The following is a 144179-nucleotide window of genomic DNA, read 5'->3' on the forward strand; positions in this document are numbered from 1 at the left end:
CCTGCATGGGGTTCTGGAGCTAGGATCATTACTTCCTGCATGGGGTTCTGGAGCTAGGATCATTACTTCCTGCATGGGGTTCTGGAGCTAGGATCATTACTTCCTGCATGGGTTTCTGGCCATAGCTGCTTGACATGGTAGCTGCTTGACATGTGCTATAAAACAGACCTTGAATTCGTCCCAAATGGCTCCCTGTGTAGTGCATAGGGCTCTGAGCAAAATAAGTGCACTATGAAATGGGGTGCTATTTGGGACAAATATTTACAGAGACCAGAAATGTTAGCAGGTTTCTGATGCTGATCCATGACCCTTATAACGTACCAGACAAACGAAATGGATGGATTTTGCTTGCCTTACTTACTGTACTTACTGAACAGAAGGTGATACAATTGGCGTTACATACAAGACTTTCAAACACAAAACGTAAAAGCTACTGTCCTTCATGTACAGTAGACTGTTAGTCTGCATGTTGGTTAATACTGCCCTGTATGGTTTGAAAGGACAAGGACACAGCGCATGTATATCCTGATACTGAAAAGCCCTAAAGGCATTGACCAGCCAACAGCTATGGTCTGCATGCCCTGTCATGTGGGAATAGGTGGTTGGAATTGGTCAGTGTACCACCAGCTAGACCATAGACTGCTGCTTATGTACCTACTTATGTATATTTTGATAATAATTATTAGCCTACCTCAATATAATTAGCCTACCCCCTGTTTGTCATGATTGTGATGTCGCCAGATTGACCTTAGATGCAGTATAACTTTAGGTTAGCCAGCTAACGTTAGCTAACTAAGACTGGGGACAACTGTATTTTAGCTAGCTAACATTATCATTGCTAGCTATTTTTTTTTAACGAACTTTGCTGGTAACAGTAATGGAAACATTGCCATCTCTCTAAAATAAATTACACGACATCATAACGTGGTAAAGTTGTATCCTAATAATTATATTTGCCTGCTTTAGCCAATGTCATCGTATTTCCATGCCACTCAATGCTACGTTTTGCTATGGCCCTGGGTTGGTTTGGGTTGGTTGCTACTAGTTAGTACATAGTTGTAGTCAGACATGAGTTAACTAGTAACCACTATAGCTGCATCCCAATATTTATTTGTGCCCTATACATGCGTTGTAACCTCGGGGAGATAATGTGACTGTTTCGTCTAAATGACACTAATATAGAGTGGCATGGAAATACGATGACATTGCTAAAGTAGGCAAATAATTAGGTGGAATATTGGGATGCAGCTATAATAGTTACTAGTTAACTCATGTCTGACTACAACAGTGTACTAACTAGTAAGTAACCAACTCAAACCAACCCAGGGCCATAGCAAAATCATCACAGTTGGTTGCATAGTGTAACGGTGTCACCGGGCAGAACTGAATCTGGAGCCAGTCCGTATAGAATTAGCATCCAAACGAGATTATGTAATTGTTTCAGGCTATGTTTATAATTAGGGGATGATGACAATCGTTGAACCTGTTTTTCTTTTACACAAAGTGCACAGTTGGGTTCCAGACTGATCCCCTGGTCAGGAACGGATGCTGGGACCTAGCAGAAGAAGCAAAGGTGGGTATCATAACATGTCCAGCAATGTGATTTGCAATGGTTTATAGCGACCTCCAAAAAATAATTTAACTCACTGTTCACTTGCTATTTTCACAGCTTGTCAGGCGAGACCTCAGAATACAAGTGTGTCATGCGACACAAATATCCTTGTGACACCTCCTCCGCCCTCGACTCCTATGAAAAGGAAACATCATGGCCTCTGATAGTCACCTGAGTTTACTGCCCCTGATGACACATACAGCTTCATCAACAACGACAGGTAAATGCTTGTTATATGAAAAGTTGTATTAATAAAAATACCCAGCTTGATAAAATACTAGGCTAATTCCCCAGCCAAGCAACTATGCAGCGTATAGAAGATCAGCAAAGGGGAACTCTTCTCATTAGCATCATGCAGACATGCCCTCGCTGTGAACATTCCTATGAATGGAAGTCAGCCACATATTTGCACAGTATCCGTCCAGCAACCTTCACCTGTCAGCGGCAACAGCTTTCACAGGCTCATCATTTGTACAAATACAGAAGGTAACCCACTTTATTATTTTGATACATTTGATAACGTAATTGTGAAACATAATTGATGTAAACTGACATTATTTGTTGCTTATTTTCTACTTCTTAGATGATATAATGTCCAGGGTATAACCTAGCCTGGTGGAACCAGCCTGATCACCCATGGGAGAAACAGCCTGATCACTTGTATTGGGAGAAACCCTGTGTATTCTGGAACAGGATCAGTTATCAGTCAATATGGGGAGGGAGAAACCCTGTGTATTCTGGTCCAGGATCAGGTATCAGTCAATATGGGAAGGGAGAAACCCTGTGTATTCTGGTCCAGGATCAGGTATCAGTCAATATGGGGAGGGAGAAACCCTGTGTATTCTGGACCAGGATCAGGTATCAGTCAATATGGGGAGAGAAAAACCCTGTGTATTCTGGACCTGGATCAGGTATCAGTCAATATGGGGAGGGAGAAACCCTGTGTATTCTGGACCAGGATCAGGTATCAGTCAATATGGGGAGGGAGAAACCCTGTGTATTCTGAACCAGGATCAGGTATCAGTCAATATGGGGAGAGAAAAACCCTGTGTATTCTGGACCTGGATCAGGTATCAGTCAATATGGGGAGGGAGAAACCCTGTGTATTCTGGACCAGGATCAGGTATCAGTCAATATGGGGAGGGAGAAACCCTGTGTGTTCTGGACCAGGATCAGGTATCAGTCAATATGGGGAGAGAAAAACCCTGTGTATTCTGGACCAGGATCAGGTATCAGTCAATAGGGGGAGGGAGAAACCCTGTGTTTTCTGAACCAGGATCAGGTATCAGTCAATATGGGGAGGGAGAAACCCTGTGTATTCTGGACCAGGATCAGGTATCAGTCAATATGGGGAGGGAGAAACCCTGTGTTTTCTGAACCAGGATCAGGTATCAGTCAATATGGGGAGGGAGAAACCCTGTGTATTCTACACCAGGATCAGAGAACTCCTGTTGTATATGGGACACCAGACAGTAAGCTATGACCACTCTGACATGTTACCATGGTAACCCCATTACCACCACACAGGAAGGTATGACCACTCTGTCATGTTACCATGGTAACCCCATTACCACTACACAGGAAGGTATGACCACTCTGACATGTTACCATGGTAACCCCATTACCACCATACAGAAAGGTATGACCACTCTGACATGTTACCATGGTAGCCCCATTACCACCACACAGGAAGGTATGACCACTCTGACATGTTACCATGGTAACACCATTACCACCAGACAGGAAGGTATGACCACTCTGACGTGTTACCAAGGTAACCCCATTACCACCAGACAGGAAGGTATAACCACTCTGACATGTTACCAAGGTAAGCCTATTATCACCACACAGGAAGGTATGAACACTCTGACATGTTACCATGGTAACCCCATTACCACCAGACAGGAAGGTATGACCACTCTGACACGTTAGCAAGGTAACCCCATTACCACCGTACAAAATGCAGATAGGCAGAGCATCAGGGAATGGCAATGAAAGATGAAAGGTGCACATTGTTATATAAGTAGATCACAGATTCTATGGTATTCTGTAAAGGGTTGTTTATTCTTCATGGACCTTAGTTTAGATTCAGCAATTGCATTCTCATATTACTGTCGGCTACTGACCTATTCAAAGCTTCCGCCGGATCTCGCCACACATCTGCTTGTCAAAAGTAGTGCACTACATAGGGAATAGGGTGCCATTTTGGATGCATGCCATGACTCAGGCTATGAGGACCAATGGTGTATATAAACCCTGGATTTCCGATGCTATGCATTGGCCAATAAGATGTTTTGAAAGCTATCGTTCAGCCATGTTGGCACTCAGAAAAGCAGTCCTTCATAGGAATGAATGGAAATCTACAGTCTTTCATTGAAATGTTTCAAGGATAATAATTACATGCATTATAAGTATTTCTGTTGTTGTAGTGGGGACAATAATTTTAGTACTTTCTAAAAAAATTATAGGTTTTTATATATTTTATATGTATGTTTAGCTCACATGATATAATTTTAAAGTATGTATTAAGGTGTCTATAACCAAATAAACGTGTCAAGAACAAATGTATACATTAATAAATGTATTTCTATAGGTTTCTAAATATTCTTTACGTCGGTGGGGGAGTGGCAAGATGGAGGCATGGTGGCTTCAAAACAGCGCTCCCTGGCTAGTATTCTAGTGTAATTTATAAATCATTGATTAGGACATATCTCATCATTCTGGACAGCAGAAACTGGTCATTCACAAGACCTTTCTATTCAAATCAAACTTTATTTGTCACATGTGCCGAATACAACCTTACAGTGAAATGCTTACTTACAAGCCCTTAACCAACAATGCAGTTTTAAGAAAAAAATATATATAATAATATAAATATTACAAATAGTTAAGGAGCAACAATAAAATAACAATACCAAGGCTATATATACAGGGGGTTCTGGTACAGAGTCAATGTGGAGGCTATATACAGGGGTTCCGATCAATGTGGAGGCTTTCAGAATGTGAGCTATATACAGGGGGTTCTGGTACAGAGTCAATGTGGAGGCTATATACAGGGGGTTCTGGTACAGAGTCAATGTGGAGGCTATATACAGGGGGTTCCGGTACAGAGTCAATGTGGAGGCTATATACAGGGAGTACCGTTACAGAGTCAATGTGGAGGCTATATACAGGGGGTACCGGTACAGAGTCAATGTGGAGGCTATATACAGAGGGTACTGGTACAGAGTCAATGTGGAGGCTATATACAGGAGGTACCAGTACAGAGTCAATGTGGAGGCTATATACAGGGGGTCAGGTACAGAGTCAATGTGGAGGCTATATACAGGGGGTACCGGTACAGAGTCAATGTGGAGGCTATATACAGAGGGTACTGGTACAGAGTCAATGTGGAGGCTATATACAGGAGGTACCAGTACAGAGTCAATGTGGAGGCTATATACAGAGGGTACTGGTACAGAGTCAATGTGGAGGCTATATACAGGGGGTACCGGTACAGAGTCAATGTGGAGGCTATATACAGAGGGTACTGGTACAGAGTCAATGTGGAGGCTATATACAGGAGGTACCAGTACAGAGTCAATGTGGAGGCTATATACAGGGGGTCAGGTACAGAGTCAATGTGGAGGCTATATACAGGGTGTTACGGTACAGAGTCAATATGGAGGCTATATACAGGGGGTTCCGGTACAGAGTCAATGTGTGGGGGCACCGGTTAGTCGAGGTAATTGAGGTAATATGTACATGTAGGTAGAGGTAAAGTGACTATGCACAGATAATAAACAGACAGAAGCAGCAACGTAAAAATGGGTCGGTGGTGTGGGCACAATACAAATAGTCCGCGTAGCCATTTGATGAACTGCTCTGGAGTCTTATGGCTTTGGGGGTACAAGTCTTTTAGGACCTAGAATTGGCGCCCCCCGCTACTCCTCTAATCCGACAATTAGAATATATAATGAAACATGACTAGTGGTGAAATGCAGTTAACCCTGAAAAAAATACATTTGCAACTTTTCCTGGACCAAAAACAAGTGTTCTACTGACATACTGCATAATACACTGCTCAAAAAAATAAAGGGAACACTTAAACAACACAATGTAACTCCAAGTCAATCACACTTCTGTGAAATCAAACTGTCCACTTAGGAAGCAACACTGATTGACAAGAAATGTCACATGCTGTTGTGCAAATGGAATAGACAACAGGTGGAAATTATAGGCAATTAGCAAGACACCCCCAATAAAGGAGTGGTTCTGCAGGTGGGGACCACAGACCACTTCTCAGTTCCTATGCTTCCTGGCTGATGTTTTGGTCACTTTTGAATGCTGGCGGTGCTTTCACTCTAGTGGTAGCATGAGACGGAGTCTACAACCCACACAAGTGGCTCAGGTAGTGCAGCTCATCCAGGATGGCACATCAATGCGAGCTGTGGCAAGAAGGTTTGCTGTGTCTGTCAGCGTAGTGTCCAGAGCATGGAGGCACTACCAGGAGACTGGCCAGTACATCAGGAGATGTGGAGGAGGCCGTAGGAGGGCAACAACCCAGCAGCAGGACCGCTACCTCCGCCTTTGTGCAAGGAGGAGCAGGAGAAGCACTGCCAGAGCCCTGCAAAATGACCTCCAGCAGGCCACAAATGTGCATGTGTCTGCTCAAACGGTCAGAAACAGACTACATGAGGGTGGTATGAGGGCCCGACGTCCACAGGTGGGGGTTGTGCTTACAGCCCAACACCGTGCAGGACGTTTGGCATTTTCCAGAGAACACCAAGATTGGCAAATTCGCCACTGGCGCCCTGTGCTCTTCACAGATGAAAGCAGGTTCACACTGAGCACGTGACAGACGTGACAGAGTCTGGAGACGCCGTGAAGAACGTTCTGCTGCCTGCAACATCCTCCAGCATGACCGGTTTGGTGGTGGGTCAGTCATGGTGTGGGGTGGCATTTCTTTGGGGGGCCGCACAGCCCTCCCTGTGCTCGCCAGAGGTAGCCTGACTGCCATTAGGTACCGAGATGAGATCCTCAGACCCCTTGTGAGACCATATGCTGGTGCGGTTGGCCCTGGGTTCCTCCTAATGCAAGACAATGCTAGACCTCATGTGGCTGGAGTGTGTCAGCAGTTCCTGCAAGAGGAAGGCATTGATGCTATGGACTGGCCCGCCCGTTCCCCAGACCTGAATCCAATTGAGCACATCTGGGACATCATGTCTCACTCCATCCACCAACGCCACGTTGCACCACAGACTGTCCAGCAGTTGGCGGATGCTTTAGTCTAGGTCTGGGAGGAGATCCCTCAGGAGACCATCCGCCACCTCATCAGGAGCATGCCCAGGCATTGTAGGGAGGTTATACAGGCACGTGGAGGCCACACACACTACTGAGCCTCATTTTGACTTGTTTTAAGGACATTACATCAAAGTTGGATCAGCCTGTAGTGTGGTTTTCCACTTTAATTTTGAGTGTGACTCCAAATCCAGACCTCCATGGGTTGATAAATTGGATTTCCATTGATTATTTTTGTGTGATTTTGTTGTCAGCACATTCAACTATGTAAAGAAAAAAGTATTTAATTAGATTATTTCTTTCATTCAGATCTAGGATGTGTTGTTTAAGTGTTCCCTTTATTTTTTTGAGCAGTATATTATGCAAATATCTGGTGGTATTCCAGTGACATCATCCCAACCCATAATGCTTTTAGGTAATTTGAAAACACTTTAAAATAAACTTCCACTGTGAGACTATTTGCTCAGAAAGTCTAAAAAAATACATTTCAGTAGTTTTGTCAATATAACTATGGTTATTAACTAATCCTTTATCGTGGTTTACACATACTTGTGCATTGTGTAATCCTTGTACATATTACCACATTTTTCACAAAGTTGTTTACGGTCAGACAACAACTATTACAAACATTAAATCTGACTTATTTTTTATATATGTGCTTTCGATTACAGCGGTGTGGATGAGACCATAGTTTAGGTGAGGCTGCCGCTATGTGATTGGTAAACGTCTGGTACAGTATCTCTCACTATCTTTACAAAAGTTTTGATTATTGACCGTATCAAAACTTTCATAACCACATAATGTATCGCTAAATGGTGCGACAACCTTGTTGATGATATTAATCAGTAGACCGACCACCCCCCACTACGAGTTATAAACGGTTCGCTCCAAAGTGCATGTTGTCACATGTAGACTCTGGCTCAGTGTCTGGTAGTTGTGCGTTTAGTCTCCTGCTTGTGTGCAACACGGGAACTTTCAACTCACTGCTTAAGTCTTTTTTTTGTTTGGTTTGTTGTTGTTGTTGCAGTAGCTATGTTTTTGCAACAACAAAAAAACAACAACTTAAAAGACGATTTAGCATTTCTAACTTTAAGTTGGTGTGTTAGTTTGTCAAGTATTGGACCATCGAGATGTGCAGCTTGATTCTCGTGAGTTATAACACTGTTTAGTTACTAAAGTAACACTGTTTAGCTACTATAGTTACACTGTTTAGCTACTATAGTAACACTGTTTAGCTACTATAGTAACACTGTTACTATAGCTACTATAGTTATAACACTGTTTAGCTACTATAGTTACACTGTTTAGCTACTATAGTTACACTGTTTAGCTACTATAGTAACACTGTTACTATAGCTACTATAGTTATACCACTGTTTAGCTACTATAGTTACACTGTTTAGCTACTATAGTTACACTGTTTAGCTACTATAGTAACACTGTTTAGCTACTATAGTTATAACACTGTTTAGCTACTATAGTTACACTGTTTAGCTACTATAGTAACACTGTTTAGCTACTATAGTAACACTGTTTAGCTACTATAGTTACACTGTTTAGCTACTATAGTTACACTGTTTAGCTACTATAGTTATAACACTGTTTAGCTACTATAGTTACACTGTTTAGCTACTATAGTAACACTGTTTAGCTACTATAGTAACACTGTTTAGCTACTATAGTTACACTGTTTAGCTACTATAGTTACACTGTTTAGCTACTATAGTAACACTGTTTAGCTACTATAGTTACACTGTTTAGCTACTATAGTTACACTGTTTAGCTACTATAGTTACACTGTTTAGCTACTATAGTTATAGCACTGTTTAGCTACTATAGTTACACTGTTTAGCTACTATAGTAACACTGTTTAGCTACAGCCTTCCCTGTAGCTCAGTTGGTAGAGCATGGTGTTTGCAACGCCAGGGTTGTGGGTTCGATTCCCACGGGGGGCCAGCAAAAAAAAATGTATGAAATTGTATGAAATGTATGCATTCACTACTGTAAGTCGCTCTGGATAAGAGCGTCTGCTAAATGACTAAAATGTAAAAATGTAAATAGCACTGTTTAGCTACTATAGTTATAGCACTGTTTAGTTACTATAGTTATAGCACTGTTTAGCTACTATAGTTATAGCACTGTTTAGCTACTATAGTTACACTGTTTAGCTACTATAGTTACACTGTTTAGCTACTATAGTTATACTGTTTAGCTACTATAGTTTTGCACTGTTTAGCTACTATAGTTATAGCACTGTTTAGCTACTATAGTTACAATGTTTAGCTACTATAGTTACACTGTTTAGCTACTATAATAACACTGTTTAGCTACTATAGTTACACTGTTTAGCTACTATAGTTACACTGTTTAGCTACTATAGTTACACTGTTTAGCTACTATAGTTACACTGTTTAGCTACTATAGTTATAGCACTGCTTAGCTACTATAGTTATAGCACTGTTTAGCTACTATAGTTACACTGTTTAGCTACTATAGTTACACTGTTTAGCAACTATAGTAACACTGTTTAGCTACTATAGTTACACTGTTTAGCTACTATAGTTACACTGTTTAGCTACTATAGTTACACTGTTTAGCTACTATAGTTACACTGTTTAGCTACTATAGTTACAACACTGTTTAGCTACTATAGTTACAACACTGTTTAGCTACTATAGTTACACTGTTTAGCTACTATAGTTACACTGTTTAGCTACTATAGTTACACTATTTAGCTACTATAGTAACACTGTTTAGCTACTATAGTAACACTGTTTAGCTACTATAGTAACACTGTTTAGCTACTATAGTTACACTGTTTAGCTACTATAGTTACACTGTTTAGCTACTATAGTTATAACACTGTTTAGCTACCATAGTTACACATTTGAGCTACTATAGTTACACATGTTAGCTAGGAGAGTCTAGCTTAGCATGCTAGGAAGCTGTGCTGCTAGGCTACCAAGCCATCTAGCTGGCTGCATAGAAAGCTAGCTAGAAGTAAACGTGCTTACCCTGAGGTAGGCTTATGTCAAAGACAAATAATTGTGTGTTTGTATGATTTAGCAAGTTATTATTCAGTCATTAAGCTTGCTATGTAACTATGTCTGATAAGAAGTAAAAAGTTACAGCTACAAAGTTTGCTACTTTGCTTCCTTTTGTCTAGCCAGTTGTTCAGCCCTAGTTAGTAAGCATAGAAAAACAACTGGTATATTAGCGAAGATGTTCATGAGGTAGCTGTTTGATTAAAATGGTCTCATTTGTAAAATTAGTTAGCAATTGATGTGTGAAAATATTGCTACATTTCATCACAACTGTCAAAGAAATGGAGGTTGAATGTTCTTTATTGTACTGCGAATAACACTTTTCTGTAAAACTAACTAAAATGTGTTTACTAGCTCTGCCTTCGAGGAACATGGCTTGGACTCAGTAGTAGCTAGTTTTTATGGGTATCTACTACTACCAACTAGCCTCTACTATAGCAGTCTGGTAGCTAGTGGTGTTATGTTGGAAAGTCCTGCTCTGCGAGATGCCTTTCTCTTTTCAAAACCATGTCATTGCGTTAAGCGACTTTATCCAGGAGAGATTTTGTCGGGTCTGAACTTGGCTTTTGTACTGCTGCGTTGCTGTCCCCTTAAATCAAATCAATCCAGAATGAACTGTAGGAAATAGGGGAGTTGTTGGTAGCTTTTTAATGGCTGTTGTAATTAATTGGGCGCATTGTTACTATCATTTTCATCCAATGACTTTGACAAGCAGATCCTGTGGCAGCAACATGTATCTTTGAGCCATAAAGTATCAAGCAGCATTTATAGATGTTAACATTTCACTTATTCAGAACTTATTTTACCATAAGAGAATGTTCCTAATGAATAATGTTCCTCTCAGGTAGGTCGGGTTGACATGCTATCCAATATAACGTGGACCCATAATGTGGTCAAAGACAGGATGTTAGCTTGCTATTTAACTTTCTCTATTAACAATGTGTAGGACCATGATATTTAGCCTGTATCTCAATACTGTAGTATTTCTTGCTGATCAACATGTTGTCAGATGAGAGAGAGAGAGAGGGATCCAATAAGGTAGTCGGTGATTGCTACGCCAACTAGTTTTTCTCAGCAGGTCTCTTCATATTGTGTTATTACTGTATATAGCAGTTTGTGGCCTTTTCCCCCCAAGGTTAAAACGTGTGTGTGTGTGTGTGTGTGTGTGTGTGTGTGTGTGTGTGTGTGTGTGTGTGTGTGTGTGTGTGTGTGTGTGTGTGTGTGTGTGTGTGTGTGTGTGTGTGTGTGTGTGTGTGTGTGTGTGTGTGTGTGTTCTGTAGCCTCATTGTAACATTCGGTGGTCTTCTGCAACACCAACCTGCCTGCCAAACTCCTTTCCTTTTCAGAGGGACTTTGGAAACAACCAGACCTAGATATTTTATGTGGGTTGCTTGGGCAGTATTTAGGTAGTTATTAAGCCTTATCATAGTCATTTGAGGAAGTGGAGCCAGAGAAGGGGATCGTTCATGGTAAACAGTCAGGCGTTTTGAGTCATACGTTAACATGTGGTATTACACCTCTTGATCTTTATCACAACTGGATGTGAGAATATGTCGACAGTTGTGGTTTAGTTATTAAAGTCACAGGGCTCCGTTTAGCTGAGGCAGCAGGACAGAGTGTTGCGATGACTCTTGCGGTTATTGTCCATGTACGCTATTAAATAGGTCAGTGACAATGCAGTTAGACGTGTTTTTCTTTTTTTTTTAAGGTTGATTGGGAGTGTCTCGAGATTACTCACAGTACCTTACCTTCCCGTGGACTAGATATTTGGCCTAATGCTGACAAGCCTAACATTTTAGAAAAGGGACTCTTAAGGCTATGTCCTAAGTCATTCCCTATTCCCTTTATAGTGTACTACTTTTGGGCCCATAGGGGCTCAAAATAGTGGACGATATAGGGAATAGGATGCCACTTGGGATGTAACCTTCTTCCCATGTTATCTTATGACATTCAATAGGCCTGCCCTACCTGCAGTGTAGATTGGCCCTGTTACTTTAATGGACATGCATATTCATGTCGACATTGACAGGGCTGGTGGAAAGACGTTGTTTAAACACCTCCACCATTCTCTTGTTTCTGAACCATGGAGGCCTGTATAGACGTCAACCAACCCGGTGCTGTTGTTTCCTAACCCACGGTGTTGTTGTTTCCTAACCCACGGTGTTGTCGTTGTTTCCTAACCCACGGTGTTGTTGTTTCCTCGCCCACGGTGTTGTTGTTGTTTCCTAACCCATGGTGTTGTTGTTGTTTCCTAACCCACGGTGCTGTTGTTTCCTAACCCACGGTGCTGTTGCTGTTTCCTAACCCACGGTGTTGCTGTTGTTGTTGTTTCCTAACCCACGGTGTTGCTGTTGTTGTTGTTTCCTAACCCACGGTGTTGCTGTTGTTGTTGTTTCCTAACCCACGGTGTTGTTGTTTCCTAACCCACAGTGCTGTTGTTTCCTAACCCACGGTGTTGTTGTTTCCTAACCCACGGTGGGGGTGTTGTTGTTTCCTAACCCACGGTGCTGTTGTTGTTGTTTCCTAACCCACAGTGTTGTTGTTTCCTAACCCACAGTGCTGTTGTTTCCTAACCCACGGTGTTGTTGTTTCCTAACCCACGGTGTTGTTGTTTCCTAACCCACGGTGTTGTTGTTTCCTAACCCACGGTGGGGGTGTTGTTGTTTCCTAACCCACGGTGCTGTTGTTGTTGTTTCCTAACCCACAGTGTTGTTGTTTCCTAACCCACAGTGCTGTTGTTTCCTAACCCACGGTGCTGTTGCTGTTTCCTAACCCACGGTGTTGTTGCTGTTTCCTAACCCATGCTGTTGTTGTTTCCTAACCCACGGTGTTGTTGCTGTTTCCTAACCCACGGTGGTGGTGTTGCTGTTTCCTAACCCACGGTGTTGTTGTTTCCTAACCCACGGTGTTGTTGCTGTTTCCTAACCCACGGTGCTGTTGCTGTTTCCTAACCCACGGTGTTGTTGTTTCCTAACCCACGGTGGTGGTGTTTCCTAACCCATGGTGTTGTTGTTGTTTCCTAACCCACGGTGGTGGTGTTGCTGTTTCCTAACCCACGGTGTTGTTGTTTCCTAACCCACGGTGTTGTTACTGTTTCCTAACCCACGGTGTTGTTGTTTCCTAACCCACGGTGGTGGTGTTGTTGTTTCCTAACCCACGGTGTTGTTGCTGTTTCCTAACCCACGGTGGTGGTGTTGTTGTTGCCTAACCCATGTATACAGTGCTGTTGTTGCAGGCTGTAGGCCTTCTTTATATAAAGTAAACCCACTAAAAAGCAGGCCTCTTTGCCTTGGCTGCCATGCATAGGCTTGCTGGGTGGGTCTTTGTGTTTATGGTAAGTGGCTTCGGCAGCTGCATGCTTATGAAACCATTACTGTGTCCCACTAGTCTCTCAGACACGGCTCAGGGCCTCCTAAACCCTAAACCATTACTGTGTCCCACTAGTCTCTCTGACATGGCTCAGGGCCTCCTAAACCCTAAACCATTACTGTGTCCCACTAGTCTCTCTGACACGGCTCAGGGCCTCCTAAACCATAACTGTGTCCCACTAGTCTCTCAGACACGGCTCAGGCCTCCTAAACCATTACTGTCTCTCACTAGTCTCTCTGACACAGCTCAGGGCCTCCTAAACCATTACTGTGTCCCACTAGTCTCTCTGACACGGCTCAGGGCCTCCTCAACCCTAAACCATTACTGTGTCCCACTAGTCTCTCAGACACGGCTCAGGGCCTCCACAACCCTAAACCATTACTGTGTCCCACTAGTCTCTCAGACACGGCTCAGGGCCTCCTAAACCCTAAACCATTACTGCCTCCCACTAGTCTCTCTGACACGGCTCAGGGCCTCCTCAACCATTACTGTGTCCCACTAGTCTCTCAGACACGGCTCAGGGCCTCCTCAACCCTAAACCATTACTGTCTCCCACTAGTCTCTCAGACACGGCTCAAATTGTTTTTGACGCACGAAACAATTTAGGCAACAGGGGGTCTTGATCCAGAAGGGGGTTGAATATCTGCTGTAACCATGAAGCTTGATCTTGACATGTAGCCGCTTAGCTAGCAAGTTAGCAAACCAGATGCATAGCTGGAACCCTCTTAGATGTCCTATAGTTTTATAAAGCAGTAGTGTAGCTTGCAGTACCGCAAGGTGAGGGTGCACCCAACCTTGATGTTTCAGTATGGTAGAATGGCACTCCAATGGGAGAATTATAGTGTCATGTCCCCAAGTCAACTTCAGGGAAACCTAAGACGATGCCTAGTCATCTCCTCTCTGTAATGTGGTCGTCTCCTCTCTGTAATAAGCCTTTAGCCGGCCAAAAATAGGACTAATTGATGTACTGTTATCTCCAGAGCACTTTAACCACCAAAATCCTGCTTTGACAAATTTGAATACTTTTCACCAACCCAGGCCTAACTGTCAAGGTTCTGTATCATACAACCCGTTCACCAACCCAGGCCTAACTGTCAAGGTTCTGTATCGTACAACCCGTTCACCAACCCAGGCCTAACTGTCAAGGTTCTGTATCGTACAACCCGTTCACCAACCCAGGCCTAACTGTCAAGGTTCTGTATCGTACAACCCGTTCACCAACCCAGGCCTAACTGTCAAGGTTCTGTATCGTACAACCCGTTCACCAACCCAGGCCTAACTGTCAAGGTTCTGTATCGTACAACCCGTTCACCAACCCAAGCCTAACAGTCAAGGTTCTGTATCGTACAACCCGTTCACCAACCCAGGCCTAACTGTCAAGGTTCTGTATCGTACAACCCGTTCACCAACCCAGGCCTAACTTGTCAAGTCTCAAGGTTCTGTATCGTACTGGTATTTTAATAGTGAAGATTTGCTGATGTAGCAACAAGAGGTCTGAACCGGTTTTCTTTTCTCAGTCTTTTTAGTGTTCCCACTGTTCCTGTCCTGTCCTGTATACCATGTCAACATAGACCATCAGGACATAGGAAGACGTCTAGGGCATATGAACCGAGATACATGAGATGAAAGGAATGTACCAGCAGCCAATAGCTAAGGGACAGAGTTAGCTAGTAGAGACATTTCAAGAACATGACTGGTTCTTCTCGAGCACTAGCCTCTGGTCCCAGATCTGTTTCTGCTGTTTTGCCAACTCCTATGGTCATTCTCACACACATGACAATGACCATAGAGGTTGGCAAGACAGCAGAAACTGATCTGGGACCAGCCTACTTGATCATCAGCTAGCAGTAGTATAAATGGGTGATTTGGGCTAGACTTCATCTCCGGGGTGGAGTTGTTGGGCCTGCCTCAGGTGCTCACTGCCTAGCTAGCAGACACTAGGATTAAGCTACAGTACAGACGAGGGCTACAATCCTGAGACCATTTGACCCAGTCCCTGGGGCTCTGTTGGAACACAGCCGTGTCTCTGGTGGAACACAGCCGGGTCTCTGGTGGAACACAGCCGGGTGCCTGGTGGAACACAGCCGGGGCCCTGGTGGGACACAGCCGGGTCTCTGGTGGAACACAGCCGGGTCTCTGGTGGGACACAGCCGGGTGTCTGGTGGAACACAGCCGGGGCCCTGGTGGGACACAGCCGGGTCTCTGGTGGAACACAGCCGGGTGTCTGGTGGAACACAGCCGGGGCCCTGGTGGGACACAGCCGGGTCTCTGGTGGGACACAGCCGGGGCCCTGGTGGGACACAGCCGGGTCTCTGGTGGGACACAGCCGGGTCTCTGGTGGGACAAGGGCCGGGTCTCTGGTGGAACACAGCCGGGTGTCTGGTGGAACACAGCCGGGTCTCTGGTGGAACACAGCCGGGTCTCTGGTGGAACACAGCCGGGTCTCTGGTGGAACACAGCCGGGGCCCTGGTGGAACACAGCCGGGTCTCTGGTGGAACACAGCCGGGTCTCTGTTAGGACACAGCCGGGTCTCTGGTGGAACACAGCCGGGTCTCTGGTGGAACACAGCCGGGTCTCTGGTGGAACACAGCCGGGTCTCTGTTAGGACACAGCCGGGTCTCTGGTGGGACACAGCCGGGTGTCTGGTGGAACACAGCCGGGGCCCTAGTGGGACACAGCCGGGTCTCTGGTGGAACACAGCCGGGTGTCTGGTGGAACACAGCCGGGGCCCTGGTGGGACACAGCCGGGTCTCTGGTGGGACACAGCCGGGGCCCTGGTGGGACACAGCCGGGTCTCTGGTGGGACACAGCCGGGTCTCTGGTGGGACACAGCCGGGTCTCTGGTGGAACACAGCCGGGTGTCTGGTGGAACACAGCCGGGTCTCTGGTGGAACACAGCCGGGTCTCTGGTGGAACACAGCCGGGTCTCTGGTGGAACACAGCCGGGGCCCTGGTGGAACACAGCCGGGTCTCTGGTGGAACACAGCCGGGTCTCTGGTGGAACACAGCCGGGTCTCTGGTGGAACACAGCCGGGTCTCTGGTGGAACACAGCCGGGTCTCTGTTAGGACACAGCCGGGTCTCTGGTGGAACACAGCCGGGTCTCTGGTGGAACACAGCCGGGTCTCTGGTGGAACACAGCCGGGTCTCTGGTGGGACACAGCCGGGTCTTTGTTGGGACACAGCCGGGTCTCTGTTGGGACACAGCCGGGTCTCTGGTGGAACACAGCCGGGGCCCTGGTGGAACACAGCCGGGTCTCTGTTGGGACACAGCCGGGTCTCTGGTGGAATACAGCCGGGTCTTTGTTGGAACCCAGCCGGGTCTCTGGTGGAACACAGCCGGGTCTCTGGTGGAACAGCCGGGTCTCTGGTGGGACACAGCCGGATCTCTGGTGGAACACAGCCGGGTCTCTGGTGGAACACTTACCCAGCATCAGATGAACTAGTGGATACTGTTTGTATATGTCTCTGTGTGCAGTATGAAGGAAGTAAGGGGTAGTTTTGCGAGCCAATGCTAACTAGCCAGAATCTCACATGTATCCCTTTTTTAAAAGTTGTACATTAGATCTGATGCTTACAGCTTCTGGTCACCAATAAGCTTCCTACTAATGACCAGTAGAGTTATCCTACTGTAGACCTATATAGGCTACTTTGTTATCCCATCGATTTCAGTTAGGGGGCAATTGTCAAATGTGGAGTCAGAGTATCACGGGCCCTGGTCAAAAGTAGTGCACTATATTGGGAATAAATACGGTGTCGTTTTGGGCCTCAGACGTTGTATGTAGGTCAGTTCTCAGTTTGAAATGGTTTCAGACTATTGAATGATTTGATCCTGTGAACTAGTCTGTTGGGTGTTTTCTAATAAGGTATTCACAGAAACCCTGAACTGAAAGCTAGTATGTGTCAGATGTTCCAGGGGAGAGATGATGGGGGATCTGAACTGAATGACTACCGACCGGGTAGCGCTCTCTTCCGTCGTCATGAAGTGCTTCGAGAGGCTAGTCAAAGACCACATCACCTCCTCCGTCCTCCCCGACACACTCGACCATCTCCAATTCATCTACCGCCCTGGCAGCTCCACCGATGACACAATCGCAATATCACTGCACGCTGCCCTCACCCACCTGGATAAAAGGAACGTATATGTGAGGATGCTGTTCATTGACTTCAGCTCGGCCTTCAATTCCATAGTGTCCTATCGGTTCGTTACAAAGCTCACGGCCCTGGGTCTGAACTCCTCCCTGTGCAACTGGGTCCTGGGCTTCCTGACGGGCCGCCACCCAGGTGGTGAAGGTAGGAAACATTACCTCGTCTACACTGATCCTCAACACGGGGGCCCCACAAGGTTGTGTCCTCAGTCCCCTCCTGTATAACTACGACTGCGTGTCCTCACACCGTTCCAACTCCATCATCAAGTTGGCTGACGACGTGACAGTAGTAGACCTGATTACCAACAATGACCAGACGGCCTACAGGGAGGAGGTAGACACTCTGACAGCGTGGTGCCAGGTAAACAACCTCTCCCTCAACGTTAACAAAACAAAGGAGCTGATTGTGGACTTCAAGAGGAACAAAGCTGGACACGCCTCCATCCTCATCAACGGGGCCGCCGTGGAGACGGTCAATAATTTCTAATTCCTCGGCGTACACATCTCAGAGACGCTGAAATGGTCTAACCACACGGACACCGTAGTAAAGTGACAACAGCGACTCTTCAACCTCTGGATGCTGAAGAATTCCGGCCTGTCCCTGAGGGCCCTCAGTGTTCTACAGGAGCACCATCGAGAGCATACTGTCGGGCTGCATCACAGCCTGGTACGGCAACTCTACCTCCGTGGATCGTAAGGCTCTTCAGAGGGTTACACGTGCAGCCGAACACACCATTGGTCCCTACAGGACACCTACAACACCAGGTGTCACAGGAAGGCCAAGAACATCATCAGGGACCCCAGCCACCAGAGCCACGCCCTGTTCTCCCTGCTTCAATCACTCAGACAAGGGCAGTACAGGAGCATCATGGCAAAAACTGAAAGACTGGCCAATAGTTTCTACTCTCAGACCATCAGACTGCTGAATAGCCACCACTATCTGTCTCCTAGAGATGAACATACATTGGTGCGAAAAGTGCAACTCAATCCCAGAACAACAGCAAAGGACCTTGTGAAGATGCTGGAGGAAACAGGTACAAATGTATCTATATCCACAGTAAAACGAGTCCTATATTGACATAACCTGAAAGGCTGCTCAGCAAGGAAGAAGCCAATGCTCCAAAACCGCCATACTACGGTTTGCAACTGCACATGGGGACAAAGGTCGTACTTTTTGGAGAAATGTCCTCTGGTCTGATGAAACAAAAATAGAACTGTTTGGCCATAATGACCATCGTTATGTTATAGGAAAAAGGGGGAGGCTTGCAAGCCGAAGAACATCATCCCAACCATGAAGCACGGGGGTGGCAGCATCATGTTGTGGGGGTGCTTTGCTGCAGGAGGGACTGGTGCTCTTCACAAAATAGATCGCTTCATGAGGAAGGAAAATTATGTGCATATATTGAAGCAAAATCTCAAGACGTCAGTCAGGAAGTTAAAGCTGGTCGCAAATGGGTCTTCCAAATGGACAATGAGGTAGGCCTTGAAATAAATCCACAGGTACACCTCCAATTGACTCAAATGATGTCAATTAGCCTATCAGAAACTTCTAAAGCCATTTTCCAAGCTGTTTAAAGGCACAGTCAACTTAGTGTATGTAAACTTCTGACCCACTGGAATTGTGATACAGTGAAATAATCTGTCTGTAAACAATTGTGCATGACAAGTAATTTTTCCAACAAAAGTAGATGTCCTAACCGACTTGCCAAAACTATAGAAATGTGTGGAGTGGTTGAAAAACAAGTTTTAGTGGTTAGAGCGTTGGGCCAGTAACCGAAAGGTTGCTGGATCAAATCCCCGAGCTGACCCCCAAGTTCTGCCCCTGAACAAGGCAGTTCTGTTCCCTGGTAGGCCGTCATTGTAAATAAGAATTAGTTCTTAAGTGGCTAAATAAAGGTTAAAAGTTGTTTTTTTTTGTAATTATTTTACCCCTTTTTTCTCCCCAATTTCGTGGTAGTTACAGTCTTGTCTCATCGCTGCCACTTCCGTACGGACTCGGGAGAGGTGAAGGTCGAGAGCCATGCGTCCTCCGAAACACAACCCAACCAAGCCACACTGCTTCTTGACACAATGCACAATGCTAGCTCAGATACCATGAGACCATGAGATGACCCTGGGAATCGATAGAACATTTCTCAGAGACACAAATATGACGTCAATTTTTTTTAAGGCTCTCTTAAACTGTAGTATCAACTTGTTCTCTACAGGATCACACTAACGCATAATGCAATTCTTCTAACTGAATAGCCTACCCATGTCTCAATTTGTTCTGTACAGAACACAGAAACAAATCAAAATCAAATCAAATTTATTTATATAGCCCTTCGTACATCAGCTGATATCTCAAAGTGCTGTACAGAAACCCAGCCTATAACCCCAAACAGCAAGCAATGCATGTGAAAGAAGCACGGTGGCTAGGAAAAACTCCATAGAAAGGCCAAAACCTAGGAAGAAACCTAGAGAGGAACCAGGCTATGAGGGGTGGCCAGTCCTCTTCTGGCTGTGCCGGGTGGATATTATAACAGAACATGGTCAAGATGTTAAAATGTTTATAAATGACTAGCATGGTCAAATAATAATAATCATAGTAGTTGTCGAGGGTGCAACAAGTCAGCAACTCAAGAGTAAGTGTCAGTTGGCTTTTTCATAGCCGATCTTTGAGAGTATCTCTACCGCTCCTGCTGTCTCTAGAGAGTTGAGAACAGCAGGTCGGGGACAGGTAGCACATCCGGTGAACCGTTCAGGGTTCCATCGCCGCAGGCAGAACAGTTGAAACTGGAGCAGCAGCACGGCCAGGTGGACTGGGGACAGCAAGGAGTCATCATGCCAGGTAGTCCTGAGGCATGGTCCTAGGGCTCAGGTCCTCCGAGAGAAAGAAAGAAAGAGAGAAAGAGAGAATTAGAGAGAGCATATTTAAATTCACACAGGACACCGGATAAGACAAGAGAAATACTCCAGATGTAACAGACTGACCCTAGCCCCCCGACACATAAACTACTGCAGCATAAATACTGAGCTGCAAGCTGGATCACCCTGAGCTGATAGGAGCAAACCTTGCAGCTCTCCTATCAACTCCAGAACAGCTCAGGGTGACCCAGCTCTCCTCCTATCAGCTCAGGGTGACCCAGCTCTCCTCCTATCAGCTCAGGGTGACCCAGCTCTGCTCAAATCAACTCCAGAACAGCTCAGGGTGACCCAGCTCTGCTCATATCAGCTCCAGAACAGCTCAGGGCGACCCAGCTCTCCTCCTATCAGCTCAGGGCGACCCAGCTCTCCTCCTATCAGCTCAGGGTGACCCAGCTCTGCTCCTATCAGCTCAGGGTGATCCAGCTCTGCTCCAATCAGCTCAGGGCGACCCAGCTCTCCTCAAATCAGCTCCAGAACAGCTCAGGGTGACCCAGCTCTCCTCCTATCAGCTCAGGGTGACCCAGCTCTGCTCCGATCAGCTCAGGGTTATCCAGCTCTGCTCCAATCATCTCAGGGTGACCCAGCTCTCCTCCTATCAGCCCCAGAACAGCTCAGGGTGACTCAGCTCTGCTCCTATCAGCCCCAGAACAGCTCAGGGTGACTCAGCTCTGCTCATATCAGCTCCAGAACAGCTCAGGGTGACTCAGCTCTGCTCCTATCAGCTCCAGAACAGCTCAGGGTGACTCAGTTCAGAGTATTCTACACTGTTGTGTATATCCATTCTCCTGTCCTCATTTTGTACTGTGGTTTCCTCTAGACCCAGTTGTTTCTCTCTGCTGTTTTAATGCACAAGATGGCCTTAGCTGTTTCAGCAACTTTATACACCTCAGAAATGCCACTGTTGAAAGGCTGACTGTGACCACAGAGGAAGTCTTTGTCTCTGTTCTCCATCACTAATCAAGCCTAATACTGCAGAGACGTCGCAACTTCTAACACCCCAAAATAGTCTGCCGCGGTCGAGAGGCTCGCTGGTTAAAACTGGCACATTTACAGACCTGTTTATTAATGTGCACTGTCCCTGTAAAAACTAAATAAAGTAACAGACAGCACTAGCAGCATGTCTAGGTACTCCTGGGTCAGCCAGACTGTCACTAACTTTAAGCATCAGCTGTCAGAGCAGCTTACAGATCATTGCACCTGTATATAGCCCATCTGTAAATAGCCCATCCAACTACCTCATCCCCATATTGTTATTTTTTTTTCTCCTTTGCACCACAGTATCTCTACTTTTACATTCATCTTCTGCACATCTATCACTCCAGTGTTTAATTGCTAAATTGTAATTACTTCGCCACTATGGCCTATTTATTGCCTTACCTCCCTAATCTTACCTCATTTGCACAGACTGTATATAGATTTTCCTATTGTGTTATTGACTGTAAGCTGCAATATGTAACTTTTTTTCTGACCTGATCAAATTCTCATAGAAATGTGAGTTATAGATCTGTCGTTCTTATTGAAAGCAAGTCTAAGAAGCGGTAGATATGTTCTATGTGCACAATTTCTAGGCTTCGCGTTCTTAAGTTTCATTTTTGCGTCTTTTGGTTTTGTTTCAAACGGATGAAAATACAATATTTTTTGTTTATTGACAAGATATTTCCCAGCGGTTAAGATGGTACAAACCCTAACCCGGACGACGCTGGGCCAATTGTGTGTCGCCCTATGGGACTCCCAATCACGGCCGGTTGTGATACAGACCACTGCACCAATCGGGAGCCCAATTAGGCAACCTATTAGAATTTTAGCAACCAGGAAATGGCGTGACGTCCTGTCTCAAGTTGCTGTGACTTGATGTGATCACTGTTAGGCCTAGTGATGGAGATCATGCGGTATGGTCACGATGGTCAGTCAGCCCCCTGCAGTCTTGTGATGAGTTTATATTCTGACTTCTCTCCTCTCTGTCAGCTCGTATTGTTTCCACTCTCTGTTCATTATGATCAAGACAAAACGCCTTTGTTCCACAGAAAACAGCTCTCTCCCCTTCCTCCTCGCTCTCTCCCCTTCCTCCTCGCTCTCCTCTCTCTCCTGCCTCCCTGCTCTCTCCTCTCCCTCCTCACTCTCTCCTCCCTCCTCGCGCTCTCCTCCCTCCCAGCGCTCTCCTCCTCTCTGCAGTTGTTCTGTCATTCATCTGACCCTCTCTTCACCCAACCCCTCTTCACACCCTCTGTGCAGTCCTCCTCTCATCTCCTACTATCTTCAGACCCTCTGTGCAGTCCTCCTCTCATCACCTACTATCTTCAGACCCTCTGTACAGTCCTCATCTCATCTCCTATTATCTTCAGACCCTCTGTGCAGTCCTCATCTCCTACTATCTTCAGACCCTCTGTGCAGTCCTCATCTCATCTCCTACTATCTTCAGACCATCTGTGCAGTCCTCATCTCAGACCCTCTGTGCAGTCCTCATCTCATCTCCTACTGTGGTTCTGGAATGAATGGATCTTGTCCAACCACTGACTTTCTCCTTTTGGTATCTGCAAGAGTGTGTCATTGGAAACCTCAAATTCTGATGAGACTCTGACTGTGTCTGTCTGAGCTGAGCTGCCAGAGAGCTTAAAACAGCTCTGCGCCTGGGTCTGGAGAGATGCAGTAGCCTGGTCCCAGATCTGTTTGTACGGTATTGCCAACTCTCATGATCATTGTCATTTCCATTGCAAACAGATCTTGGATCAGGCTTATGAGAGAGCTCCTACAGAGGAGCCCCTTCAGGGATTCTTACTGACCGCCCCACAGTTCAGCTGGAACATGAGATCTGGGTTGAGGGTTGTTGAGAAATTAAGGTCCTGAACTTCAGAAATGGACAGAATTCTAATCCCTTTGATTGTCTGTGTGTTTCTGCGACAGACGTAGTGACAGGAAGTAGACATTCCAGGAGGTGCTGAGGATCGTCAAGATGGCCTCCATCACCAACCCCATTCACAGCCCAATGCGCTGGAATAGAGTGTGGCGGCGGAGATGTGGGGCGGCGTTGCCATGGTGATCATTTACGCACAAATTACTGGAAAAGAAGCCGGGTGTCGACGATGTGAAGTCCAAAGTCAAGAGACGGATTTGGAGCTGGTGAGAAGTTCTCCCCCCCCCCCCCACACACACACCTTTGTATATGACTTTGTTATTTGCGTATATTCTATGTGATTGTATGTTTGTACTGTGTTTAGTCAGTATGCTGATGTCAACCATCCTGTCAGTCGGTAGGAAAACACCAAGCCCAGTGTTTAGTCAGTATGTCAACCATCCTGTCAGTCGGTAGGAAAACACCAAGCCCAGTGTTTAGTCAGTATGTCAACCATCCTGTCAGTCGGTAGGAAAACACCAAGCTCAGTGTTTAGTCAGTATGTCAACCATCCTGTCAGTCGGTAGGAAAACACCAAGCCCAGTGTTTAGTCAGTATGTCAACCATCCTGTCAGTCGGTAGGAAAACACCAAGCTCAGTGTAGAATAACGTTTTGATGCTGTCTAATCTAACTGCCACGTTCTTCACCATCCCAAAGATGGAACAGTTTACTGCCTTACAGTATAATAAATGATTGTCCTATTCAATATAAAGACTATCTATCAACCTATTCCACTATAAAGGGGAATATGGCTGTTCCATTTGGGATGCGTCCTGTGACTACAGCGGTTGGGTTTGATGCTGTAAGCCTTTACTAATGGACTTAGGCCTGACTTCACTCCAACTCAAATGCATTGCTCTCTACTGCTATCATTTCCATTCAGGAAGTGATGGAAAACGCTCTTACATTATTTGAACATTACTCACTTGATTAAAATGATAGTTTTTATTACATTGAATCATGATTGAATGGTAAAAGCTCAGCATGTTATCACGAGGGACTGAAGGAAGGCTGTGTCATGTAGTTCCTCCCATTCCAGAGGCCTCTTGTTTCCTTCCGTTCCGGAGGCCTCTTGTTTCCTCCCGTTCCGGAGGCCTCTTGTTTCCTCCCGTTCCGGAGGCCTCTTGTTTCCTCCCGTTCCGGAGGCCTCTTGTTTCCTCCCGTTCCGGAGGCCTCTTGTTTCCTCCCGTTCCGGAGGCCTCTTGTTTCCTTCCGTTCCGGAGGCCTCTTGTTTCCTTCTGTTCCGGAGGCCTCTTGTTTCCTTCTGTTCCGGAGGCCTCTTGTTTCCTTCCGTTCTGGAGGTCTCTTGTTTCCTTCCGTTCCGTAGGCCTCTTGTTTCCTTCCGTTCCGCAGGCCTCTTGTTTCCTTCCGTTCCGCAGGCCTCTTGTTTCCTTCCGTTCCGGAGGCCTCTTGTTTCCTTCCGTTCCGGAGGCCTCTTGTTTTCTTCCATTCATTAGTCTTCTGAAAAACAAAGGGCCGTTATCTATAAAGTCCACTACTTTTGACCAGGGCCCATAGGGTTCTGGTCAACAGTAGTGGACTATATCACTCAACCTTTAGAAACAACAAGGCTGGTCAACTCTGACTCGTGTTTCTCACCGGAGAAGAGAAGTGTTCAGAGTGAAAATTCTCCCTGTAATGTGGACTGAATTTGCTCTCTGTCCACGTGAAACGTCATCATTATGCCCAATCTCAGGACTGATCCTCAGTTTAAAGTCGAGACTGGACTGACTATGACTATGTCTTTTAAAGGGCACCCTATTTCTAATACAGTCACATGACTTTGGACCAGAGCCCTATAGGCCAATATGTAGTGGATAAGAGGCCATGTTAGATGTCCCCAGTGAGAATCCATTCCACAGTCACATGACTTTGGACCAGAGCTCTATAGGCCAATATGTAGTGGATAAGAGGCCATTTGAGATGTCCCCAGGGGGAATCCATTCCACAGTCACATGACTTTGGACCAGAGCCCTATAGGCCAATATGTAGTGGATAAGAGGCCATTTTAGATGTGCCCAGGGGGAATCCATTCCGCAGTCACAGCTGCAGTCACCCTCTCTAATGTCCTCTTTCATGCCACATTTACATAGACCTACAAAAACACCACACACACACACACACACACACACACACACACACACACACACACACACACACACACACACACACACACACACACACACACACACACACACACACACACACATTGGTAGAGACTATTGTTTTTGTGGTTTGCAGTAGACCCATCTTTACATTACATATCTAGGGGGTAGGTGATGCTAGCTTACACTTCCTGTTTCATTGTGTAGAGTTCTGTCTATGTACAGACAGAACATTAGGCTACAGTGGTGAGGGGACTTGGTGACGGAACGTCAGAGTATCACGGGAGTCAGAGTATCACGGGCCCTGGTCAAAAGTAGTGCACTATATTGGGAATAAATACGGTGTCGTTTTGGGCCTCAGACGTTGTATGTAGGTCAGTTCTCAGTTTGAAATGGTTTCAGACTATTGAATGATTTGATCCTGTGAACTAGTCTGTTGGGTGTTTTCTAATAAGGTATTCACAGAAACCCTGAACTGAAAGCTAGTATGTGTCAGATGTTCCAGGGGAGAGATGATGGGGGATCTGAACTGAATGACTACCGACCGGGTAGCGCTCTCTTCCGTCGTCATGAAGTGCTTCGAGAGGCTAGTCAAAGACCACATCACCTCCTCCGTCCTCCCCGACACACTCGACCATCTCCAATTCATCTACCGCCCTGGCAGCTCCACCGATGACACAATCGCAATATCACTGCACGCTGCCCTCACCCACCTGGATAAAAGGAACGTATATGTGAGGATGCTGTTCATTGACTTCAGCTCGGCCTTCAATACCATAGTGTCCTATCGGTTCGTTACAAAGCTCACGGCCCTGGGTCTGAACTCCTCCCTGTGCAACTGGGTCCTGGGCTTCCTGACGGGCCGCCACCCAGGTGGTGAAGGTAGGAAACATTACCTCGTCTACACTGATCCTCAACACGGGGGCCCCACAAGGTTGTGTCCTCAGTCCCCTCCTGTATAACTACGACTGCGTGTCCTCACACCGTTCCAACTCCATCATCAAGTTGGCTGACGACGTGACAGTAGTAGACCTGATTACCAACAATGACCAGACGGCCTACAGGGAGGAGGTAGACACTCTGACAGCGTGGTGCCAGGTAAACAACCTCTCCCTCAACGTTAACAAAACAAAGGAGCTGATTGTGGACTTCAAGAGGAACAAAGCTGGACACGCCTCCATCCTCATCAACGGGGCCGCCGTGGAGACGGTCAATAATTTCTAATTCCTCGGCGTACACATCTCAGAGACGCTGAAATGGTCTAACCACACGGACACCGTAGTAAAGTGACAACAGCGACTCTTCAACCTCTGGATGCTGAAGAATTCCGGCCTGTCCCTGAGGGCCCTCAGTGTTCTACAGGAGCACCATCGAGAGCATACTGTCGGGCTGCATCACAGCCTGGTACGGCAACTCTACCTCCGTGGATCGTAAGGCTCTTCAGAGGGTTACACGTGCAGCCGAACACACCATTGGTCCCTACAGGACACCTACAACACCAGGTGTCACAGGAAGGCCAAGAACATCATCAGGGACCCCAGCCACCAGAGCCACGCCCTGTTCTCCCTGCTTCAATCACTCAGACAAGGGCAGTACAGGAGCATCATGGCAAAAACTGAAAGACTGGCCAATAGTTTCTACTCTCAGACCATCAGACTGCTGAATAGCCACCACTATCTGTCTCCTAGAGATGAACATACATTGGTGCGAAAAGTGCAACTCAATCCCAGAACAACAGCAAAGGACCTTGTGAAGATGCTGGAGGAAACAGGTACAAATGTATCTATATCCACAGTAAAACGAGTCCTATATTGACATAACCTGAAAGGCTGCTCAGCAAGGAAGAAGCCAATGCTCCAAAACCGCCATACTACGGTTTGCAACTGCACATGGGGACAAAGGTCGTACTTTTTGGAGAAATGTCCTCTGGTCTGATGAAACAAAAATAGAACTGTTTGGCCATAATGACCATCGTTATGTTATAGGAAAAAGGGGGAGGCTTGCAAGCCGAAGAACATCATCCCAACCATGAAGCACGGGGTGGCAGCATCATGTTGTGGGGGTGCTTTGCTGCAGGAGGGACTGGTGCTCTTCACAAAATAGATCGCTTCATGAGGAAGGAAAATTATGTGCATATATTGAAGCAAAATCTCAAGACGTCAGTCAGGAAGTTAAAGCTGGTCGCAAATGGGTCTTCCAAATGGACAATGAGGTAGGCCTTGAAATAAATCCACAGGTACACCTCCAATTGACTCAAATGATGTCAATTAGCCTATCAGAAACTTCTAAAGCCATTTTCCAAGCTGTTTAAAGGCACAGTCAACTTAGTGTATGTAAACTTCTGACCCACTGGAATTGTGATACAGTGAAATAATCTGTCTGTAAACAATTGTGCATGACAAGTAATTTTTCCAACAAAAGTAGATGTCCTAACCGACTTGCCAAAACTATAGAAATGTGTGGAGTGGTTGAAAAACAAGTTTTAGTGGTTAGAGCGTTGGGCCAGTAACCGAAAGGTTGCTGGATCAAATCCCCGAGCTGACCCCCAAGTTCTGCCCCTGAACAAGGCAGTTCTGTTCCCTGGTAGGCCGTCATTGTAAATAAGAATTAGTTCTTAAGTGGCTAAATAAAGGTTAAAAGTTGGTTTTTTTTGTAATTATTTTACCCCTTTTTTCTCCCCAATTTCGTGGTAGTTACAGTCTTGTCTCATCGCTGCCACTTCCGTACGGACTCGGGAGAGGTGAAGGTCGAGAGCCATGCGTCCTCCGAAACACAACCCAACCAAGCCACACTGCTTCTTGACACAATGCACAATGCTAGCTCAGATACCATGAGACCATGAGATGACCCTGGGAATCGATAGAACATTTCTCAGAGACACAAATATGATGTCAATTTTTTTTAAGGCTCTCTTAAACTGTAGTATCAACTTGTTCTCTACAGGATCACACTAACGCATAATGCAATTCTTCTAACTGAATAGCCTACCCATGTCTCAATTTGTTCTGTACAGAACACAGAAACAAATCAAAATCAAATCAAATTTATTTATATAGCCCTTCGTACATCAGCTGATATCTCAAAGTGCTGTACAGAAACCCAGCCTATAACCCCAAACAGCAAGCAATGCATGTGAAAGAAGCACGGTGGCTAGGAAAAACTCCATAGAAAGGCCAAAACCTAGGAAGAAACCTAGAGAGGAACCAGGCTATGAGGGGTGGCCAGTCCTCTTCTGGCTGTGCCGGGTGGATATTATAACAGAACATGGTCAAGATGTTAAAATGTTTATAAATGACTAGCATGGTCAAATAATAATAATCATAGTAGTTGTCGAGGGTGCAACAAGTCAGCAACTCAAGAGTAAGTGTCAGTTGGCTTTTTCATAGCCGATCTTTGAGAGTATCTCTACAGCTCCTGCTGTCTCTAGAGAGTTGAGAACAGCAGGTCGGGGACAGGTAGCACATCCGGTGAACCGTTCAGGGTTCCATCGCCGCAGGCAGAACAGTTGAAACTGGAGCAGCAGCACGGCCAGGTGGACTGGGGACAGCAAGGAGTCATCATGCCAGGTAGTCCTGAGGCATGGTCCTAGGGCTCAGGTCCTCCGAGAGAAAGAAAGAAAGAGAGAAAGAGAGAATTAGAGAGAGCATATTTAAATTCACACAGGACACCGGATAAGACAAGAGAAATACTCCAGATGTAACAGACTGACCCTAGCCCCCCGACACATAAACTACTGCAGCATAAATACTGAGCTGCAAGCTGGATCACCCTGAGCTGATAGGAGCAAACCTTGCAGCTCTCCTATCAACTCCAGAACAGCTCAGGGTGACCCAGCTCTCCTCCTATCAGCTCAGGGTGACCCAGCTCTCCTCCTATCAGCTCAGGGTGACCCAGCTCTGCTCAAATCAACTCCAGAACAGCTCAGGGCGACCCAGCTCTGCTCATATCAGCTCCAGAACAGCTCAGGGCGACCCAGCTCTCCTCCTATCAGCTCAGGGCGACCCAGCTCTCCTCCTATCAGCTCAGGGTGACCCAGCTCTGCTCCTATCAGCTCAGGGTGATCCAGCTCTGCTCCAATCAGCTCAGGGCGACCCAGCTCTCCTCAAATCAGCTCCAGAACAGCTCAGGGTGACCCAGCTCTCCTCCTATCAGCTCAGGGTGACCCAGCTCTGCTCCGATCAGCTCAGGGTTATCCAGCTCTGCTCCAATCATCTCAGGGTGACCCAGCTCTCCTCCTATCAGCCCCAGAACAGCTCAGGGTGACTCAGCTCTGCTCCTATCAGCCCCAGAACAGCTCAGGGTGACTCAGCTCTGCTCATATCAGCTCCAGAACAGCTCAGGGTGACTCAGCTCTGCTCCTATCAGCTCCAGAACAGCTCAGGGTGACTCAGTTCAGAGTATTCTACACTGTTGTGTATATCCATTCTCCTGTCCTCATTTTGTACTGTGGTTTCCTCTAGACCCAGTTGTTTCTCTCTGCTGTTTTAATGCACAAGATGGCCTTAGCTGTTTCAGCAACTTTATACACCTCAGAAATGCCACTGTTGAAAGGCTGACTGTGACCACAGAGGAAGTCTTTGTCTCTGTTCTCCATCACTAATCAAGCCTAATACTGCAGAGACGTCGCAACTTCTAACACCCCAAAATAGTCTGCCGCGGTCGAGAGGCTCGCTGGTTAAAACTGGCACATTTACAGACCTGTTTATTAATGTGCACTGTCCCTGTAAAAACTAAATAAAGTAACAGACAGCACTAGCAGCATGTCTAGGTACTCCTGGGTCAGCCAGACTGTCACTAACTTTAAGCATCAGCTGTCAGAGCAGCTTACAGATCATTGCACCTGTATATAGCCCATCTGTAAATAGCCCATCCAACTACCTCATCCCCATATTGTTATTTTTTTTTCTCCTTTGCACCACAGTATCTCTACTTTTACATTCATCTTCTGCACATCTATCACTCCAGTGTTTAATTGCTAAATTGTAATTACTTCGCCACTATGGCCTATTTATTGCCTTACCTCCCTAATCTTACCTCATTTGCACAGACTGTATATAGATTTTCCTATTGTGTTATTGACTGTAAGCTGCAATATGTAACTTTTTTTCTGACCTGATCAAATTCTCATAGAAATGTGAGTTATAGATCTGTCGTTCTTATTGAAAGCAAGTCTAAGAAGCGGTAGATATGTTCTATGTGCACAATTTCTAGGCTTCGCGTTCTTAAGTTTCATTTTTGCGTCTTTTGGTTTTGTTTCAAACGGATGAAAATACAATATTTTTTGTTTATTGACAAGATATTTCCCAGCGGTTAAGATGGTACAAACCCTAACCCGGACGACGCTGGGCCAATTGTGTGTCGCCCTATGGGACTCCCAATCACGGCCGGTTGTGATACAGACCACTGCACCAATCGGGAGCCCAATTAGGCAACCTATTAGAATTTTAGCAACCAGGAAATGGCGTGACGTCCTGTCTCAAGTTGCTGTGACTTGATGTGATCACTGTTAGGCCTAGTGATGGAGATCATGCGGTATGGTCACGATGGTCAGTCAGCCCCCTGCAGTCTTGTGATGAGTTTATATTCTGACTTCTCTCCTCTCTGTCAGCTCGTATTGTTTCCACTCTCTGTTCATTATGATCAAGACAAAACGCCTTTGTTCCACAGAAAACAGCTCTCTCCCCCTTCCTCCTCGCTCTCTCCCCTTCCTCCTCGCTCTCCTCTCTCTCCTGCCTCCCTGCTCTCTCCTCTCCCTCCTCACTCTCTCCTCCCTCCTCGCGCTCTCCTCCCTCCCAGCGCTCTCCTCCTCTCTGCAGTTGTTCTGTCATTCATCTGACCCTCTCTTCACCCAACCCCTCTTCACACCCTCTGTGCAGTCCTCCTCTCATCTCCTACTATCTTCAGACCCTCTGTGCAGTCCTCCTCTCATCACCTACTATCTTCAGACCCTCTGTACAGTCCTCATCTCATCTCCTATTATCTTCAGACCCTCTGTGCAGTCCTCATCTCCTACTATCTTCAGACCCTCTGTGCAGTCCTCATCTCATCTCCTACTATCTTCAGACCATCTGTGCAGTCCTCATCTCAGACCCTCTGTGCAGTCCTCATCTCATCTCCTACTGTGGTTCTGGAATGAATGGATCTTGTCCAACCACTGACTTTCTCCTTTTGGTATCTGCAAGAGTGTGTCGTTGGAAACCTCAAATTCTGATGAGACTCTGACTGTGTCTGTCTGAGCTGAGCTGCCAGAGAGCTTAAAACAGCTCTGCGCCTGGGTCTGGAGAGATGCAGTAGCCTGGTCCCAGATCTGTTTGTACGGTATTGCCAACTCCCATGATCATTGTCATTTCCATTGCAAACAGATCTTGGATCAGGCTTATGAGAGAGCTCCTACAGAGGAGCCCCTTCAGGGATTCTTACTGACCGCCCCACAGTTCAGCTGGAACATGAGATCTGGGTTGAGGGTTGTTGAGAAATTAAGGTCCTGAACTTCAGAAATGGACAGAATTCTAATCCCTTTGATTGTCTGTGTGTTTCTGCGACAGACGTAGTGACAGGAAGTAGACATTCCAGGAGGTGCTGAGGATCGTCAAGATGGCCTCCATCACCAACCCCATTCACAGCCCAATGCGCTGGAATAGAGTGTGGCGGCGGAGATGTGGGGCGGCATTGCCGTGGTGATCATTTACGCACAAATTACTGGAAAAGAAGCCGGGTGTCGACGATGTGAAGTCCAAAGTCAAGAGACGGATTTGGAGCTGGTGAGAAGTTCTCCCCCCCCCCCCACACACACCTTTGTATATGACTTTGTTATTTGCGTATATTCTATGTGATTGTATGTTTGTACTGTGTTTAGTCAGTCGGTAGGAAAACACCAAGCCCAGTGTTTAGTCAGTATGTCAACCATCCTGTCAGTCGGTAGGAAAACACCAAGCCCAGTGTTTAGTCAGTATGTCAACCATCCTGTCAGTCGGTAGGAAAACACCAAGCTCAGTGTAGAATAACGTCTTGATGCTGTCTAATCTAACTGCCACGTTCTTCACCATCCCAAAGATGGAACAGTTTACTGCCTTACAGTATAATAAATGATTGTCCTATTCAAGCTCAGCATGTTATCACGAGGGACTGAAGGAAGGCTGTGTCATGTAGTTCCTCCCATTCCAGAGGCCTCTTGTTTCCTTCCGTTCCGGAGGCCTCTTGTTTCCTCCCGTTCCGGAGGCCTCTTGTTTCCTCCCGTTCCGGAGGCCTCTTGTTTCCTCCCGTTCCGGAGGCCTCTTGTTTCCTCCCGTTCCGGAGGCCTCTTGTTTCCTCCCGTTCCGGAGGCCTCTTGTTTCCTCCCGTTCCGGAGGCCTCTTGTTTCCTCCCGTTCCGGAGGCCTCTTGTTTCCTTCCGTTCCGGAGGCCTCTTGTTTCCTCCCGTTCCGGAGGCCTCTTGTTTCCTTCCGTTCCGGAGGCCTCTTGTTTCCTCCCGTTCCGGAGGCCTCTTGTTTCCTACCGTTCCGGAGGCCTCTTGTTTCCTCCCGTTCCGGAGGCCTCTTGTTTCCTCCCGTTCCGGAGGCCTCTTGTTTCCTCCCGTTCCGGAGGCCTCTTGTTTCCTTCCGTTCCGGAGGCCTCTTGTTTCCTTCTGTTCCGGAGGCCTCTTGTTTCCTTCTGTTCCGGAGGCCTCTTGTTTCCTTCTGTTCTGGAGGTCTCTTGTTTCCTTCCGTTCTGGAGGTCTCTTGTTTCCTTCCGTTCTGGAGGTCTCTTGTTTCCTTCCGTTCCGGAGGCCGCTTGTTTCCTTGTTTCCTCTGACTCGTGTTTCTCACCGGAGAAGAGAAGTGTTCAGAGTGAAAATTCTCCCTGTAATGTGGACTGAATTTGCTCTCTGTCCACGTGAAACGTCATCATTATGCCCAATCTCAGGACTGATCCTCAGTTTAAAGTCGAGACTGGACTGACTATGACTATGTCTTTTAAAGGGCAACCTATTTCTAATACAGTCACATGACTTTGGACCAGAGCCCTATAGGCCAATATGTAGTGGATAAGAGGCCATGTTAGATGTCCCCAGGGAGAATCCATTCCACAGTCACATGACTTTGGACCAGAGCCCTATAGGCCAATATGTAGTGGATAAGAGGCCATTTTAGATGTGCCCAGGGGGAATCCATTCCGCAGTCACAGCTGCAGTCACCCTCTCTAATGTCCTCTTTCATGCCACATTTACATAGACCTACAAAAATACCACACACACACACACACACACACACACACACACACACACACACACACACACACACACACACACACACACACACACACACACACACACACACACACACACACACACACACACATTGGTAGAGACTATTGTTTTTGTGGTTTGCAGTAGACCCATCTTTACATTACATATCTAGGGGGTAGGTGATGCTAGCTTACACTTCCTGTTTCATTGTGTAGAGTTCTGTGTATGTACAGACAGAACATTAGGCTACAGTGGTGAGGGGACTTGGTGACGGAACGTTAAGCTCCAGTGGTGAGGTGACTTGGTGACAGAACGTTAAGCTCCAGTGGTGAGGTGACTTGGTGACAGAACGTTAACTTTTTGGTGACGGGGCAGTATTCGGAAATTCAGATGAATAACGTGCCCAAATTAAACTGCCTGCTACTCGGGCCCAGAAGGTAGGATATGCATATTATTAGTAGATTTGGATAGAAAACACTCTGAAGTTTCTAAAACTGTTTGAATGATGTCTCAGGCAAAAACCTGAGAAAAATCCAACCAGGAAGTGTGGAAATCTGAAGTTTGTAGTTTTTCAAGTGATTCCCTATCCAGTATACAGTGTCTGTGGGGTCATTTTGCACTTCCTAAGGCTTCCACTAGATGTCAACAGTCTTTAGAACGTTGTTTCATGCTTCTACTGTGAATGGGGAGAGAATAAGAGGTCCTGGAGTCAGATGACTGAGAGAATGACATGAGTTCAGTGGCGCGCGCTCCCGTGAGAGTTATCTGTGTTCCTTTTCATTTCTGAAGACATTGGAATTGTCCGGTTGGAATATTACTGAAGATTTATGATAAAAACATCCTAAAGATTGATGCTATACATCGTTTGACATGTTTCTACAAACGTAAATAGAACTTTTTTGACTTTTCGTCGTGACATTTTGCGCACACTTCCTGCATTTGGAGTAGTGGACTAAACGCATGAACAAAAAGGAGGTATTTGGACATAAATGATGGACTTTATTGAACAAAACAAACATTTATTGTGGAACTGGGATTCCTGGGAGTGCATTCTGAGGAAGATCATCAAAGGTAAGGGAATGCTATACATCGTTGCATTAAGGAGAAGTGTCTCTCCACTGGCTTCTCCACTGGCTTCCAGTTGAAGCTCGCATCCGCTACAAGACCATGGTGCTTGCCTACGGAGCCGTGAGGGGAACGACACCTCCGTACCTTCAGGCTCTGATCAGTCCCTACACCCAAACGAGGGCACTGCGCTCATCCACCTCTGGCCTGCTGGCCCCCCTACCTCTGAGGAAGCACAGTTCCCGCTCAGCCCAGTCAAAACTGTTCGCTGCTCTGGCACCCCTATGGTGGAACAAGCTCCCTCACGACGCCAGGACAGCGGAGTCAATCACCACCTTCGGGAGACACCTGAAACCCCACCTCTTTAAGGAATACCTGGGATAGGATAAAGTAATCCTTCTAACCCCCCCCCAAGATATAGATGTACTATTGTAAAGTGGTTGTTCCACTGGATATCATAAGGTGAATGCACCAACTTGTAAGTCGCTCTGAATAAATGACTTAAATGTAAATATTTATAATGCTATTTCTGATTTTAGTAGACTCCAAAATGGCGGGTATCTGTATTGCTTGTTGTTGTCTGAGCGCTGTACTCAGATTATTGCAAAGTGTGCTTTCGCTGTAAGTTTTTTTTAAAATTTGACACAGCGGTTGCATTAAGGAGAAGTGTATCTATAATTCTTTGAATAACAGTTTAATATTTTATCAACGTTTATGATGAGTATTTCTGTAAATTGATGTGCTCATTCACCGGAAGTTTTGGGAGGTAAAACATTTCTGAACATTACACGCCAATGTAAAATGGGTTTTTTGGATATAAATATGAACTTTATCAAGCAAAACATACATGTATTGTGTAACATGAAGTCCTATGAGTACCATCTGATGAAGATCATCAAAGGTTAGTGATTAATGTTAGCTGTATTTCTGTTTTTTGTGACGCCTCTCCTTGCTTGGAAAATGGCTGTGTGGTTTTTCTTGTCTCGGCGCTGTCCTAACATAATCTAATGTTATGCTTTCGCCGTAAAGCCTTTTTGAAATCGGACAATGTGGTTGGATTAACGAGAAGTGTATCTTTAAAATGGGATATAATAGTTGTAGGTTTAAGAAATTTGAATTATGAGATTTTTGTTGTTTTGAATTTTCCGCCCTGCTATAACACTGGCTGTTGAATAGTGTGTCCCGTGGGTGGGACGCTAGCGTTCCACATTTCCCAGAGAGGTTAAGCTCCAGTGGTGCGGTAGGGTGACTTGGTGGAGGGGCTTTCCAACGCAAATGGAGGTGTTGTTTCCTGATGTGATGTCTTGTGTTTCCACAGATCAAGGCAGAGACCATGAACCTCCAGGGGACAGCACTCTTCTCTTGCGGAGTCATGGGTGAGTGTGGATATAATGGCTCTAGGAGTGGCCCATGGACTAGGTCTTATGGCTGTAGGAGTGGCCCATGGACTAGGTCTTATGGCTGTAGGAGTGGCCCATGGACTAGGTCTAATGGCTGTAGGAGTGGCCCATGGACTAGGTCTAATGTCTCTAGGAGTGGCCCATGGACTAGGTCTAATGTCTCTAGGAGTGGCCCATGGACTAGGTCTAATGTCTCTAGGAGTGGCCCATGATGGACTAGTTGTCTCTAGGAGTGGCCCATGGACTAGGTCTAATGTCTCTAGGAGTGGCCCATGGACTAGGCATAATGTCTCTAGGAGTGGCCCATGGACTAGGCATAATGTCTCTAGGAGTGGCCCATGGACTAGGTCTAATGTCTCTAGGAGTGACCCATGGACTAGGTCTAATGTCTCTAGGAGTGGCCCATGGACTAGGTCTAATGGCTGTAGGAGTGGCCCATGGACTAGGTCTAATGGCTGTAGGAGTGGCCCATGGACTAGGTCTAATGGCTGTAGGAGTGGCCCATGGACTAGGCCTAATGTCTCTAGGAGTGGCCCATGGACTAGGCCTAATGTCTCTAGGAGTGGCCCATGGACTAGGCCCAATGGCTGTAGGAGTGGCCCATGTCCTAGGCCTAATGTGTTGTAGACTATATGTTCCTCCCTGACTATTACCATGTTGTGTTGTAGGCTATATGTTCCCCCCTGACTATTACCATGTTGTGTTGTAGGCTATATGTTTCCCCCTGACTATTACCATGTTGTAGGCTATATGTCCCCCCCGACTATTACCATGTTGTGTTGTAGGCTATATGTTCCCCCCCTGACTATTTCCATGTTGTGTTGTAGGCTATATGTTCCCCCCCTGACTATTACCATGTTGTGTTGTAGACTATATGTTCCCCCCTGACTATTACCATGTTGTGTTGTAGGCTATATGTTCCCCCCTGACTATTACCATGTTGTGTTGTAGGCTATGTGTTCCCCCCTGACTATTACCATGTTGTGTTGTAGGCTATATGTTCCCCCTGACAATTACCATGTTGTGTTGTAGGCTATATGTTCCCCCCTGACTATTTCCATGTTGTGTTGTAGGCTATATGTTCCCCCCCTGACTATTACCATGTTGTGTTGTAGACTATATGTTCTCCCCTGACTATTACCATGTTGTGTTGTAGACTATATGTTCCCCGCCTGACTATTTCCATGTTGTGTTGTAGGCTATATGTTCCCCCCTGACTATTACCATGTTGTGTTGTAGGCTATATGTTCCCCCTGACTATTACCATGTTGTGTTGTAGGCTATATGTTCCCCACCTGACTATTACCATGTTGTGTTGTAGGCTATATGTTCCCACCTGACTATTACCATGTTGTGTTGTAGGCTATATGTTCCCCCCCTGACTATTACCATGTTGTGTTGTAGGCTATATGTTCCCCCCTGACTATTACCATGTTGTGTTGTAGGCTATATGTTCCCCCTGACTATTTCCATGTTGTGTTGTAGGCTATATGTTCTCCCCTGACTATTACCATGTTGTGTTGTAGGCTATATGTTCCCCCCTGACTATTACCATGTTGTGTTGTAGACTATATGTTCCCCCCTGACTATTTCCATGTTGTGTTGTAGGCTATATGTTCCCCCCCTGACTATTACCATGTTGTGTTGTAGGCTATATGTTCCCCCCTGACTATTACCATGTTGTGTTGTAGGCTATATGTTCCCCCCCTGACTATTACCATGTTGTGTTGTAGGCTATATGTTCCCCCCCTGACTATTACCATGTTGTGTTGTAGGCTATATGTTCCCCCCTGACTATTACCATGTTGTGTTGTAGGCTATATGTTCCCCCCTGACTATTTCCATGTTGTGTTGTAGGCTATATGTTCCCCCCCTGACTATTACCATGTTGTGTTGTAGGCTATATGTTCCCCCCTGACTATTACCATGTTGTGTTGTAGGCTATATGTTCCCCCCTGACTATTTCCATGTTGTGTTGTAGGCTATATGTTCCCCCCCTGACTATTTCCATGTTGTGTTGTAGGCTATATGTTCCCCCCCTGACTATTACCATGTTGTGTTGTAGGCTATATGTTCCCCCCTGACTATTACCATGTTGTGTTGTAGGCTATATGTTCCCCCCCTGACTATTTCCATGTTGTGTTGTAGACTATATGTTCCCCCCTGACTATTACCATGTTGTGTTGTAGGCTATATGTTCCCCCCCTGACTATTACCATGTTGTGTTGTAGGCTATATGTTCCCCCCTGACTATTTCCATGTTGTGTTGTAGGCTATATGTTCCCCCCTGACTATTACCATGTTGTGTTGTAGGCTATATGTTCCCCCCCTGACTATTTCCATGTTGTGTTGTAGGCTATATGTTCCCCCTGACTATTACCATGTTGTGTTGTAGGCTATATGTTCCCCCCTGACTATTACCATGTTGTGTTGTAGGCTATATGTTCCCCCCTGACTATTACCATGTTGTGTTGTAGGCTATATGTTCCCCCCTGACTATTACCATGTTGTGTTGTAGGCTATATGTTCCCCCCTGACTATTACCATGTTGTGTTGTAGGCTATATGTTCCCCCCCTGACTATTACCATGTTGTGTTGTAGGCTATATGTTCCCCCCTGACTATTACCATGTTGTGTTGTAGGCTATATGTTCCCCCCTGACTATTACCATGTTGTGTTGTAGGCTATATGTTCCCCCCCTGACTATTTCCATGTTGTGTTGTAGGCTATATGTTCCCCCCTGACTATTACCATGTTGTGTTGTAGGCTATATGTTCCCCCCTGACTATTACCATGTTGTGTTGTAGGCTATATGTTCCCCCTGACTATTTCCATGTTGTGTTGTAGGCTATATGTTCCCCCCCTGACTATTACCATGTTGTGTTGTAGGCTATATGTTCCCCCCCTGACTATTACCATGTTGTGTTGTAGGCTATATGTTCCCCCCTGACTATTACCATGTTGTGTTGTAGGCTATATGTTCCCCCCTGACTATTTCCATGTTGTGTTGTAGGCTATATGTTCCCCCCTGACTATTACCATGTTGTGTTGTAGGCTATATGTTCCCCCCTGACTATTACCATGTTGTGTTGTAGGCTATATGTTCCCCCCTGACTATTACCATGTTGTGTTGTAGGCTATATGTTCCCCCCTGACTATTTCCATGTTGTGTTGTAGGCTATATGTTCCCCCCTGACTATTACCATGTTGTGTTGTAGGCTATATGTTCCCCCCTGACTATTACCATGTTGTGTTGTAGGCTATATGTTCCCCCCTGACTATTACCATGTTGTGTTGTAGGCTATATGTTCCCCCCTGACTATTTCCATGTTGTGTTGTAGGCTATATGTTCCCCCCTGACTATTACCATGTTGTGTTGCAGGCTATATGTTCCCCCCCTGACTATTACCATGTTGTGTTGTAGGCTATATGTTCCCCCCCTGACTATTACCATGTTGTGTTGTAGACTATATGTTCCCCCCCTGACTATTACCATGTTGTGTTGTAGGCTATATGTTCCCCCCCTGACTATTTCCATGTTGTGTTGTAGGCTATATGTTCCCCCCTGACTATTACCATGTTGTGTTGTAGGCTATATGTTCCCCCCTGACTATTACCATGTTGTGTTGTAGGCTATATGTTCCCCCCTGACTATTTCCATGTTGTGTTGTAGGCTATATGTTCCCCCCTGACTATTACCATGTTGTGTTGTAGGCTATATGTTCCCCCCTGACTATTTCCATGTTGTGTTGTAGGCTATATGTTCCCCCCTCGACTATTACCATGTTGTGTTGTAGGCTATATGTTCCCCCCTGACTATTACCATGTTGTGTTGTAGGCTATATGTTCCCCCCTGACTATTACCATGTTGTGTTGTAGGCTATATGTTCCCCCCTGACTATTACCATGTTGTGTTGTAGGCTATATGTTCCCCCCTGACTATTACCATGTTGTGTTGTAGGCTATATGTTCCCCCCCTGACTATTTCCATGTTGTGTTGTAGGCTATATGTTCCCCCCCTGACTATTACCATGTTGTGTTGTAGGCTATATGTTCCCCCTGACTATTACCATGTTGTGTTGTAGGCTATATGTTCCCCCCCTGACTATTACCATGTTGTGTTGTAGGCTATATGTTCCCCCCTGACTATTACCATGTTGTGTTGTAGGCTATATGTTCCCCCCTGACTATTACCATGTTGTGTTGTAGGCTATATGTTCCCCCCTGACTATTACCATGTTGTGTTGTAGGCTATATGTTCCCCCCTGACTATTACCATGTTGTGTTGTAGACTATATGTTCCCCCTGACTATTACCATGTTGTGTTGTAGGCTATATGTTCCCCCCCTGACTATTACCATGTTGTGTTGTAGGCTATATGTTCCCCTGACTATTACCATGTTGTGTTGTAGGCTATATGTTCCCCCCCTGACTATTACCATGTTGTGTTGTAGGCTATATGTTCCCCCCTGACTATTACCATGTTGTGTTGTAGGCTATATGTTCCCCCCCTGACTATTACCATGTTGTGTTGTAGGCTATATGTTCCCCCCTGACTATTACCATGTTGTGTTGTAGGCTATATGTTCCCCCCCTGACTATTACCATGTTGTGTTGTAGGCTATATGTTCCCCCCCTGACTATTACCATGTTGTGTTGTAGGCTATATGTTCCCCCCCTGACTATTACCATGTTGTGTTGTAGGCTATATGTTCCCCCCCTGACTATTACCATGTTGTGTTGTAGGCTATATGTTCCCCCCCTGACTATTACCATGTTGTGTTGTAGGCTATATGTTCCCCCCTGACTATTACCATGTTGTGTTGTAGGCTATATGTTCCCCCCCTGACTATTACCATGTTGTGTTGTAGGCTATATGTTCCCCCCTGACTATTACCATGTTGTGTTGTAGGCTATATGTTCCCCCCTGACTATTACCATGTTGTGTTGTAGACTATATGTTCCCCCCCTGACTATTACCATGTTGTGTTGTAGGCTATATGTTCCCCCCCTGACTATTTCCATGTTGTGTTGTAGGCTATATGTTCCCCCCTGACTATTACCATGTTGTGTTGTAGGCTATATGTTCCCCCCTGACTATTACCATGTTGTGTTGTAGGCTATATGTTCCCCCCTGACTATTTCCATGTTGTGTTGTAGGCTATATGTTCCCCCCTGACTATTACCATGTTGTGTTGTAGGCTATATGTTCCCCCCTGACTATTACCATGTTGTGTTGTAGGCTATATGTTCCCCCCCTGACTATTACCATGTTGTGTTGTAGGCTATATGTTCCCCCCCTGACTATTACCATGTTGTGTTGTAGGCTATATGTTCCCCCCTGACTATTACCATGTTGTGTTGTAGGCTATATGTTCCCCCTGACTATTACCATGTTGTGTTGTAGGCTATATGTTCCCCCCTGACTATTACCATGTTGTGTTGTAGGCTATATGTTCCCCCCTGACTATTACCATGTTGTGTTGTAGGCTATATGTTCCCCCTGACTATTACCATGTTGTGTTGTAGGCTATATGTTCCCCCCTGACTATTACCATGTTGTGTTGTAGGCTATATGTTCCCCCTGACTATTACCATGTTGTGTTGTAGGCTATATGTTCCCCCCTGACTATTACCATGTTGTGTTGTAGGCTATATGTTCCCCCCTGACTATTACCATGTTGTGTTGTAGGCTATATGTTCCCCCTGACTATTACCATGTTGTGTTGTAGGCTATATGTTCCCCCCTGACTATTACCATGTTGTGTTGTAGGCTATATGTTCCCCCCTGACTATTACCATGTTGTGTTGTAGGCTATATGTTCCCCCCTGACTATTACCATGTTGTGTTGTAGGCTATATGTTCCCCCCCTGACTATTACCATGTTGTGTTGTAGGCTATATGTTCCCCCCTGACTATTACCATGTTGTGTTGTAGGCTATATGTTCCCCCCTGACTATTACCATGTTGTGTTGTAGGCTATATGTTCCCCCCTGACTATTACCATGTTGTGTTGTAGGCTATATGTTCCCCCCTGACTATTACCATGTTGTGTTGTAGGCTATATGTTCCCCCCTGACTATTACCATGTTGTGTTGTAGGCTATATGTTCCCCTATTACCATTTTGTAGGCTATTCCATTCCATGTTGTGTTGTAGGCTATATGTTCCCCCCTGACTATTACCATGTTGTGTTGTAGGCTATATGTTCCCCCCTGACTATTACCATGTTGTGTTGTAGGCTATATGTTCCCCCTGACTATTACCATGTTGTGTTGTAGGCTATATGTTCCCCCCTGACTATTACCATGTTGTGTTGTAGGCTATATGTTCCCCCCTGACTATTACCATGTTGTGTTGTAGGCTATATGTTCCCCCCTGACTATTACCATGTTGTGTTGTAGGCTATATGTTCCCCCCTGACTATTACCATGTTGTGTTGTAGGCTATATGTTCCCCCCTGACTATTACCATGTTGTGTTGTAGGCTATATGTTCCCCCCTGACTATTACCATGTTGTGTTGTAGGCTATATGTTCCCCCCTGACTATTTCCATGTTGTGTTGTAGGCTATATGTTCCCCCCCTGACTATTACCATGTTGTGTTGTAGACTATATGTTCCCCCCCTGACTATTACCATGTTGTGTTGTAGGCTATATGTTCCCCCCTGACTATTACCATGTTGTGTTGTAGGCTATATGTTCCCCCCTGACTATTACCATGTTGTGTTGTAGGCTATATGTTCCCCCTGACTATTACCATGTTGTGTTGTAGGCTATATGTTCCCCCCTGACTATTACCATGTTGTGTTGTAGGCTATATGTTCCCCCCTGACTATTACCATGTTGTGTTGTAGGCTATATGTTCCCCCCCTGACTATTACCATGTTGTGTTGTAGGCTATATGTTCCCCCCCTGACTATTACCATGTTGTGTTGTAGACTATATGTTCCCCCCCTGACTATTACCATGTTGTGTTGTAGGCTATATGTTCCCCCCTGACTATTACCATGTTGTGTTGTAGGCTATATGTTCCCCCCTGACTATTACCATGTTGTGTTGTAGGCTATATGTCCCCCCTGACTATTACCATGTTGTGTTGTAGGCTATATGTTCCCCCCTGACTATTACCATGTTGTGTTGTAGGCTATATGTTCCCCCCTGACTATTACCATGTTGTGTTGTAGACTATATGTTCCCCCCTGACTATTACCATGTTGTGTTGTAGGCTATATGTTCCCCCCTGACTATTTCCATGTTGTGTTGTAGGCTATATGTTCCCCCCTGACTATTACCATGTTGTGTTGTAGGCTATATGTTCCCCCCTGACTATTACCATGTTGTGTTGTAGGCTATATGTTCCCCCCTGACTATTACCATGTTGTGTTGTAGGCTATATGTTCCCCCCTGACTATTTCCATGTTGTGTTGTAGGCTATATGTTCCCCCCTGACTATTACCATGTTGTGTTGTAGGCTATATGTTCCCCCCTGACTATTTCCATGTTGTGTTGTAGGCTATATGTTCCCCCCTGACTATTACCATGTTGTGTTGTAGGCTATATGTTCCCCCCTGACTATTACCATGTTGTGTTGTAGGCTATATGTTCCCCCTGACTATTACCATGTTGTGTTGTAGGCTATGTGTTCCCCCTGACTATTACCATGTTGTGTTGTAGGCTATATGTTCCCACCTGACTATTACCATGTTGTGTTGTAGGCTATATGTTCCCCCCTGACAATTACCATGTTGTGTTGTAGGCTATATGTTCCCCCCCTGACTATTTCCATGTTGTGTTGTAGGCTATATGTTCCCCCCCTGACTATTACCATGTTGTGTTGTAGACTATATGTTCCCCCCTGACTATTACCATGTTGTGTTGTAGGCTATATGTTCCCCCCCTGACTATTTCCATGTTGTGTTGTAGGCTATATGTTCTCCCCTGACTATTACCATGTTGTGTTGTAGGCTATATGTTCCCCCCCTAAATATTACCATGTTGTGTTGTAGGCTATATGTTCCCCCCTGACTATTTCCATGTTGTGTTGTAGGCTATATGTTCCCCCCTGACTATTACCATGTTGTGTTGTAGACTATATGTTCCCCTGACTATTACCATGTTGTGTTGTAGGCTATATGTTCCCCCTGACTATTACCATGTTGTGTGTAGGCTATATGTTCCCACCTGACTATTACCATGTTGTGTTGTAGGCTATATGTTCCCCCCTGACTATTACCATGTTGTGTTGTAGGCTATATGTTCCCACCTGACTATTACCATGTTGTGTTGTAGGCTATATGTTCCCTCCTGACTATTACCATGTTGTGTTGTAGACTATATGTTCCCCCCTGACTATTACCATGTTGTGTTGTAGGCTATATGTCCCCCCCCTGACTATTACCATGTTGTGTTGTAGGCTATATGTTCCCCCTGACTATTACCATGTTGTGTTGTAGACTATATGTTCCCACCTGACTATTACCATGTTGTGTTGTAGGCTATATGTTCCCCCCTGACTATTACCATGTTGTGTTGTAGGCTATATGTTCCCACCTGACTATTACCATGTTGTGTTGTAGGCTATATGTTCCCCCCTGACTATTACCATGTTGTGTTGTAGGCTATATGTTCCCCCCCTGACTATTTCCATGTTGTGTTGTAGGCTATATGTTCCCCCCTGACTATTACCATGTTGTGTTGTAGGCTATATGTTCCCCCCTGACTATTTCCATGTTGTGTTGTAGGCTATATGTTCCCCCCTGACTATTTCCATGTTGTGTTGTAGGCTATATGTTCCCCCCTGACTATTTCCATGTTGTGTTGTAGACTATATGTTCCCCCCCTGACTATTTCCATGTTGTGTTGTAGGCTATATGTTCCCCCCCTGACTATTACCATGTTGTGTTGTAGGCTATATGTTCCCCCCTGACTATTACCATGTTGTGTTGTAGGCTATATGTTCCCCCTGACTATTACCATGTTGTGTTGTAGGCTATATGTTCCCCCCTCGACTATTACCATGTTTTGTTGTAGGCTATATGTTCCCCCTGACTATTACCATGTTGTGTTGTAGGCTATATGTTCCCACCTGACTATTACCATGTTGTGTTGTAGGCTATATGTTCCCCCTGACTATTTCCATGTTGTGTTGTAGGCTATATGTTCCCCCCCTGACTATTACCATGTTGTGTTGTAGGCTATATGTTCCCCCCCTGACTATTACCATGTTGTGTTGTAGGCTATATGTTCCCCCCTGACTATTACCATGTTGTGTTGTAGGCTATATGTTCCCCCCTGACTATTACCATGTTGTGTTGTAGGCTATATGTTCCCCCCTGACTATTACCATGTTGTGTTGTAGGCTATATGTTCCCCCCCTGACTATTACCATGTTGTGTTGTAGGCTATATGTTCCCCCCTGACTATTACCATGTTGTGTTGTAGGCTATATGTTCCCCCTGACTATTACCATGTTGTGTTGTAGGCTATATGTTCCCCCCTGACTATTACCATGTTGTGTTGTAGGCTATATGTTCCCCCTGACTATTACCATGTTGTGTTGTAGGCTATATGTTCCCCCCCGACTATTACCATGTTGTGTTGTAGGCTATATGTTCCCCCTGACTGTTACCATGTTGTGTTGTAGGCTATATGTTCCCCCCTGACTATTACCATGTTGTGTTTTAGGCTATATGTTCCCCCTGACTATTACCATGTTGTGTTGTAGGCTATATGTTCCCCCTGACTATTACCATGTTGTGTTGTAGGCTATATGTTCCCCCCCTGACTATTACCATGTTGTGTTGTAGGCTATATGTTCCCCCGACTATTACCATGTTGTGTTGTAGGCTATATGTTCCCCCCTGACTGTTACCATGTTATGTTGTAGGCTATATGTTCCCCCCCTGACTATTACCATGTTGTGTTGTAGGCTATATGTTCCCCCCTGACTATTACCATGTTGTGTTGTAGGCTATATGTTCCCCCCTGACTATTACCATGTTGTGTTGTAGGCTATATGTTCCCCCCTGACTATTTCCATGTTGTGTTGTAGGCTATATGTTCCCCCTGACTATTACCATGTTGTGTTGTAGGCTATATGTTCCCCCCCTGACTATTTCCATGTTGTGTTGTAGGCTATATGTTCCCCCCCTGACTATTACCATGTTGTGTTGTAGACTAGATGTTCCCCCCTGACTATTACCATGTTGTGTTGTAGGCTATATGTTCCCCCTGACTATTACCATGTTGTGTTGTAGGCTATGTGTTCCCCCCTGACTATTACCATGTTGTGTTGTAGGCTATATGTTCCCACCTGACTATTACCATGTTGTGTTGTAGGCTATATGTTCCCCCCCTGACAATTACCATGTTGTGTTGTAGGCTATATGTTCCCCCCTGACTATTTCCATGTTGTGTTGTAGGCTATATGTTCCCCCCCTGACTATTACCATGTTGTGTTGTAGACTATATGTTCTCCCCTGACTATTACCATGTTGTGTTGTAGGCTATATGTTCCCCCCTGACTTTTTCCATGTTGTGTTGTAGGCTATATGTTCTCCCCTGACTATTACCATGTTGTGTTGTAGGCTATATGTTCCCCCCTGACTATTACCATGTTGTGTTGTAGGCTATATGTTCCCCCCTGACTATTTCCATGTTGTGTTGTAGGCTATATGTTCCCCCCTGACTATTACCATGTTGTGTTGTAGACTATATGTTCCCCCTGACTATTACCATGTTGTGTTGTAGGCTATATGTTCCCCCCTGACTATTACCATGTTGTGTGTAGGCTATATGTTCCCACCTGACTATTACCATGTTGTGTTGTAGGCTATATGTTCCCCCCTGACTATTACCATGTTGTGTTGTAGGCTATATGTTCCCCCCTGACTATTACCATGTTGTGTTGTAGGCTATATGTTCCCCTCCTGACTATTACCATGTTGTGTTGTAGACTATATGTTCCCCCTGACTATTACCATGTTGTGTTGTAGGCTATATGTCCCCCCCTGACTATTACCATGTTGTGTTGTAGGCTATATGTTCCCCCTGACTATTACCATGTTGTGTTGTAGACTATATGTTCCCCCCTGACTATTACCATGTTGTGTTGTAGGCTATATGTTCCCCCTGACTATTACCATGTTGTGTTGTAGGCTATATGTTCCCCCCTGACTATTACCATGTTGTGTTGTAGGCTATATGTTCCCCCCCTGACTATTACCATGTTGTGTTGTAGGCTATATGTTCCCCCCCTGACTATTTCCATGTTGTGTTGTAGGCTATATGTTCCCCCCCTGACTATTACCATGTTGTGTTGTAGGCTATATGTTCCCCCCTGACTATTTCCATGTTGTGTTGTAGGCTATATGTTCCCCCCCTGACTATTACCATGTTGTGTTGTAGGCTATATGTTCCCCCCCTGACTATTTCCATGTTGTGTTGTAGGCTATATGTTCCCCCCCTGACTATTTCCATGTTGTGTTGTAGGCTATATGTTCCCCCCCTGACTATTTCCATGTTGTGTTGTAGACTATATGTTCCCCCCTGACTATTACCATGTTGTGTTGTAGGCTATATGTTCCCCCCTGACTATTACCATGTTGTGTTGTAGGCTATATGTTCCCCCCCGACTATTTCCATGTTTTGTTGTAGGCTATATGTTCCCCCCTGACTATTACCATGTTGTGTTGTAGGCTATATGTTCCCACCTGACTATTACCATGTTGTGTTGTAGGCTATATGTTCCCCCTGACTTTTACCATGTTGTGTTGTAGGCTATATGTTCCCCCCTGACTATTACCATGTTGTGTTGTAGGCTATATGTTCCCCCCTGACTATTTCCATGTTGTGTTGTAGCCTATATGTTCCCCCCTGACTATTACCATGTTGTGTTGTAGGCTATATGTTCCCCCCCTGACTATTACCATGTTGTGTTGTAGGCTATATGTTCCCACCTGACTATTACCATGTTGTGTTGTAGGCTATATGTTCCCCCCTGACTATTACCATGTTGTGTTGTAGGCTATATGTTCCCCCCTGACTATTACCATGTTGTGTTGTAGGCTATATGTCCCCCCCTGACTATTACCATGTTGTGTTGTAGGCTATATGTTCCCCCCTGACTATTACCATGTTGTGTTGTAGGCTATATGTTCCCCCCCTGACTATTACCATGTTGTGTTGTAGGCTATATGTTCCCCCCCTGACTATTACCATGTTGTGTTGTAGGCTATATGTTCCCCACCTGACTATTACCATGTTGTGTTGTAGGCTATATGTTCCCCCCCGACTATTACCATGTTGTGTTGTAGGCTATATGTTCCCCCCTGACTATTTCCATGTTGTGTTGTAGGCTATATGTTCCCCCCCTGACTATTACCATGTTGTGTTGTAGGCTATATGTTCCCCCCCTGACTATTTCCATGTTGTGTTGTAGGCTATATGTTCCCCCCTGACTATTACCATGTTGTGTTGTAGGCTATATGTTCCCCCCCTGACTATTTCCATGTTGTGTTGTAGACTATATGTTCCCCCCTGACTATTTCCATGTTGTGTTGTAGGCTATATGTTCCCCCCTGACTATTTCCATGTTGTGTTGTAGACTATATGTTCCCCCTGACTATTACCATGTTGTGTTGTAGGCTATATGTTCCCCCCTGACTATTACCATGTTGTGTTGTAGGCTATATGTTCCCCCCTCGACTATTTCCATGTTTTGTTGTAGGCTATATGTTCCCCCCTGACTATTACCATGTTGTGTTGTAGGCTATATGTTCCCACCTGACTATTACCATGTTGTGTTGTAGGCTATATGTTCCCCCTGACTTTTTCCATGTTGTGTTGTAGGCTATATGTTCCCCCCTGACTATTACCATGTTGTGTTGTAGGCTATATGTTCCCCCCCTGACTATTTCCATGTTGTGTTGTAGGCTATATGTTCCCCCCTGACTATTACCATGTTGTGTTGTAGGCTATATGTTCCCACCTGACTATTACCATGTTGTGTTGTAGGCTATATGTTCCCCCCCTGACTATTACCATGTTGTGTTGTAGGCTATATGTTCCCCCCTGACTATTACCATGTTGTGTTGTAGGCTATATGTTCCCCCCTGACTATTACCATGTTGTGTTGTAGGCTATATGTTCCCCCCCTGACTATTACCATGTTGTGTTGTAGGCTATATGTTCCCCCCTGACTATTACCATGTTGTGTTGTAGGCTATATGTTCCCCTGACTATTACCATGTTGTGTTGTAGGCTATATGTTCCCCCCTGACTATTACCATGTTGTGTTGTAGGCTATATGTACCCCCCTGACTATTACCATGTTGTGTTGTAGGCTATATGTTCCCCCCGACTATTACCATGTTGTGTTGTAGGCTATATGTTCCCCCTGACTGTTACCATGTTGTGTTGTAGGCTATATGTTCCCCACCTGACTATTACCATGTTGTGTTTTAGGCTATATGTTCCCCCTGACTATTACCATGTTGTGTTGTAGGCTATATGTTCCCCCCTGACTATTACCATGTTGTGTTGTAGGCTATATGTTCCCCCCCTGACTATTACCATGTTGTGTTGTAGGCTATATGTTCCCCCCCGACTATTACCATGTTGTGTTGTAGGCTATATGTTCCCCCTGACTGTTACCATGTTGTGTTGTAGGCTATATGTTCCCCCCTGACTATTACCATGTTGTGTTGTAGGCTATATGTTCCCCCCTGACTATTACCATGTTGTGTTGTAGGCTATATGTTCCCCCCTGACTATTACCATGTTGTGTTGTAGGCTATATGTTCCCCCCTGACTATTTCCATGTTGTGTTGTAGGCTATATGTTCCCCCCCTGACTATTACCATGTTGTGTTGTAGGCTATATGTTCCCCCCTGACTATTTCCATGTTGTGTTGTAGGCTATATGTTCCCCCCTGACTATTACCATGTTGTGTTGTAGACTATATGTTCCCCCCTGACTATTACCATGTTGTGTTGTAGGCTATATGTTCCCCCCTGACTATTACCATGTTGTGTTGTAGGCTATGTGTTCCCCCCTGACTATTACCATGTTGTGTTGTAGGCTATATGTTCCCACCTGACTATTACCATGTTGTGTTGTAGGCTATATGTTCCCCCCCTGACAATTACCATGTTGTGTTGTAGGCTATATGTTCCCCCCTGACTATTTCCATGTTGTGTTGTAGGCTATATGTTCCCCCCCTGACTATTACCATGTTGTGTTGTAGACTATATGTTCTCCCCTGACTATTACCATGTTGTGTTGTAGGCTATATGTTCCCCCCCTGACTATTTCCATGTTGTGTTGTAGGCTATATGTTCTCCCCTGACTATTACCATGTTGTGTTGTAGGCTATATGTTCCCCCCTGACTATTACCATGTTGTGTTGTAGGCTATATGTTCCCCCCTGACTATTTCCATGTTGTGTTGTAGGCTATATGTTCCCCCCTGACTATTACCATGTTGTGTTGTAGACTATATGTTCCCCTGACTATTACCATGTTGTGTTGTAGGCTATATGTTCCCCCCTGACTATTACCATGTTGTGTGTAGGCTATATGTTCCCACCTGACTATTACCATGTTGTGTTGTAGGCTATATGTTCCCCCCCTGACTATTACCATGTTGTGTTGTAGGCTATATGTTCCCACCTGACTATTACCATGTTGTGTTGTAGGCTATATGTTCCCTCCTGACTATTACCATGTTGTGTTGTAGACTATATGTTCCCCCTGACTATTACCATGTTGTGTTGTAGGCTATATGTCCCCCCCCTGACTATTACCATGTTGTGTTGTAGGCTATATGTTCCCCCCTGACTATTACCATGTTGTGTTGTAGACTATATGTTCCCACCTGACTATTACCATGTTGTGTTGTAGGCTATATGTTCCCCCCTGACTATTACCATGTTGTGTTGTAGGCTATATGTTCCCACCTGACTATTACCATGTTGTGTTGTAGGCTATATGTTCCCCCCTGACTATTACCATGTTGTGTTGTAGGCTATATGTTCCCCCCCTGACTATTTCCATGTTGTGTTGTAGGCTATATGTTCCCCCCCTGACTATTACCATGTTGTGTTGTAGGCTATATGTTCCCCCCTGACTATTTCCATGTTGTGTTGTAGGCTATATGTTCCCCCCTGACTATTACCATGTTGTGTTGTAGGCTATATGTTCCCCCCCTGACTATTTCCATGTTGTGTTGTAGACTATATGTTCCCCCCTGACTATTTCCATGTTGTGTTGTAGGCTATATGTTCCCCCCTGACTATTTCCATGTTGTGTTGTAGACTATATGTTCCCCCCTGACTATTACCATGTTGTGTTGTAGGCTATATGTTCCCCCCTGACTATTACCATGTTGTGTTGTAGGCTATATGTTCCCCCCCCGACTATTTCCATGTTTTGTTGTAGGCTATATGTTCCCCCCTGACTATTACCATGTTGTGTTGTAGGCTATATGTTCCCCCCCTGACTATTACCATGTTGTGTTGTAGGCTATATGTTCCCCCCTGACTTTTACCATGTTGTGTTGTAGGCTATATGTTCCCCCCCTGACTATTACCATGTTGTGTTGTAGGCTATATGTTCCCCCCTGACTATTACCATGTTGTGTTGTAGGCTATATGTTCCCCCTGACTATTACCATGTTGTGTTGTAGGCTATATGTTCCCCCTGACTATTACCATGTTGTGTTGTAGGCTATATGTACCCCCCTGACTATTACCATGTTGTGTTGTAGGCTATATGTTCCCCCCCGACTATTACCATGTTGTGTTGTAGGCTATATGTTCCCCCTGACTGTTACCATGTTATGTTGTAGGCTATATGTTCCCACCTGACTATTACCATGTTGTGTTTTAGGCTATATGTTCCCCCTGACTATTACCATGTTGTGTTGTAGGCTATATGTTCCCCCCTGACTATTACCATGTTGTGTTGTAGGCTATATGTTCCCCCCTGACTATTACCATGTTGTGTTGTAGGCTATATGTTCCCCCCCGACTATTACCATGTTGTGTTGTAGGCTATATGTTCCCCCCTGACTGTTACCATGTTGTGTTGTAGGCTATATGTTCCCACCTGACTATTACCATGTTGTGTTGTAGGCTATATGTTCCCCCCTGACTATTACCATGTTGTGTTGTAGGCTATATGTTCCCCCTGACTATTACCATGTTGTGTTGTAGGCTATATGTTCCCCCCTGACTATTTCCATGTTGTGTTGTAGGCTATATGTTCCCCCCTGACTATTACCATGTTGTGTTGTAGGCTATATGTTCCCCCCTGACTATTTCCATGTTGTGTTGTAGGCTATATGTTCCCCCCTGACTATTACCATGTTGTGTTGTAGACTAGATGTTCCCCCCTGACTATTACCATGTTGTGTTGTAGGCTATATGTTCCCCCCTGACTATTACCATGTTGTGTTGTAGGCTATGTGTTCCCCCCTGACTATTACCATGTTGTGTTGTAGGCTATATGTTCCCCACCTGACTATTACCATGTTGTGTTGTAGGCTATATGTTCCCCCCTGACAATTACCATGTTGTGTTGTAGGCTATATGTTCCCCCTGACTATTTCCATGTTGTGTTGTAGGCTATATGTTCCCCCCCTGACTATTACCATGTTGTGTTGTAGACTATATGTTCTCCCCTGACTATTACCATGTTGTGTTGTAGACTATATGTTCCCCCTGACTATTACCATGTTGTGTTGTAGGCTATATGTTCCCCCCCCTGACTATTACCATGTTGTGTTGTAGGCTATGTGTTCCCCCCTGACTATTACCATGTTGTGTTGTAGGCTATATGTTCCCACCTGACTATTACCATGTTGTGTTGTAGGCTATATGTTCCCCCCTGACAATTACCATGTTGTGTTGTAGGCTATATGTTCCCCCCTGACTATTTCCATGTTGTGTTGTAGGCTATATGTTCCCCCCTGACTATTACCATGTTTTGTTGTAGACTATATGTTCCCCCTGACTATTACCATGTTGTGTTGTAGGCTATATGTTCCCCCCTGACTATTTCCATGTTGTGTTGTAGGCTATATGTTCTCCCCTGACTATTACCATGTTGTGTTGTAGGCTATATGTTCCCCCCCTGACTATTACCATGTTGTGTTGTAGGCTATATGTTCCCCCTCGGGCCCCCTGACTATTACCATGTTGTGTTGTAGGCTATATGTTCCCCCCTGACTATTACCATGTTGTGTTGTAGGCTATATGTTCCCCCCTGACTATTACCATGTTGTGTTGTAGGCTATATGTTCCCCCCTGACTATTACCATGTTGTGTTGTAGGCTATATGTTCCCCCTGACTATTTCCATGTTGTGTTGTAGGCTATATGTTCCCCTGACTATTACCATGTTGTGTTGTAGGCTATATGTTCCCCCCTGACTATTTCCATGTTGTGTTGTAGGCTATATGTTCCCCCCTGACTATTACCATGTTGTGTTGTAGGCTATATGTTCCCCCTGACTATTTCCATGTTGTGTTGTAGACTATATGTTCCCCCCCTGACTATTTCCATGTTGTGTTGTAGACTATATGTTCCCCCCTGACTATTACCATGTTGTGTTGTAGGCTATATGTTCCCCCTGACTATTACCATGTTGTGTTGTAGGCTATATGTTCCCCCCTCGACTATTTCCATGTTGTGTTGTAGGCTATATGTTCCCCTGACTATTACCATGTTGTGTTGCAGGCTATATGTTCCCACCTGACTATTACCATGTTGTGTTGTAGGCTATATGTTCCCCCCCTGACTATTACCATGTTGTGTTGTAGACTATATGTTCCCCCCTGACTATTACCATGTTGTGTTGTAGGCTATATGTTCCCCCCTGACTATTTCCATGTTGTGTTGTAGGCTATATGTTCCCCCCCTGACTATTACCATGTTGTGTTGTAGGCTATATGTTCCCCCCTGACTATTACCATGTTGTGTTGTAGGCTATATGTTCCCCCCTGACTATTACCATGTTGTGTTGTAGGCTATATGTTCCCCCCCTGACTATTTCCATGTTGTGTTGTAGGCTATATGTTCCCCCCCTGACTATTACCATGTTGTGTTGTAGGCTATATGTTCCCCCCCTGACTATTTCCATGTTGTGTTGTAGGCTATATGTTCCCCCCTGACTATTACCATGTTGTGTTGTAGGCTATATGTTCCCCCCTGACTATTACCATGTTGTGTTGTAGGCTATATGTTCCCCCCTGACTATTACCATGTTGTGTTGTAGGCTATGTGTTCCCCCCTGACTATTACCATGTTGTGTTGTAGGCTATATGTTCCCACCTGACTATTACCATGTTGTGTTGTAGGCTATATGTTCCCCCCCTGACAATTACCATGTTGTGTTGTAGGCTATATGTTCCCCCTGACTATTTCCATGTTGTGTTGTAGGCTATATGTTCCCCCCCTGACTATTACCATGTTGTGTTGTAGACTATATGTTCTCCCCTGACTATTACCATGTTGTGTTGTAGGCTATATGTTCCCCCCCTGACTATTTCCATGTTGTGTTGTAGGCTATATGTTCTCCCCTGACTATTACCATGTTGTGTTGTAGGCTATATGTTCCCCCCCTGACTATTACCATGTTGTGTTGTAGGCTATATGTTCCCCCCTGACTATTTCCATGTTGTGTTGTAGGCTATATGTTCCCCCCTGACTATTACCATGTTGTGTTGTAGACTATATGTTCCCCTGACTATTACCATGTTGTGTTGTAGGCTATATGTTCCCCCCCTGACTATTACCATGTTGTGTGTAGGCTATATGTTCCCACCTGACTATTACCATGTTGTGTTGTAGGCTATATGTTCCCCCCTGACTATTACCATGTTGTGTTGTAGGCTATATGTTCCCACCTGACTATTACCATGTTGTGTTGTAGGCTATATGTTCCCTCCTGACTATTACCATGTTGTGTTGTAGACTATATGTTCCCCCCTGACTATTACCATGTTGTGTTGTAGGCTATATGTCCCCCCCCTGACTATTACCATGTTGTGTTGTAGGCTATATGTTCCCCCCTGACTATTACCATGTTGTGTTGTAGACTATATGTTCCCCCCTGACTATTACCATGTTGTGTTGTAGGCTATATGTTCCCCCCCTGACTATTACCATGTTGTGTTGTAGGCTATATGTTCCCACCTGACTATTACCATGTTGTGTTGTAGGCTATATGTTCCCCCCCTGACTATTACCATGTTGTGTTGTAGGCTATATGTTCCCCCCCTGACTATTTCCATGTTGTGTTGTAGGCTATATGTTCCCCCCTGACTATTACCATGTTGTGTTGTAGGCTATATGTTCCCCCCTGACTATTTCCATGTTGTGTTGTAGGCTATATGTTCCCCCCTGACTATTACCATGTTGTGTTGTAGGCTATATGTTCCCCCCTGACTATTTCCATGTTGTGTTGTAGACTATATGTTCCCCCCCTGACTATTTCCATGTTGTGTTGTAGGCTATATGTTCCCCCCCTGACTATTTCCATGTTGTGTTGTAGACTATATGTTCCCCCCTGACTATTACCATGTTGTGTTGTAGGCTATATGTTCCCCCCTGACTATTACCATGTTGTGTTGTAGGCTATATGTTCCCCCCCCGACTATTTCCATGTTTTGTTGTAGGCTATATGTTCCCCCTGACTATTACCATGTTGTGTTGTAGGCTATATGTTCCCACCTGACTATTACCATGTTGTGTTGTAGGCTATATGTTCCCCTGACTTTTTCCATGTTGTGTTGTAGGCTATATGTTCCCCCCTGACTATTACCATGTTGTGTTGTAGGCTATATGTTCCCCCCTGACTATTTCCATGTTGTGTTGTAGGCTATATGTTCCCCCTGACTATTACCATGTTGTGTTGTAGGCTATATGTTCCCACCTGACTATTACCATGTTGTGTTGTAGGCTATATGTTCCCCCCTGACTATTACCATGTTGTGTTGTAGGCTATATGTTCCCCCCCTGACTATTACCATGTTGTGTTGTAGGCTATATGTTCCCCCCTGACTATTACCATGTTGTGTTGTAGGCTATATGTTCCCCCCCTGACTATTACCATGTTGTGTTGTAGGCTATATGTTCCCCCCTGACTATTACCATGTTGTGTTGTAGGCTATATGTTCCCCTGACTATTACCATGTTGTGTTGTAGGCTATATGTTCCCCCCTGACTATTACCATGTTGTGTTGTAGGCTATATGTACCCCCCCTGACTATTACCATGTTGTGTTGTAGGCTATATGTTCCCCCCGACTATTACCATGTTGTGTTGTAGGCTATATGTTCCCCCTGACTGTTACCATGTTATGTTGTAGGCTATATGTTCCCACCTGACTATTACCATGTTGTGTTTTAGGCTATATGTTCCCTGACTATTACCATGTTGTGTTGTAGGCTATATGTTCCCCCCCTGACTATTACCATGTTGTGTTGTAGGCTATATGTTCCCCCCCTGACTATTACCATGTTGTGTTGTAGGCTATATGTTCCCCCCGACTATTACCATGTTGTGTTGTAGGCTATATGTTCCCCCTGACTGTTACCATGTTATGTTGTAGGCTATATGTTCCCACCTGACTATTACCATGTTGTGTTGTAGGCTATATGTTCCCCCCTGACTATTACCATGTTGTGTTGTAGGCTATATGTTCCCCCCTGACTATTACCATGTTGTGTTGTAGGCTATATGTTCCCCCCTGACTATTTCCATGTTGTGTTGTAGGCTATATGTTCCCCCCTGACTATTACCATGTTGTGTTGTAGGCTATATGTTCCCCCCTGACTATTTCCATGTTGTGTTGTAGGCTATATGTTCCCCCCCTGACTATTACCATGTTGTGTTGTAGACTAGATGTTCCCCCCTGACTATTACCATGTTGTGTTGTAGGCTATATGTTCCCCCCCTGACTATTACCATGTTGTGTTGTAGGCTATGTGTTCCCCCCCTGACTATTACCATGTTGTGTTGTAGGCTATATGTTCCCACCTGACTATTACCATGTTGTGTTGTAGGCTATATGTTCCCCCCTGACAATTACCATGTTGTGTTGTAGGCTATATGTTCCCCCCTGACTATTTCCATGTTGTGTTGTAGGCTATATGTTCCCCCCCTGACTATTACCATGTTGTGTTGTAGACTATATGTTCTCCCCTGACTATTACCATGTTGTGTTGTAGGCTATATGTTCCCCCCTGACTATTTCCATGTTGTGTTGTAGGCTATATGTTCTCCCCTGACTATTACCATGTTGTGTTGTAGGCTATATGTTCCCCCCTGACTATTACCATGTTGTGTTGTAGGCTATATGTTCCCCCCTGACTATTTCCATGTTGTGTTGTAGGCTATATGTTCCCCCCTGACTATTACCATGTTGTGTTGTAGACTATATGTTCCCCCTGACTATTACCATGTTGTGTTGTAGGCTATATGTTCCCCCCTGACTATTACCATGTTGTGTGTAGGCTATATGTTCCCACCTGACTATTACCATGTTGTGTTGTAGGCTATATGTTCCCCCCCTGACTATTACCATGTTGTGTTGTAGGCTATATGTTCCCCCCTGACTATTACCATGTTGTGTTGTAGGCTATATGTTCCCCCCCTGACTATTACCATGTTGTGTTGTAGACTATATGTTCCCCCTGACTATTACCATGTTGTGTTGTAGGCTATATGTCCCCCCCTGACTATTACCATGTTGTGTTGTAGGCTATATGTTCCCCCTGACTATTACCATGTTGTGTTGTAGACTATATGTTCCCACCTGACTATTACCATGTTGTGTTGTAGGCTATATGTTCCCCCCCTGACTATTACCATGTTGTGTTGTAGGCTATATGTTCCCACCTGACTATTACCATGTTGTGTTGTAGGCTATATGTTCCCCCCCTGACTATTACCATGTTGTGTTGTAGGCTATATGTTCCCCCCCTGACTATTTCCATGTTGTGTTGTAGGCTATATGTTCCCCCCTGACTATTACCATGTTGTGTTGTAGGCTATATGTTCCCCCCCCTGACTATTTCCATGTTGTGTTGTAGGCTATATGTTCCCCCCCTGACTATTACCATGTTGTGTTGTAGGCTATATGTTCCCCCCCTGACTATTTCCATGTTGTGTTGTAGACTATATGTTCCCCCCCTGACTATTTCCATGTTGTGTTGTAGGCTATATGTTCCCCCCCTGACTATTTCCATGTTGTGTTGTAGACTATATGTTCCCCCCTGACTATTACCATGTTGTGTTGTAGGCTATATGTTCCCCCTGACTATTACCATGTTGTGTTGTAGGCTATATGTTCCCCCCTCGACTATTTCCATGTTTTGTTGTAGGCTATATGTTCCCCCTGACTATTACCATGTTGTGTTGTAGGCTATATGTTCCCACCTGACTATTACCATGTTGTGTTGTAGGCTATATGTTCCCCCTGACTTTTTCCATGTTGTGTTGTAGGCTATATGTTCCCCCCTGACTATTACCATGTTGTGTTGTAGGCTATATGTTCCCCCCTGACTATTACCATGTTGTGTTGTAGCCTATATGTTCCCCCCTGACTATTACCATGTTGTGTTGTAGGCTATATGTTCCCCCCCTGACTATTACCATGTTGTGTTGTAGGCTATATGTTCCCACCTGACTATTACCATGTTGTGTTGTAGGCTATATGTTCCCTCCTGACTATTACCATGTTGTGTTGTAGACTATATGTTCCCCCCTGACTATTACCATGTTGTGTTGTAGGCTATATGTCCCCCCCCCTGACTATTACCATGTTGTGTTGTAGGCTATATGTTCCCCCCTGACTATTACCATGTTGTGTTGTAGACTATATGTTCCCACCTGACTATTACCATGTTGTGTTGTAGGCTATATGTTCCCCCCCTGACTATTACCATGTTGTGTTGTAGGCTATATGTTCCCCACCTGACTATTACCATGTTGTGTTGTAGGCTATATGTTCCCCCCCCTGACTATTACCATGTTGTGTTGTAGGCTATATGTTCCCCCCTGACTATTTCCATGTTGTGTTGTAGGCTATATGTTCCCCCTGACTATTACCATGTTGTGTTGTAGGCTATATGTTCCCCCCCTGACTATTTCCATGTTGTGTTGTAGGCTATATGTTCCCCCCTGACTATTACCATGTTGTGTTGTAGGCTATATGTTCCCCCCTGACTATTTCCATGTTGTGTTGTAGACTATATGTTCCCCCCCTGACTATTTCCATGTTGTGTTGTAGGCTATATGTTCCCCCCCCTGACTATTTCCATGTTGTGTTGTAGACTATATGTTCCCCCCTGACTATTACCATGTTGTGTTGTAGGCTATATGTTCCCCCCCTGACTATTACCATGTTGTGTTGTAGGCTATATGTTCCCCCCCGACTATTTCCATGTTTTGTTGTAGGCTATATGTTCCCCCCTGACTATTACCATGTTGTGTTGTAGGCTATATGTTCCCCCCCTGACTATTACCATGTTGTGTTGTAGGCTATATGTTCCCCTGACTTTTCCATGTTGTGTTGTAGGCTATATGTTCCCCCCTGACTATTACCATGTTGTGTTGTAGGCTATATGTTCCCCCCTGACTATTTCCATGTTGTGTTGTAGGCTATATGTTCCCCCCCTGACTATTACCATGTTGTGTTGTAGGCTATATGTTCCCACCTGACTATTACCATGTTGTGTTGTAGGCTATATGTTCCCCCCTGACTATTACCATGTTGTGTTGTAGGCTATATGTTCCCCCCCTGACTATTACCATGTTGTGTTGTAGGCTATATGTTCCCCCCTGACTATTACCATGTTGTGTTGTAGGCTATATGTTCCCCCCTGACTATTACCATGTTGTGTTGTAGGCTATATGTTCCCCCCTGACTATTACCATGTTGTGTTGTAGGCTATATGTTCCCCCTGACTATTACCATGTTGTGTTGTAGGCTATATGTTCCCCCCTGACTATTACCATGTTGTGTTGTAGGCTATATGTACCCCCCCTGACTATTACCATGTTGTGTTGTAGGCTATATGTTCCCCCCGACTATTACCATGTTGTGTTGTAGGCTATATGTTCCCCCCTGACTGTTACCATGTTATGTTGTAGGCTATATGTTCCCACCTGACTATTACCATGTTGTGTTTTAGGCTATATGTTCCCCTGACTATTACCATGTTGTGTTGTAGGCTATATGTTCCCCCTGACTATTACCATGTTGTGTTGTAGGCTATATGTTCCCCCCCTGACTATTACCATGTTGTGTTGTAGGCTATATGTTCCCCCCCGACTATTACCATGTTGTGTTGTAGGCTATATGTTCCCCCCTGACTGTTACCATGTTGTGTTGTAGGCTATATGTTCCCACCTGACTATTACCATGTTGTGTTGTAGGCTATATGTTCCCCCCTGACTATTACCATGTTGTGTTGTAGGCTATATGTTCCCCCCTGACTATTACCATGTTGTGTTGTAGGCTATATGTTCCCCCCCTGACTATTTCCATGTTGTGTTGTAGGCTATATGTTCCCCCCTGACTATTACCATGTTGTGTTGTAGGCTATATGTTCCCCCCCTGACTATTTCCATGTTGTGTTGTAGGCTATATGTTCCCCCCTGACTATTACCATGTTGTGTTGTAGACTATATGTTCCCCCTGACTATTACCATGTTGTGTTGTAGGCTATATGTTCCCCCCTGACTATTACCATGTTGTGTTGTAGGCTATGTGTTCCCCCCTGACTATTACCATGTTGTGTTGTAGGCTATATGTTCCCACCTGACTATTACCATGTTGTGTTGTAGGCTATATGTTCCCCCCTGACAATTACCATGTTGTGTTGTAGGCTATATGTTCCCCCCTGACTATTTCCATGTTGTGTTGTAGGCTATATGTTCCCCCCTGACTATTACCATGTTGTGTTGTAGACTATATGTTCTCCCCTGACTATTACCATGTTGTGTTGTAGGCTATATGTTCCCCCCCTGACTATTTCCATGTTGTGTTGTAGGCTATATGTTCTCCCCTGACTATTACCATGTTGTGTTGTAGGCTATATGTTCCCCCCTGACTATTACCATGTTGTGTTGTAGGCTATATGTTCCCCCCTGACTATTTCCATGTTGTGTTGTAGGCTATATGTTCCCCCCTGACTATTACCATGTTGTGTTGTAGACTATATGTTCCCCTGACTATTACCATGTTGTGTTGTAGGCTATATGTTCCCCCCCTGACTATTACCATGTTGTGTGTAGGCTATATGTTCCCACCTGACTATTACCATGTTGTGTTGTAGGCTATATGTTCCCCCCCTGACTATTACCATGTTGTGTTGTAGGCTATATGTTCCCACCTGACTATTACCATGTTGTGTTGTAGGCTATATGTTCCCTCCTGACTATTACCATGTTGTGTTGTAGACTATATGTTCCCCCCTGACTATTACCATGTTGTGTTGTAGGCTATATGTCCCCCCCCTGACTATTACCATGTTGTGTTGTAGGCTATATGTTCCCCCCCTGACTATTACCATGTTGTGTTGTAGACTATATGTTCCCACCTGACTATTACCATGTTGTGTTGTAGGCTATATGTTCCCCCCTGACTATTACCATGTTGTGTTGTAGGCTATATGTTCCCACCTGACTTTTACCATGTTGTGTTGTAGGCTATATGTTCCCCCCCTGACTATTACCATGTTGTGTTGTAGGCTATATGTTCCCCCCCTGACTATTTCCATGTTGTGTTGTAGGCTATATGTTCCCCCCCTGACTATTACCATGTTGTGTTGTAGGCTATATGTTCCCCCCCTGACTATTTCCATGTTGTGTTGTAGGCTATATGTTCCCCCCTGACTATTACCATGTTGTGTTGTAGGCTATATGTTCCCCCCCTGACTATTTCCATGTTGTGTTGTAGACTATATGTTCCCCCCTGACTATTTCCATGTTGTGTTGTAGGCTATATGTTCCCCCCCTGACTATTTCCATGTTGTGTTGTAGACTATATGTTCCCCCCTGACTATTACCATGTTGTGTTGTAGGCTATATGTTCCCCCCTGACTATTACCATGTTGTGTTGTAGGCTATATGTTCCCCCCCGACTATTTCCATGTTTTGTTGTAGGCTATATGTTCCCCCCCTGACTATTACCATGTTGTGTTGTAGGCTATATGTTCCCACCTGACTATTACCATGTTGTGTTGTAGGCTATATGTTCCCCCTGACTTTTTCCATGTTGTGTTGTAGGCTATATGTTCCCCCCCTGACTATTACCATGTTGTGTTGTAGGCTATATGTTCCCCCCCTGACTATTTCCATGTTGTGTTGTAGGCTATATGTTCCCCCCTGACTATTACCATGTTGTGTTGTAGGCTATATGTTCCCACCTGACTATTACCATGTTGTGTTGTAGGCTATATGTTCCCCCCTGACTATTACCATGTTGTGTTGTAGGCTATATGTTCCCCCTGACTATTACCATGTTGTGTTGTAGGCTATATGTTCCCCCCTGACTATTACCATGTTGTGTTGTAGGCTATATGTTCCCCCCCTGACTATTACCATGTTGTGTTGTAGGGCTATATGTTCCCCCTGACTATTACCATGTTGTGTTGTAGGCTATATGTTCCCCTGACTATTACCATGTTGTGTTGTAGGCTATATGTTCCCCCTGACTATTACCATGTTGTGTTGTAGGCTATATGTACCCCCCTGACTATTACCATGTTGTGTTGTAGGCTATATGTTCCCCCCGACTATTACCATGTTGTGTTGTAGGCTATATGTTCCCCCTGACTGTTACCATGTTATGTTGTAGGCTATATGTTCCCCACCTGACTATTACCATGTTGTGTTGTAGGCTATATGTTCCCCCTGACTATTACCATGTTGTGTTGTAGGCTATATGTTCCCCCCTGACTATTACCATGTTGTGTTGTAGGCTATATGTTCCCCCCTGACTATTACCATGTTGTGTTGTAGGCTATATGTTCCCCCCCGACTATTACCATGTTGTGTTGTAGGCTATATGTTCCCCCCTGACTGTTACCATGTTGTGTTGTAGGCTATATGTTCCCACCTGACTATTACCATGTTGTGTTGTAGGCTATATGTTCCCCCCTGACTATTACCATGTTGTGTTGTAGGCTATATGTTCCCCCCCTGACTATTACCATGTTGTGTTGTAGGCTATATGTTCCCCCCCTGACTATTTCCATGTTGTGTTGTAGGCTATATGTTCCCCCCTGACTATTACCATGTTGTGTTGTAGGCTATATGTTCCCCCCCTGACTATTTCCATGTTGTGTTGTAGGCTATATGTTCCCCCCCTGACTATTACCATGTTGTGTTGTAGGCTATATGTTCCCCCCCTGACTATTTCCATGTTGTGTTGTAGGCTATATGTTCCCCCTGACTATTACCATGTTGTGTTGTAGGCTATATGTTCCCCCCTGACTATTTCCATGTTGTGTTGTAGGCTATATGTTCCCCCCTGACTATTACCATGTTGTGTTGTAGGCTATATGTTCTCCCCCTGACTATTACCATGTTGTGTTGTAGGCTATATGTTCCCCCCTGACTATTACCATGTTGTGTTGTAGGCTATATGTTCCCCCCTGACTATTTCCATGTTGTGTTGTAGGCTATATGTTCCCCCCTGACTATTACCATGTTGTGTTGTAGACTATATGTTCCCCCTGACTATTACCATGTTGTGTTGTAGGCTATATGTTCCCCCCCTGACTATTACCATGTTGTGTGTAGGCTATATGTTCCCACCTGACTATTACCATGTTGTGTTGTAGGCTATATGTTCCCCCCCTGACTATTACCATGTTGTGTTGTAGGCTATATGTTCCCACCTGACTATTACCATGTTGTGTTGTAGGCTATATGTTCCCTCCTGACTATTACCATGTTGTGTTGTAGACTATATGTTCCCCCCTGACTATTACCATGTTGTGTTGTAGGCTATATGTCCCCCCCCTGACTATTACCATGTTGTGTTGTAGGCTATATGTTCCCCCCTGACTATTACCATGTTGTGTTGTAGACTATATGTTCCCACCTGACTATTACCATGTTGTGTTGTAGGCTATATGTTCCCCCCCTGACTATTACCATGTTGTGTTGTAGGCTATATGTTCCCACCTGACTATTACCATGTTGTGTTGTAGGCTATATGTTCCCCCCTGACTATTACCATGTTGTGTTGTAGGCTATATGTTCCCCCCCTGACTATTTCCATGTTGTGTTGTAGGCTATATGTTCCCCCCTGACTATTACCATGTTGTGTTGTAGGCTATATGTTCCCCCCCTGACTATTTCCATGTTGTGTTGTAGGCTATATGTTGCCCCCCTGACTATTACCATGTTGTGTTGTAGGCTATATGTTCCCCCCCTGACTATTTCCATGTTGTGTTGTAGACTATATGTTCCCCCCCTGACTATTTCCATGTTGTGTTGTAGGCTATATGTTCCCCCCCTGACTATTTCCATGTTGTGTTGTAGACTATATGTTCCCCCTGACTATTACCATGTTGTGTTGTAGGCTATATGTTCCCCCTGACTATTACCATGTTGTGTTGTAGGCTATATGTTCCCCCCCGACTATTTCCATGTTTTGTTGTAGGCTATATGTTCCCCCTGACTATTACCATGTTGTGTTGTAGGCTATATGTTCCCACCTGACTATTACCATGTTGTGTTGTAGGCTATATGTTCCCCCTGACTTTTTCCATGTTGTGTTGTAGGCTATATGTTCCCCCCTGACTATTACCATGTTGTGTTGTAGGCTATATGTTCCCCCCCTGACTATTTCCATGTTGTGTTGTAGGCTATATGTTCCCCCCTGACTATTACCATGTTGTGTTGTAGGCTATATGTTCCCACCTGACTATTACCATGTTGTGTTGTAGGCTATATGTTCCCCCCTGACTATTACCATGTTGTGTTGTAGGCTATATGTTCCCCCCTGACTATTACCATGTTGTGTTGTAGGCTATATGTTCCCCCCTGACTATTACCATGTTGTGTTGTAGGCTATATGTTCCCCCCCTGACTATTACCATGTTGTGTTGTAGGCTATATGTTCCCCCCTGACTATTACCATGTTGTGTTGTAGGCTATATGTTCCCCTGACTATTACCATGTTGTGTTGTAGGCTATATGTTCCCCCTGACTATTACCATGTTGTGTTGTAGGCTATATGTACCCCCCTGACTATTACCATGTTGTGTTGTAGGCTATATGTTCCCCCCGACTATTACCATGTTGTGTTGTAGGCTATATGTTCCCCCCTGACTGTTACCATGTTATGTTGTAGGCTATATGTTCCCACCTGACTATTACCATGTTGTGTTTTAGGCTATATGTTCCCCTGACTATTACCATGTTGTGTTGTAGGCTATATGTTCCCCCCCTGACTATTACCATGTTGTGTTGTAGGCTATATGTTCCCCCCCTGACTATTACCATGTTGTGTTGTAGGCTATATGTTCCCCCGACTATTACCATGTTGTGTTGTAGGCTATATGTTCCCCCTGACTGTTACCATGTTATGTTGTAGGCTATATGTTCCCACCTGACTATTACCATGTTGTGTTGTAGACTATATGTTCCCCCTTGACTATTACCATGTTGTGTTGTAGGCTATGTGTTCCCCCCTGACTATTACCATGTTGTGTTGTAGGCTATATGTTCCCACCTGACTATTACCATGTTGTGTTGTAGGCTATATGTTCCCCCCCTGACAATTACCATGTTGTGTTGTAGGCTATATGTTCCCCCCTGACTATTTCCATGTTGTGTTGTAGGCTATATGTTCCCCCCTGACTATTACCATGTTGTGTTGTAGGCTATATGTTCCCCCCTGACTATTTCCATGTTGTGTTGTAGGCTATATGTTCCCCCCTGACTATTACCATGTTGTGTTGTAGACTATATGTTCTCCCCTGACTATTACCATGTTGTGTTGTAGGCTATATGTTCCCCCCTGACTATTTCCATGTTGTGTTGTAGGCTATATGTTCCCCCCCCGACTATTACCATGTTGTGTTGTAGACTATATGTTCACCTGACTATTACCATGTTGTGTTGTAGGCTATATGTTCCCCCCTGACTATTACCATGTTGTGTGTAGGCTATATGTTCCCACCTGACTATTACCATGTTGTGTTGTAGGCTATATGTTTCCCCCCCCCTGACTATTACCATGTTGTGTTGTAGGCTATATGTTCCCACCTGACTATTACCATGTTGTGTTGTAGGCTATATGTTCCCTCCTGACTATTACCATGTTGTGTTGTAGACTATATGTTCCCCCTGACTATTACCATGTTGTGTTGTAGGCTATATGTCCCCCCCCTGACTATTACCATGTTGTGTTGTAGGCTATATGTTCCCCCCTGACTATTACCATGTTGTGTTGTAGGCTATATGTTCCCCCCCTGACTATTTCCATGTTGTGTTGTAGGCTATATGTTCCCCCCTGACTATTACCATGTTGTGTTGTAGGCTATATGTTCCCCCCCCTGACTATTTCCATGTTGTGTTGTAGGCTATATGTTCCCCCCTGACTATTACCATGTTGTGTTGTAAGCTATATGTTCCCCCCTGACTATTTCCATGTTGTGTTGTAGACTATATGTTCCCCCCTGACTATTTCCATGTTGTGTTGTAGGCTATATGTTCCCCCCTGACTATTTCCATGTTGTGTTGTAGACTATATGATCCCCCCCCTGACTATTACCATGTTGTGTTGTAGGCTATATGTTCCCCCTGACTATTACCATGTTGTGTTGTAGGCTATATGTTCCCCCCCCGACTATTTCCATGTTGTGTTGTAGGCTATATGTTCCCCTGGCTATTACCAGGTTGTGTTGTAGGCTATATGTTCCCACCTGACTATTGCCATGTTGTGTTGTAGGCTATATGTTCCCCTGACTATTTCCATGTTGTGTTGTAGGCTATATGTTCCCCCCTGACTATTACCATGTTGTGTTGTAGGCTATATGTTCCCCCCTGACTATTTCCATGTTGTGTTGTAGGCTATATGTTCCCCCCTGACTATTACCATGTTGTGTTGTAGGCTATATGTTCCCCACCTGACTATTACCATGTTGTGTTGTAGGCTATATGTTCCCCCTGACTATTACCATGTTGTGTTGTAGGCTATATGTTCCCCCCTGACTATTACCATGTTGTGTTGTAGGCTATATGTTCCCCCCTGACTATTACCATGTTGTGTTGTAGGCTATATGTTCCCCCCCTGACTATTACCATGTTGTGTTGTAGGCTATATGTTCCCCCTGGCTATTTCCATGTTGTGTTGTAGGCTATATGTTCCCCCTGACTATTACCATGTTGTGTTTTAGGCTATATGTTCCCCTGACTATTACCATGTTGTGTTGTAGGCTATATGTTCCCCCCTGACTATTACCATGTTGTGTTGTAGGCTATATGTTCCCCCCTGACTATTACCATGTTGTGTTGTAGGCTATATGTTCCCCCCCGACTATTACCATGTTGTGTTGTAGGCTATATGTTCCCCCTGACTGTTACCATGTTATGTTGTAGGCTATATGTTCCCACCTGACTATTACCATGTTGTGTTTTAGGCTATATGTTCCCCTGACTATTACCATGTTGTGTTGTAGGCTATATGTTCCCCCCTGACTATTACCATGTTGTGTTGTAGGCTATATGTTCCCCCCCCTGACTATTACCATGTTGTGTTGTAGGCTATATGTTCCCACCTGACTATTACCATGTTGTGTTGTAGGCTATATGTTCCCCCCTGACTGTTACCATGTTATGTTGTAGGCTATATGTTCCCCCCCTGACTATTACCATGTTGTGTTGTAGGCTATATGTTCCCCCCCGACTATTTTCATGTTGTGTTGTAGGCTATATGTTCCCCTGACTATTACCATGTTGTGTTGTAGGCTATATGTTCCCACCTGACTATTACCATGTTGTGTTGTAGGCTATATGTTCCCCTGACTATTTCCATGTTGTGTTGTAGGCTATATGTTCCCCCCTGACTATTACCATGTTGTGTTGTAGGCTATATGTTCCCCCCTGACTATTTCCATGTTGTGTTGTAGGCTATATGTTCCCCCCCCTGACTATTACCATGTTGTGTTGTAGGCTATATGTTCCCACCTGACTATTACCATGTTGTGTTGTAGGCTATATGTTCCCCCCTGACTATTACCATGTTGTGTTGTAGGCTATATGTTCCCACCTGACTATTACCATGTTGTGTTGTAGGCTATATGTTCCCCCCTGACTATTACCATGTTGTGTTGTAGGCTATATGTTCCCCCTGACTATTACCATGTTGTGTTGTAGGCTATATGTTCCCCCCTGACTATTACCATGTTGTGTTGTAGGCTATATGTTCCCCCCTGACTATTACCATGTTGTGTTGTAGGCTATATGTTCCCCCCCTGGCTATTTCCATGTTGTGTTGTAGGCTATATGTTCCCCCCTGACTATTACCATGTTGTGTTTTAGGCTATATGTTCCCCTGACTATTACCATGTTGTGTTGTAGGCTATATGTTCCCCTGACTATTTCCATGTTGTGTTGTAGGCTATATGTTCCCCTGGCTATTACCATGTTGTGTTGTAGGCTATATGTTCCACCTGACTATTACCATGTTGTGTTGTAGGCTATATGTTCCCCTGACTATTTCCATGTTGTGTTGTAGGCTATATGTTCCCCCCTGACTATTACCATGTTGTGTTGTAGGCTATATGTTCCCCCCTGACTATTTCCATGTTGTGTTGTAGGCTATATGTTCCCCCCTGACTATTACCATGTTGTGTTGTAGGCTATATGTTCCCACCTGACTATTACCATGTTGTGTTGTAGGCTATATGTTCCCCCCTGACTATTACCATGTTGTGTTGTAGGCTATATGTTCCCCCTGACTATTACCATGTTGTGTTGTAGGCTATATGTTCCCCCCTGACTATTACCATGTTGTGTTGTAGGCTATATGTTCCCCCCTGACTATTACCATGTTGTGTTGTAGGCTATATGTTCCCCCCTGGCTATTTCCATGTTGTGTTGTAGGCTATATGTTCCCCCCCTGACTATTACCATGTTGTGTTTTAGGCTATATGTTCCCTGACTATTACCATGTTGTGTTGTAGGCTATATGTTCCCCCCTGACTATTACCATGTTGTGTTGTAGGCTATATGTTTCCCCCCAGACTATTACCATGTTGTGTTGTAGGCTATATGTTCCCACCCTGACTATTACCATGTTGTGTTGTAGGCTATATGTTCCCCCCGACTATTACCATGTTGTGTTGTAGGCTATATGTTCCCCCCTGACTATTTCCATGTTGTGTTGTAGGCTATATGTTCCCCCCTGACTATTACCATGTTGTGTTGTAGACTATATGTTCCCCCTGACTATTACCATGTTGTGTTGTAGGCTATATGTTCCCCCCCTGACTATTACCATGTTGTGTGTAGGCTATATGTTCCCACCTGACTATTACCATGTTGTGTTGTAGGCTATATGTTCCCACCTGACTATTACCATGTTGTGTTGTAGGCTATATGTTCCCACCTGACTATTACCATGTTGTGTTGTAGGCTATATGTTCCCCCCTGACTATTACCATGTTGTGTTGTAGGCTATATGTTCCCCCCTGACTATTACCATGTTGTGTTGTAGGCTATATGTCCCCCCCTGACTATTACCATGTTGTGTTGTAGGCTATATGTTCCCCCTGACTATTACCATGTTGTGTTGTAGACTATATGTTCCCACCTGACTATTACCATGTTGTGTTGTAGGCTATGTGTTCCCCCCTGACTATTACCATGTTGTGTTGTAGGCTATATGTTCCCACCTGACTATTACCATGTTGTGTTGTAGGCTATATGTTCCCCCCCTGACTATTACCATGTTGTGTTGTAGGCTATATGTTCCCCCCCTGACTATTTCCATGTTGTGTTGTAGGCTATATGTTCCCCCCCTGACTATTACCATGTTGTGTTGTAGGCTATATGTTCCCCCCTGACTATTTCCATGTTGTGTTGTAGGCTATATGTTCCCCCCCCTGACTATTACCATGTTGTGTTGTAGGCTATATGTTCCCCCCTGACTATTTCCATGTTGTGTTGTAGACTATATGTTCCCCCCCTGACTATTTCCATGTTGTGTTGTAGGCTATATGTTCCCCCCTGACTATTTCCATGTTGTGTTGTAGACTATATGTTCCCCCCTGACTATTACCATGTTGTGTTGTAGGCTATATGTTTCCCCCCTGACTATTACCATGTTGTGTTGTAGGCTATATGTTCCCCCCTCGACTATTTCCATGTTTTGTTGTAGGCTATATGTTCCCCCCTGACTATTACCATGTTGTGTTGTAGGCTATATGTTCCCACCTGACTATTACCATGTTGTGTTGTAGGCTATATGTTCCCCTGACTTTTCCATGTTGTGTTGTAGGCTATATGTTCCCCCCTGACTATTACCATGTTGTGTTGTAGGCTATATGTTTCCCCCCTGACTATTTCCATGTTGTGTTGTAGGCTATATGTTCCCCCCTGACTATTACCATGTTGTGTTGTAGGCTATATGTTTCCACCTGACTATTACCATGTTGTGTTGTAGGCTATATGTTCCCCCCTGACTATTACCATGTTGTGTTGTAGGCTATATGTTCCCCCCCTGACTATTACCATGTTGTGTTGTAGGCTATATGTTCCCCCCCTGACTATTACCATGTTGTGTTGTAGGCTATATGTTCCCCTGACTATTACCATGTTGTGTTGTAGGCTATATGTTCCCCCCTGACTATTACCATGTTGTGTTGTAGGCTATATGTTCCCCCTGACTATTACCATGTTGTGTTGTAGGCTATATGTTCCCCCCTGACTATTACCATGTTGTGTTGTAGGCTATATGTACCCCCCTGACTATTACCATGTTGTGTTGTAGGCTATATGTTCCCCCTGACTATTACCATGTTGTGTTGTAGGCTATATGTTCCCCCCTGACTATTTCCATGTTGTGTTGTAGGCTATATGTTCCCCCTGACTATTACCATGTTGTGTTGTAGGCTATATGTTCCCCCCCTGACTATTTCCATGTTGTGTTGTAGGCTATATGTTCCCCCCTGACTATTACCATGTTGTGTTGTAGGCTATATGTTCCCCCCTGACTATTTCCATGTTGTGTTGTAGACTATATGTTCCCCCCTGACTATTTCCATGTTGTGTTGTAGGCTATATGTTCCCCCTGACTATTTCCATGTTGTGTTGTAGGCTATATGTTCCCCCCTGACTATTACCATGTTGTGTTGTAGGCTATATGTTCCCCCCCCTGACTATTACCATGTTGTGTTGTAGGCTATATGTTCCCCCTCGACTATTTCCATGTTTTGTTGTAGGCTATATGTTCCCCCCTGACTATTACCATGTTGTGTTGTAGGCTATATGTTCCCACCTGACTATTACCATGTTGTGTTGTAGGCTATATGTTCCCCTGACTTTTTCCATGTTGTGTTGTAGGCTATATGTTCCCCCTGACTATTACCATGTTGTGTTGTAGGCTATATGTTCCCCCCCTGACTATTTCCATGTTGTGTTGTAGGCTATATGTTCCCCCCTGACTATTACCATGTTGTGTTGTAGGCTATATGTTCCCCCCTGACTATTACCATGTTGTGTTGTAGGCTATATGTTCCCCCCTGACTATTACCATGTTGTGTTGTAGGCTATATGTTCCCCCCTGACTATTACCATGTTGTGTTGTAGGCTATATGTTCCCCCCTGACTATTACCATGTTGTGTTGTAGGCTATATGTTCCCCCCTGACTATTACCATGTTGTGTTGTAGGCTATATGTTCCCCCTGACTATTACCATGTTGTGTTGTAGGCTATATGTTCCCCCCTGACTATTACCATGTTGTGTTGTAGGCTATATGTTCCCCCTGACTATTACCATGTTGTGTTGTAGGCTATATGTTCCCCCCGACTATTACCATGTTGTGTTGTAGGCTATATGTTCCCCCCGACTATTACCATGTTGTGTTGTAGGCTATATGTTCCCCCTGACTGTTACCATGTTGTGTTGTAGGCTATATGTTCCCACCTGACTATTACCATGTTGTGTTTTAGGCTATATGTTCCCTGACTATTACCATGTTGTGTTGTAGCCTATATGTTCCCCCTGACTATTACCATGTTGTGTTGTAGGCTATATGTTCCCCCCTGACTATTACCATGTTGTGTTGTAGGCTATATGTTCCCCCCGACTATTACCATGTTGTGTTGTAGGCTATATGTTCCCCCCTGACTATTACCATGTTGTGTTGTAGGCTATATGTTCCCACCTGACTATTACCATGTTGTGTTGTAGGCTATATGTTCCCCCTTGACTATTACCATGTTGTGTTGTAGGCTATGTGTTCCCCCTGACTATTACCATGTTGTGTTGTAGGCTATATGTTCCACCCCTGACTATTACCATGTTGTGTTGTAGGCTATATGTTCCCCCTGACAATTACCATGTTGTGTTGTAGGCTATATGTTCCCCCCTGACTATTTCCATGTTGTGTTGTAGGCTATATGTTCCCCCCTGACTATTACCATGTTGTGTTGTAGGCTATATGTTCCCCCTGACTATTTCCATGTTGTGTTGTAGGCTATATGTTCCCCGACTATTACCATGTTGTGTTGTAGACTATATGTTCTCCTGACTATTACCATGTTGTGTTGTAGAGCTATATGTTCCCCCCCTGACTATTTCCATGTTGTGTTGTAGGCTATATGTTCCCCCCTGACTATTACCATGTTGTGTTGTAGACTATATGTTCCCCTGACTATTACCATGTTGTGTTGTAGGCTATATGTTCCCCCCTGACTATTACCATGTTGTGTTGTAGGCTATATGTTCCCCCCTGACTATTACCATGTTGTGTTGTAGGCTATATGTTCCCCTCCTGACTATTACCATGTTGTGTTGTAGACTATATGTTCCCCCCCCTGACTATTACCATGTTGTGTTGTAGGCTATATGTTCCCACCTGACTATTACCATGTTGTGTTGTAGGCTATATGTTCCCCCCTGACTATTACCATGTTGTGTTGTAGGCTATATGATCCCCCCCTGACTATTACCATGTTGTGTTGTAGGCTATATGTTCCCCCTGACTATTACCATGTTGTGTTGTAGGCTATATGTTCCCCCCCTGACTATTACCATGTTGTGTTGTAGGCTATATGTTCCCCCCTGACTATTACCATGTTGTGTTGTAGGCTATATGTTCCCCCCTGACTATTACCATGTTGTGTTGTAGGCTATATGTTCCCCCCTGGCTATTTCCATGTTGTGTTGTAGGCTATATGTTCCCCCCTGACTATTACCATGTTGTGTTTTAGGCTATATGTTCCCCTGACTATTACCATGTTGTGTTGTAGGCTATATGTTCCCCCCTGACTATTACCATGTTGTGTTGTAGGCTATATGTTTCCCCCCTGACTATTACCATGTTGTGTTGTAGGCTATATGTTCCCCCCTGACTATTACCATGTTGTGTTGTAGGCTATATGTTCCCCCCTGACTGTTACCATGTTGTGTTGTAGGCTATATGTTCCCACCCCGACTATTACCATGTTGTGTTTTAGGCTATATGTTCCCCTGACTATTACCATGTTGTGTTGTAGGCTATATGTTCCCCCTGACTATTACCATGTTGTGTTGTAGGCTATATGTTCCCCCCTGACTATTACCATGTTGTGTTGTAGGCTATATGTTCCCACCTGACTATTACCATGTTGTGTTGTAGGCTATATGTTCCCCCCCCGACTATTACCATGTTGTGTTGTAGGCTATATGTTCCCCCGACTGTTACCATGTTGTGTTGTAGGCTATATGTTCCCCCCTGACTATTACCATGTTGTGTTGTAGGCTATATGTTCCCCCCCCGACTATTTCCATGTTGTGTTGTAGGCTATATGTTCCCCCTGACTATTACCATGTTGTGTTGTAGGCTATATGTTCCCCCCTGACTATTACCATGTTGTGTTGTAGGCTATATGTTCCCCTGACTATTTCCATGTTGTGTTGTAGGCTATATGTTCCCCTGACTATTACCATGTTGTGTTGTAGGCTATATGTTCCCCCCCTGACTATTTCCATGTTGTGTTGTAGGCTATATGTTCCCCCTGACTATTACCATGTTGTGTTGTAGGCTATATGTTCCCACCTGACTATTACCATGTTGTGTTGTAGGCTATATGTTCCCCCCCTGACTATTACCATGTTGTGTTGTAGGCTATATGTTCCCCCTGACTATTTCCATGTTGTGTTGTAGGCTATATGTTCCCCCTGACTATTACCATGTTGTGTTGTAGGCTATATGTTCCCCCCTGACTATTACCATGTTGTGTTGTAGGCTATATGTTCCCCCCTGACTATTACCATGTTGTGTTGTAGGCTATATGTTCCCCCCCTGACTATTACCATGTTGTGTTGTAGGCTATATGTTCCCCCCTGACTATTACCATGTTGTGTTGTAGGCTATATGTTCCCCCCTGACTATTACCATGTTGTGTTGTAGGCTATATGTTCCCCCCTGGCTATTTCCATGTTGTGTTGTAGGCTATATGTTCCCCCCTGACTATTACCATGTTGTGTTTTAGGCTATATGTTCCCCCTGACTATTACCATGTTGTGTTGTAGGCTATATGTCCCCCTGACTATTTCCATGTTGTGTTGTAGTCTATATGTTCCCCTGACTATTACCATGTTGTGTTGTAGGCTATATGTTCCCACCTGACTATTACCATGTTGTGTTGTAGGCTATATGTTCCCCTTGACTATTTCCATGTTGTGTTGTAGGCTATATGTTCCCCCCCTGACTATTACCATGTTGTGTTGTAGGCTATATGTTCCCCCCTGACTATTTCCATGTTGTGTTGTAGGCTATATGTTCCCCCTGACTATTACCATGTTGTGTTGTAGGCTATATGTTCCCACCTGACTATTACCATGTTGTGTTGTAGGCTATATGTTCCCCCCTGACTATTACCATGTTGTGTTGTAGGCTATATGTTCCCCCTGACTATTACCATGTTGTGTTGTAGGCTATATGTTCCCCCCTGACTATTACCATGTTGTGTTGTAGGCTATATGTTCCCCTGACTATTACCATGTTGTGTTGTAGGCTATATGTTCCCCCCTGGCTATTTCCATGTTGTGTTGTAGGCTATATGTTCCCCCCTGACTATTACCATGTTGTGTTTTAGGCTATATGTTCCCCTGACTATTACCATGTTGTGTTGTAGGCTATATGTTCCCCCCTGACTATTACCATGTTGTGTTGTAGGCTATATGTTCCCCCCCTGACTATTACCATGTTGTTTTGTAGGCTATATGTTCCCCCCGACTATTACCATGTTGTGTTGTAGGCTATATGTTCCCCCCTGACTGTTACCATGTTATGTTGTAGGCTATATGTTCCCCCCCTGACTATTACCATGTTGTGTTTTAGGCTATATGTTCCCCTGACTATTACCATGTTGTGTTGTAGGCTATATGTTCCCCCCTGACTATTACCATGTTGTGTTGTAGGCTATATGTTCCCCCCCCTGACTATTACCATGTTGTGTTGTAGGCTATATGTTCCCACCTGACTATTACCATGTTGTGTTGTAGGCTATATGTTCCCCCCGGACTATTACCATGTTGTGTTGTAGGCTATATGTTCCCCCCTGACTGTTACCATGTTATGTTGTAGGCTATATGTTCCCCTGACTATTACCATGTTGTGTTGTAGGCTATATGTTCCCCCCCGACTATTTCCATGTTGTGTTGTAGGCTATATGTTCCCCTGACTATTACCATGTTGTGTTGTAGGCTATATGTTCCCACCTGACTATTACCATGTTGTGTTGTAGGCTATATGTTCCCCCTGACTATTTCCATGTTGTGTTGTAGGCTATATGTTCCCCCCTGACTATTACCATGTTGTGTTGTATGCTATATTTTCCCCCCTGACTATTTCCATGTTGTGTTGTAGGCTATATGTTCCCCCTGACTATTACAATGTTGTGTTGTAGGCTATATGTTCCCACCTGACTATTACCATGTTGTGTTGTAGGCTATATGTTCCCCCCCCTGACTATTACCATGTTGTGTTGTAGGCTATATGTTCCCCCTGACTATTACCATGTTGTGTTGTAGGCTATATGTCCCCCCTGACTATTACCATGTTGTGTTGTAGGCTATATGTTCCCCCCTGACTATTACCATGTTGTGTTGTAGGCTATATGTTCCCCCCTGGCTATTTCCATGTTGTGTTGTAGGCTATATGTTCCCCCCTGACTATTACCATGTTGTGTTTTAGGCTATATGTTCCCCCTGACTATTACCATGTTGTGTTGTAGGCTATATGTTCCCCCCTGACTATTACCATGTTGTGTTGTAGGCTATATGTTCCCCCCTGACTATTACCATGTTGTGTTGTAGGCTATATGTTCCCCCGACTATTACCATGTTGTGTTGTAGGCTATATGTTCCCCCTGACTGTTACCATGTTGTGTTGTAGGCTATATGTTCCCACCTGACTATTACCATGTTGTGTTTTAGGCTATATGTTCCCCGACTATTACCATGTTGTGTTGTAGGCTATATGTTCCCCCCGACTATTACCATGTTGTGTTGTAGGCTATATGTTCCCCCCCTGACTATTACCATGTTGTGTTGTAGGCTATATGTTCCCACCTGACTATTACCATGTTGTGTTGTAGGCTATATGTTCCCCCCGACTATTACCATGTTGTGTTGTAGGCTATATGTTCCCCCCTGACTGTTACCATGTTGTGTTGTAGGCTATATGTTCCCCCCTGACTATTACCATGTTGTGTTGTAGGCTATATGTTCCCCCCCGACTATTTCCATGTTGTGTTGTAGGCTATATGTTCCCTGACTATTACCATGTTGTGTTGTAGGCTATATGTTCCCCCCCTGACTATTACCATGTTGTGTTGTAGGCTATATGTTCCCCCTGACTATTTCCATGTTGTGTTGTAGGCTATATGTTCCCCCCTGACTATTACCATGTTGTGTTGTAGGCTATATGTTCCCCCCTGACTATTTCCATGTTGTGTTGTAGGCTATATGTTCCCCCCTGACTATTACCATGTTGTGTTGTAGGCTATATGTTCCCCCCTGACTATTACCATGTTGTGTTGTAGGCTATATGTTCCCCCTGACTATTACCATGTTGTGTTGTAGGCTATATGTTCCCCCTGACTATTTCCATGTTGTGTTGTAGGCTATATGTTCCCCCTGACTATTACCATGTTGTGTTGTAGGCTATATGTTCCCCCCTGACTATTACCATGTTGTGTTGTAGGCTATATGTTCCCCCTGACTATTACCATGTTGTGTTGTAGGCTATATGTTCCCCCCTGACTATTACCATGTTGTGTTGTAGGCTATATGTTCCCCCCTGACTATTACCATGTTGTGTTTGTAGGCTATATGTTCCCCCCTGACTATTACCATGTTGTGTTGTAGGCTATATGTTCCCCCCTGGCTATTACCATGTTGTGTTGTAGGCTATATGTTCCCCTGACTATTACCATGTTGTGTTGTAGGCTATATGTTCCCCTGACTATTACCATGTTGTGTTGTAGGCTATATGTTCCCCCCTGACTATTACCATGTTGTGTTGTAGGCTATATGTTCCCCCTGACTATTACCATGTTGTGTTGTAGGCTATATGTTCCCCCCTGACTATTACCATGTTGTGTTGTAGGCTATATGTTCCCCCCTGACTATTACCATGTTGTGTTGTAGGCTATATGTTCCCCCCTGACTATTACCATGTTGTGTTGTAGGCTATATGTTCCCCCTGACTATTACCATGTTGTGTTGTAGGCTATATGTTCCCCCCTGACTATTACCATGTTGTGTTGTAGGCTATATGTTCCCCCCCTGACTATTACCATGTTGTGTTGTAGGCTATATGTTCCCCCCTGACTATTACCATGTTGTGTTGTAGGCTATATGTTCCCCCTGACTATTACCATGTTGTGTTGTAGGCTATATGTTCCCCCTGACTATTACCATGTTGTGTTGTAGGCTATATGTTCCCCTGACTATTACCATGTTGTGTTGTAGGCTATATGTTCCCCCCGACTATTACCATGTTGTGTTGTAGGCTATATGTTCCCCCTGACTATTACCATGTTGTGTTGTAGGCTATATGTTCCCCCCCTGACTATTACCATGTTGTGTTGTAGGCTATATGTTCCCCCCTGACTATTACCATGTTGTGTTGTAGGCTATATGTTCCCCCTGACTATTACCATGTTGTGTTGTAGGCTATATGTTCCCCCCCTGACTATTACCATGTTGTGTTGTAGGCTATATGTTCCCCCCTGACTATTCCATGTTGTGTTGTAGGCTATATGTTCCCCCCTGACTATTACCATGTTGTGTTGTAGGCTATATGTTCCCCCCTGACTATTACCATGTTGTGTTGTAGGCTATATGTTCCCCCCTGACTATTACCATGTTGTGTTGTAGGCTATATGTTCCCCCTGACTATTACCATGTTGTGTTGTAGGCTATATGTTCCCCCCTGACTATTACCATGTTGTGTTGTAGGCTATATGTTCCCCCCCTGACTATTACCATGTTGTGTTGTAGGCTATATGTTCCCCCCTGACTATTACCATGTTGTGTTGTAGGCTATATGTTCCCCCCCTGACTATTACCATGTTGTGTTGTAGGCTATATGTTCCCCCCTGACTATTACCATGTTGTGTTGTAGGCTATATGTTCCCCCCCTGACTATTACCATGTTGTGTTGTAGGCTATATGTTCCCCTGACTATTACCATGTTGTGTTGTAGGCTATATGTTCCCCCTGACTATTACCATGTTGTGTTGTAGGCTATATGTTCCCCCTGACTATTACCATGTTGTGTTGTAGGCTATATGTTCCCACCTGACTATTACCATGTTGTGTTGTAGGCTATATGTTCCCCCCTGACTATTTCCATGTTGTGTTGTAGGCTATATGTTCCCCCCTGACTATTACCATGTTGTGTTGTAGGCTATATGTTCCCCCCTGACTATTTCCATGTTGTGTTGTAGGCTATATGTTCCCCCCTGACTATTACCATGTTGTGTTGTAGGCTATATGTTCCCCCCCTGACTATTACCATGTTGTGTTGTAGGCTATATGTTCCCCCGACTATTACCATGTTGTGTTGTAGGCTATATGTTCCCCCTGACTATTACCATGTTGTGTTGTAGGCTATATGTTCCCCCCTGACTATTACCATGTTGTGTTGTAGGCTATATGTTCCCCCCTGACTATTACCATGTTGTGTTGTAGGCTATATGTTCCCCCTGACTATTTCCATGTTGTGTTGTAGGCTATATGTTCCCCCCTGACTATTACCATGTTGTGTTGTAGGCTATATGTTCCCCCTGACTATTACCATGTTGTGTTGTAGGCTATATGTTCCCCCCTGACTATTACCATGTTGTGTTGTAGGCTATATGTTCCCCCCCTGACTATTACCATGTTGTTTTGTAGGCTATATGTTCCCCCCCGACTATTACCATGTTGTGTTGTAGGCTATATGTTCCCCCTGACTATTACCATGTTATGTTGTAGGCTATATGTTCCCACCTGACTATTACCATGTTGTGTTTTAGGCTATATGTTCCCTGACTATTACCATGTTGTGTTGTAGGCTATATGTTCCCCCCTGACTATTACCATGTTGTGTTGTAGGCTATATGTTCCCCCCCCTGACTATTACCATGTTGTGTTGTAGGCTATATGTTCCCACCTGACTATTACCATGTTGTGTTGTAGGCTATATGTTCCCCCGACTATTACCATGTTGTGTTGTAGGCTATATGTTCCCCCTGACTGTTACCATGTTGTGTTGTAGGCTATATGTTCCCCCCTGACTATTACCATGTTGTGTTGTAGGCTATATGTTCCCCCTCGACTATTTCCATGTTGTGTTGTAGGCTATATGTTCCCCTGACTATTACCATGTTGTGTTGTAGGCTATATGTTCCCACCTGACTATTACCATGTTGTGTTGTAGGCTATATGTTCCCCCTGACTATTTCCATGTTGTGTTGTAGGCTATATGTTCCCCCCTGACTATTACCATGTTGTGTTGTATGCTATATTTTCCCCCCCTGACTATTTCCATGTTGTGTTGTAGGCTATATGTTCCCCCCTGACTATTACAATGTTGTGTTGTAGGCTATATGTTCCCACCTGACTATTACCATGTTGTGTTGTAGGCTATATGTTCCCCCCTGACTATTACCATGTTGTGTTGTAGGCTATATGTTCCCCCTGACTATTACCATGTTGTGTTGTAGGCTATATGTTCCCCCTGACTATTACCATGTTGTGTTGTAGGCTATATGTTCCCCCCTGACTATTACCATGTTGTGTTGTAGGCTATATGTTCCCCCCTGGCTATTTCCATGTTGTGTTGTAGGCTATATGTTCCCCCCTGACTATTACCATGTTGTGTTTTAGGCTATATGTTCCCCCTGACTATTACCATGTTGTGTTGTAGGCTATATGTTCCCCCCTGACTATTACCATGTTGTGTTGTAGGCTATATGTTCCCCCCCTGACTATTACCATGTTGTGTTGTAGGCTATATGTTCCCCCCGACTATTACCATGTTGTGTTGTAGGCTATATGTTCCCCTGACTGTTACCATGTTATGTTGTAGGCTATATGTTCCCACCTGACTATTACCATGTTGTGTTTTAGGCTATATGTTCCCCCTGACTATTACCATGTTGTGTTGTAGGCTATATGTTCCCCCTGACTATTACCATGTTGTGTTGTAGGCTATATGTTCCCCCCTGACTATTACCATGTTGTGTTGTAGGCTATATGTTCCCACCTGACTATTACCATGTTGTGTTGTAGGCTATATGTTCCCCCCCGACTATTACCATGTTGTGTTGTAGGCTATATGTTCCCCCCTGACTGTTACCATGTTATGTTGTAGGCTATATGTTCCCACCTGACTATTACCATGTTGTGTTGTAGGCTATATGTTCCCCCCTGACTATTACCATGTTGTGTTGTAGGCTATGTGTTCCCCCCTGACTATTACCATGTTGTGTTGTAGGCTATATGTTCCCACCTGACTATTACCATGTTGTGTTGTAGGCTATATGTTCCCCCCTGACTATTACCATGTTGTGTTGTAGGCTATATGTTCCCCCCTGACTATTTCCATGTTGTGTTGTAGGCTATATGTTCCCCCCTGACTATTACCATGTTGTGTTGTAGACTATATGTTCTCCCCTGACTATTACCATGTTGTGTTGTAGGCTATATGTTCCCCCCCTGACTATTTCCATGTTGTGTTGTAGGCTATATGTTCCCCCTGACTATTACCATGTTGTGTTGTAGACTATATGTTCCCCCTGACTATTACCATGTTGTGTTGTAGGCTATATGTTCCCCCCTGACTATTACCATGTTGTGTTGTAGGCTATATGTTCCCCCTGACTATTACCATGTTGTGTTGTAGGCTATATGTTCCCCCTGACTATTTCCATGTTGTGTTGTAGGCTATATGTTCCCCCCTGACTATTACCATGTTGTGTTGTAGGCTATATGTTCCCCCCCCTGACTATTTCCATGTTGTGTTGTAGGCTATATGTTCCCCCTGACTATTACCATGTTGTGTTGTAGGCTATATGTTCCCACCTGACTATTACCATGTTGTGTTGTAGGCTATATGTTCCCCCCTGACTATTACCATGTTTTGTTGTAGGCTATATGTTCCCCCCTGACTATTTCCATGTTGTGTTGTAGGCTATATGTTCCCCCTGACTATTACCATGTTGTGTTGTAGGCTATATGTTCCCCACCTGACTATTACCATGTTGTGTTGTAGGCTATATGTTCCCCCTGACTATTACCATGTTGTGTTGTAGGCTATATGTTCCCCCCCCTGACTATTACCATGTTGTGTTGTAGGCTATATGTTCCCCCCCTGACTATTACCATGTTGTGTTGTAGGCTATATGTTCCCCCCTGACTATTACCATGTTGTGTTGTAGGCTATATGTTCCCCCTGGCTATTTCCATGTTGTGTTGTAGGCTATATGTTCCCCCTGACTATTACCATGTTGTGTTTTAGGCTATATGTTCCCCCTGACTATTACCATGTTGTGTTGTAGGCTATATGTTCCCCTGACTATTTCCATGTTGTGTTGTAGGCTATATGTTCCCCTGGCTATTACCATGTTGTGTTGTAGGCTATATGTTCCCCACCTGACTATTACCATGTTGTGTTGTAGGCTATATGTTCCCCTGACTATTTCCATGTTGTGTTGTAGGCTATATGTTCCCCCTGACTATTACCATGTTGTGTTGTAGGCTATATGTTCCCCCCTGACTATTTCCATGTTGTGTTGTAGGCTATATGTTCCCCCTGACTATTACCATGTTGTGTTGTAGGCTATATGTTCCCACCTGACTATTACCATGTTGTGTTGTAGGCTATATGTTCCCCCTGACTATTACCATGTTGTGTTGTAGGCTATATGTTCCCCCCCTGACTATTACCATGTTGTGTTGTAGGCTATATGTTCCCCCCTGACTATTACCATGTTGTGTTGTAGGCTATATGTTCCCCCCGACTATTACCATGTTGTGTTGTAGGCTATATGTTCCCCCCCTGGCTATTTCCATGTTGTGTTGTAGGCTATATGTTTCCCCCTGACTATTACCATGTTGTGTTTTAGGCTATATGTTCCCCTGACTATTACCATGTTGTGTTGTAGGCTATATGTTTCCCCCCTGACTATTACCATGTTGTGTTGTAGGCTATATGTTCCCCCCTGACTATTACCATGTTGTTTTGTAGGCTATATGTTCCCCCCCGACTATTACCATGTTGTGTTGTAGGCTATATGTTCCCCCTGACTGTTACCATGTTATGTTGTAGGCTATATGTTCCCACCTGACTATTACCATGTTGTGTTTTAGGCTATATGTTCCCCTGACTATTACCATGTTGTGTTGTAGGCTATATGTTCCCCCTGACTATTACCATGTTGTGTTGTAGGCTATATGTTCCCCCCCTGACTATTACCATGTTGTGTTGTAGGCTATATGTTCCCACCTGACTATTACCATGTTGTGTTGTAGGCTATATGTTTCCCCCCCGACTATTACCATGTTGTGTTGTAGGCTATATGTTCCCCCCTGACTGTTACCATGTTATGTTGTAGGCTATATGTTTCCCCCCTGACTATTACCATGTTGTGTTGTAGGCTATATGTTCCCCCCTCGACTATTTCCATGTTGTGTTGTAGGCTATATGTTCCCCTGACTATTACCATGTTGTGTTGTAGGCTATATGTTCCCACCTGACTATTACCATGTTGTGTTGTAGGCTATATGTTCCCCTGACTATTTCCATGTTGTGTTGTAGGCTATATGTTCCCCCTGACTATTACCATGTTGTGTTGTATGCTATATTTTCCCCCCCTGACTATTTCCATGTTGTGTTGTAGGCTATATGTTCCCCCTGACTATTACAATGTTGTGTTGTAGGCTATATGTTCCCACCTGACTATTACCATGTTGTGTTGTAGGCTATATGTTCCCCTGACTATTACCATGTTGTGTTGTAGGCTATATGTTCCCCCTGACTATTACCATGTTGTGTTGTAGGCTATATGTTCCCCCTGACTATTACCATGTTGTGTTGTAGGCTATATGTTCCCCCTGACTATTACCATGTTGTGTTGTAGGCTATATGTTCCCCCCCTGGCTATTTCCATGTTGTGTTGTAGGCTATATGTTCCCCCCTGACTATTACCATGTTGTGTTTTAGGCTATATGTTCCCCTGACTATTACCATGTTGTGTTGTAGGCTATATGTTCCCCCTGACTATTACCATGTTGTGTTGTAGGCTATATGTTCCCCCCTGACTATTACCATGTTGTGTTGTAGGCTATATGTTCCCCCCGACTATTACCATGTTGTGTTGTAGGCTATATGTTCCCCCTGACTGTTACCATGTTATGTTGTAGGCTATATGTTCCCACCTGACTATTACCATGTTGTGTTTTAGGCTATATGTTCCCCCTGACTATTACCATGTTGTGTTGTAGGCTATATGTTCCCCCCTGACTATTACCATGTTGTGTTGTAGGCTATATGTTCCCCCCTGACTATTACCATGTTGTGTTGTAGGCTATATGTTCCCACCCTGACTATTACCATGTTGTGTTGTAGGCTATATGTTCCCCCGACTATTACCATGTTGTGTTGTAGGCTATATGTTCCCCCTGACTGTTACCATGTTATGTTGTAGGCTATATGTTCCCACCTGACTATTACCATGTTGTGTTGTAGGCTATATGTTCCCCCTGACTATTACCATGTTGTGTTGTAGGCTATGTGTTCCCCCCTGACTATTACCATGTTGTGTTGTAGGCTATATGTTCCCACCTGACTATTACCATGTTGTGTTGTAGGCTATATGTTCCCCCCTGACAATTACCATGTTGTTTTGTAGGCTATATGTTCCCCCCTGACTATTTCCATGTTGTGTTGTAGGCTATATGTTCCCCCCTGACTATTACCATGTTGTGTTGTAGACTATATGTTCCCCCCTGACTATTACCATGTTGTGTTGTAGGCTATATGTTCCCCCCCTGACTATTTCCATGTTGTGTTGTAGGCTATATGTTCCCCCCGACTATTACCATGTTGTGTTGTAGACTATATGTTCCCCTGACTATTACCATGTTGTGTTGTAGGCTATATGTTCCCCCCTGACTATTACCATGTTGTGTTGTAGGCTATATGTTCCCCCCCTGACTATTACCATGTTGTGTTGTAGGCTATATGTTCCCCCCTGACTATTTCCATGTTGTGTTGTAGGCTATATGTTCCCCCTGACTATTACCATGTTGTGTTGTAGGCTATATGTTCCCCCCCTGACTATTTCCATGTTGTGTTGTAGGCTATATGTTCCCCCCTGACTATTACCATGTTGTGTTGTAGGCTATATGTTCCCACCTGACTATTACCATGTTGTGTTGTAGGCTATATGTTCCCCCTGACTATTACCATGTTGTGTTGTAGGCTATATGTTCCCCCCTGACTATTTCCATGTTGTGTTGTAGGCTATATGTTCCCCCTGACTATTACCATGTTGTGTTGTAGGCTATATGTTCCCACCTGACTATTACCATGTTGTGTTGTAGGCTATATGTTCCCCCCTGACTATTACCATGTTGTGTTGTAGGCTATATGTTCCCCCCTGACTATTACCATGTTGTGTTGTAGGCTATATGTTCCCCCCCTGACTATTACCATGTTGTGTTGTAGGCTATATGTTCCCCCCTGACTATTACCATGTTGTGTTGTAGGCTATATGTTCCCCCCCTGGCTATTTCCATGTTGTGTTGTAGGCTATATGTTCCCCCCCTGACTATTACCATGTTGTGTTTTAGGCTATATGTTCCCCTGACTATTACCATGTTGTGTTGTAGGCTATATGTTCCCCTGACTATTTCCATGTTGTGTTGTAGTCTATATGTTCCCCTGGCTATTACCATGTTGTGTTGTAGGCTATATGTTCCCACCTGACTATTACCATGTTGTGTTGTAGGCTATATGTTCCCCTGACTATTTCCATGTTGTGTTGTAGGCTATATGTTCCCCCCTGACTATTACCATGTTGTGTTGTAGGCTATATGTTCCCCCCTGACTATTTCCATGTTGTGTTGTAGGCTATATGTTCCCCCCTGACTATTACCATGTTGTGTTGTAGGCTATATGTTCCCACCTGACTATTACCATGTTGTGTTGTAGGCTATATGTTCCCCCCTGACTATTACCATGTTGTGTTGTAGGCTATATGTTCCCCCCTGACTATTACCATGTTGTGTTGTAGGCTATATGTTCCCCTGACTATTACCATGTTGTGTTGTAGGCTATATGTTCCCCCCTGACTATTACCATGTTGTGTTGTAGGCTATATGTTCCCCCCTGGCTATTTCCATGTTGTGTTGTAGGCTATATGTTCCCCCCCCTGACTATTACCATGTTGTGTTTTAGGCTATATGTTCCCTGACTATTACCATGTTGTGTTGTAGGCTATATGTTCCCCCTGACTATTACCATGTTGTGTTGTAGGCTATATGTTCCCCCCCTGACTATTACCATGTTGTTTTGTAGGCTATATGTTTCCCCCCCGACTATTACCATGTTGTGTTGTAGGCTATATGTTCCCCCTGACTGTTACCATGTTATGTTGTAGGCTATATGTTCCCACCTGACTATTACCATGTTGTGTTTTAGGCTATATGTTCCCCTGACTATTACCATGTTGTGTTGTAGGCTATATGTTCCCCCCTGACTATTACCATGTTGTGTTGTAGGCTATATGTTCCCCCCCTGACTATTACCATGTTGTGTTGTAGGCTATATGTTCCCACCTGACTATTACCATGTTGTGTTGTAGGCTATATGTTCCCCCCGACTATTACCATGTTGTGTTGTAGGCTATATGTTCCCCCCTGACTGTTACCATGTTATGTTGTAGGCTATATGTTCCCCCCCTGACTATTACCATGTTGTGTTGTAGGCTATATGTTCCCCTCGACTATTTCCATGTTGTGTTGTAGGCTATATGTTCCCCTGACTATTACCATGTTGTGTTGTAGGCTATATGTTCCCACCTGACTATTACCATGTTGTGTTGTAGGCTATATGTTCCCCTGACTATTTCCATGTTGTGTTGTAGGCTATATGTTCCCCCCTGACTATTACCATGTTGTGTTGTATGCTATATTTTCCCCCCCTGACTATTTCCATGTTGTGTTGTAGGCTATATGTTCCCCCCTGACTATTACAATGTTGTGTTGTAGGCTATATGTTCCCACCTGACTATTACCATGTTGTGTTGTAGGCTATATGTTCCCCCCTGACTATTACCATGTTGTGTTGTAGGCTATATGTTCCCCCCTGACTATTACCATGTTGTGTTGTAGGCTATATGTTCCCCCCTGACTATTACCATGTTGTGTTGTAGGCTATATGTTCCCCCCTGACTATTACCATGTTGTGTTGTAGGCTATATGTTCCCCCCTGGCTATTTCCATGTTGTGTTGTAGGCTATATGTTCCCCCCTGACTATTACCATGTTGTGTTTTAGGCTATATGTTCCCCTGACTATTACCATGTTGTGTTGTAGGCTATATGTTCCCCCTGACTATTACCATGTTGTGTTGTAGGCTATATGTTCCCCCCCTGACTATTACCATGTTGTGTTGTAGGCTATATGTTCCCCCCCCGACTATTACCATGTTGTGTTGTAGGCTATATGTTCCCCCCTGACTGTTACCATGTTATGTTGTAGGCTATATGTTCCCACCTGACTATTACCATGTTGTGTTTTAGGCTATATGTTCCCCCTGACTATTACCATGTTGTGTTGTAGGCTATATGTTCCCCCCTGACTATTACCATGTTGTGTTGTAGGCTATATGTTCCCCCTGACTATTACCATGTTGTGTTGTAGGCTATATGTTCCCACCTGACTATTACCATGTTGTGTTGTAGGCTATATGTTCCCCCCGACTATTACCATGTTGTGTTGTAGGCTATATGTTCCCCCCTGACTGTTACCATGTTATGTTGTAGGCTATATGTTCCCACCTGACTATTACCATGTTGTGTTGTAGGCTATATGTTCCCCCCTGACTATTACCATGTTGTGTTGTAGGCTATGTGTTCCCCCCTGACTATTACCATGTTGTGGTGTAGGCTATATGTTACCACCTGACTATTACCATGTTGTGTTGTAGGCTATATGTTCCCCCTTGACAATTACCATGTTGTTTTGTAGGCTATATGTTCCCCCCTGACTATTTCCATGTTGTGTTGTAGGCTATATGTTCCCCCCCTGACTATTACCATGTTGTGTTGTAGACTATATGTTCTCCCCCTGACTATTACCATGTTGTGTTGTAGGCTATATGTTCCCCCCTGACTATTTCCATGTTGTGTTGTAGGCTATATGTTCCCCCTGACTATTACCATGTTGTGTTGTAGACTATATGTTCCCCCTGACTATTACCATGTTGTGTTGTAGGCTATATGTTCCCCCCCTGACTATTACCATGTTGTGTTGTAGGCTATATGTTCCCCCCTGACTATTACCATGTTGTGTTGTAGGCTATATGTTCCCCCCTGACTATTTCCATGTTGTGTTGTAGGCTATATGTTCCCCCTGACTATTACCATGTTGTGTTGTAGGCTATATGTTCCCCCCTGACTATTTCCATGTTGTGTTGTAGGCTATATGTTCCCCCCTGACTATTACCATGTTGTGTTGTAGGCTATATGTTCCCCCTGACTATTTCCATGTTGTGTTTTAGACTATATGTTCCCCCCTGACTATTTCCATGTTGTGTTGTAGACTATATGTTCCCCCCTGACTATTTCCATGTTGTGTTGTAGGCTATATGTTCCCCCCTGACTATTTCCATGTTGTGTTGTAGGCTATATGTTCCCCCCGACTATTACCATGTTGTGTTGTAGGCTATATGTTCCCACCTGACTATTACCATGTTGTGTTGTAGGCTATATGTTCCCCCCTGACTATTACCATGTTGTGTTGTAGGCTATATGTTCCCCCCCTGACTATTACCATGTTGTGTTGTAGGCTATATGTTCCCCCCTGACTATTACCATGTTGTGTTGTAGGCTATATGTTCCCCCTGACTATTACCATGTTGTGTTGTAGGCTATATGTTCCCCCCCTGGCTATTTCCATGTTGTGTTGTAGGCTATATGTTCCCCCCTGACTATTACCATGTTGTGTTTTAGGCTATATGTTCCCCTGACTATTACCATGTTGTGTTGTAGGCTATATGTTCCCCCCTGACTATTACCATGTTGTGTTGTAGGCTATATGTTCCCCCCTGACTATTACCATGTTGTGTTGTAGGCTATATGTTCCCCCCGACTATTACCATGTTGTGTTGTAGGCTATATGTTCCCCCTGACTGTTACCATGTTATGTTGTAGGCTATATGTTCCCACCTGACTATTACCATGTTGTGTTTTAGGCTATATGTTCCCCTGACTATTACCATGTTGTGTTGTAGGCTATATGTTCCCCCTGACTATTACCATGTTGTGTTGTAGGCTATATGTTCCCCCCTGACTATTACCATGTTGTGTTGTAGGCTATATGTTCCCCACCTGACTATTACCATGTTGTGTTGTAGGCTATATGTTCCCCCCGACTATTACCATGTTGTGTTGTAGGCTATATGTTCCCCCTGACTGTTACCATGTTATGTTGTAGGCTATATGTTCCCCCCTGACTATTACCATGTTGTGTTGTAGGCTATATGTTCCCCCCGACTATTTCCATGTTGTGTTGTAGGCTATATATTCCCCCTGACTATTACCATGTTGTGTTGTAGGCTATATGTTCCCACCTGACTATTACCATGTTGTGTTGTAGGCTATATGTTCCCCCTGACTATTTCCATGTTGTGTTGTAGGCTATATGTTCCCCCCTGACTATTACCATGTTGTGTTGTAGGCTATATGTTCCCCCCTGACTGTTACCATGTTATGTTGTAGGCTATATGTTCCCACCTGACTATTACCATGTTGTGTTTTAGGCTATATGTTCCCCCCTGACTATTACCATGTTGTGTTGTAGGCTATATGTTCCCCCTGACTATTACCATGTTGTGTTGTAGGCTATATGTTCCCCCCTGACTATTACCATGTTGTGTTGTAGGCTATATGTTCCCACCTGACTATTACCATGTTGTGTTGTAGGCTATATGTTCCCCCCGACTATTACCATGTTGTGTTGTAGGCTATATGTTCCCCCTGACTGTTACCATGTTATGTTGTAGGCTATATGTTCCCCCTGACTATTACCATGTTGTGTTGTAGGCTATATGTTCCCCCCCCGACTATTTCCATGTTGTGTTGTAGGCTATATGTTCCCCTGACTATTACCATGTTGTGTTGTAGGCTATATGTTCCCACCTGACTATTACCATGTTGTGTTGTAGGCTATATGTTCCCCTGACTATTTCCATGTTGTGTTGTAGGCTATATGTTCCCCCCTGACTATTACCATGTTGTGTTGTATGCTATATTTTCCCCCCTGACTATTTCCATGTTGTGTTGTAGGCTATATGTTCCCCCCCTGACTATTACAATGTTGTGTTGTAGGCTATATGTTCCCACCTGACTATTACCATGTTGTGTTGTAGGCTATATGTTCCCCCCTGACTATTACCATGTTGTGTTGTAGGCTATATGTTCCCCCCTGACTATTACCATGTTGTGTTGTAGGCTATATGTTCCCCCCTGACTATTACCATGTTGTGTTGTAGGCTATATGTTCCCCCCTGACTATTACCATGTTGTGTTGTAGGCTATATGTTCCCCCTGGGCTATTTCCATGTTGTGTTGTAGGCTATATGTTCCCCCTGACTATTACCATGTTGTGTTTTAGGCTATATGTTCCCCTGACTATTACCATGTTGTGTTGTAGGCTATATGTTCCCCCTGACTATTACCATGTTGTGTTGTAGGCTATATGTTCCCCCCTGACTATTACCATGTTGTGTTGTAGGCTATATGTTTCCCCCGACTATTACCATGTTGTGTTGTAGGCTATATGTTCCCCCTGACTGTTACCATGTTATGTTGTAGGCTATATGTTTCCCCACCTGACTATTACCATGTTGTGTTTTAGGCTATATGTTCCCCTGACTATTACCATGTTGTGTTGTAGGCTATATGTTCCCCCCTGACTATTACCATGTTGTGTTGTAGGCTATATGTTCCCCCCCTGACTATTACCATGTTGTGTTGTAGGCTATATGTTCCCACCTGACTATTACCATGTTGTGTTGTAGGCTATATGTTCCCCCCCCGACTATTACCATGTTGTGTTGTAGGCTATATGTTCCCCCTGACTGTTACCATGTTATGTTGTAGGCTATATGTTCCCACCTGACTATTACCATGTTGTGTTGTAGGCTATATGTTCCCCCTGACTATTACCATGTTGTGTTGTAGGCTATGTGTTCCCCCCTGACTATTACCATGTTGTGGTGTAGGCTATATGTTCCCCACCTGACTATTACCATGTTGTGTTGTAGGCTATATGTTCCCCCTTGACAATTACCATGTTGTTTTGTAGGCTATATGTTCCCCCCTGACTATTTCCATGTTGTGTTGTAGGCTATATGTTCCCCCCCTGACTATTACCATGTTGTGTTGTAGACTATATGTTCTCCCCCTGACTATTACCATGTTGTGTTGTAGGCTATATGTTCCCCCCCTGACTATTTCCATGTTGTGTTGTAGGCTATATGTTCCCCCCTGACTATTACCATGTTGTGTTGTAGGCTATATGTTCCCCCTGACTATTACCATGTTGTGTTGTAGGCTATATGTTCCCCCCTGACTATTACCATGTTGTGTTGTAGGCTATATGTTCCCCCCTGACTATTACCATGTTGTGTTGTAGGCTATATGTTCCCCCTGACTATTTCCATGTTGTGTTGTAGGCTATATGTTCCCCCTGACTATTACCATGTTGTGTTGTAGGCTATATGTTCCCCCTGACTATTTCCATGTTGTGTTGTAGGCTATATGTTCCCCCCCTGACTATTACCATGTTGTGTTGTAGGCTATATGTTCCCCCCCTGACTATTTCCATGTTGTGTTTTAGACTATATGTTCCCCCCTGACTATTTCCATGTTGTGTTGTAGACTATATGTTCCCCCCTGACTATTTCCATGTTGTGTTGTAGGCTATATGTTCCCCCCCTGACTATTTCCATGTTGTGTTGTAGGCTATATGTTCCCCCCTGACTATTACCATGTTGTGTTGTAGGCTATATGTTCCCACCTGACTATTACCATGTTGTGTTGTAGGCTATATGTTCCCCCCTGACTATTACCATGTTGTGTTGTAGGCTATATGTTCCCCCCCTGACTATTACCATGTTGTGTTGTAGGCTATATGTTCCCCCCTGACTATTACCATGTTGTGTTGTAGGCTATATGTTCCCCCCTGACTATTACCATGTTGTGTTGTAGGCTATATGTTCCCCCCCTGACTATTTCCATGTTGTGTTGTAGGCTATATGTTCCCCCCTGACTATTACCATGTTGTGTTTTAGGCTATATGTTCCCCTGACTATTACCATGTTGTGTTGTAGGCTATATGTTCCCCCCTGACTATTACCATGTTGTGTTGTAGGCTATATGTTCCCCCCCTGACTATTACCATGTTGTGTTGTAGGCTATATGTTCCCCCCGACTATTACCATGTTGTGTTGTAGGCTATATGTTCCCCCCTGACTGTTACCATGTTATGTTGTAGGCTATATGTTCCCACCTGACTATTACCATGTTGTGTTTTAGGCTATATGTTCCCCCTGACTATTACCATGTTGTGTTGTAGGCTATATGTTCCCCCCCTGACTATTACCATGTTGTGTTGTAGGCTATATGTTCCCCCCCCTGACTATTACCATGTTGTGTTGTAGGCTATATGTTCCCACCTGACTATTACCATGTTGTGTTGTAGGCTATATGTTCCCCCCCGACTATTACCATGTTGTGTTGTAGGCTATATGTTCCCCCTGACTGTTACCATGTTATGTTGTAGGCTATATGTTCCCCCCCTGACTATTACCATGTTGTGTTGTAGGCTATATGTTCCCCCCCGACTATTTCCATGTTGTGTTGTAGGCTATATATTCCCCTGACTATTACCATGTTGTGTTGTAGGCTATATGTTCCCACCTGACTATTACCATGTTGTGTTGTAGGCTATATGTTCCCCCTGACTATTTCCATGTTGTGTTGTAGGCTATATGTTCCCCCTGACTATTACCATGTTGTGTTGTAGGCTATATGTTCCCCCCTGACTATTTCCATGTTGTGTTGTAGGCTATATGTTCCCCCCTGACTATTACCATGTTGTGTTGTAGGCTATATGTTCCCCCCTGACTATTACCATGTTGTGTTGTAGGCTATATGTTCCCCCCCTGACTATTAGCATGTTGTGTTGTAGGCTATATGTTCCCCCCTGACTATTACCATGTTGTGTTGTAGGCTATATGTTCCCCCCCTGACTATTACCATGTTGTGTTGTAGGCTATATGTTCCCCCCCTGACTATTACCATGTTGTGTTGTAGGCTATATGTTCCCCCCTGGCTATTTCCATGTTGTGTTGTAGGCTATATGTTCCCCCCCTGACTATTACCATGTTGTGTTTTAGGCTATATGTTCCCCTGACTATTACCATGTTGTGTTGTAGGCTATATGTTCCCCCCTGACTATTACCATGTTGTGTTGTAGGCTATATGTTCCCCCCTGACTATTACCATGTTGTGTTGTAGGCTATATGTTCCCCCCGACTATTACCATGTTGTGTTGTAGGCTATATGTTCCCCCTGACTATTACCATGTTGTGTTGTAGGCTATATGTTCCCACCTGACTATTACCATGTTGTGTTTTAGGCTATATGTTCCCCTGACTATTACCATGTTGTGTTGTAGGCTATATGTTCCCCCCTGACTATTACCATGTTGTGTTGTAGGCTATATGTTCCCCCCCGACTATTACCATGTTGTGTTGTAGGCTATATGTTCCCCCCTGACTATTACCATGTTGTGTTTTAGGATATATGTTCCCACCAGACTATTTCCATGTTGTTTTGTAGGCTATATGTTCCCCCCTGACTATTACCATGTTGTGTTGTAGGCTATATGTTCCCCCTGACTATTACCATGTTGTGTTGTAGGCTATATGTTCCCCCCTGACTATTACCATGTTGTGTTGTAGGCTATATGTTCCCCCCTGACTATTACCATGTTGTGTTGTAGGCTATATGTTCCCCCCTGACTATTGCCATGTTGTGTTGTAGGCTATATGTTCCCACCTGACTATTACCATGTTGTGTTGTAGGCTATATGTTCCCCCCTTGACTATTACCATGTTGTGTTGTAGACTATATGTTCCCCCCTGACTATTACCATGTTGTGTTGTAGGCTATATGTTCCCCCCCTGACTATTACCATGTTGTGTTGTAGACTATATGTTCCCCCCCTGACTATTACCATGTTGTGTTGTAGGCTATATGTTCCCCCCTGACTATTACCATGTTGTGTTGTAGGCTATATGTTCCCCCCTGACTATTTCCATGTTGTGTTGTAGGCTATATGTTCCCCCCCTGACTATTTCCATGTTGTGTTGTAGGCTATATGTTCCCCCCCTGACTATTTCCATGTTGTGTTGTAGGCTATATGTTCCCCCCTGACTATTACCATGTTGTGTTGTAGGCTATATGTTCCCACCTGACTATTACCATGTTGTGTTGTAGGCTATATGTCCCCCCTGACTATTACCATGTTGTGTTGTAGGCTATATGTTCCCCCCCTGACTATTACCATGTTGTGTTGTAGGCTATATGTTCCCACCTGACTATTACCATGTTGTGTTGTAGGCTATATGTTCCCCCCTGACTATTACCATGTTGTGTTGTAGGCTATATGTTCCCCCTGACTATTACCATGTTGTGTTGTAGGCTATATGTTCCCCCCTGACTATTACCATGTTGTGTTGTATGCTATATGTTCCCCCTGACTATTACCATGTTGTGTTGTAGGCTATATGTTCCCCCCTGGCTATTTCCATGTTGTGTTGTAGGCTATATGTTCCCCCCTGACTATTACCATGTTGTGTTTTAGGCTATATGTTCCCCACCAGACTATTTCCATGTTGTTTTGTAGGCTATATGTTCCCCCTGACTATTACCATGTTGTGTTGTAGGCTATATGTTCCCCCCCTGACTATTACCATGTTGTGTTGTAGGCTATATGTTCCCACCTGACTATTACCATGTTGTGTTGTAGGCTATATGTTCCCCCCTGACTATTACCATGTTGTGTTGTAGGCTATATGTTCCCCTGACTATTACCATGTTGTGTTGTAGGCTATATGTTCCCCCCTGACTATTACCATGTTGTGTTGTAGGCTATATGTTCCCCCCCTGACTATTACCATGTTGTGTTGTAGGCAATATGTTCCCCCCCGACTATTACCATGTTGTGTTGTAGGCTATATGTTCCCCCTGACTGTTACCATGTTATGTTGTAGGCTATATGTTCCCACCTGACTATTACCATGTTGTGTTGTAGGCTATATGTTCCCCCCTGACTATTACCATGTTGTGTTGTAGGCTATATGTTCCCCCCCTGACTATTGCCATGTTGTGTTGTAGGCTATATGTTCCCACCCTGACTATTACCATGTTGTGTTGTAGGCTATATGTTCCCCCCTTGACTATTACCATGTTGTGTTGTAGGCTATATGTTCCCCCCTGACTATTACCATGTTGTGTTGTAGGCTATATGTTCCCCCCCTGACTATTACCATGTTGTGTTGTAGACTATATGTTCCCCCCTGACTATTACCATGTTGTGTTGTAGGCTATATGTTCCCCCCTGACTATTACCATGTTGTGTTGTAGGCTATATGTTCCCCCCTGACTATTTCCATGTTGTGTTGTAGGCTATATGTTCCCCCCCTGACTATTTCCATGTTGTGTTGTAGGCTATATGTTCCCCCCTGACTATTTCCATGTTGTGTTGTAGGCTATATGTTCCCCCCTGACTATTACCATGTTGTGTTGTAGGCTATATGTTCCCCCCTGACTATTACCATGTTGTGTTGTAGGCTATATGTCCCCCCCTGACTATTACCATGTTGTGTTGTAGGCTATATGTTCCCCCCTGACTATTACCATGTTGTGTTGTAGGCTATATGTTCCCCCCTGACTATTACCATGTTGTGTTGTAGGCTATATGTTCCCCCCTGACTATTACCATGTTGTGTTGTAGGCTATATGTTCCCCCCTGACTATTACCATGTTGTGTTGTAGGCTATATGATCCCCCTGACTGTTACCATGTTATGTTGTAGGCTATATGTTCCCACCTGACTATTACCATGTTGTGTTGTAGGCTATATGTTCCCACCTGACTATTTCCATGTTGTGTTGTAGGCTATATGTTCCCCCCTGACTATTACCATGTTGTGTTGTAGGCTATATGTTCCCCCCCTGACTATTACCATGTTGTGTTGTAGGCTATATGTTCCCACCTGACTATTACCATGTTGTGTTGTAGCCTATATGTTCCCCCCTGACTATTACCATGTTGTGTTGTCGTCTATATGTTCCCCCTTGACTATTACCATGTTGTGTTGTAGGCTATATGTTCCCCCCCTGACTATTACCATGTTGTGTTGTAGACTATATGTTCCCCCTGACTATTACCATGTTGTGTTGTAGGCTATATGTTCCCCCCTGACTATTACCATGTTGTGTTGTAGGCTATATGTTCCCCCCTGACTATTACCATGTTGTGTTGTAGGCTATATGTTCCCCCCTGACTATTACCATGTTGTGTTGTAGGCTATATGTTCCCCCCTGACTATTACCATGTTGTGTTGTAGGCTATATGTTCCCCCCTGACTATTTCCATGTTGTGTTGTAGGCTATATGTTCCCCCCCTGACTATTACCATGTTGTGTTGTAGGCTATATGTTCCCCCTGACTATTACCATGTTGTGTTGTAGGCTATATGTTCCCCCCTGACTATTACCATGTTGTGTTGTAGGCTATATGTTCCCCCTGACTATTTCCATGTTGTGTTGTAGGCTATATGTTCCCCCCTGACTATTACCATGTTGTGTTGTAGGCTATATGTTCCCCCCCCTGACTATTACCATGTTGTGTTGTAGGCTATATGTTCCCCCCCTGACTATTACCATGTTGTGTTGTAGACTATATGTTCCCCCCTGACTATTACCATGTTGTGTTGTAGGCTATATGTTCCCACCTGACTATTACCATGTTGTGTTGTAGACTATATGTTCCCCCCCTGACTATTACCATGTTGTGTTGTAGGCTATATGTCCCCCCCTGACTATTTCCATGTTGTGTTGTAGACTATATGTTCCCCCCCTGACTATTTCCATGTTGTGTTGTAGACTATATGTTCCCCCCTGACTATTACCATGTTGTGTTGTAGGCTATATGTTCCCCTGACTATTACCATGTTGTGTTGTAGGCTATATGTTCCCCTGACTATTACCATGTTGTGTTGTAGGCTATATGTCCCTCCCTGACTATTACCATGTTGTGTTGTAGGCTATATGTTCCCCCCTGACTATTACCATGTTGTGTTGTAGGCTATATGTTCCCCCCCTGACTATTACCATGTTGTGTTGTAGGCTATATTTTCCCACCCTGACTATTACCATGTTGTGTTGTAGGCTATATGTTCCCCCCCTGACTATTACCATGTTGTGTTGTAGGCTATATGTTCCCACCTGACTATTACCATGTTGTGTTCTAGGCTATATGTTCCCCTGACTATTACCATGTTGTGTTGTAGACTATATGTTCCCCCCCCTGACTATTACCATGTTGTGTTGTAGACTATATGTTCCCCCTGACTATTTCCATGTTGTGTTGTAGGCTATATGTTCCCCCTGACTATTACCATGTTGTGTTCTAGGCTATATGTTCCCCTGACTATTACCATGTTGTGTTGTAGGCTATATGTTCCCCCCCCTGACTATTACCATGTTGTGTTGTAGACTATATGTTCCCCCCTGACTATTTCCATGTTGTGTTGTAGGCTATATGTTCTCCCCTGACTATTACCATGTTGTGTTGTAGGCTATATGTTCCCCCTGACTATTACCATGTTGTGTTGTAGACTATATGTTCCCCCCTGACTATTACCATGTTGTGTTGTAGGCTATATGTTCCCCCCTGACTATTACCATGTTGTGTTGTAGGCTATATGTTCCCCCCTGACTATTACCATGTTGTGTTGTAGGCTATATGTTCCCCCCTGACTATTACCATGTTGTGTTGTAGGCTATATGTTCCCCCCTGACTATTACCATGTTGTGTTGTAGGCTATATGTTCCCCCCTGACTATTACCATGTTGTGTTGTAGGCTATATGTTCCCACCTGACTATTACCATGTTGTGTTGTAGGCTATATGTTCCCCCCTGACTATTACCATGTTGTGTTGTAGGCTATATGTTCCCCCCCTGACTATTACCATGTTGTGTTGTAGACTATATGTTCCCCCCCTGACTATTACCATGTTGTGTTGTAGGCTATATGTTCCCCCCCTGACTATTACCATGTTGTGTTGTAGGCTATATGTTCCCTCCTGACTATTACCATGTTTTGTAGTAGGCTATATGTTCCCTCCTGACTATTACCATGTTGTGTTGTAGGCTATATGTCCCTCCCTGACTATTACCATGTTGTGTTTCAGAGACCGGCAGCAAGTGGGGTGACGTGGGTCTGGGGTGTTATGGAGCCCTGCATCACCAGAGACCCTCAGTGGAGTCCAGTTGCCTGGAGAGCCTGTGGGATGTCCTACCCTTTGAGGTTCTTCCCCCCCACTACTACCAGAGCCCAGTCCGCTGGGGGGACAGAGATGCAGGACTGCGTCCCACCAGCATCACCTCCATCCCAGGCACCATCACCAGTCTGCTACAGGACCTGAGCCTGGGTGAGGCTTCAGCCGCTTCAGCCTCCTCACCCTCCACCGCTCCACCCTCCAAGCGCCAGTGCCACTCCCTCTCCTGCTCAGAGGACCTGGGAGGCTGTCGGTCGGCCTGGAGGCCCCAGGGGTCCGGGGGTGTGGACGGCTGTGGCGAAGAGGCGATGCCACAGCGGAGGAAGTGTCCAGAGAGGATTTGCAACAGGAGGAGGGACACGCTCTCAGCAGCTTGGGTTCCCTGCCATGCAGCGTAGCTCCAGCTTCAGCCTGCCAGCTCGCTCCAACACCCTCTCCCTGGATCTCCCTGGCTTTACCCCCAGCCCTTCCTACTTCAGCGGCTTAGCCCCGCCCTCTTACTCCTCCCTGTCCTCAGAACCCCCCAGGCCCTTCCTCTACCTCTCTCATGAACAGATCTGCCTCCCAGAGATCCAGGGAGGCCCGGCGTCGCACCTGAGCTCCCCAGACTCCACCCCAGAGATGAAGCGTCGTGCTGGGCAAGGGGGGCTGGCCCGGAGTCGCTCTCAGCCCTGCGTCCTCAACGACAAGAAGATGGGTATGAAGCGGAGGAGACCAGCCGACTCACACAAACAGAGGCCTTCTCTGGACCTGACCAAGATGACACAGGTTAGAAGGGGAATACTATCGTGGGTTTACGTGTGCTGTAATTCATGCTAATTAGTAGACTAATTAAGGGGTCTGGACTCTCTACATGGTTTGGTGGCTACATAAGGGACTGGAGACTCTCGTGAGTCTACATAACATGGTCATAACTCCAGTAGTCTCTTTGGGTCAATGACCTGAGAGTCAGCCTCAGTAAATGGCCAACCCAGCTGGAGGGTCTGGTCTGCTAGCTAGCTCAGTCAGTCAGCCACACTCCCAGCTGGAGGATCTGGTCTGCTAGCTAGCTCAGTCAGTCAGCCACACTCTCAGCTGGAGGGTCTGGTCTGCTAGCTAGCTCAATCAGTCAGCCACACTCCCAGCTGGAGGATCTGGTCTGCTAGCTAGCTCAGTCAGTCAGCCACACTCCCAGCTGGAGGATCTGGTCTGCTAGCTAGCTCAGTCAGTCAGCCACACTCCCAGCTGGAGGATCTGGTCTGCTAGCTAGCTCAAATCTTTCCTGTACTGTTGGGTAAACCAAACAAAAAGGTCAAGATGTGTGTGTGTGTGTGTGTGTGTGTGTGTGTGTGTGTGTGTGTGTGTGTGTGTGTGTGTGTGTGTGTGTGTGTGTGTGTGTGTGTGTGTGTGTGTGTGTCTTCTTCAACCACTATTATTGAACAAGTCCAATACTGTCCGTCTAGCCAGCGAAATATTGCATCTCCATGGAAACCAACTGTAGGGTAACATGCCAATGCTGCTCATGGGGACTGACTGAGTATGTCTGTTCAATATCCTGCATGTTGTGTAAATCTCTCTGCTCTCTACCCCAGTCCAGTCCTGGTTTGCTTTAGTTTCTGCTTTTTCCTGTGTGACCAAAATACATTTTTTGTTGTTGTTGTTTTTATCCACAGAAACTTCGGAATTTCCAAAGCCTCAGCTGCCCTGGCATCACTGGGGACGACAGCTATCAATCAACCCAGTGCCCGATCCCTCTGAGGACCACTGACCAATCTGAGACTGACTTCGCCTCCCCAGGCGATCAGGGATTGGACGGTCCGACCGCCAGCTCCAAAGAGGGCGGAGTCGTCACCGGTGTCTCTGGGGAGGAGGATCCAGCCATCTCCATCGAGGAGCTGGATTGGCTGAGCTCCCCGGTCTGCGATGACGTGACAGCCACTGGCATTAGGAAGGATGTGTATCAGCTGGGAGGAGATCTGGACATCGATCAGATCGAGAGGAACTGAACCGGGTCGTGTTCATTAGGCACCAAACGGAAGAAAACAGACTGAAACGGGGAGGGTGAACCTGGATATGTCCAATGAGAAATGCTGCAAAATGTTACTGCATATTTTTTTCTCATGTTCCCGAATGAATATGACCCTGAACTATACTTACCACCCTCAGGGGAAAGGGGCTGAATGAATATGACCCTGAACTATACTTACCACCCTCAGGGGAATGGGACTGAATGAATATGACCCTGAACTATGCTTACCACCCTCAGGGGAAAGGGACTGAATGAATATGACCCTGAACTATACTTACCACCCTCAGGGGAAAGGGACTGAATGAATATGACCTTGAACTATACTTACCACCCTCAGGGGAATGGGACTGAATGAACATGACCTTGAACTATACTTACCACCCTCAGGGGAATGGGACTGAATGAACATGACCCTGAACTATACTTACCACCCTCAGGGGAATGGGACTGAATGAATATGACCCTGAACTATACTTACCACCCTCAGGGGAAAGGGACTGAATGAATATGACCCTGAACTATACTTACCACCCTCAGGGGAATGGGACTGAATGAATATGACCATGAACTATACTTAGCACCCTCAGGGGAAAGGGACTGAATGAATATGACCCTGAACTATACTTACCACCCTCAGGGGAAAGGGACTGAATGAACATGACCTTGAACTATACTTACCACCCTCAGGGGAATGGGACTGTGAAAGGAAAGAGGAGTTGGGTGGTACAGTAGGTAAACCCTGCTAACATTCTTAAAGGACAAAGACAAGTAGAGTACAGTAGTCCATGTGAAGGGACCAGGCCCGGCTCCTGCTCTGTCTAAACCCTGTAGAGTACAGTAGTCCATGTGAAGGGACCAGGCTCCTGCTCTGTCTAAACCCTGTAGAGTACAGTAGTCCATGTGAAGGGACCAGGCTCTGTCTAAACCCTGTAGAGTACAGTAGTCCATGTGAAGGGACCAGGCTCTGTCTAAACCCTGTAGAGTACAGTAGTCCATGTGAAGGGACCAGGCTCTGTCTAAACCCTGTAGAGTATAGTAGTCCATGTGAAGGGACCAGGTCATGTCTCTGGGAGTGAAAGGTGAAGGAGGGTCTCTGGCTGTTGTCTGTCTGGGCTATCAGCATTTATCTCTTAGCCTGAATGCTTTATTTATAACGATGTACTGGGTATGAACAGAATACACAGCTGGTTACTATAACGATGTACTGGGTATGAACAGAATAAACAGCTGGTTACTATAACGATGTACTGGGTATGAACAGAATAAACAGCTGGTTACTATAACGATGTACTGGGTATGAACAGAATACACAGCTGGTTTGTATAAATTCTCTGCACTAGGACTAGTGGATGTCGTCCCAATCGGTCACCTAAACCCGATGCACGTGGGGATCTGAGATAATTTGACCGGTGCAATCAATAAATTATTTATAATTACTAGGTCAATCAATATGGTAGTAGCTCCCGCCCCTTTCCCTCTGATAGGCTAGGCGGAAGTTTCACCCTATTGCCTATACCAATCAAATCCTCTCCGAGGGCGTAGGGACCTGTCTGGGATTGGGCTCTGTTCTCAATGCCACTTCCTCCCACAGTACATTAACAGGGACATGAGGACGGCGATGGAGAGGACTTGGAGAGCTACTGTCTGTCTATACATTCCTTCCTCTATCTTTTTAATGGGGGAAAATGTATTTCACACGTAGCACCCCCAGACCTGGGTTCAAATACTATTTGAAATCTTTCAAACAAATCAAATCAAATTGTATTTATAAAGCCCTTCTTACATCAGCTGATATCTCAAAGTGCTGTACAGAAACCCAGCCTAAAACCCCAAACAGCAAGCAATGTAGAAGCATGGTGGCTAGGAAAAACTCCCTAGAAAGACCAGAACCTAGGAAGAAACCTAGAGAGGAACCAGGCTATGAGGGGTGGCCAGTCCTCTTCTGGCTGTGCCGGGTGGAGATTATAACAGAACATGGCCAAGATGTTAAAACGTTCATAAATGACCAGCAGGGTCAAATAATAATAATCACAGTAGTTGTCGAGGGTGCAACAGGTCAGCACCTCAGGAGTAAATGTCAGTTGGCTTTTCATAGCCGATCACTCAGAGTATCTCTACCGCTCCTGCTGTCTCTAGAGAGTTGAAAACAGCAGGTCTGGGACAGGTAGCACGTCCGGTGAACAGGTCAGGGTTCCATAGCCGCAGGTAGAACAGCTGAAACTGGGGCAGCAGCACGGCCAGGTGGACTGGGGACAGCAAGGAGTCATCAGGCCAGGTAGTCCTGAGGCATGGTCCTATGGCTCAGGTCCTCCGAGAGAGAGAAAGAAAGAAAGAATTAGAGAGAGCATACTTAAATTCACACAGGACACTGGATAAGACAGGAGAAATACTCCAGATATAACAGACTGACCCTAGCACCCCGACACAAACTACTGCAGCATAAATACTGGAGGCCCTGACAGGAGGGGTCGGAAGACACTGTGGCCCCATCCGACGAAAAACACTTTTATCGTTTGCTTTAGGCCTGGACTGCCAGGTGGGACTATTATTCTGGTTAAATTGCAACAGACAAGATCAGTCGAGCCCAGTTAAAGTATTTCAAATGATTTCAAATAGTATTTGAACCCAGGTCTGCCACACACACACACACACACACACACACACACACACACACACACACACACACACACACACACACACACACACACACACACACACACACACACACACACACACACAATACAGAGTATATCAATGAACATTTCACACAATAACATTGAAATGAAATCTTCTCTCCTCATTCGTCTGAGAGAAACTTAGTGATGATGCTAATAGCGTTTAATATTCTTTATTTTTTTAACAAGTTGTTACTACAACGCTATGTCAGTAAAACATGAACATATTTCTATTGGAGTAAACATGGTTGTTTTACATGTTAATCTACTGTCTTCAGATATATGAATATAAACTCAGCAACAAAAAAAACAAACGTCCTCTCACTGTCAACTGTGTTTATTTTCAGCAAACTTTAACATGTGTAAATATTTGTATGAACATAAGATTCAACAACTGAGACAAACTGAACAAGTTCCACAGAAATGGAAAATTCCAGAAAATGATGTCATGGCTTTAGAAGCTTCTGATAGGCTAATTGACATCATTTGAGTCAATTGGAGGTGTACCTATGGATGTATTTCAAAGGCCTACCTTCAAACTCAGTGCCTCTATGCTTGACATCATGGGAAAATCAAAAGAAATCAGCCCCCAAAATTTTTTTTAGACCTCCACAAGTCTGGTTCATCCTTGGGAGCAATTTCCAAACGCCTGAAGGTACCACGTTCATCTGTACAAACAATAGTACGCAAGTATAAACACCATGGGACCACGCAGCCGTCATACCGCTCAGGAAGGTGATGTGTTCTGTCTCCTAGAGATGAATGTACTTTGGTGCGAAAAGTGTAAATCAATCCCAGACAACAGCAAAGGACCTTGTGAAGATGCTGGAGGAAACAGGTACAAATGTATCTATAGCCACAGTAAAACAAGTCCCATATCGACATAACCTGAAAGGCTGCTCAGCAAGGAAGAAGCCACTGCTCCAAAACCGCCATAAAAAAACCAGGCTACGGTTTGCAACTGCACATGGGGACAAAGATCGTACTTTTTGGAGAAATGTCCTCTGGTCTGATGAAACAAAAATAGAACTGTTTGGCCATAATGACCATCGTTATATTTGGAGGAAAAAGGGGGAGGCTTGCAAGCCGAAGAACACCCTCCCAACCGTGAAGCACGGGGTGGCAGCATCATGTTGTGGGGGTGCTTTGCTGCAGGAGGGACTGGTGCACTTCACAAAATAGATGGCATCATGAGGGGAGGAAAATGATGTAGATATATTGAAGCAACATCTCAAGACATCAGTCAGGAAGTTAAAGCTTGGTCACAAATCGGTCTTCCAAATGGATAATGACTCCAAGCAAACTTCCAAAGTTGTGGAAAAATGGCTTAAGGACAACAAAGTCAAGGTATTGGAGTGGCCATCACAAAGCCCTGACCTCAATCCCATAGAAAATGTGTGGGCAGAACTGAAAAAGCATGTGCGAGCAAGGAGGCCTACAAACCTGACTCAGTTACACCAGCTCTGTCAGGAGGAATGGGCCAAAATTCACCCAACTTATTGTGGAAGGCTACCCAAAATGTTTAACCCAAGTTAAACAATTTAAAGGCAATGCTACCAAATACTAATTGAGTGTATGTTAACTTCTGACCCACTGGGAATGTGATGAAAGAAATAAAAGCTGAAATAAATCATTCTTTCTACTATTATTATGACATTTCACATTCTTAAAATAAAGTGGTGATCCTAACTGACCTAAAACAGAGACTTTTTACTTGGATTAAATGTCAGGAATTATGAAAATGAGTTTAAATGTATTTAGCTTAGGTGTATGTAAACTTCCGACTTCAACTGTATATATATATATATATATATATATATCTATATATATGCACAGACACGCTCACTATAGTGGACTCCGATGACCCTGTGTTTGAGCGCTGAAGCAAAGCCAGGCCAGGGGGGATGACAGGCCAGGGGGGATGACAGGCCAGCGGGGATGACAGGCCAGCGGGGGATGACAGGCCAGCGGGGGATGACAGGCCAGCGGGGGATGACAGGCCAGGGGGGGATGACAGGCCAGGGGGGATGACAGGCCAGGGGGATGACAGGCCAGCGGGGGATGACAGGCCAGCGGGGGTGACAGGCCAGGGGGATGACAGGCCAGGGGGATGACAGGCCAGGGGGATGACAGATCAGCGGGGGATGACAGGCCAGAGGGGGGATGACAGGCCAGGGGGATGACAGGCCAGGGTGGGATGACAGGCCAGGGGGGAAGTCCTCTTGTCCCTTTTTAAACGGTGGGTTGCATGGTGGCAGTGCAGCCTAGAGACCTCCCTCCCTTCCTCTCTCCCTCCCTCCTGGGAAACAAAGGGGCTTTTTATCTGAAGAGCAGCAGTGACATGGGAGGAGAGGACGGAGAGGAGAAGCGATGGGATGAGAGGATGGGGAGAGAGGAGAGGAGAGGGGCAGGCGGACGGACGGCTGTGAATGTGTCAGGACTGTTGGTGCTGCTTCTCTCCGTTGCTCTCTAGTCCTGTCTCACCTCCCTCCCTCCCCACTGGGCTCTCTAGTCCTGTCTCACCTCCCTCCCTCCCCCACTGGGCTCTCTAGTCCTGTCTCACCTCCCTCCCTCCCCACTGGGCTCTCTAGTCCTGTCTCACCTCCCTCCCTCCCCTCCCACTGGGCTCTCTAGTCCTGTCTCACCTCCCTCCCCTCCCCACTGGGCTCTCTAGTCCTGTCTCACCTCCCTCCCTCCCCACTGGGCTCTCTAGTCCTGTCTCACCTCCCCTCCCTCCCCACTGGGCTCTCTAGTCCTGTCTCACCTCCCTCCCCTCCTCCCTGGGCTCTCTAGTCCTGTCTCACCTCCCTCCCTCCTCACTGGGCTCTCTAGTCCTGTCTCACCTCCCTCCCTCCCCACTGGGCTCTCTAGTCCTGTCTCACCTCCCTCCCTCCCCACTGGGCTCTCTAGTCCTGTCTCACCTCCCTCCCTCCCCACTGGGCTCTCTAGTCCTGTCTCACCTCCCTCCCTCCCCACTGGGCTCTCTAGTCCTGTCTCACCTCACTCCCTCCCCACTGGGCTCTCTAGTCCTGTCTCACCTCCCTCCCCTCCCCACTGGGCTCTCTAGTCCTGTCTCACCTCCCTCCCTCCTCCCCTGGGCTCTCTAGTCCTGTCTCACCTCCCTCCCTCCCCCACTGGGCTCTCTAGTCCTGTCTCACCTCACTCCCTCCCCACTGGGCTCTCTAGTCCTGTCTCACCTCACTCCCTCCCCACTGGGCTCTCTAGTCCTGTCTCACCTCCCTCCCTCCCCACTGTTCTCTCTAGTCCTGTCTCACCTCACTCCCTCCCCACTGGGCTCTCTAGTTCCACCCTGGTGTGACTGATAGTATGATTCCTGGGTCTCTCTCTTTTTTTCTTCACTCCTACTCAGTGGTGTAATGTACTTAAGTAGTACTTTAAAGTAATTTTACTTAAGTCATTTTTTGCGGTATCTGTACTTTACTTTTTATATTTTTGACAACTTTTACTTCACTACATTCCTAAAGAAAAGTATGTACTTTTTACTCCATACATTTCCCCTGAAACTCAAAAGTCCAATTCACACACTTATCAAGAGAACATCCCTGGTCATCCCTACTGCCTCTGATCTGGAGGACTCACTAAACAGAGAACATCCCTGGTCATCCCTACTGCCTCTGATCTGGAGGACTCACTAAACAGAGAACATCCCTGGTTATCCTTACTGCCTCTGATCTGGAGGACTCACTAAACAGAGAACATCCCTGGTTATCCTTACTGCCTCTGATCTGGAGGACTCACTAAACAGAGAACATCCCTGGTCATCCCTACTGCCTCTGATCTGGAGGACTCACTAAACAGAGAACATCCCATCCCTACTGCCTCTGATCTGGCGGACTCACTAAACACAAATGTTTTGTTTGTAAATGATGTCTTCGTGTTGGAGCGTGCCCCTGGCTATCCGTAAATGTAAAAAACAACAAGAGATTGGTGTTCTGGTTTGCTTAATATAAGGAATGGGAAATTATTCATACAATTTACTTTAAATATTTAAGTATATTTAAAACCAAATACTTTTAGACTTTTACTCAAGTAGTATTTTACTGGGTGACTTTCACATTTTCTATTAAGATATCTTAACTTTTACTCAAGTATGAGATTTGGGTACTTTTCCACCCACTGCTCCTACAGCTGTATGTCACCAGCCATGGCTTTGGGCCTCCGCTGTCCCTGCCTCGCAGTTCGGACCTGCTACCACAACGTCCTTTACTCATTCTTGTCATGGAATACTACATGAGTCTCAGCCTGCCGTGTAGCTGGAACAACATTCCTCCTCCAGTAGTCCAAGCGGCTAACTTCACCACCGGTTAACACGCTGTACACCGGGCATGTCAAACACAACACACAATAATTGGAGACTTTAACTACACTAAAAAGGGGGGACGATCGGTATTTATTTAATGGATTGGATTATGTTATGTTGTCGCCTGAGAGGAATCTGTCCACTTGCACAATGACCTTTTTAAACTTGGCCTTGTCAGAGAGAGAGAGAGAGAGAGAGACAGAGAGAGAGAGAGAGAGAGAACTTGGCTGTTCTGTACAAGGAAGCTTGTTTTGGCTGAGTCGACCTCGTTGGGGCAGTGAGTTCAGAAGGAAACGAGTGGAGACACACACACACACACACACACCCATTCTGACCTCCACAGCCTTTAATCTGCCTAGTGACAGAAATTACACACCCTCTCCGACCTCCACAGCCTTTAATCTGCCTAGTGACAGAAATTACACACCCTCTCCGACCTCCACATCCTTTAATCTGCCTAGTGACAGAAATTAAAGGAGTCTGTGTTCTGGGGTTAGATGGGACTATAGGAGGTTCTGGGGTTAGATGGGACTACAGGAGGGACTGTTCTGGGGTTAGATGGGACTACAGGAGGGACTGTTCTGGGGTTAGATGGGACTACAGGAGGGACTGTTCTGGGGTTAGATGGGACTGTTCTGGGGTTAGATGGGACTACAGGAGGGACTGTTCTGGGGTTAGATGGGACTACAGGAGGGCCTGTTCTGGGGTTAGATGGGACTACAGGAGGGGACTGTTCTGGGGTTAGATGGGACTACAGGAGGGACTGTTCTGGGGTTAGATGGGACTACAGGAGGGACTGTTCTGGGGTTAGATGGGACTACAAGAGGGACTGTTCTGGGGTGAGATGGGACTGTTCTGGGGTTAGATGGGACTATAGGAGGGACTGTTCTGGGGTTAGATGGGACTATAGGAGGGACTGTTCTGGGGTTAGATGGGACTACAGGAGGGACTGTTCTGGGGTTAGATGGGACTACAGGAGGGACTGTTCTGGGGTTAGATGGGACTATAGGAGGGACTGTTCTGGGGTTAGATGGGACTATAGGAGGGACTGTTCTGGGGTTAGATGGGACTACAGGAGGGACTGTTCTGGGGTTAGATGGGACTACAGGAGGGACTGTTCTGGGGTTAGATGGGACTACAGGAGGGACTGTTCTGGGGTTAGATGGGACTACAGGAGGGACTGTTCTGGGGTTAGATGGGACTGTTCTGGGGTTAGATGGGACTACAGGAGGGACTGTTCAGGGGTTAGATGGGACTATAGGAGGGACTGTCCTGGGGTTAGATGGGACTACAGGAGGGACTGTTCTGGGGTCAGATGGGACTGTTCTGGGGTTAGATGGGACTGTTCTGGGGTTAGATGGGACTACAGGAGGGACTGTTCAGGGGTTAGATGGGACTACAGGAGGGACTGTTCAGGGGTTAGATGGGACTGTTCTGGGGTTAGATGGGACTACAGGAGGGACTGTTCAGGGGTTAGATGGGACTACAGGAGGGACTGTTCAGGGGTTAGATGGGACTGTTCTGGGGTTAGATGGGACTACAGGAGGGACTGTTCTGGGGTTAGATGGGACTACAGGAGGGACTGTTCTGGGGTTAGATGGGACTGTTCTGGGGTTAGATGTATATATATATATATATCCTATCAACTGATGTCTGCCAGTCTGTCCTATCAACTGATGTCAGCCAGCCTATCAACTGATGTCTGCCAGTCTGTCCTATCAACTGATGTCAGCCAGTCTGTCCTATCAACTGATGTCAGCCAGTCTGTCCTATCAACTGATGTCTGCCAGTCTGTCCTATCAACTGATGTCTGCCAGTCTGTCCTATCAACTGATGTCAGCCAGTCTGTCCTATCAACTGATGTCAGCCAGTCAGTCCTATCAACTGATGTCAGCCAGTCAGTCCTATCAACTGATGTCAGCCAGTCTGTCCTATCAACTGATGTCAGCCAGTCTGTCCTATCAACCGATGTCAGCCAGTCTGTCCTATCAACCGATGTCAGCCAGTCTGTCCTATCAACCGATGTCAGCCAGTCTGTCCTATCAACTGATGTCAGCCAGTCTGTCCTATCAACTGATGTCTGCCAGTCTGTCCTATCAACTGATGTCTGCCAGTCTGTCCTATCAACTGATGTCTGCCAGTCTGTCCTATCAACTGATGTCTGCCAGTCTGTCCTATCAACTGATGTCAGCCAGTCTGTCCTATCAACTGATGTCAGCCAGTCTGTCCTATCAACTGATGTCTGCCAGTCTGTCCTCTCAACTGATGTCTGCCAGTCTGTCCTATCAACTGATGTCAGCCAGTCTGTCCTATCAACTGATGTCTGCCAGTCTGTCCTATCAACTGATGTCAGCCAGTCAGTCCTATCAACTGATGTCAGCCAGTCTGTCCTCTCAACTGATGTCAGCCAGTCTGTCCTCTCAACTGATGTCAGCCAGTCTGTCCTCTCAACTGATGTCTGCCAGTCTGTCCTATCAACTGATGTCAGCCAGTCTATCAACTGATGTCTGCCAGTCTGTCCTATCAACTGATGTCAGCCAGTCTGTCCTATCAACTGATGTCAGCCAGTCAGTCCTATCAACTGATGTCAGCCAGTCAGTCCTATCAACTGATGTCAGCCAGTCTGTCCTATCAACTGATGTCAGCCAGTCTGTCCTATCAACTGATGTCAGCCAGTCTGTCCTATCAACTGATGTCTGCCAGTCTGTCCTATCAACTGATGTCTGCCAGTCTGTCCTCTCAACTGATGTCAGCCAGTCTGTCCTCTCAACTGATGTCAGCCAGTCTGTCCTCTCAACTGATGTCAGCCAGTCTGTATAGCTGTGTAGAGCTTGCTATCTCTCTCAGAATGACCTTCTTGATCCTAATCAGTCAGGTTTCAAGACTGGTTATTCAACTGAGACTGCTCTTCTCTGTGTCACGGAGGCTCTCCGCACTGCTAAAGCTAACTCTCTCTCCTCTGCTCTCATCCTTCTAGACCTATCTGCTGCCTTTGATACTGTGAACCATCAGATCCTCCTCTCCACCCTCTCCGAGCTGGGCATCTCCGGCGCGGCCCACGCTTGGATTGCGTCCTACCTGACAGGTCGCTCCTACCAGGTGGCGTGGCGAGAATCTGTCTACGCACACCGTGCTCTCACCACTGGTGTCCCCCAGGGCTCTGTTCTAGGCCCTCTCCTATTCTCGCTATACACCAAGTCACTTGGCTCTGTCATATCCTCACATGGTCTCTCCTATCATTGCTATGCAGACGACACACAATTAATCTTCTCCTTTCCCCCTTCTGACAACCAGGTGGCGAATCGCATCTCTGCATGTCTGGCAGACATATCAGTGTGGATGACGGATCACCACCTCAAGCTGAACCTCGGCAAGACGGAGCTGCTCTTCCTCCCGGGGAAGGACTGCCCGTTCCATGATCTCGCCATCACGGTTGACAACTCCCTTGTGTCCTCCTCCCAGAGTGCTAAGAGCCTCGGCGTGACCCTGGACAACACCCTGTCGTTCTCCACTAACATCAAGGCGGTGACCCGATCCTGTAGGTTCATGCTCTACAACATTCGCAGAGTACGACCCTGCCTCACACAGGAAGCGGCGCAGGTCCTAATCCAGGCACTTGTCATCTCCCGCCTGGATTACTGCAACTCGCTGTTGGCTGGGCTCCCTGCCTGTGCCATTAAACCCCTACAACTCATCCAGAACGCCGCAGCCCGTCTGGTGTTCAACCTTCCCAAGTTCTCTCCACGTCACCCCGCTCCTCCGCTCTCTCCACTGGCTTCCAGTTGAAGCTCGCATCCGCTACAAGACCATGGTGCTTGCCTACGGAGCTGTGAGGGGAATGGCACCTCCGTACCTTCAGGCTCTGATCAGGCCCTACACCCAAACAAAGGGCACTGCGTTCATCCACCTCTGGCCTTCTCGCCTCCCTACCTCTGAGGAAGCACAGTTCCCGCTCAGCCCAGTCAAAACTGTTCGCTGCTCTGGCACCCCAATGGTGGAACAAGCTCCCTCACGACGCCAGGACAGCGGAGTCAATCACCACCTTCCGGAGACACCTGAAACCCCACCTCTTTAAGGAATACCTGGGATAGGATAAAGTAATCCTTCCACCCCCCTCCCCCCTTAAAAGATTTAGATGCACTATTGTAAAGTGGTTGTTCCACTGGATATTATAAGGTGAATGCACCAATTTGTAAGTCGCTCTGGATAAGAGCGTCTGCTAAATGACTTAAATGTAAATGTAAATGTAAAATGGATCGACTGCATTGTTTCAATAGAATGTTGGCAGTTAATTTGAAGAACAATATTGTATCATCTCTAAAAAACTTGCTGACTGGCTGATTGGCTGGCTGACTGGCTGGCTGATTGGCTGGCTGATTGGCTGGCTGGCTAACAAACATAAGGTGTAAATAAATTAATCAAATTAATTGTTTTACAGAATCGTATCACAGCACTGGCTGACCATGGTTGACCAACTCCCTGAGCAAAATGTCTGACCTTTCATCCCATCATAGGAAGGTTCATGTCCATTCTACTATTCTATACTGAACACAACATGGTCCCATGTTTACTGAGCATTTCTTCTTTGCCAATATAATCCATCCACCTGACAGGTGTGACATATCAAGAAGCTGATTATACAGCATGATCATTACAAAGGTGAACCTTGTGCTGGGGACGACAAAAGGCCACTCTAAAATGTGCAGTTTTGTCACACAACACAATGCTACAGATGTCACAAGTTTTGAGGGAGTGTGTGATTGGCATGGTGACTACAGGAATGTCCATCAGAGCTGTTGCCAGATAATGTAATGTTAATTTCGCTACCATAAGCTGCCTCAAGTCGTTTTAGAGAATTTTTGACAGGATGTCCGACCAGGCCTCACATCCGCAGACCACGTGTAACCATGCCAGTCCAGGACCTCCACATCCGGCTTCTTCACCTGCGGGATCATCTTAGAAAAGCCACCTGGACAGCTGATGAAACTGTGGGTTTGCACAACCAAAGAATTTCTGCAGAAAGTGTCAGAAACCATTTCAGGGAAGCTCATCTGTGTGCTCGTCATCCTCACCAGGGTCTTGACCTGACTGCAGTTCTGTGTCGTAACGGACTTCAGTGGGCAAATTCTGACCTTCGATGACCTCTGGCACACTGGAGAAGTGTTCTCTTCACGGATGAATCCCGGTTTTAACTGTAACGGGCAGATGGCAGATAGCTGACGTCAACGTCGTGAACAGAGTGCCCGTGGTGGAGGTGGGGTTATGGTATGGGCCCCATGGTGGAGGTGGGGTTATGGTATGGGCCCCGTGGTGGAGGTGGGGCTATGGTATGGGCAGGCGTAATCTACAGACAAACACAATTGCATTTTTTTCGATGGTAATTTGAATGCACAGAGATACCGTGACGAGATCCTGAGGTCCATTGTCGTGCCATTCATCCACCACCATCACCTCATGTTTCAGCATGATAATGCATGGTAATGGCATGATAATAATGTGATAATGCATGATAATAGCATGATAATAACGCGATAATGCATGATAATAGCACGATAACAGTATCCTCCTGCCTCAGGTGTCTGGTCAACGCTGTTCTAGACAGGTATCCTCCTGCCTCAGGTGTCTGGTCAACGCTGTTCTAGACAGGTATCCTCCTGCCTCAGGTGTCTGGTCAACGCTGTTCTAGACAGGTATCCTCCTGCCTCAGGTGTCTGGTCAACGCTGTTCTAGACAGGTATCCTCCTGCCTCAGGTGTCTGGTCAACGCTGTTCTAGACAGGTATCCTCCTGCCTCAGGTGTCTGGTCAACGCTGTTCTAGAGACCAGCCTCCAGATTAGAACCCCCCCTGGTCAACGCTGTTCTAGAGACAAGCCTCCAGATTAGAACCCCCCCTGGTCAACGCTGTTCTAGAGACAAGCCTCCAGATTAGAACCCCTGGACAACGCTGTTCTAGAGACCAGCCTCCAGATTAGAACCCCCCTGGTCAACGCTGTTCTAGAGACAAGCCTCCAGATTAGAACCCCCCTGAACAACGCTGTTCCAGAGACAAGCCTCCAGATTAGAACCCCCTGGACAACGCTGTTCTAGAGACAAGCCTCCAGATTAGAACCCCCTGGACAACGCTGTTCCAGATACAAGCCTCCAGATTAGAACCCCCCCTGGACAACGCTGTTCTAGAGACAAGCCTCCAGATTAGAACCCCCCTGGACAACGCTGTTCTAGAGACAAGCCTCCAGATTAGAACCCCCCTGGACAACGCTGTTCCAGATACAAACCTCCAGATTAGAACCCCTGGACAACGCTGTTCTAGAGACAAGCCTCCAGATTAGAACCCCCTGGACAATGCTGTTCCAGATACAAGCCTCCAGATTAGAACCCCCTGGACAACGCTGTTCTAGAGACAAGCCTCCAGATTAGAACCCCCCTGGACAACGCTGTTCTAGAGACAAGCCTCCAGATGAGAACCCCCCCTGGACAATGCTGTTCCAGAGACCGGCCTCCATATTAGAACCCCCCTGTCTCACTGAACCTGAAGTCTGGTGTTCATAAAGGTACACCGTTTCAAAACGTTTTGCAACAAAACACGAACACGTGTGGTGTCGATTCTCCCACAGGATAGTATCCTTCTACATAGGGATATATGGACACACACACATCATAGGGTTATGCATTGTGTTTCGGGGGAGCAGTCCCTCAGGTTTTAGTCATTGGACAGTTGCTTGTCTTAGGGGTGGTGTGTGTCTGGGGTAGAGGTCTGTTTTAGGGGTGGTGTGTGTCCCTGGGGTAGAGAGGTCTGTTTTAGGGGTGGTGTGTGTCCCTGGGGTAGAGAGGTCTATCTTAGGGGTGGTGTGTGTCCCTGGGGTAGAGAGGTCTGTTTTAGGGGTGGTGTGTGTCCCTGGGGTAGAGAGGTCTGTTTTAGGGGTGGTGTGTGTCCCTGGGGTAGAGAGGTCTGTTTTAGGGGTGGTGTGTGTCCCTGGGGTAGAGAGCTCTGTCTTAGGGGTGGTGTGTGTCCCTGGGGTAGAGGTCTGTCTTAAGGGTGGTGTGTATCTGGGGTAGAGGTCTGTTTTAGGGGTGGTGTGTATCTGGGGTAGAGGTCTGTTTTAGGGGTGGTGTGTGTCCCTGGGGTAGAGGTCTGTCTTAAGGGTGGTGTGTATCTGGGGTAGAGGTCTGTTTTAAGGATGGTGTGTATCTGGGGTAGAGAGGTCTGTCTTAGGGGTGGTGTGTCCCTGGGTAGAGAGGTCTGTTTTAGGGGTGGTGTGTATCTGGGGTAGAGAGGTCTGTCTTAGGGGTGGTGTGTCCCTGGGTAGAGAGGTCTGTCTTAGGGGTGGTGTGTGTCCCTGGGTAGAGAGGTCTGTTTTAGGGGTGGTGTGTATCTGGGGTAGAGAGGTCTGTCTTAGGGGTGGTGTGTATCTGGGGTAGAGGTCTGTTTTAGGGGTAGTGTGTGTCCCTGGGGTAGAGGTCTGTTTTAGGGGTGGTGTGTATCTGGGGTAGAGGTCTGTTTTAGGGGTGGTGTGTATCTGGGGTAGAGGTCTGTTTTAGGGGTGGTGTGTGTCCCTGGATGGAAGGTCTGAACGGAGGAGGAATTTTGGCCAGCTGCTGTTCCAAATACACTGAAGGGGATGGAAGGTGGGGGGGAATTCAGGCTGTCGTTCCAAACAGGGAGAACTCCCAGAGAACCTCCCTCCCAAACCACAGAGCGCTGTGAAAACTAGCAGTGTTGTCATAGCTGTCCTTGGGGGGAAACCACCGGCTTGGCTATGGAAAGACAGAAACAGGCCTGCCTCCACTCTGCAGTCCACACAGACCGCTGCTCAACTCCACACACAAAAAGGGAGGGGGAAATGGACACTTTAATGGGACTGCTCGTATCAAAACAAGTGGTTTTGCACGTGTGTGCAGTAAAGTCTGGTTGGTCAGCTGACGTAACCATTTCCTGTGGAACAGGAAGTGCTTTAAAGAGGAGATGAAAGCTTCAAGGTAACGCACCTGGCAGTCGTTTAGGTGAGCCAACCCAACACAGGTGTCCTACAACAACGGCAGTCTGTGTACAGGGTGTAGTGTACAGGGTGTAGTGTACAGGGTGTAGTGTACAGGCAGACCCACGTAAGAGGATCTATATGCAAACAGATGACATAGAAAGAACCATCAAGGCTATGTATCTGTTGGAGAGAGAGAGAGTATGTCTCTGTACCCTGCAGACTTGGAGAGTCAGGACTGTTGGAGAGAGAGAGAGTATGTCTCTGTATCAGTACAGAGACATACTCTCTCTCTCTCTCCAACAGATACATAGCCTTGATGGTTCTTTCTATGTCATCTGTTTGCATATAGATCCTCTTACGTGGGTCTGTCTAGACACACAAAACCCAGACTGCCATTGTTGTAGGACACCTGTGTTGGGTTGGTCCACCTAAACAACTGCCAGCTGTGTTACCTTGAAGCTTTCATCTCCTCTTTAAAGCACTTCCTGTTCCTGTTCCACATTGAAATGTAATGTCATGTAATATTTTTAATTGGATATAACTATTATAACGATATAACTATTTGCATTGTCCCTGGAGGAAACAGGTACAAAAGTATCTATATCCACAGTAAAAACGAGTCCTATATCGACATAACCTGAAAGGCCGCTCAGCAGGGAAGAAGCCACTGCTCCAAAACCGCCATAAAAAAAGCTAGACTACAGCTTGCAACTGCACATGGGGACAAAGATCGTACCTTTTGGAGAAATGTCCTCTGGTCTGATGAAACAAAAATAGAACTGTTGGCCATAATGACCATTGTTATGTTTTGAGGAAAAAGGGGGAGGCTTGCAAGCCGAAGAACCCCATCCCAACCGTGAAGCACGTCGGTGACAGCATCATGTTGTGGGGGTGCTTTGCTGCAGGAGGGACTCGTGCACTTCACAAAATTGATGGCATCATGAGGATGGAAAATTATGTGGATATACTGAAGCAACATCTCAAGACATCAGTCAGGAAGTTAAAGCTTGGTCGCAAATCGGTCTTCCAAATGGACAATGACCCCAAGCATACTTCCAAAGTTGTGGCAAAATGGCTTAAGGACAACAAAGTCAAGGTATTGGAGTGGCCATGACAAAGCCCTGACCTCAATCCTATAGAACATTTGTGGGCAGAACTGAAAAAGCATGTGCGAGCAAGGAGGCCTACAAACCTGACTCAGTTACACCAGCTCTGTCAGGAGAAATGGGCCAAAATTCACCCAACTTATTGTGGGAAGCTTGTGGAAGGCTACCCGAAACGTTTGACCCAAGTTAAACAATTTAAAGGCAATGCTACCAAATACTAATTGAGTGTATGTAGCTTCTGCCCCACTGGGAATGTGATGAAAGAAATAAAAGCTGAAATAAACCATTCTCTCTACTATTATTCTGACATTTCACATTCTTAAAATAAAGTGGTGATCCTAACTGACCTAAGACAGGGAATTTTTACTAGGATTAAATGTCAGGAATTGTGGAAAAACTGAGTTTAAATGTATTTGGCTAAGGTATATGTAAACTTCCGAGTTCAACTGTATTAAACAATAAAAATATTACATGACATTACAATTCATAACACTTTTCACAACACATGAAGTGTGTTCCCTCAGACCACATATCTACAATACAACATGCATGTGTACGTGGAAGTAGGTGTCCAAACTTTTGACTGGTCCTGTACTATCATTTTTAGGGTAATTTTTTGTTGTGGGAAGCCTGGCTTCTCTTCACATCCTGATAGCCAGGTGTGTAATGCCAGTAACCTGCTGAATCTTTCATCACTCTTATGCAAAGGAGATGTGTCGCGCCGCATGAGGCAAATGGTGGTCACACTAGATACCGACTGGTTTTCTGATCCACACCCTCTACCTTGTCTGTGACCCATAGATTCATATCTGTATTCCCAGTCATGTGATATCCATAGATTACATTTACATTTTAGTAATTTAGCAGACGCTCTTATCCAGAGCGACTTACAGTAGTGAATACATACATTACATTTCATACATTTCATGCATTTTTTGTAGTTTTTTTTGTACTGGCCCCCCGTGGGAATCGAACCCACAACCCTGGCGTTGCACACACCATGCTGGCGTTGCAAACACCATGCACTACCAACTGAGCCACAGGGAAGATTAGGGCTTAATGAATGTATTTAAATTGACTGATTTCCTTATATGAACTGTAACTCAGTCAAATCTTTTGAAATTGTTGCATGTTAAATGTATATTTCTGTTTTTAGTGTATTTCAATGAAATATTTCAGTGGGCAAGATGTAACGTTACAGGCTCTGAGGAATGTATGGTCTGTACAGTCTCCAAACATTAGGCTGGTCATGCGATTAGCTAGCTCTGAGAGGACAACATGGAATTTGCATGTTGTGACTATAAATATAGACTGACTATAGATAATACTGCTAAATAACTAGATAATACTGCTAAATGACTATAGATAATACTGCTAAATGACTATAGATAATACTGTTAAATGACTATAGACAATACTGTTAAATGACTATAGACAATACTGTTAAATGACTATAGACAATACTGTTAAATGACTATAGACAATACTGTTAAATGACTATAGATAATACTGCTAAATGACAGTAGATAACTGTTAAATTACTATAGATAACTGTTAAATAACTAGATAATACTGCTAAATGACTATAGATAATACTGCTAAATGACTGCAGATAATACTGTTAAATGACTGCAGATAATACTGTTAAATGACTATAGATAATACTGTTAAATAACTAGATAATACTGCTAAATGACTATAGATAATACTGTTAAATGACTATAGATAATACTGTTAAATGACTATAGATAATACTGCTAAATGACAGTAGATAACTGTTAAATGACTATAGATAATACTGTTAAATAACTAGATAATACTGCTAAATGACTATAGATAATACTGCTAAATGACTATAGATAATACTGTTAAATGACTATAGATAATACTGTTAAATGACTATAGATAATACTGTTAAATGACTATAGATAATACTGCTAAATGACTGTAGATAATACTGCTAAATGACTGTAGATAATACTGTTAAATGACTATAGATAATACTGTTAAATGACTATAGATACTGTTAAATGACTATAGATAATACTGTTAAATAACTAGATAATACTGCTAAATGACTATAGATAATACTGCTAAATGACTATAGATAATACTGCTAAATGACTATAGATAATACTATTAAATGACTATAGATAGAATCCTATGGGGAATAGGAGGCCTTTTAGGACAGAGACTAGAATCCTATGGGGAATAGGAGGCCTTTTAGGACATAGACTAGAATCCTATGGGGAATAGGGGGGCCTTTTTAGGACAGAAACAGTATAAAGAAGACTGGCTGTCAATCAATTCTTAGTGATAATGAAATGCTGAGGTAATACAGGCCCAGGCTTGTCCCCTGAATGAGCTCATCACTGTTATTGGAAAGGTAATCCAGCCTGTGTGGGGAGTAACCAATTAGCTGCACTTAGAAAGAAGTAAATCAACAGCCAGTCTACCTGTCATGGACAAACCTCCAGGGAGATGGATTCCTAATGACTGGCTGTTATGGACAAACCTCCAGGGAGATGGATACCTACTGACTGGCTGTTATGGACAAACCTCCAGGGAGATGGATTCCTACTGGCTGGCTGTCATGGACAAACCTCCAGGGAGATGGATACCTACTCACTGGCTGTCATGGACAAACCTCCAGGGAGATGGATTCCTACTGACTGGCTGTCATGGACAAACCTCCAGGGAGATGGACTCCTACTGACTGGCTGTCATGGACAAACCTCCAGGGAGATGGATGCCTACTGACTGGCTGTTATGGACAAACCTCCAGGGAGATGGATACCTACTGACTGGCTGTTATGGACAAACCTCCAGGGAGATGGATTCCTACTGACTGGTTGTCACGGACAAACCTCCAGGGAGATGGATTTGTTATTTGTTAGTTTACTAGCTGGGTGAAATGGTGTCAGACCTGACTAACCTTGGGATCAGGCCAGGTTGCTATAGAAACAGCTCCAGTGTGTGTATTGCCATGGGGGTGATGGACTGGGTCCACTCTGTGTGTCATACGGAGGAACATCTGTGTGAGGTTTTGTGTTGGAAACTTTGGCCTGTCTCTATATCCCTCAATGTGACCCCAGGTGAACTAGAGGACCAGGAAAACAACTCTCTGAATGTGACCCCAGGTGAACTAGAGGACCTGTAAACAACCCTCTGAATGTGACCCCAGGTGAACTAGAGGACCTGTAAAACAACTCTCTGAATGTGACCCCAGGTGAACTAGAGGACCAGGAAAACAACTCTCTGAATGTGACCCCAGGTGAACTAGAGGACCAGGAAAACAACTCTCTGAATGTGACCCCAGGTGAACTAGAGGACCAGGAAAACAACTCTCTGAATGTGACCCCAGGTGAACTAGAGGACCAGGAAAACAACTCTCTGAATGTGACCCCAGGTGAACTAGAGGACCAGGAAAACAACTCTCTGAATGTGACCCCAGGTGAACTAGAGGACCAGGAAAACAACTCTCTGAATGTGACCCCAGGTGAACTAGAGGACTTGTAAAACAATTCTCTGAATGTGACTCCAGGTGAACTAGAGGACTTGTAAAACAATTCTCTGAATGTGACTCCAGGTGAACTAGAGGACCAGGAAAACAACCCTCTGATATCTTGTTCCTTGACATTGTCTGAGCTGGAGGTCTATCTGAGGTCATGTATAATAAGTCCATATCTTGGAGCACAACGACCCAAACACAAGGTCAAACAAAGTGTCAAGTGTTGAAATACTGTGGACCTCTGGATACACTTCTGCTAGTTTCTCAGATATAACCTCAATATATATTTCACTATCCCCAAATAGGACTGAGGCTTTGGTCTAGGGTTACCAACTGGAGTCTGTTGAGGCTGAGTCCCAAATGGCACCTTATTCCCTATATAGTGCACTACTGTTGACCAAAGCCCTATGGCACCCTATTCCCTATATAGTGCACTACTGTTGACTAGAGCCCTATGGCACCCAATTCCCTATATAGTGCACTACTGTTGACCAGAGCCCTATTCCATATAGTGCACTACTTTGGACCAAGGCCCTATTCCCTATATAGTGCACTACTTTAGACCGGAGCCCTATTCCCTATATAGTGCACTACTTTAGACCAAGGCCCTATTCCCTATATAGTGCACTACTTTAGACCAAGGCCCTATTCCCTATATAGTGCACTACTGTTGACCAGGGCCCTATTCCTATATAGTGCACTACTGTTGACCAGAGCCCTGGTCAAAATTAGTGCACTACAAAGGAATAGGGCCTGGTCAAAAGTAGTGCACTACAAAGAGAATAGGGCCCTGGTCAAAAGTAGTGCACTACAAAGAGAATAGGGCCCTGGTCAAAAGTAGTGCACTACAAAGAGAATAGGGCCCTGGTCAAAAGTAGTGCACTACAAAGGGAATAGGGTCCTGGTCTAAAGTAGTGCACTACAAAAGGAATAGGGCCCTGGTCTAAAGTAGTGCACTACAAAGGGAATAGGGTGCTATTTGGGACGTAGACCCCACGACAACATTTCACAACACTTTGTAGTGTTTCGTATGCTTGAGTCAACTGATGGTGACCTGATCCAGAAGACTCAATAAATCCCTTCAACAATGTTCTCTTGTTCTCCATCAATCCATTCAGTACAATGAAACCTAGGGACTATTATATGGGAAAATACGTGGTTTTTCCGGGACGCACTTTAAAACTCCCCTACGACAAAACGCAACTCACATACAATGGAGAAAGAACATGAAAGATTCAACCAATTGTTTACCTGTCAATGAACTGTAGAGATCAGAGCTTAAAACATCAGACATGGCTTTTTCTACTGAAATCAGTCAAATCACATTGCTAATGAGAATACGATTCACATCACAATCATGAGCCGTTATAACACAGTAAGTACACTGTTATAGCACTGTTATAACAGGTTAAAACAGTCCTTGTTTTCGGTGGACAGTATTATAACAGGATAAAACCTGTTTTCAGTGGACAGTGTTATAACAGGGTAAAACCTGTTTTCAGTGGACAGTGTTATAACAGGGTAAAACCTGTTTTCAGTGGAGTCAGTATAATGTACACAGAGAGGACTTGGTGTCATAACATTCACCTGAGTTATTATCAGTGGTGTAGGGACGTTTTTCTAGGTGAGGGAGAGCACGTTGTTTTTGTAAACAATGTCATTTCTCAATCACAGTTCACACCTACAGATGTAGCCTATTGAATATAATTACACAATCCCACTGGGCACACACTGGTTGAATCAACGTTGTTTCAACGTGAAACGTCCAAACTGCATCTGCATGCCAGTCATTTGATCTCATTTTACATTTTAGTCATTTAGCAGACGCTCTTATCCAGAGCGACTTACAGTAGTGAATGCATACATTTCATACATTTTTGTTCTCCGTACTGGTCCCCCTTGGGAATCGAACCGACATCCCTGGCGTTGCAAACACCATGCTCTACCAACTGAGCCACACGGGACCTGTCAGTCAGTTTCATGGGAATATGCATTTACATCTTCTTTAATGTTTATTTAACCTTTATTTAACTAGGCAAGTCAGTTAAGAACACATTCTTATTTACAATGACAACCTAGGAACAGTGGGTTAACTGCCTTGTTCAGGGGCAGAACGACAGATTTTTACCTTGTCAGCTCGGGGATTCAATCTAACCACTAGGCTACCTGCCTCCCCCTCTAACCAGGTAGGCAAGTTGAGAACAAGTTCTCATTTACAACTGCGACCTGGCCAAGATAAAGCAAAGCAATTCGACATATACAACAACAGAGTTACACATGGAATAAACAAAACATACAATCAATAATACAGTAGAACAAAAGAAAACAAAAAAAGTCTATATACAGTGAGTGCAAATGAGGTAAGTTAAGGCAATAAATAGGCCATGGTGGCGAAGTAATTACAATATAGCAATTAAACACTGGAATGGTAGATGTGCAGTAGATGAATGTGCAAGTAGAGATACTGGGGTGCAAAGGAGCAAGATAAATAAATAAATAAATAAATACAGTATGGGGATGAGGTAGTAGGATGGGCTGTTTACAGATGGGCTATGTACAGATGGGCTATGTACAGGTGCAGTGATCTGTGAGCTGCTCTGACAGCTGGTGCTTAAAGCTAATGAGGGAGATATGAGTCTCCAGCTTCAGTGATTTTTGCAGTTCGTTCCAGTCATTGGCAGCAGAGAACTGAAAGGAAAGGCGACCAAAGGAGGAATTGGCTTTGGGGGTGACCAGTGAGATATACCTGCTGGAGCGCGTGCTACGAGTGGGTGTTACTATGGTGACCAGTGAGCTGAGATAAGGCGGGGCTTTACCTAGCAGAGACTTGTAGATAACCTGTAGCCAGTGTGTTTGGCGACGAGTATGAAGCGAGGGCCAACCAACGAGAGCGTACAGGTCACAGTGGTGGGTAGTATATGGGGCTTTGGTGACAAAACGGATGGCACTGTGATAGACTGCATCCAGTTTGCTCAACAAGGGTGTTGGAGGCTATTTAAAAGATGACATCGCCGAAGTCGAGGATCGGTAGGATGGTCAGTTTTACGAGGGTATGTTTGGCAGCATGAGTGAAGGATGCTTTGTTGCGATATAGGAAGACAATTCTAGATTTAATTTTGGATTGGAGATGCTTAATGTGAGTCTGGAAGGAGAGTTTACAGTCTAACCAGACACCTAGGTATTTGTAGTTGTCCACATATTCTAAGTCAGAATCGTCCAGAGTAGTGATGCTGGACGGGCGGGTGCGAGCAGCGATCGGTTGAAGAGCATGCCACGGAAGGAGTGTTGTATGGCATTGAAGCTCGTCTGGAGGTTAGTTAACACAGTGTCCAAAGAAGGGCCAGAAGTAAACAGAATGGTGTCGTCTGCGTAGAGGTGGATCAGAGAATCACCAGCAGCAAGAGTGACATCATTGATGTATATAGAGAAAAGAGTCGGCCTGAGAATTGAACCCTGTGGCACCCCCATAGAGACTGCCAGAGGCCCGGACAACAGGCCCTCCGATTTGACACACTGAACTCTATCTGAAAAGTAGTTGGTGAATCAGGCGATGCAATCATTTGAGAAACCAGAAACCAAGGCTGTTGAGTCTGCTGATAAGAATGCGGTGATTGACAGAGTCGAAAGCCTTGGCCAGGCCGATGAATACGGCTGCACAGTATTGTCTTTTATTGATGGTGGTTATGATATCGTTTAGGACCTTGAGCGTGGCTGAGGTGCACCCATGACCAGCTCTGAAACCAGATTGCACAGCGGAGAAGGTGCGGTGGGATTCGAAATGGTCAGTGATCTGTTTATTAACTTGGCTTTCGAAGACCTTAGAAAGGCAGTGCAGGATGGATATAGGTCTGTAGCAGTTTGGGTCTAGAGTGTCACCCCCTTTGAAGAGGGGGATGACCGCGGCAGCTTTCCAATCTTTAGGGATCTCAGACGATACGAAAGAGAGGTTGAACAGGCTAGTAATAGGGGTTGCAACAATTGCGGCAGATAATTTTAGGAAGAGAGGCTCCAGATTGTCTAGCCCGGCTGATTTGTACGGGTCCAGATTTTGCAGCTCTTTCAGAACATCAGCTATCTGGATTTGGGTGAAGGAGAAGTGGGGGAGGCTTGGGCAAGTTGCTGTGGGGGGTGCAGAGCTGTTGACCGGGGTAGGGGTAGCCAGGTGGAAAGCTTGGCCAGCTGTAGAAAAATGCTTATTGAAATTCTCGATTATCGTAGATTTATCAGTGGTGACAGTGTTTCCTATCCTCAGTGCAGTGGGCAGCTGGGAGGAGGTGCTCTTATTCTCCATGGACTTTACAGTGTCCCAGAACTTTTTGGAGTTAGAGCTACAGAATGCAAATTTCTGTTTGAAAAAGCTGTCCCAGTCCCAGAAAAGCTAGCCTTTGTTTTCCTAACTGCCTGTGTATATTGGTTTCTAACTTCCCTGAAAAGTTGCATATCACGGGATGCTAATGCAGTACGCCACAGGATGTTTTTGTGCTGGTCAAGGGCAGTCAGGTCTGGAGTGAACCAAGGACTATATCTGTTCCTGGTTCTACATTTTTGAATGGGGCATGCTTATTTAAGATGGCGAGGAAAGCATTTTTAAAGAATGACCAGGCATCCTCTACTGACGGAATGAGGACAATATCCTTTCAGGATACCCGGGCCAGGTCAACTAGAAAGGCCTGCTCGCTGAAGTGTTTTAGGGAGCGTTTGACAGTGATGAGCGGTGGTCGTTTGACCGCAGACCCATTACAGACGCGAGCAATGAGGCAGTGGTCGCTGAGATCCTGGTTGAAGACAGAGGTGTATTTAGAGGGCACGTTGGTTAGGATGATATCTATGAGGGTGCCCATGTTTATGGATTTAGGGTTGTACCTGGTAGGTTCCATGATAATTTGTGTGAGATTGAGGGCATCTAGCTTAGATTGTAGGACGGCCTGGGTGTTAAGCATATCCCAGTTTAGGTCACCTAACAGTACAAACTGAAGATAAATTGGGGGCAATTAATTCACATATGGTGTCCAGGGCACAGCTGGTAGCTGAGGGGGATCTATAACAAGCGGCAACAGTGAGAGACTTATTTCTGGAAAGGTGGATTTTTAAAGAAGTAGAAGATCAAACTGTTTTGGTACAGACCTGGTTAGCATGACAGATCTCTGCATCTCTGCAGTAGATTGCAACTCCACCCCCTTTGACAGTTCTATCTTGGCGGAAAATTTTGTAGTTGGGGATGGAAATTTCAGGATTTTTGGTGGCCTTCCTAAGCCAGGATTCAGACACAGCTAGTACATCAGGGTTGGCAGAGTGTGCTAAAGCAGTGAGTAAAACAAACTTAGGGAGGAGGCTTCTGATGTTAACATGCATGAAACCAAGGCGTTTATGCGGTTACAGAAGTCAACAAACGATAGCGCCTGGGGAATAGGAGTGGAACTAGGGGCTACAGGGCCTGGGTTAACCTCTACATCACCAGAGGAACAGAGGAGTGTTCAGGATGCATTGTTCTCCTGTTCTAGAACTCTTCAGAATGTGATTAGTCAAAGGTTCTGCCCGCCCTTTAACTGTGTCAAAGGTTGTGTCCTGCCCTTTAACTGTGTCAAGGTTGTGTCCTGCCCTTTAACTGTGTCAAAGGTTGTGTCCTGCCCTTTAACTGTGTCAAAGGTTGTGTCCTGCCCTTTAACTGTGTCAAGGTTGTGTCCTGCCCTTTAACTGTGTCAAGGTTCTGTCCCGCCCTTTAACTGTGTCAAGGTTCTGTCCTGCCCTTTAACTGTGTCAAAGGTTGTGTCCTGCTCTTTAACTGTGTCAAGGTTGTGTCCTGCAGTTTAACTGTGTCAAGGTTGTGTCCTGCCCTTTAACTGTGTCAAAGGTTGTGTCCTGCCCTTTAACTGTGTCAAAGGTTGTGTCCTGCCCTTTAACTGTGTCAAAGGTTGTGTCCTGCCCTTTAACTGTGTCAAAGGTTGTGTCCTGCCCTTTAACTGTGTCAAAGGTTGTGTGTGAGAGAGAGAGGGTGTGTGTGAGAGAGAGAGGTTGTGTGTGTGAGAGAGAGGGTGTGTGTGTGACAGTGTGAGAGAGAGGGGTGTGTGTGTGAGAGGGTGTGTGTGTGACAGTGTGTGTGGAGGATGATAATGCTAGTAGCAGATATAGATCCTCAACACAGCAGTCCAAGCCACAGCAGCATCTACATGTCTACATTACCAGAGGCAGTGAACCAACTTAGTGGATCAGGGATTTTTATTGCACAACGTCCTTATCAAAGTCCTAACCTCTAGTCTGAATGTTATACATGTTACAATGTTTCATTATTAGAAATGAGAAAATCAACATCCAAAACATTTAACTTATTCAGCTAAATCCACAGTACATAGACCCAGTCCACTATAGACCCAGTCCACTAGACCCAGTCCACTATAGACCCAGTCCACTATAGACCAAGTCCATCTCAGGTTTTTATTACAGTAATGGTGTCCCAGTGTGTAGACAGACTCCTCAGAGCTGTGGGGCTGTACCTGGTGGGTTGCTGATTGGCTGATACTTTAAAGCAGTTGACTGTGTAAAATATAGGATGGTTTTCATTATACTCTTAACACCCTGTCTGTCTGTCTGTCTGTCTGTCTGTCTGTCTGTCTGTCTGTCTGTCTGTCTGTCTGTCTGTCTGTCTGTCTGTCTGTCTGTCTGTCTGTCTGTCTGTCTGTCTGTCTGTCTGTCTGTCTGTCTTTCTTTCTTCCTTCAGTGTGTAAAGAGGCTACATGCTTTTGGCACCTTCAGGTAAACATTATGTTATTAACTTACCTAACTAGTTACCCTCTGACCATGATGTTATTAACTTACCTAACTAGCTGCCCTCTGACCATGAGGTCATTAACTTCTATCTCCTCTAAGACTGTGTTCTTCTATCTCCTCCATCTTGGCTCTATCTCCTCTAAGACTGTGGTCTTCTATCTCCTCCATCTTGGCTCCAACATGGCTCTATCTCCTCTAAGACTGTGTTCTTCTATCTCCTCCATCTTGGCTCCAACATGGCTCTATCTCCTCTAAGACTGTGTTCTTCTATCTCCTCCATCTTGGCTCCAACATGGCTCTATCTCCTCTAAGACTGTGTTCTTCTATCTCCTCCATCTTGGCTCTATCTCCTCTAAGACTGTGTTCTTCTATCTCCTCCATCTTGGCTCCAACATGGCTCTATCTCTCCATGGCTCTCTATGTTAGTGGGTTACTCCCTGTTGTCAGATCGTACTAGAGTAATGAGTAGTTGTGTGTGTGTGGTGTATTGTGGTGGTGAAGGTGGTTCTTCCTGGTCCTCTCCTCACTGGCCCCGGAGCTTCAGGATGGTTTCCACAGCCTCCGCCAGGTTGTCCACATAGCCATCAGCTGTTACTGTTGGGTGCTTCTCATCACTGGGCCTGCAGAGAGAGACAGAGATAGACAGAGAGGGACAGAGATAGACAGAGATAGACAGAGATAGACAGAGATAGACAGAGAGAGAGAGCGAGAGAGACAGAGAGAGAGAGACAGAGAGAGAGAGACAGAGAGAGAGAGACAGAGAGACAGACAGACAGACAGACAGACAGACAGACAGACAGACAGAGACACAGAGCAGAGAGAGAGATAGACAGACAGAGAGACAGAGGGACAGAGAGAGACAGAGACAGAGAGAGACAGAGAGGCTGAATGCAGTGGTGTGCAGCATTGAATATTGAGGCTAGCCATGCATGCCCTGTGTTAACTCCTGTCAGTCAGCAAATCAAATCAAATTGTATTTTCACATGCACCGAATACAACAGGTGTAGACCTTACAGTGAAATACTGACTTACTGTACAAGCCCTTAACCAACAATGCTTTAAGAAGTTAAGAAGAAAAATGTGTTAAAAAAAATAATATACAGGGGGTACCGGTACAGAGTCAATGTGGAGGCTATATACAGGGGGCACCGGTACAGAGTCAATGTGGAGGCTATATACAGGGGGTACCGGTACAGAGTCAATGTGGAGGCTATATACAGGGTGTTACGGTACAGAGTCAATGTGGAGCCTATATACAGGGGGTACCGGTACAGAGTCAATGTGGAGGCTATATACAGGGTGTTACGGTACAGAGTCAATGTGGAGGCTATATACAGGGGTACCGGTACAGAGTCAATGTGGAGGCTATATACAGGGTGTTACGGTACAGAGTCAATGTGGAGGCTATATACAGGGTGTTACGGTACAGAGTCAATGTGGAGGCTATATACAGGGGGTACCGGTACAGAGTCAATGTGGAGGCTATATACAGGGGGTACCGGTACAGAGTCAATGTGGAGGCTATATACAGGGGGTACCGGTACAGAGTCAATGTGGAGGCTATATACAGGGGGTACCCGATACAGAGTCAATGTGGAGGCTATATACAGGGGTACCGGTACAGAGTCAATGTGGAGGCTATATACAGGGGGCACCGGTACAGAGTCAATGTGGAGGCTATATACAGGGGGCACCGGTACAGAGTCAATGTGGAGGCTATATACAGGGGGCACCGGTACAGAGTCAATGTGGAGCCTATATACAGGGGGTACCGGTACAGAGTCAATGTGGAGGCTATATACAGGGTGTTACGGTACAGAGTCAATGTGGAGCCTATATACAGGGGGTACCGGTACAGAGTCAATGTGGAGGCTATATACAGGGTGTTACGGTACAGAGTCAATGTGGAGGCTATATACAGGGTGTTACGGTACAGAGTCAATGTGGAGGCTATATACAGGGTGTTACGGTACAGAGTCCATGTGGAGGCTATATACAGGGGGTACCGGTACAGAGTCAATGTGGAGGCTATATACAGGGGGTACCGGTACAGAGTCAATGTGGAGGCTATATACAGGGGGCACCGGTACAGAGTCAATGTGGAGCCTATATACAGGGGGTACCGGTACAGAGTCAATGTGGAGGCTATATACAGGGTGTTACGGTACAGAGTCAATGTGGAGCCTATATACAGGGGGTACCGGTACAGAGTCAATGTGGAGGCTATATACAGGGTGTTACGATACAGAGTCAATGTGGAGGCTATATACAGGGGGTACCGGTACAGAGTCAATGTGGAGTCTATATACAGGGGGTACCGGTACAGAGTCAATGTGGAGGCTATATACAGGGGGTACCGGTACAGAGTCAATGTGGAGGCTATATACAGGGGGCACCGGTACAGAGTCAATGTGGAGTCTATATACAGGGGGTACCGATACAGAGTCAATGTGGAGGCTATATACAGGGGGCACCGGTACAGAGTCAATGTGGAGCCTATATACAGGGGGTACCGGTACAGAGTCAATGTGGAGGCTATATACAGGGTGTTACGGTACAGAGTCAATGTGGAGCCTATATACAGGGGGTACCGGTACAGAGTCAATGTGGAGGCTATATACAGGGTGTTACGGTACAGAGTCAATGTGGAGGCTATATACAGAGTGTTACGGTACAGAGTCCATGTGGAGGCTATATACAGGGGGTACCGGTACAGAGTCAATGTGGAGTCTATATACAGGGGGTACCGGTACAGAGTCAATGTGGAGGCTATATACAGGGGGTACCGGTACAGAGTCAATGTGGAGGCTATATACAGGGGGTACCGGTACAGAGTCAATGTGGAGGCTATATACAGGGGGTACCGGTACAGAGTCAATGTGGAGTCTATATACAGGGGTACCGGTACAGAGTCAATGTGGAGGCTATATACAGGGGGTACCGGTACAGAGTCAATGTGGAGGCTATATACAGGGGGTACCGGTACAGAGTCAATGTGGAGGCTATATACAGGGGGTACCGATACAGAGTCAATGTGGAGGCTATATACAGGGGGTACCGGTACAGAGTCAATGTGGAGGCTATATACAGGGGGTACCGGTACAGAGTCAATGTGGAGGCTATATACAGGGGTACCGGTACAGAGTCAATGTGGAGGCTATATACAGGGGGTACCGATACAGAGTCAATGTGGAGGCTATATACAGGGGGTACCGGTACAGAGTCAATGTGGAGCCTATATACAGGGGGTACCGGTACAGAGTCAATGTGGAGGCTATATACAGGGGGTACCGGTACAGAGTCAATGTGGAGGCTATATACAGGGGGTACCGGTACAGAGTCAATGTGGAGGCTATATACAGGGGGTACCGGTACAGAGTCAATGTGGAGGCTATATACAGGGGGTACCGGTACAGAGTCAATGTGGAGGCTATATACAGGGGGTACCGGTACAGAGTCAATGTGGAGGCTATATACAGGGGGTACCGATACAGAGTCAATGTGGAGGCTATATACAGGGGGTACCGGTACAGAGTCAATGTGGAGGCTATATACAGGGGGTACCGGTACAGAGTCAATGTGGAGGCTATATACAGGGGGCACCGGTACAGAGTCAATGTGGAGGCTATATACAGGGGGTACCGGTACAGAGTCAATGTGGAGGCTATATACAGGGTGTTACGGTACAGAGTCAATGTGGAGCCTATATACAGGGGGTACCGGTACAGAGTCAATGTGGAGGCTATATACAGGGTGTTACGGTACAGAGTCAATGTGGAGGCTATATACAGGGTGTTACGGTACAGAGTCAATGTGGAGGCTATATACAGGGGGTTACGGTACAGAGTCAATGTGGAGGCTCTATACAGGGGGTACTGGTACCGAGTCAATGTGCTGGGGCACCGGTTAGTCAAGGTAATTGAGGTAATATGTACATGTAGGTAGAGTTAAAGTGACTATGCATAGATAATAAACAGAGAGTAGCAGCAGCGTAAAAGAGAGGTCTGGGTAGCCCTTTGATTAGCTGTTCAGGAGTCTTATGGCTTGAGTGTAGAAGCTGTTTAGAAGCCTCTTGGACCTAGACTTGGTGCTCTGGTACCGCTTGCCGTGCGGTACCAGAGAGAACAGTCTATGACTTGGGTGGCTGGAGTCTGACAATTTTTAGAGCCTTCCTCTGTCACCGCAGGTGTTCTGCACTGAGAGATGTGACGGTTATGTGAGCTGGGCAGCTAATGGGGTGTTGTGTGTGGGCAGGGTGTTATCTGTGTGTGTATGTGTGGGCAGGGTGTTATCTGTGTGTGTGTGTGTACAGGGTGTTATGTGTGTGTGTGGGCAGGGTGTTATGTGTGTGTGTATGTGTGTACAGGGTGTTATGTGTGTGTGTGTGTGTGTGTGTGTACAGGGTGTTATGTGTATGTGTGGGCAGGGTGTTATGTGTGTGTGTATGTGTGTACAGGGTGTTATGTGTGTGTGTGTGTGTGTGTGTGTGGGCAGGGTGTTATGTGTGTGTGTGGGCAGGGTGTTATGTGTGTGTGTGTGTGTGTACAGGGTGTTATGTGTGTGTGTGTGTGTGTGGGCAGGGTGTTATGTGTGTGTGTGTGTGTGTGTGTGTGTGGGCAGGGTGTTATGTGTGTGTGTGTGTGGGCAGGGTGTTATGTGTGTGTGTGTGTGGGCAGGGTGTTATGTGTGTGTGGGCAGGGTGTTATGTGTGTGTGTGTGTGTGTGTGTGTGTGGGCAGGGTGTTATGTGTGTGTATGTGTGTACAGGGTGTTATGTGTGTGTATGTGTGTACAGGGTGTTATGTGTGTGTGTGTGTGGGCAGGGTGTTATGTGTGTGTGTGTGTGTGTGTGTGTGTGGGCAGGGTGTTATGTGTGTGTGTGTGTGGGCAGGGTGTTATGTGTGTATGTGTGTACAGGGTGTTATGTGTGTATGTGTGTACAGGGTGTTATGTGTGTGTGGGCAGGGTGTTATGTGTGTGTGTGTGTGTGGGCAGGGTGTTATGTGTGTGTGTGTGTGTACAGGGTGTTATGTGTGTATGTGTGTACAGGGTGTTATGTGTGTATGTGTGTACAGGGTGTTATGTGTGTGTGTGTGTGGGCAGGGTGTTATGTGTGTGTGTGTGTGGGCAGGGTGTTATGTGTGTGTGTGTGTGTGGGCAGGGTGTTATGTGTGTGTGTGTGTGTACAGGGTGTTATGTGTGTGTGTGTGTGGGCAGGGTGTTATGTGTGTGTGTGTGTGGGCAGGGTGTTGTGTGTGTGTGTGTGTGGGCAGGGTGTTATGTGTGTGTGTGTGTGGGCAGGGTGTTGTGTGTGTGTGTGTGTGGGCAGGGTGTTGTGTGTGTGTGTGTGTGGGCAGGGTGTTATGTGTGTATGTGTGTACAGGGTGTTATGTGTGTGTGGGCAGGGTGTTATGTGTGTGTGTGTGTGTGGGCAGGGTGTTATGTGTGTGTGTGTGTGTACAGGGTGTTATGTGTGTATGTGTGTACAGGGTGTTATGTGTGTGTGGGCAGGGTGTTATGTGTGTGTGTACAGGGTGTTATGTGTGTGTGTGTGTGTGTGTGTGGGCAGGGTGTTATGTGTGTGTGTGGGCAGGGTGTTATGTGTGTGTATGTGTGTGCAGGTGTGTGTGTGTGTGTGTGTGTGTGTGTGTGTGGGCAGGGTGTTATGTGTGTGTGTGTGTGTGTGGGCAGGGTGTTATGTGTGTGTGTGTGTGTGTGGGCAGGGTGTTATGTGTGTGTGTGTGTGGGCAGGGTGTTATGTGTGTGTGTGTGGGCTGGGTGTTATGTGTGTGTGGGCAGGGTGTTATGTGTGTGTGTGTGTGTGGTGGGCAGGGTGTTATGTGTGTGTGTGTGTGTGTGGGCAGGGTGTTATGTGTGTGTGTGTGTGTGTGGGCAGGGTGTTATGTGTGTGTGTGTGTGGGCAGGGTGTTATGTGTGTGTGTGTGTGGGCAGGGTGTTATGTGTGTGTGGGCAGGGTGTTATGTGTGTGTGTGTGTGTACAGGGTGTTACGTCTCCTGTGACAGGATTACTGCCTCAGTCCCTCACCTTTCCCCCACCAGTGGCCTGATTGAGTTCACACACGCTGACACCAAGATACACACACACACACACACACACACACACACACACACACGGCTAGAAAAGGCTTATTGTGTTACCAGCGCTGGTGATGAGACAATTACACCTTCTGTCTCTCTCTCTCTCTCTCTGTCCTCCAGTCACCTCTTCTTAAAATCTGCCCTGGTCTTCTCTCACCTAGTTATACATGCCTGTCTGCCTGTGTGTGTGTCTGCCTGTCCTGTTTGTGTGTCTGCCTGTGTGTGTGTGTGTGTGTATCTTGGTGTCAGTGTTTGTGAACTCAATCAGGCTGAGGTAATGGACTGACTGGTACTGCTGAGGTAATGGACTGACTGGGCCTGGTACTGGTACTGCTGAGGTAATGGACTGACTGGTACTGGTACTGCTGAGGTAATGGACTGACTGGTACTGCTGAGATAATGGACTGACTGGTACTGCTGAAGTAATGGACTGACTGGTACTGCTGAGGTAATGGACTGACTGGTACTGGTACTGCTGAGGTAATGGACTGACTGGTACTGCTGAGGTAATGGACTGACTGGTACTGGTACTGCTGAGGTAATGGACTGACTGGTACTGCTGAGGTAATGGACTGACTGGTACTGCTGAGGTAATGAACTGACTGGTACTGCTGAGGTAATGGACTGACTGGTACTGGTACTGCTGAGGTAATGGACTGACTGGTATTGCTGAGGTAATAGACTGACTGGTATTGCTGAGGTAATGGACTGACTGGTACTGCTGAGGTAATGGACTGACTGGTACTGCTGAGGTAATGGACTGACTGGTACTGCTGAGGTAATGGACTGACTGGTACTGCTGGGGTAATGGACTGACTGGTACTGCTGAGGTAATGGACTGACTGGTACTGCTGAGGTAATGGACTAACTGGTACTGCTGAGATAATGGACTAACTGGGACTGCTGATGTAATGGACTAACTGGTACTGCTGAGGACATGGACTGACCGGGTCTGAGATTAGGACTGAGAATTGAACTGGGAATAGGACTGAGACTGAGAATAGGACTGGGAATAAAACTGGGCCTGGGGACAGGACTGTGAATAGGACTGGGACTGAGAATAGGACTGGGAATAGGATTGTGGACTGGGCACTGGGGCTGGGGATAGGACTGGGAATAGGACTGGCAATAGGACTGGGGTTGAGAATAGGACTGGGACTGGGGCTAGCACTGGGATAGGGGATAGGACTGGGATAGGGAACTGGGGCTAGGACTGGGATAGGGAACTGGGGCTAGGACTGAAGCTATCTGAATATACTAACTACTGGGATATGTGGTTGTCCACCTAGCTATCTGAAGATGAATATACTAACTACTGGGATATGTGGTTGTCCCACCTAGCTATCTGAATATACTAACTACTGTGATATGTGGTTGTCCCACCTAGCTATCTGAATATACTAACTACTGTGATGTGGTTGTCCCACCTAGCTATCTGAATATACTAACTACTGGGATATGTGGTCGTCCCACCTAGCTATCTGAATATACTAACTACTGTAATATGTGGTTGTCCACCTAGCTATCTGAATCTACTACCTACTGTGATATGTGGTTGTCCCACCTAGCTATCTGAATATACTAACTACTGGGATATGTGGTCGTCCCACCTAGCTATCTGAATATACTAACTACTGTGATATGTGGTCGTCCCACCTAGCTATCTGAATATACTAACTACTGTGATATGTGGTCGTCCCACCTAGCTATCTGAATATACTAACTACTGGGATATGTGGTCGTCCCACCTAGCTATCTGAATATACTAACTACTGGGATATGTGGTCGTCCCACCTAGCTATCTGAATATACTAACTACTGTGATATGTGGTTGTCCCACCTAGCTATCTGAATATACTAACTACTGTGATATGTGGTCGTCCCACCTAGCTATCTGAATATACTAACTACTGGGATATGTGGTCGTCCCACCTAGCTATCTGAATATACTAACTACTGTGATATGTGGTCGTCCCACCTAGCTATCTGAATATACTAACTACTGTGATATGTGGTCGTCCCACCTAGCTATCTGAATATACTAACTACTGTGATATGTGGTCGTCCCACCTAGCTATCTGAATATACTAACTACTGTGATATGTGGTCGTCCCACCTAGCTATCTGAATATACTAACTACTGTGATATGTGGTCGTCCCACCTAGCTATCTGAATATACTAACTACTGTGATATGTGGTCGTCCCACCTAGCTATCTGAATATACTAACTACTGTGATATGTGGTCGTCCCACCTAGCTATCTGAATATACTAACTACTGTGATATGTGGTCGTCCCACCTAGCTATCTGAATATACTAACTACTGTGATATGTGGTCGTCCCACCTAGCTATCTGAATATACTAACTACTGTGATATGTGGTCGTCCCACCTAGCTATCTGAATATACTAACTACTGTGATATGTGGTTGTCCCACCTAGCTATCTGAATATACTAACTACTGGGATATGTGGTTGTCCCACCTAGCTATCTGAATATACTAACTACTGGGATATGTGGTTGTCCCACCTAGCTATCTGAATATACTAACTACTGTGATATGTGGTTGTCCCACCTAGCTATCTGAATATACTAACTACTGTGATATGTGGTCATCCCACCTAGCTATCTGAATATACTAACTACTGTAATATGTGGTTGTCCCACCTAGCTATCTGAATATACTAACTACTGTGATATGTGGTTGTCCACCTAGCTATCTGAATATACTAACTACTGTGATATGTGGTCGTCCCACCTAGCTATCTGAATATACTAACTACTGTAATATGTGGTTGTCCCACCTAGCTATCTGAATATACTAACTACTGGGATATGTGGTTGTCCACCTAGCTATCTGAAGATGAATATACTAACTACTGGGATATGTGGTTGTCCCACCTAGCTATCTGAATATACTAACTACTGTGATATGTGGTTGTCCCACCTAGCTATCTGAATATACTAACTACTGTAATATGTGGTTGTCCACCTAGCTATCTGAATATACTAACTACTGTAATATGTGGTTGTCCCACCTAGCTATCTGAATATACTAACTACTGGGATATGTGGTTGTCTCACCTAGCTATCTGAATATACTAACTACTGTGATATGTGGTTGTCCCACCTAGCTATCTGAATATACTAACTACTGTGATATGTGGTCGTCCCACCTAGCTATCTGAATATACTAACTACTGTAATATGTGGTTGTCCACCTAGCTATCTGAATATACTAACTACTGTAATATGTGGTTGTCCCACCTAGCTATCTGAATATACTAACTACTGGGATATGTGGTTGACCCACCTAGCTATCTGAATATACTAACTACTGTGACATGTGGTTGTCCCACCTAGCTAAGCAAGTTCATACAGCTGCTATGTTTCAATATGTTGCTACATAGTTGAAAAGGCTATGCAAGGCAATGGTAGAACAGAGTTCACAGGAGAGTTCATCAGATCAGATTGTTCCCATGCTATTTTCTGTATCAACATCAGCAGTCAGATCTCAGAGGTATTCTAATGTCCCAGCACTCTGTTGGGAGTCCCAGTGCAAACCTGTTCTACATTAAAAGAACACAGTCCTCAGAGCTTCCCCGTGGGAGCTCTCTCTCTGCTTGCTTTTGGTAGCTCATTATTTTAGCAAGTTGCCTGCTAGTTAGCATGACAATCCCACCTCCACCAGCTAGCTAGCATAACAATCCCACCTCCACCACCTAGCTAGCATGACAATCCCATCTCCACCAGCTAGCTAGCATGACAATCACATGTCCACCAGCTAGCATGACAATCACATGTCCACCAGCTAGCTAGCTAGCATGACAATCACATGTCCACCAGCTAGCATGACAATCACATGTCCACCAACTAGCTAGCATGACAATCACATCTCCACCAACTGGCTAGCTAGCATGACAATCACATGTCCACCAGGTAGCAAGCTAGCATGACAATCACATATCCACCAACTGGCTAGCTAGCATGACAATCACATGTCCACCAGCTAGCATCCACCAACTGGCTAGCTAGCATGACAATCACATGTCCACCAGCTAGCTAGCTAGCATGACAATCACATTTCCACCAGCTAGCTAGCTAGCATGACAATCACATCTCCACCAACTGGCTAGCTAGCATGACAATCACATGTCCACCAGCTAGCATCCACCAACTGGCTAGCTAGCATGACAATCACATGTCCACCAGCTAGCATCCACCAACTGGCTAGCTAGCATGACAATCACATCTCCACCAACTGGCTAGCTAGCATGACAATCACATGTCCACCAGCTAGCAAGCTAGCATGACAATCACATCTCCACCAACTGGCTAGCTAGCATGACAATCACATGTCCAACAGCTAGCATGACAACCACACCTCCACCAGCTAGCATGACAATCACATGTCCACCAGCTAGCTAGCTAGCTAGCATGACAATCACATGTCCACCAGCTAGCAAGCTAGCATGACAATCACATGTCCACCAGCTAGCAAGCTAGCATGACAATCACATCTCCACCAACTGGCTAGCTAGCATGACAATCACATGTCCAACAGCTAGCATAACAACCACACCTCCACCAGCAAGCATGACAATCACATGTCCACCAGCTAGCTAGCATGACAATCACATGTCCACCAACTGGCTAGCTAGCATGACAATCACATGTCCACCAACTAGCTAGCTAGCATGATAATCACATGTCCAACAGCTAGCATAACAACCACACCTCCACCAGCTAGCATGACAATCACATGTCCACCAGCTAGCTAGCATGACAATCACATGTCCACCAACTGGCTAGCTAGCATGACAATCACATGTCCACCAACTAGCTAGCTAGCATGACAATAACATGTCCACCAGCTAGCTAGCTAGCATGACAATCAAATCTCCACCAACTAGCTAGCTAGTATGACAATCACATCACCACCAACTAGCTAGCTAGTATGACAATCACATCTCCACCAACTAGCTAGCTAGTATGACAATCACATCTCCACCAACTAGCTAGCTAGCATGACAATCACATCTCCACCAACTAGCTAGCTAGCATGACAATCACATCTCCACCAACTAGCTAGCTAGCATGACAATCACATCTCCACCAACTAGCTAGCTAGCATGACACTGCTCAGACATGAAGAAAATTACTACAGACTACAAACATGTTTATTTATGTAACCTTTATTTAACTAGGCAAGTCCGTTTAAAGAACAAATTCTTATTTACAATGACGGCCTACCGGGGAACAGTGGGGTTCTCAGATTAACAAAGCGTTTCTCAAACTAACACAGTACTGTGTATGTGTGTGTGTGTGTCTATTATAGATTGGGAGTTCTGTGTGGGTTTTTTAGGCCCATTTTGTGTGTGTGTGAAATTGCTGAACAATTTGGAGCCTGAAGTTCGGTCGATTTACCTAGAGGTGATGTTTCCATGGAAAGCTTACCAGAGCCTAGAGCTGAACACACACACACACACACACACACACACACACACACACACACACACACACACACACACACACACACACACACGCTTGGTCTATTATGAGGATGGAGCCATGTATCTGTTAAGGAGGAGGGGGGGGTTACACTTGGTCTATTATGAAGATGGAGCCATGTATCTGTTAAGGAGGGGGGGGGGTTTACACTTGGTCTATTATGAGGATGGAGCCATGTATCTGTTAAGGAGGAGGGGGGGTTACACTTGGTCTATTATGAGGATGGAGCCATGTATCTGTTAAGGAGGAGGAGGGGGGGTTACACTTGGTATATTATGAGGATGGAGCCATGTATCTGTTAAGGAGGGGGGGGTTACACTTGGTCTATTATGAGGATGGAGCCATGTATCTGTTAAGGAGGGGGGAGGGTTACACTTGGTCTATTATGAGGATGGAGCCATGTATCTGTTAAGGAGGAGGGGGGGGGGTTACACTTGGTCTATTATGAGGATGGAGCCATGTATCTGTTAAGGAGGAGGGGGGTTACACTTGGTCTATTATGAGGATGGAGCCATGTATCTGTTAAGGAGGGGGGGTTACACTTGGTCTATTATGAGGATGGAGCCATGTATCTGTTAAGGAGGAGGGGGGGGGTTACACTTGGTCTATTATGAGGATGGAGCCATGTATCTGTTAAGGAGGAGGGGGGGTTACACTTGGTCTATTATGAGGATGGAGCCATGTATCTGTTAAGGAGGAGGGAAGGGGTTACACTTGGTCTATTATGAGGATGGAGCCATGTATCTGTTAAGGAGGAGGGGGTTACACTTGGTCTATTATGAGGATGGAGCCATGTATCTGTTAAGGAGGAGGGGGGTTACACTTGGTCTATTATGAGGATGGAGCCATGTATCTGTTAAGGAGGAGGGAAGGGGTTACACTTGGTCTATTATGAGGATGGAGCCATGTATCTGTTAAGGAGGAGGGGGGTTACACTTGGTCTATTATGAGGATGGAGCCATGTATCTGTTAAGGAGGAGGGGGGGTTACACTTGGTCTATTATGAGGATGGAGCCATGTATCTGTAAAGGAGGAGGGGGTTACACTTGGTCTATTTTTAGGATGGAGCCATGTATCTGTTAAGGAGGAGGGAAGGGGGTTACACTTGGTCTATTATGAGGATGGAGCCATGTATCTGTTAAGGAGGAGGGGGGTTACACTTGGTCTATTATGAGGATGGAGCCATGTATCTGTTAAAGAGGGGGGGGTTACACTTGGTCGATTATGAGGATGGAGCCATTTATCTGTTAAGGAGGAGGGGGGGTTACACTTGGTCTATTATGAGGATGGAGCCATGTATCTGTTAAGGAGGAGGGGGGGTTACACTTGGTCTATTATGAGGATGGAGCCATGTATCTGTTAAGGAGGAGGGGGGGGTTACACTTGGTCTATTATGAGGATGGAGCCATGTATCTGTTAAGGAGGAGGGGGGTTACACTTGGTCTATTATGAGGATGGAGCCATGTATCTGTTAAGGAGGAGGGGGGGTTACACTTGGTCTATTATGAGGATGGAGCCATGTATCTGTTAAGGAGGAGGGAAGGGGTTACACTTGGTCTATTATGAGGATGGAGCCATGTATCTGTTAAGGAGGAGGGGAGGTTACACTTTGTCTATTATGAGGGTGGAGCCATGTATCTGTTAAGGAGGAGGGGGGGGGTTACACTTGGTCTATTATGAGGATGGAGCCATGTATCTGTTAAGGAGGAGGGGGGGTTACACTTGGTCTATTTTTAGGATGGAGCCATGTATTTGTCAAGGAGGAGGGAAGGGGGTTACACTTGGTCTATTATGAGGATGGAGCCATGTATCTGTTAAGGAGGAGGGGGGGTTACACTTGGTCTATTATGAGGATGGAGCCATGTATCTGTTAAGGAGGAGGGGGGTTACACTTGGTCTATTTTTAGGATGGAGCCATGTATCTGTTAAGGAGGAGGGAAGGGAGTTACACTTGGTCTATTATGAGGATGGAGCCATGTATCTGTTAAGGAGGAGGGGGGGGTTACAATTGGTCTATTATGAGGATGGAGCCATGTATCTGTTAAGGAGGAGGGGGGGATACACTTGGTCTATTATGAGGATGGAGCCATGTATCTGTTAAGGGGGGGGGGTTACACTTGGTCTATTATGAGTATGGAGCCATGTATCTGTTAAAGAGGGGGGGAGGGGGGTTACACTTGGTCGATTATGAGGATGGAGCCATTTATCTGTTAAGGAGGAGGGGGGTTACACTTGGACTATTATGAGGATGCAGCCATGTATCTGTTAAGGAGGAGTGGGGGTTACACTTGGTCTATTATGATGATGGAGCCATGTATCTGTTAAGGGGGGGTTACACTTGGTCTATTATGAGTATGGAGCCATGTATCTGTTAAGGGGGGATACACTTGGTCTATTATGAGGATGGAGCCATGTATTTGTTAGGGAGAAGGGGGTTACACTTGGACTATTATGAGGATGGAGCCATGTATCTGTTAAGGAGGAGGGGGGGTTACACTTGGTCTATTATGATGATGGAGCCATGTATCTGTTAAGGGGGGTTACACTTGGTCTATTATGAGTATGGAGCCATGCATCTGTTAAGGGGGGGGGTTACACTTGGTCTATTATGAGTATGGAGCCATGTATCTGTTAAGGAGGAGGGGGGGGGTTACACTTGGTCTATTATGAGGATGGAGCCATGTATCTGTTAAGGAGGAGGGGGGTTACACTTGGTCTATTATGAGGATGGAGCCATGTATCTGTTAAGGAGGGGGGTTACACTTGGTCTATTATGAGGATGGAGCCATGTATCTGTTAAGGAGGAGGGGGGGGTTACATGTGGTCTATTATGAGGATGGAGCCATGTATCTGTTAAGGAGGAGGGGGGGGGTTACATGTGGTCTATTATGAGGATGGAGCCATGTATCTGTTAAGGAGGAGGGGGGTTACACTTGGTCTATTATGAGGATGGAGCCATGTATCTGTTAAGGAGGAGGGGGGGTTACACTTGGTCTATTATGAGGATGGAGCCATGTATCTGTTAAGGAGAAGGGGGGGGTTACACGTGGTCTATTATGAGGATGGAGCCATGTATCTGTTAAGGAGGAGGGGGGTTACACTTGGTCTATTATGAGGATGGAGCCATTTATCTGTTAAGGAGGAGGGGGGGGGTTACACTTGGTCTATTATGAGGATGGAGCCATGTATGTGTTAAGGAGGAGGGGGGGGTTACACTTGGTCTATTATGAGGATGGAGCCATGTATCTGTTAAGGAGGAGGGGGGGGTTACACTTGGCCTATTATGAGGATGGAGCCATGTATCTGTTAAGGAGGAGGGGGGGGGTTACACTTGGTCTATTATGAGGATGGAGCCATGTATCTGTTAAGGAGGAGGGGGGGGTTACTCTTGGTCTATTATCAGGATGGAGCCATGTATCTGTTAAGGAGGAGGGGGTTACACTTGGTCTGTTATGAGGATGGAGCCATGTATCTGTTAAGGAGGAGGGGGGGGTTACACTTGGTCTATTATGAGGATGGAGCCATGTATCTGTTAAGGAGGAGGGGGGGTACACTTGGTCTATTATGAGGATGGAGCCATGTATCTGTTAAGGAGGAGGGGGGTTACACTTGGTCTATTATGAGGATGGAGCCATGTATCTGTTAAGGAGGAGGGAAGGGGGTTACACTTGGTCTATTATGAGGATGGAGCCATGTATCTGTTAAGGAGGAGGGGGGGGTTACACTTGGACTATTATGAGGATGGAGCCATGTATCTGTTAAGGAGGAGGGGGGGTTACATGTGGTCTATTATGAGGATGGAGCCATGTATCTGTTAAGGAGGAGGGGGGGTTACACTTGGTCTATTATGAGGATGGAGCCATGTATCTGTTAAGGAGAAGGGGGGGGGGGGTTACACGTGGTCTATTATGAGGATGGAGCCATGTATCTGTTAAGGAGGAGGGGGGGTTACACTTGGTCTATTATGAGGATGGAGCCATTTATCTGTTAAGGAGGAGGGGGGGGGGTTACACTTGGTCTATTATGAGGATGGAGCCATGTATGTGTTAAGGAGGAGGGGGGGTTACACTTGGTCTATTATGAGGATGGAGCCATCTATCTGTTAAGGAGGAGGGGGGTTTACACTTGGTCTATTATGAGGATGGAGCCATGTATCTGTTAAGGAGGAGGGGGGGGGTTACACTTGGTATATTATGAGGATGGAGCCATGTATTTGTTAGGGAGAAGGGGGGGTTACACTTGGACTATTATGAGGATGGAGCCATGTATCTGTTAAGGAGGAGGGGGGGTTACACTTGGTCTATTATGATGATGGAGCCATGTATCTGTTAAGGGGGGTTACACTTTGTCTATTATGAGTATGGAGCCATGTATCTGTTAGGGGGGGTTACACTTGGTCTATTATGAGTATGGGGCCATGTATCTGTTAAGGGGGGTTACACTTGGTCTATTATGAGGGTGGAGCCATGTATCTGTTAAGGAGGAGGGGGGGTTACACTTGGTCTATTATGAGGATGGAGCCATGTATCTGTTAAGGAGGAGGGGGGGTTACACTTGGTCTATTATGAGGATGGAGCCATGTATCTGTTAAGGAGGGGGGGTTACACTTGGTCTATTATGAGGATGGAGCCATGTATCTGTTAAGGAGGAGGGCGGGTTTACACTTGGTCTATTATGAGGATGGAGCCATGTATCTGTTAAGGAGGAGGGGGGGGTTACATGTGGTCTATTATGAGGATGGAGCCATGTATCTGTTAAGGAAGAGGGGGGGTTACACTTGGTCTATTATGAGGATGGAGCCATGTATCTGTTAAGGAGGAGGGGGGGGTTACACTTGGTCTATTATGAGGATGGAGCCATGTATCTGTTAAGGAGGAGGGGGGGGGGTTACACTTGGTCTATTATGAGGATGGAGCCATGTATCTGTTAAGGAGGAGGGGGGGTTACACTTGGTCTATTATGAGGATGGAGCCATGTATCAGTTAAGGAGGGGGGGTTACACTTGGTCTATAATGAGGATGGAGCCATGTATCTGTTAAGGAGGGGGGGTTACACTTGGTCTATTATGAGGATGGAGCCATGTATCTGTTAAGGAGGAGGGCGGGTTTACACTTGGTCTATTATGAGGATGGAGCCATGTATCTGTTAAGGAGGAGGGGGGGTTACATGTGGTCTATTATGAGGATGGAGCCATGTATCTGTTAAGGAAGAGGGGGGGGTTACACTTGGTCTATTATGAGGATGGAGCCATGTATCTGTTAAGGAGGAGGGGGGGGTTACACTTGGTCTATTATGAGGATGGAGCCATGTATCTGTTAAGGAGGAGGGGGGGTTACACTTGGTCTATTATGAGGATGGAGCCATGTATCTGTTAAGGAGGAGGGGGTTACACTTGGTCTATTATGAGGATGGAGCCATGTATCAGTTAAGGAGGGGGGGTTACACTTGGTCTATAATGAGGATGGAGCCATGTATCTGTTAAGGAGGAGGGGGGTTACACTTGGTCTATTATGAGGATGGAGACATGTATCTGTTAAGGAGGAGGAGGGGGGGTTACATGTGGTC

The 144179-nt window shown here is 45.3% G+C and overlaps 1 protein-coding gene, 1 long non-coding RNA gene and 1 pseudogene across 3 annotated transcripts in view; 1 reads left to right on the plus strand and 2 right to left on the minus strand.

The window, feature by feature from the left end:
* The first annotated feature begins 7791 nt into the window (after nt 1–7791).
* On the plus strand, nt 7792–101927 carry LOC106577409 (protein FAM53B-like; annotated as a pseudogene).
* Nucleotides 24182–28054, minus strand: LOC106595879 (uncharacterized). Its single transcript, XR_001326497.2, has 2 exons — nt 28022–28054; nt 24182–24709 (listed from the first exon to the last, which is right to left on the minus strand). It is a non-coding gene; the product is annotated as an uncharacterized lncRNA (long non-coding RNA).
* A 24510-nt stretch (nt 101928–126437) lies between the features above and the next one.
* The window catches only part of LOC106577390 (phospholysine phosphohistidine inorganic pyrophosphate phosphatase), a 94043-nt gene continuing 76301 nt past the window's right edge, over nt 126438–144179 (minus strand). The window contains exons 7-8 of one of the 2 annotated variants that reach the window (XR_006760430.1): nt 127386–127624; nt 126438–127340 (exon numbers count right to left, since the gene is read on the minus strand). Coding sequence is in view for 1 of the 2 variants with exons in the window: in XM_045701173.1 (XP_045557129.1) it covers nt 127528–127624 (97 nt within the window). In the remaining variant the exon portion in view is untranslated. Of the gene's footprint in view, nt 127625–144179 lie in introns of both variants that reach the window. The other variant, XM_045701173.1, reaches the window with a different exon arrangement.

The sequence above is a fragment of the Salmo salar genome, chromosome ssa18 (assembly GCF_905237065.1).
Source record: "Salmo salar chromosome ssa18, Ssal_v3.1, whole genome shotgun sequence".
NCBI classification, from domain to species: Eukaryota; Metazoa; Chordata; class Actinopteri; order Salmoniformes; family Salmonidae; genus Salmo; species Salmo salar.